At 38.7% G+C, this 144,179-nt stretch overlaps 9 protein-coding genes and 1 long non-coding RNA gene across 11 annotated transcripts; 6 read left to right on the top strand and 4 right to left on the bottom strand.

Moving 5' to 3' along the window:
• Window positions 1-3,343: 3,343 nt before the first annotated feature.
• Window positions 3,344-3,969, bottom strand: LOC141658454 (uncharacterized). Its single transcript, XR_012549266.1, has 3 exons — window positions 3,885-3,969; window positions 3,560-3,743; window positions 3,344-3,433 (listed from the first exon to the last, which is right to left on the bottom strand). It is a non-coding gene; the product is annotated as an uncharacterized LOC141658454 (long non-coding RNA).
• A 63,241-nt stretch (window positions 3,970-67,210) lies between these two features.
• LOC141586617 (UPF0481 protein At3g47200-like) lies at window positions 67,211-68,668 on the top strand. Its single transcript, XM_074407908.1, has one exon. It carries the CDS (start codon window positions 67,211-67,213, stop codon window positions 68,666-68,668), a length of 1,458 nt encoding a protein of 485 aa, XP_074264009.1.
• A 14,417-nt stretch (window positions 68,669-83,085) lies between these two features.
• LOC141585909 (putative UPF0481 protein At3g02645) lies at window positions 83,086-86,342 on the bottom strand. The gene is made up of 2 exons (XM_074406984.1): window positions 84,217-86,342; window positions 83,086-84,000 (listed from the first exon to the last, which is right to left on the bottom strand). Exons 1-2 carry the CDS (start codon window positions 85,115-85,117, stop codon window positions 83,204-83,206), a joined length of 1,698 nt encoding a protein of 565 aa, XP_074263085.1. The 5' UTR covers window positions 85,118-86,342; the 3' UTR covers window positions 83,086-83,203.
• LOC141585910 (uncharacterized) lies at window positions 86,063-89,601 on the top strand. The gene is made up of 4 exons (XM_074406985.1): window positions 86,063-86,144; window positions 86,264-86,284; window positions 87,784-87,848; window positions 88,905-89,601. The coding sequence occupies exons 1-4, from the start codon at window positions 86,133-86,135 to the stop codon at window positions 89,254-89,256; spliced, it is 450 nt and encodes a 149-aa protein (XP_074263086.1). The 5' UTR covers window positions 86,063-86,132; the 3' UTR covers window positions 89,257-89,601.
• Window positions 89,602-94,262: 4,661 nt separating this feature from the next.
• LOC141658453 (UPF0481 protein At3g47200-like) lies at window positions 94,263-95,693 on the top strand. Its single transcript, XM_074465401.1, has one exon. It carries the CDS (start codon window positions 94,274-94,276, stop codon window positions 95,645-95,647), a length of 1,374 nt encoding a protein of 457 aa, XP_074321502.1. The 5' UTR covers window positions 94,263-94,273; the 3' UTR covers window positions 95,648-95,693.
• Window positions 95,694-98,549: 2,856 nt separating this feature from the next.
• LOC141586595 (uncharacterized) lies at window positions 98,550-99,221 on the bottom strand. Its single transcript, XM_074407887.1, has one exon. It carries the CDS (start codon window positions 99,219-99,221, stop codon window positions 98,550-98,552), a length of 672 nt encoding a protein of 223 aa, XP_074263988.1.
• A 3,227-nt stretch (window positions 99,222-102,448) lies between these two features.
• Window positions 102,449-108,874, bottom strand: LOC141586579 (UPF0481 protein At3g47200-like). The gene is made up of 4 exons (XM_074407867.1): window positions 108,096-108,874; window positions 107,095-107,247; window positions 105,525-105,668; window positions 102,449-103,130 (listed from the first exon to the last, which is right to left on the bottom strand). The coding sequence occupies exons 1-4, from the start codon at window positions 108,872-108,874 to the stop codon at window positions 102,449-102,451; spliced, it is 1,758 nt and encodes a 585-aa protein (XP_074263968.1).
• A 13,074-nt stretch (window positions 108,875-121,948) lies between these two features.
• LOC141658452 (uncharacterized) lies at window positions 121,949-123,779 on the top strand. Its single transcript, XM_074465400.1, has 4 exons — window positions 121,949-122,018; window positions 122,132-122,200; window positions 122,759-122,832; window positions 123,392-123,779. Exons 1-4 carry the CDS (start codon window positions 121,992-121,994, stop codon window positions 123,756-123,758), a joined length of 537 nt encoding a protein of 178 aa, XP_074321501.1. The 5' UTR covers window positions 121,949-121,991; the 3' UTR covers window positions 123,759-123,779.
• An 11,679-nt stretch (window positions 123,780-135,458) lies between these two features.
• Window positions 135,459-136,547, top strand: LOC141586573 (UPF0481 protein At3g47200-like). Its single transcript, XM_074407861.1, has one exon. The coding sequence runs from the start codon at window positions 135,459-135,461 to the stop codon at window positions 136,545-136,547; it is 1,089 nt and encodes a 362-aa protein (XP_074263962.1).
• A 1,096-nt stretch (window positions 136,548-137,643) lies between these two features.
• On the top strand, window positions 137,644-141,762 carry LOC141585907 (mitogen-activated protein kinase homolog NTF3-like). Of its 2 annotated transcripts, none has more exons than XM_074406981.1 (3): window positions 137,644-138,232; window positions 139,061-139,486; window positions 140,724-141,762. In XM_074406981.1, exons 2-3 carry the CDS (start codon window positions 139,064-139,066, stop codon window positions 141,414-141,416), a joined length of 1,116 nt encoding a protein of 371 aa, XP_074263082.1. In that variant the 5' UTR covers window positions 137,644-138,232; window positions 139,061-139,063; the 3' UTR covers window positions 141,417-141,762. The 2 variants fall into 2 exon arrangements, with proteins under 2 accessions (XP_074263082.1, XP_074263083.1); XM_074406982.1 differs by lacking the exon at window positions 137,644-138,232 and adding an exon at window positions 138,533-138,731.
• The last annotated feature ends 2,417 nt before the right edge of the window (window positions 141,763-144,179 follow it).

Here is a 144,179-nt window from a genome sequence, read left to right as displayed (position 1 = left end):
GTGTGATTCCTTGTTGTGATAGTATTGTGGAGATTGGCTGTTATTGGTATTTATTGTGAAGCCATTTTCGGGGTATGATCTTCACCCCTATGTTCGCTCCTTGTGGTTTCCGTCACAAGGGGGATGTGCACATTGATCTGGCATCGATCGTTTCGATAAGCACGGCTTAGATGGTAAGGCTACGGTCTCCCACCGACGATGTGGGTACCTGTTGCGATGGGTTACCTGGCAGATATGGGCTGCGGTTCAGATAATTTACTTGGAGGTTGGTGTATTGTTACAAGATTGAAATGGATGATTATTCTTTTTGTCGTGATTATGTTTTGTTGTGCAGTTGACTGGCCCTTTTTCTGTTGTTGCAAAACCTGCACTACTACAGCTACAGGCTATAACAACGGGTAAAAACCGTTGTAAAAACAAAAAGCGGACGTTGTTAAAGCGGACGTTGTTAAAGCGGCCGTTGTAGAAGGTATTTACAACAGTTTGTTTATTTAATGAAACCGTTGTCGAATGTATTCACCACGGTTAAAAGCCGTTGTTGTTGGGTGTTATCCGTTGTGGAAAGTGTTTCAAAAATTTGGAGGGAATAATATAACAACGGTTGTCATATGTATAACCGTTGTTGTAACTTTCCCTCCAAAATTGTGAAGTCTTTTAACAACGGGTTTATACTACATACCCGTTGTTGAACTTCTTAGTAACAACGGTTCTTAGTTTAAAACCCGTTGTTGTAACTTTACCTCCAAAATTGTGAAGACTTTTAACAACGGTTCTTCGTTTAAAACCTGTTGTTGAATATTATGCGCGGTATTTGTGAAAGTCATTCACAACGGTGTTTATTTTTATTAACCGTTGTGAAAGATATTCACAACGGTTTTTTTTAGTAACCGTTTTCATTGAGATGTAATCTCATCCCTCCATCCCTTCCATCCAAAGGCCCTTATAAGGACTTAGGGACTCATATGATATGAGGGCCTTACTAGAACCTCTCTCTCTCTCTCTCTCTCTCTCTCTCTCTCTCTCTCTATATATATATATATATATATATATATATATATATATATATATATATGATGTTTTTCTAAGTATGTTATTTGTCCCATATTGAAAAATAATGTAGGTGTGGTGAATATACAACATATAAATAGTTGAGTTGTCCCACATCAGATGATTATCATGGTGAAGTTTCCTAAAGATTACTTTAGGAAAGTATGATAAATAATATTTTTGGATGTAAAAAAATAAAGTGTAGAATCTTTTAACAACTCGATTTAATGATGAACAAATACTATTTATCAAATGAAATGTAAATGTTTTTGTATAAAAATTATAAACATGACTTAGATATATAATGTAGGAAATATATCCATTTTATTTTTTATATCATATTGTGGAGATATTATACAACTCTTAAGAGTTCTTTAAGACAATACTTAAGAGACTCACACTACAACAAATAAGGTAATTGGCGACCATATAAGGCGACTGAGAACAGTCGCCATTAAGAATAAAGCGACTAAGGCCCGTCGCCCGCACTTCGTAGCTAGGTTTAGTCGCTTTTGGTGACAGGCCTTCGTCGCCAATTTTGGCGACGGAATTTTTTTAAAGCGGGCGACCGAAATTCGTTGCCAAAATTGGCGGTCATCGATAAGTCGCCTTTTTAGCGACTGTCATTAGTCGTCTTTTTACAATCCACGTCATCTCCATATCTTCAGAATTGGCGACTGATTTTGGTCGCCATTTTGGCGACTGATTTTGGTCGCCATTTTGGCGACTGATTTTGGTCGCCAAATGCACTGTTCCCCGTCGCCAATGACCCTAAAATTAATTCATGATCAGAAACTTAGCGACGGTTTCCCGTCGCCAATTGCCCAGTATCCGTCGCCAAATTTACATTTTTTTTAGCCTAAAAATCGTTTTTGACCTAGCCAAATACGTAAAAACCTGCAAATAAACCAACACTTCCAGCAGAGAACACATGGGAAGCCAACACAACCAAACTTGATAAAGAAAATCATGTTCCATACACACAACTACGAGTTCTACGAGTTTTGGTCATCTAACATTATCCGGGAATAACATGTTCTCTAAAAAACTACATAACAGGGAAACTTGCTCCCGCTCCACTACCACCTCCATAATTAGGATCTCTAGGATCCTTTGGTTGCGGGCGCCACCCAGTGTTGCAATTGGCGAAGAAGGAGTTCATCCGTTCCATTTCCTCCATCATCCTCCGACTTCAAAGATCTCTCTCGGCATCCCGCCTCTCCCTCTCGGCATCCTGCCTCTCCCTGGCGGCTAATTGAGCTTGGAGCACACTCACGACACTTGGGGTATAAGGTTGTTGTTGGGAGGAAATTGACCCTCTTCTTCTTGTAGGAGGGTAGAAAATCTCCTTTGCCGACCCGGCTCCATACACATCTCCTCTTTGGAACCCCTCAACAAGATCAAACCATAGTTCATTGTCATCAATTTCCGGGTTGTTCTTCCTACGGACAAGGAATTGTTCCTAAAAAATTGATAAAACATTAATGGTTAGAGGTTACTTATCTAAAAATTGATAAAACATATACTTTAAAAAGCTAAGAAATTTTTATTTTTTGACACTTACATATAACTGTGATCTTTTCCTTCGCGAAGATCAACTTGCCCTTGCTTGTCTTCTTTGCGTGAGTGTCAACAAAGAGATCAACAATCGTGGGTACCTTACCCTTATTCTTCTTGGTCTTCCGGAAAAAAAATAAGGAAATTGTTACTCAAACATGATAATTAATGAGACTAATTAAATTAAAAGACTATTAAATTAAAAGCTAAGACAAATAACTTACATCTAACACCACACGATCATGAAAAGATTGAGACCCTCCATAATGAGTAGGCTCAACTTCCGCGTCCTTATCTCCTCCTTTCCTGTTGATCTTGTTCCGGGCCGATGCTTCCTTGAACTCAGGACTGTTCCGGTACTTGGTATATTCCTCATATGACGAACTCAGTAATCAATAAAATAACAATTATTAATTAATATATTTTCAAAATATGTAATGAATTTTAACTAATTACGGGTATTAAAAGAAACTAAATACCTTTCATGAAAGATGGCGCCTTCTTCCTCTTAGACACCTTATACATGTTGTCCCTTAGCCTCTTCTTGCCAATGTCATTATACCTTTGCCAAACTAGGCGCTCAAGGTCGGTTGGCCAATAGAACACACGCTACAAAAAGTAAACACATAGATGAGAAACAAATTAATAATAAGGTAAAAAGAATAAATAAATTATATTTAATAATATATATTTTATAAATAGATACCCTAAGTTGTTGAACCACATCTCCTTATCTTCATCACTAGCGTTACTCCAACAAGTAACGTCGTGTGTCATGTTCTCTTGGGTGCTATTAGTCACACCACGAACAACTGTTTGACTTCTAAACCTGAAATCAAACATGTTAAAAACATAATTATATAGGAATAAAAATAATGTATAATTAACATATGTCTAAAAAAAGTCATTTATTACTAAATAAAAAAATTACAAAATAGAATGAATAAAAAATTACCATAGACCATTCGGATCAAGGATCATCCTGCCGTCAGTATGTCGGGGTACACCAACCTCCTCCTCCTCCTCCTCCTCACTCACCTCCGTAGTAGAACGGTCAACGTCCTCCTCCTGCTCTCGGGAGCTACTACCTCCCTCACTATAGCCTCCGCGCTGCCTACCTCCTCCACGAGCCATGTGTACTACAATTGATTAAAAAGTGTTAGCAAATATTACAGGATAATTATTATAAGATACAAAAAAATAAAACCTAATAAACAGTATAAAAGAAAAATAAAACGCTAATAATTGTTTCCAAATTTTGATATGTATACTTTCAATACCTTCTCTTACTCATCATCATCATCATCCTCATCTTCTTCTTCTTCTTCTTCTTCTTCTTCTTCTTCTTCTTCTTCTTCTTCTTCTTCCTCCTCTTCCTCCTCCTCTTCTTCTTCTTCCCCCTCTTCTATCTCATCCCTCTCCTTATCATTCTCTTCTTCTTCCTCTTCTAACTCCTCCTCCGCTTCTATCTCATTTGCATAAATAATTTCATCATGATCAACTGGGGACAAAACTGTTTCTGATACAACCTCTTCTTGGAAAAAAGATGTATCAACTTCTGATCGTGCCTTTGTTTTAAAAACGGCCCACCATTGCTTTTGTTGTCTATCATTACTTGTGCTTGGAAGAGATGCAAAATAAACTTGATGAGCTTGTTGTGCAAGTATAAATGGGTCATATTGAGAGTAGGTTCGAGTATGATTCACTTCCACGAGTTTGTAACGATCATGGACTCTCGTTCCAGCTACGGAATTATCCCTCCATTGAATCTTGAATAAGACGGTTTTATAACTCCGATCCCGGCCATTGTAGCACAACTCAAAGATATCCTCTAATATGCCATAATATTCATTGCCATCAAGAGAAGAAATAGTAACGCCGTAGTTGCATTTAGCCTTACTTTTGCCATAGTCAAATGTTTGAAACTTAAACCCATTAATTGAATATCGATTCCACGTCACAACCTTTCGAGAAGGACCCAAAGCCAAGCTTCTTATCACATCATCTTGAATATTTAGCTTACATACATGCTTCCGAATCCAGGCTGGAAATTGATCCTCATGCTTATGCCAAACATCCTCTCTGTTCACATTAGGGTGTTCTTTAATGAAATCTGTCACAAATTGAGCTTCATATGGCTCCAAAACCTCACAATTATATATCACATAAAGGTGGGCACGGTTATACTCCTTGTCATCCAGAAATCTTGTTCCCCAAAATTTGATGAACACCCTATTTCATCTTGCATTTGGAAACACTTGGGTATACTTGTGTCTAGTTCATCCGCTTCATCAATATTCAAGTATTTTGCTTTGGTCTCAATATGTTTTTCAAAATAAAGAGAGCAAAAATTGGCAATCTCTTCCGTTAGGTAGGCATTGCATATAGAACCTTCCACACGAGCTTTATTACCAATTTTTTTCTTCACATGATTAAGAAACCTTTCGAAAGGATACATCCACCTATATTGGACGGGTCCACCAACTTTAGCTTCATATGGCAAATGGATAGGTAGATGCTCCATCGAATTGAAAAAGAAGGCGGAAATATCATCTCAAGTTTACACAAAATTTCTGGTATTTGGTCTTCTAAACGACTCATGTCCTCAACCGATATCGTGGAGGAACATAAATCTCTAAAAAATTGACTTATTTACAGAATCGCATTCCAAATCGTAGTCGGGAGTAAATTTTTAAAAGCCACGGGTAATAAGCGCTCCATGAAAACATGACAATCATGACTTTTCAACCCTTTCAACTTCAGTTCCTTCAAATCAACACAACGGCTCAAATCGGATGCATATCCATCAGGAAACTTCAAGTTTCCTATCCAATCGCACAATACCTTTCTTTGAGCTTTGTCAAGAGTAAATATGGCTTTTGGTTTAGCCCCATCCTTACGAATATGAAGTTTAGGACGATCACAAAATTTCTTCAATTCTATTCTTGAATTAATATCATCACGTGTCTTTCCTTTTACATCCATAATCGTATGAATAAGTAACTCAAAGAAGTTCTTCTCTATGTGCATCACATCCAAATTGTGTCCGATCAACATTGTTTTCCAGTAGGGAAGCTCCCAAAAATACTTCTTTTAAACCAACCATTTTTTTCTTTTTCAACTCTTTAAACTCTTCTTCACCCCCATCGACGCTTTGTTGGCAAATCACGTACAACCTCCCATATCTCATCCCCTTGTAGTCGAACCGGAGCATTGTCACGCACCTCCTTACCTTTTAAGAAAGATTTCTTGTTCTCTCTATGAATATGTCCATCCGGTAAGAAGCATCTATGACAATCAAACCAACTAATTTTTTTGGAATTAGGAAGATAAAATGCTTTACTCCTATCCATGCAATAAGGACATGCCTTTCGCCCGGCGTTTGCCCATCCCGATAGCATACCATATGCGGGAAAATCATTTATAGTCCATAACAATGAAGCTCTTAGTTGGAAATTTTGCTTCTTCGACACATCAAATGTTTCTACACCAACTTCCCACAAATACTTAAGTTCCTCCACCAACGGTTGTAAATAAACATCCAGATGGTTTTGGGTTATCGGGGACGGAATAAGTAAAGAGAGGAAAATAAATTGTCTTTTTAGACAAAGCCAAGGAGGTAAGTTGTACGGCGTGGTCATTACGGGCCAACACGAGTAGTTTCTACCAAACTGGCCAAAAGGGTCAAACCCATCCGTACACAAGCCAAGTCTCACATTGCGAGGTTCCTCGGCAAAATCGGGATATAACCTATCAAAACGCTTCCACTCCTCCCCGTCACTCGGATGACACATCTTTCCTGGTGTACGAGGATTTTCTTTGTGCCATCTCATTTGGTTGGCAAGATTTTTCGTGGCATACATTCTTTGAAGTCTAGGAGCTAATGGAAAATAAATTAATGTGTTTTCTGATATTGGTTTCTTTCTCTTTCCACTCCTTTTATTACCCTTCTCCCCCTTCAAAACAATATTTCCTTCACTTGTCTCATATCTATCCCTTTGACATTTCTTACATTTGTCAAGCAAAACATCATCTTTCCAAAAAAGCATACATCCTTTAGGACATGCATCAATCTTTTCATGTGGAAGTTGAAGACCTTTGACCACTTTCTTGGTATTATAGAAATTTCGGGTCATAACATTATTATCGCGTATAACATCCTCAACCAACGTAGCAATACTATCAACGGCTTTAAATGGCATATTATACTCACATTTTAAAGAAACTATCCTGGATGCAACTTGTAACAATGTCATTCTACTCCCCTCATATAAGGTTTTTCGGAAGCACTTAGCATGTCAAAAAGGCTTTTGCTCTTGGGTTTGGTTGTTCTTCATCAATCATTGGTACACGGTCGTCATTAATGAAATCATTAGACCGAAAGGCATCAAGTACCATTTCTCTATATGGGTTCTCATTTTGTTGGATTTGAGGCTCTTCGGGATAATATTTTTCTCCATGGGAGATCCAATTGTAGTAGTTTGGAAAAAAACCATTTGTAACAAGATGCTCTTCTACTTCAATGTCAAATAAATATTTTAAGTTTTTACATTTAGTACAAGGACACCTAAGTTTATGTTGTTCCAAATCATATGAATCTTGACATCTAGCAAATTCAATAAATCCACGAACTCCCTTTACAAATCTAGCGATTGGACGTTTCTTCTTATCTACTCTTTCTTCGTACATCCAAATACGTTCGAGATCTCTTCATTTTAATCTATAAGCAATATATAGCAAACTAACCATTTTAAATAATAATATTTAATTTCAACAAAAAAAGCAATGGTTATCTCATCCTCCATTTTATGCTAATTTCAAGATTTCAATTGGGTCCTTATCACTCCGACCTAAACCCATCAATGTACGTTTCAAGTCACTAGCAAACACACATTTGTGAATTATTAATGAAAAAAAAATTCGGCAGCAATTCCCCTTAGTTCTCCAAATACACAATGTGGAAAAGATACATATTCCACATATGTATTCAGAGAACATTGGAGAAAATTGCAACCAAATTCTTTTCTCATTAATAAAATCACAACTATGTGTTTACTACCTAAGTGACTTGAAACGTACAAAGACAGTCCCAAAATGGGGACTATTCAAGAATTGCTCCTAATGAGTAATTCTTGAACGGGTACTAGGTCATTATATATTAAACAAGTTGTCAAAATTATAAGGCAAATTTATACAATCCCCTAATCAAATGACATTACTAATTTAACAAAATTATAAGGCAAATTTATACAATCCCCTAATCAAATGACATTACTAATTTAACAAATTTATACATCATGCTCATTCTAACTTAATTTGGTTAATTATAAGGCAAATTTATACAATCCTAACATTATACTACCTTCATAAAACTATACTACCTTCAACAATACTACTTCAATATTACTAAAACTAAGTTACTACCTTCAATAATACTAATATTATCAAGATAACCTTCAATTACATCCCCTAATCAAATCACATTACTAATTTAACAAAAACCCCAATTTCTAACCCTAACTCAAATTAATTAACAAAAATGCTAATTAAATTACAACTACATACATTAATAAGCATCACTAATGTATAAATTACAACTAGATACTAAATAAGCATCACAACTTAAACAAAATATGAAGGATTGAAGTAATTAAATCGATTTGAGTCGAAAACAAACCTTTATTAAAAACAAAGGGTCGGTAGTGATGTGGTGATGTAGTTTGCGGATGGCGGCGGCGAGTGGTGGCGTCCGGTGGTCGTTGTAATTGGTGGTGGCGTCGGGTCGTCGGGTTTCTTGACGATTTTTTTTTTTAAGTTGATGATAGAATGAATGAAGGGGACGGGGTGAAGAAACTGGCAAAAAAAAATATACTGAGGGATTAGCGACCGTTTTGGTCGCCAATTTGGCGATCGAAATGGTCGCCAAATTTGGCGACTGTTTTCGGTCGCCAAATTGGATAATATTCTGTCGCCCTTGGATTTCATACGGATTTTTGGATAAAAAGGTATAGTCGCCAAATTGGCGACGGGTAGTGGTCGCCCGATTTTTTTTTTCTGTCGCCAAATTGGCGACTGTAGCATGTCTGTCGCCTTTGTCTTGTTTTCTTGTAGTGTCAAAAGATTTTGGGTTGATACCTAAATTTCAATAATGCCTCATATTTATACTCATAGAATCACCCTACTGTATGTTAATCTTTCGATGTGGGACAATTTTCAATATGTGAAATATAACATATTAAGAAGCTAAGTACACCATCTTTAATTATATCATTATAATAAGTAAGAGTTTCCATTAACATTAATCATTAACCATTTTACTAACTAAGAGTTTTTTTGTCAAACTTTTTTTTTTAAAATGTTGTGTTTGACAAAAAAAGACCTCTCCAACTTATGTTAATCTTTCTATGTGGGACGACAATTCTACTCCCTCCATACCACACCAATGGTAACATGGGCCCACTTTTTGTGAGGAGAAAAATGGGTCCATGTTACTATTGGTGTGGTATGGAGGGAGTATTATTTATAGAGTAAATTATCAATAGCTCTCCTTTAAAATAAACTTTTTAAAATTTACTCCCTTTTAAAAAAATGTTTAAAAATTACACCCAAAACATTACAAAAATTTAGAAATTGCTCCTTAACCCATATTTTTGCACTTTTATGGCAAAAATGCCCTTCATGTTTTTATTTCCCATGTAATTTTTTGATGTGGACAATATTTGAGAGACTCAAAAGATTTTGGATTGATATTTAAGTTTTAAGGATGACTTATATTTATAATTATAGGATCATTCAACCTTTTGTTAATCTTTCGATACTATTTATAATAGGATGACCCCACCTTATAATAATCTTTCGACGTGAGACAATTGTATTATTTATACGTAGTATGTTCACCACAACTACATTTTTTTTCAATGTGTGTCATAACATATTAAGAAGTGCTTTTTCGTAGTTAGTTCGATATCTAACTCGATTTAATAGTGAGAAAATACAATACAATCTATTAATAATCGTACGTTTTTTTTATGTTTTTGTTCAAATGATATGAAATCTATACTCTAATGATTTATCCCAAATCTAATTATATAATTTTCTTAATTTTTTTTCTCGCTAATTTTTTGTCAAATGAAATGTAAATGTTTTTATATAAAAATTATAAATATGACTTGGATATACAATGTAAGAAATATATCCACTTTATTTTTATATCATATTGTGGAGATATGATACAACTCTTAAAAGCTCTTTAAGATAATACTTAAGAGACTCAAAAGATTTTTGGTTGATACCTAAATTTCAATGATGCCTCCTATTTATACTCAGGGAATCACCCCACCATATGCTAATCTTTCGATGTGGGACAATTTTCAATATGTGAAATATAACATATTAAGAAGTTAAGTACACCATTTTTAATATGTGCAAATTATATGAAATTTATACTCTAATGATAGCATTTTTTACCACAAATCTAATTATACTATTTTCAGTATATTTTTAATGATACGTGTTTTTGTCAAATGAAATGTTAAAGTTTTTATATAAAAATTAGAAACATCACTTGAATATAATTTAGGAAATATATGTTATAGTAATTTAAAAAAAATTTACTTTATTTTTTATATCAAAAATTATTATTTATGATACTTTCCTAAATTGATTTTTGATGATGTGGACAACTTATAATCGCTCAAAAAAAGCCTCTTTTATAGATATAGATATAGATATAGATATAGATATAGATATAGATATAGATATAGATGAGTAAAAGAGTTGGGTGGGGTATGCTGATAGGAGAGAGAAATAAATAAAATAAGAGTAAAAAATTCCAAAATAAAAAATGGGAAGAAAACTTGAATAATCTGTTTTAGGAAATTGAGAAGAAAATATAAAATAGGAGGGAGTATAATTTGTACAATCTTTTACTCGTATTTGAGTTAGGTTGATTTGTCAAAACGAAAAGTTGTGAAACAAATAGAGCATGAAAATGAGACAAAAACCCGTACTCGCCGGTCCCACAAGTAGGATTTAGAGCATCCACATTAGAGGAGGTCTTCTTCATCTTTATTTTTTTTAATTTTTTCATAGGGTATAATATTTTCTCTTATTTTTTTGCCACATTTTCCAATTTCTCATCCTCTTCCTCTCTTTTTCTCCACATCAAAGAGGATGTTGTGTTCCTCTCCTTTCAACCTTTAAAGTAGGACCTCATCACACTTTTTCTCTCTTATATGGCACAAGGGCCAAAACAAGGACATACTCCATAAATAGAGGATGTCTTCCTCTTCCTCTTCAAAGGACACTAAGAGGATGTATCCACATTGAAGAGGACATCCTCTTAGATGAGAGAGAGTCCTAAGAAAATGGTGTATCCTCTTCAATGTGGGTGCTCTTACTCCGATCTCAACTAAAGCAAAAAGTTGGCAGTTGGCACGCTTCATTACTCCGTAGTTAATGTAGCCTTAGAGCCTGTCATAAGTCGTAAACGGCCTACACGCAATTATTGATGGAAGAAGTCAAGACTGAAGAAGCTGAGTTAAGTAACATTGTCATGATTTCAAAATTAATAGTAAGACGGAGGTATTGTGGACAATAGGTCACAGGTTCGAATTCCCCCTCTTTCCTTTATTATAATGTGACTAAGTGCGCGCTTTGATTGACCAAAAAAAAAAATAGTAAGAAAAATTATACTGTCATCCCTCTTTAGATTTATGCAATATAATATTTTAATTATTTGATCGTCTTTAGGTGTAAGGAGGACCGTTCTCCTAGAGTCCCGGAAGACAAAATATTACTCCCACCATTATTCAATAGAAGACGCTTAAGCATTTGATAGAATTTTTTTTAAATGACGTTTTGCAATTTTCAAAGACTCTGGACACTCCTTAATTAATGTATTTAATGCATAATGTACGTTGTTTGTTTTCAATAAGTTTGCTATTGAGTTGAAAGCTTTCACATGAGTGGTAGTTTGCTTGAGAGTAGTAAATTTCCTATTTTCAAAGCCCATAAATAATCCTTAATTAATGCCATAATGATGAGCAAAAAAATTTCTTAATAAGTGTGTTTTTTCTTAAAACGTCATATATATATAGTATATAATGGAGGGACTGAGGGAGTATGTCTAATGGTAATCTTATCTGCCTATTTGTACGGACTGAGTTGTACGGAGTAATTGATGGAAGAAGCTGAGTCGCTGGAAGAAGCTGAGGCGCTGAGTCGCTGAGTGTGGCTCCTTTATACGGAGTAAAAAGGAACTTAACTCCTCAACTACGGTTCTACAAAGTACTACTCCGTACATAGTGTATAAGCAATTAGTTAGTTCTGACTTTTGACGCTGTAAATGTTGCAATTAAAGGAATATAATGCCTCGTACAAAGTATGAGTATTAGGGTGTGATAATAATAAGGAAAATTCCACTATGGTGTCCCCAAGTTTGTTTTTTTTTTTTTTTTTTTTTTTTATGACGAGGGGTTGAGTTACCTTCGGACTCATGCATTCCCGCACCACCACATGAACCATGTAAGCCACTCCTTCGAAAATGGGCGGATTTTGAGGGGGGGGGGGGGGGCACGTGCCCACCATGATATTTCATATATTTATATGTTTAAGCATCCATGATATTCATATAATCATTGTAGCAGAGTTGGTAGAGGCAATAGCTCCTCAACAGCGGATACCAGGTTTGATTCATACTGCAGGCGCATTTATTGATTTTTGTTATCATTTTAATTTTGGGCCTTTGCCCATATAACTTACATACAATTAATCAAAAATTAAAAATTAATTTCCAATAGGGCTCAAACACTAGACCTAATGATAATATGTCTAATATCTCAACCACTAGACCAATAGTGCTTATTGTTCAAAGTAGAATTAATAATGTCTAATATATTATAAATATTAAATTCCTTAAATACATTACTCTGTATAATTGTTTAAAATTAAAAGTATTAAAGGAAAAAAATCCATTGTACAACTAACATTATTTAGTAAAGAAAAATTCATTGAAAGCTTGATATTTTTTTTTCATAATTGATTACTTTGTACAACAAAAATTTCAATATTTAAAAGATGCCTTAAAAAGAGGAGATAGTTTATTGAAAAATAATTTTGTGCCCCCCTTATACCAAAATCCTGCGTCCGCCTCTGCCTTCGGGAGTTGCAGTGGCCAATTGATGACATGGGGTTTTGATAACTCCCTCCATTCAACTCCACTTTATATGTATTCCTTTTTCATCCAATCAACTCCACTTTACATGTTTCCTTTTTAAGCCAAGAAAATGACCATTTTATCCTTATTCACACTCCATATTTACAAAAAAATGTCATCCATACCCTACAGGGCTTATTGTTCAAAGTAGAATTAATAATGTCTAATATATTATAAATATTAAATTCCTTAAATACATTACTCTGTATAATTGTTTAAAATTAAAAGTATTATAGGAAAAAAATCCATTGTACAACTAACATTATTTAGTAAAGAAAAATTCATTGAAAGCTTGATATTTTTTTTTCATAATTGATTACTTTGTACAACAAAAATTTCAATATTTAAAAGACGCCTTAAAAAGAGGAGATAGTTTATTGAAAAATAATTTTGTGCCCCCTTATACCAAAATCTGCGTCGCCTCCGCCTTCGGAGTCTGCGTGGCCAAGTGATGACATGGGGTTTTGATAACTCCCTCCATTCAACTCCACTTTATATGTATTCCTTTTTCATCCAATCAACTCCACTTTACATGTTTCCTTTTTAAGCCAAGAAAATGACCATTTTATCCTTATTCACACTCCATATTTACAAAAAATGTCATCCATACCCTACAGGCCTACACTAATCCACCATAAAACTCCACATTTATATTTTTTTAACATTTTTAACCACACCATTCTCTTTTCCTAGGTACTTTTTATAGTATTTTTAATCCGCTCCTTAATACCGTGCAAAAAGCAAGCATGCGAAGTGGAGTTGAACGGAGGGAGTACTACTTTGATGACTCGAATTTTAATAAAATTTTATTTTGGTGACCTATAAAATATAATAGTCAACTTTTATCATAATTATTTATATTTATTTAACATATTGTAATAAAGTGGCAAAATAAGATATTAAATTACATATTAAATAGAATAATCACATACTTGCAAAAAAAAAAAGTAAAAAAAGACTTGATTTATTATGTTCAAAATATATTTTTTTAATATAAAATACTAAAAATGTTATGCATAACATAGGTCATCAAAGTGAGAAATAATCCAAAACTCAAGACACCAAAGTAAAATTATACAATTCTCAGGTAATAAAGTGAAATTAGGTAATATCTTTACGTGCATTTGAGAGGAAAGTTATTATTCCAATTCTAATAATACGTGCATCAATGCATGCTACAATCACACTCTCTTAAAATGAGCATATTCATCTTAGGAAAATTTTTCCATCCTTCCGGAGGACGTCCTCTCTACACACATGAGGAGGACCACACACAATTAAATATTGTAAAATCCTCATGTGTGTGTAAGGAGGACGTCCTCCAGAAGGACGGGAGTATTTCTCATTCATCTTAAGCTTCAAAGAGTTGAAATTGTAACCTTATATTAATTGATGGGACAAAGTTTTTGCTAATTACTCGCCATTCTTCTTTTATCTTATCTATATATTTAAATCATTTTAAGTTTAAAACGGATAACCTATTTTCAACAAGTACTCCGTATTTGTGTGCAGGATCTGAACTAAACTTATAGGATCTGAACTGAACTTATAGGATCGAATCTGAACTGAACTGAATTTATAGGATTTGAACTGAGTTTATAAGATCTGATTTGAACTGAACTTATAGGATTTGAAATGAACTTAAATTAAGTGACTTTAAGTCCAAAAGAACAGGACCTAAGTTCACTTCAGATCCTATAAATTCAGTTTAGAAAAGTTATATACAGAATATTATTTTTAAAAACCGATGCAAAAATATTTGACATTATTAATTATTCGATACATATATACATTATTATTTTTAAAACAAAATTATCACTCTTCTCATTATTTTTTATCATAATGTTACCGTAGTATAATGTATGAACAAACCAATGTATATAAAGCGGAAAAATATTACTCCCTCCTAGTCTGATTGTTGGTTCCCTTTCTTTTGGGCACCAAAATTAAGGAAATGAATTTGGACCACACAAAACAGCCTACCCCACATGGAATTGAATTTGGATCACACAAAACTTACCAAAAAAGGAAAGGGGAACCAACACCCGACTAGTATGGAAAAGGAAACAGGAACCAACAATCAGACTAGGAGGGAGTATTATCTTACCCTGTGTTTTAGATTATATTTTCTTATCAGTGTTCTCTGTTGGCTGCCCACTAATTAACAACAAAAACAAGAACAATAATAATAATAACAATAACAATAACAATAACAAATAACAACAACAACAACAACAATAATAATAATAATAATAATAATAATAATAATAATAATAATAATAATAATAATAATAATAATAATAATAACAATAACAATAACAATAACAATAACAATAACAATAACAAATAACAACAACAACAACAACAACAACAATAATAATAATAATAATATTTAAGTTAAATTAATTTAAGTTAATTGAAATTTGAATCGTGTAAGTTCAGTTCAGATCCTATAAGTTCAGTTCAGACCCTATAAGTTCAGTTCAATTCAGATCATGTAAGTTTAGTTTAGTTCAGATCCTATAAGTTCAGTTCAGATCCTACAAGTTCAGTTCAAATCCTATAAATCACTACTACAAAACTTGTGATGGACATCGGACTTTTCGCTATATGGACATCAGATACACAACTGATGTAGAGTTTGGTCATGTCCATTGTGGATTAATGGACATCGGATTTTAAACCGATGTCCATTAAAATTTGCACATCGGATTTTTAGGAAAACCGATGTCTATTTGATCAATGGACATCGGATTTTTAGGAAAACCGATGTCTATTTGATCAATGGACATCAGTTTTTTTTGCAAAAATCTGATGTCTATAATTATTATTTTTTATAAACAAAAAATATTACGTTGTTGCCCATATTAGTCGTACACATGATGACAATGCAAAATGATTCCATAATCAACAAAAAATATATGTATACAATCAAGCGGTTATCCAAAGCCAATTACAAAAAATTTCATCTACATAATGTGTCAAATTTACTTAGACGACTAACATATACAAAAATATAAACCGATATGTAAACTGACTAATTGTTTAAAAAAAAAGGCCCTTTTCTACCTCTCTCAGCTGCTTTCATCCAAACAACGTATAAGAACATTATAGAAAGGCCTCACTTGACAGAATAAAGATTTGCAACAATATTATCAGCTGCTTTGTCACGTGTCCATGACTTACCACCGTTAGTACTTCTCAACAAAATTCCACTCCCTCCAGCAACTCAAGCTTCATCCTACATGTCATCAAAGCCAATGAACCTGAATTATTGTCTACCTACTCAAGGATAGTATTCATGCCATGAAAATTAACTTGGGCCAAAGAACTAGAATCGCATGAACACCATGGGATACTCATAGTAGTATATCAAATGTCAATTTCGACAATGCTAAATGGAAAGCAAGGGAGTACAAGACATAAAAAAAAAGTAAAGTTATCAAGACTTATAGGAGGCTTCAAGAGTGCATCACTCCAGCCACTGACTGCATTAATACAAATGGAATTAATTTTCAGCCTTTAATATTTTTTCTTAGCAGAATGTTGATAAATACATGTTTCAAAACTAGGTGACATTTTGCAAAATGTATAAACAAAAATAGCAGCCACAAACGCTCATAGTAAAAGATCTATGGTCAAATATTGCTCTTAAATCTCTCTAAAGAAAAGTACTAAGGCTCAGAGAGTATCAAGAACCTGCATATAATCACCGAGCAAACCCTTATATAAAAGCATTTACGATATGGTGCTGCAACTCTGCAAGCAGTGGTTCAATATCTATCATGAGTATGTCATGAATCAATTTCTCATTGTCGGTGAACCATTTATGGAATTTATATTCCAACCCTTGCTTCAGAAATTGTCAAAGGTTTCTATGCCTATCCCATGCATTCATTAAGAGCATACACTACTACAAATCCAGTCAACCACAACGGCCCTTTAACAACGCTTATTCACGAAAATCACCATAAGACTTTGTAGAATGGATGGCGCGAATTTTACTAAACTTAATTACAACGGTTATTTGTTGTTAACCGTTGTTATTGGTTTTAACAACGGGTCAAACTTGCACAACCGTTGTTAATATAAAAACTAATAACAACAGTTTACTCTGTAATACATTATAACCGTTGTTAATAATTTGACACAAAATTAGTGAAAAGTAATTACAACGGTTATATTAAAACCCGTTGATAATAATTTTTAACAACGGTTTTCTAAGGACCCGTTGTTAATATATTATCTAATGACATCGGGTTTATGTGTAATAACCGTTGTCAATACTTATACCACATTATATACCACACAAACACATCAGATCAGCTACAGCCACAAACACAAACACAAGCACACAAGCACACTCTTTCTCATTGTCTCTTTCTCATCGTCTCTTTCTCATCGTCTTTCTCATCGTCGCTTTATCATATCCGTCACTGTTGCTGTCATCGTCTCTTTCTTTCTCTAATTATCAGGTAAATATCTATCGTTTTATGGTTTTAGGTTTTGTCATCTCAGTCATTATTGTTCTTTCTCTAATTATTTTATTTGCATGTGTTTTTCTCCGTCATTGTTCTTTCTCTAATTATTATTCGCTTAATTAGTTTTTTTGTTTTTATTAGTAAAATAAATTAAATAAAATAAAACAAAGAAGATGATGGAGAGGAATGCATAAACTTAATTAATTGATATATATACATAAACTTAATGCATTGCTAAAAATATAATTCTTAGATATTCATATAGGGATGCATTCTCTTTTATGATATTCATCCTATCCTCCTTTGCTATTTGGAGGTTTCGTTCCGCAGATGCTATATCGTCATATAGCTGAATTATCTGCGGCTCTAACAAGCCATTTTTTTTTGGCATCCTTGAGTGTGATCCGAGCGTCCTCAAGATAGCTCATGTACCTCCTCTCGATTTCCAGCAACCGGTGTATGAAACTCTTGTTGTATTCGGTCATAATGCATGTATTACAAACGATATCATTCATTGTTGAAGGAAGTTTGAAGTTTATTAGGTTTTAAAGATTTAGGGTATGGAGTTTAGGGTGGAGATAGTGATATAATGGATTGGTTATTGAGATAATGCATGAATTTATACTTAGTAATGTGTCCTTTGAGTTATTTTTTAATTAATATGTTTAGGAAGTTGTGCCAAATCTTATAACCCTTCTCATTCCATATATATATATTATTGTGTCCTTTCATATGCAGGGATTTGGCAGTAATAATGCATTATACATCGGAAGCATAAAGGGACAGTAATAATGCATGCATCTAGTAATATATAATTTATTTTTTTATTTTTTTTAAAATCAACAACGGTTATTTAAAAAAAAACTCGTTGTCTTTAGTTATAACAACGGTTTTTTCTATTGTAACCGTTGTTATAACTTTCCCACCAAAAATTAGTCACACTTTCCACAACGAATGTCTCGTAACGACAACGGTTTTTAACCGTTGTTAATAGTTTTCACTACGGGTTTCTTAGATAAACCAACCGTTGTTACAACCTTTAACAACGGACGCTTTAACAACGTCCGCTTTTTTATATAACAACGGTGTTTGACCGTTGTTATAGCCTGTATCTATAGTAGTGATAAGCTGATTCATGCTACCTGACAGGTATTAACCTAGTAACCTTTACAACATATAAGACATGATGCTGGTTTGAAGCCTATTATGCTAATCATAATGCTAGTTAATCAGAATGGCACAAACCAGAAGATGAGACAGAAAGGCAAAATCAGAATGTTAATCAGACGATGTTAATCAGACAAACTGAATCTATGATAACCATACTTGTCCATAACATTTGCTTATAATTTAATCACTAACTGGAGCTATGCTAAGTTCTAAATAAATCAAAATAATCAAATCAGAACTCAGGGTGACTTTACCTTTATGTCTTGCCAAATCGAATATTTAATTCCCTCGGTTACTTTAAGCCAATGCTCATATGTGATCTTGATATGATTGCGAGCGATATCACCTATATCTTCAGCAAAATCTACCATTTATTCTCCAATTGGCCTACCCATTCCATCAAATTAAGAAAAATAGTTAGTTTATACCAAATATGAAAGTTGTAGTAGGAGTTAGGACTATGGGTCCTTCATTATCTTACCAAGTAAACAAGCCAAATGAAATTTCAAGCATTCATATAATTCAGATGCAAATTCAGGGGTTAATGAACATTATAACATTCTGATTATTCATTACTACATGCCTGACTTTAGGAGCTAATATATAGAGTTATTCTCACTAGTTGCTATTGATGGGGCATATTCTACACCCGCTGACCAAGTCAACACATTGAGCAAGGTCAAGGATATCCACAACAAGTCAACGACCTAGACAGCCTAACCGACGCAGCCTGTCTAGGTCCCGGCTGAGACAACTAGCCAGCCGGGGCACACATCCGCGAACTCATATCCAAGACCCCTCGGCGGTGAGCCAACAGGGCCTGTCGGCTGCCATGGGTCCCTCGGCCGAGGGTAGATCGATCTTTCCACCGCTAGCCACTTGGCCACTACGTGACAAAAGGTGAAAGTCTATAAATACTCCTCTACTCATTGAGTAGAGGATCCACGATGAGCCTAAGAATCACTATTCATCCTGTAACATCTTCCTTATCTCTCTACAACACATACTTAGCCAAGTAACATACAACTTAGTCCATTCGAGTTCTCGACTTGAGCGTCGGAGTGAGTACGCTTGGCACAAAGCCAAGCCCTCGCCCGCTCATTGTTGCAGGAGAGGCCGAGGAGAACAATCAAGGCGAGGAAGATTCAACCAAAGACGTCATCTTACAAGCGCGGGTGGTAAACAAACTTGCTCTGGAATTACACCCAGAACAACTATCATTCTTATTTGGATAGAGAGCTTGAAATGCTAACCTTAATTGAGAGTTAGAATCATGGAGAAGTCAGCTATATATCTTGAGTTATAGCCATCTCCTCAGGAACAATAATCGGTCTGAAACAATTATTAGCAACAATAAGTATAGAATTAGTCAACTCACCCAGAATCAACAATCGAAAGAAGATGGCTCAAAATCAATTGAATCAAAGAAATAACACAAAAATAAATGGACAACTCACCTGAATAATCCATCGTAAAAAGAGAGAGACAAGGAAATCTCAACAAGGTGTAATTTAACAACCAGCAGCAGCAGAAATTCTAGCAAAATTCTGGCAATGGCCTCGAAATTTCCATTAATCTGAATATCATTCAAGAATTAAAACTCATCCATAAATTCCAACAATATAAGCATTATTCAAGTAATTAAAATTGCATGGAAATAAGAAAATGAAGGAAAAAAGGATTATGTACCGGTTGCGGATCTCGGGTAGTAGTATCGGTATTTAGCTATCACCGGTGAAACCCGAATTCAAATGATAAATACGGAGTAGTAGAAATCGACAGAAAAAAGTGATGATAACGAGTAAAAGAAAGAAGGCATACTAAGAGCATTAACAAAGAACACCACAGCAATAACAACAATAATCACACATGGGCCTAATAATAAGCAAAAGTTATGAAACTTAAGCTAAATTAAAAGGGGAAAAGTAAAAATTCAAATTTAGGTAAAGTGAGACTATCAAACCTTAGTTTAACCCAGAAAAGTTGTTGAAATTGACGGAAACTCGCAACCAAACAGTCATTTTGTTCTTCTTAGGCACCGACTCACCAAAATTTCAGAAGCCCCCAATTAGAACAATTAGGGTTTGACGATTTTGTTCAGATTTGGTGAAGGGAGTGTATAGGATGCCGTGTAAGTTTGGTCGGGTAATGGTGTTGTGGACGAGAAATATGGAGACAGCAATGATTGAGAGTAGAGAAAGAATGAGAGGTTGAGAGTGAGTAAGGGGTTTTGGGGGTTAGGGTTTGGGAGTAAGAGTGAGGGAGAGGATTTGGGGAAGAATGTATGTAGTAGAAATTATAAGTGATGGCGGTGAGGCAAATATTTTTGCCGCCTATAATTTTCACTTTAGATGCACATCGGTTAAATGCAATGTTCCATGTCCATGACTTTTATATAGACATGAGTTTTATTAAATATCACATGTCCTTTAAAATCAGAAATAATGGACATGTGTTTTTTAACGCAACCGATGTACATACAATTATATGCACATCAGGTTTTTGCAAACAACCGATGTGCATGTTATGTACATCGGTTTACCTGATAATCCGATGTCCATCGACTGATGTCCATAACGAGTTTTGTAGTAGTGTATTCAGTTCAATTCAGTTCAGATCCTATAAATTCAGTTCAGTTAAGATTAGATTCATTTCAATCCAAAAAAAACAGGGCCTATATATTTAACATGGTATTAGACACGTGCGAGGCAACACCTCATTGTCCACGAGGGAGGAGAATTCTCACCTCACCTTGTAATCTCAATTTACGACATATTTTCTTAAAATAAAAACTGATTAAATATGTTTTATTTTGTATATAAATAGGTTGAATCCTTAATTCCTAGATAAGTAAATATATTCCTCATCTTTATTTTCTTATCTACTCGTATTATATAATTATATTTGTCTTGTTTTAAGTTTACGACAACAATAAGAGTCGTACGCGAAAATTTGTGAATTCCAGTAGACCAGTACTATTGAAGTAATAATTTCTCTGAAATACTCATATAGCACAAAATTTCATTATAGACGACAACTATCCGTTTATAATTAAAGACGGGCCAAGTAACATACCACATTATACATAAGACAAACAACAACTTGCGTGATGGGGTCCAAAAATGTGCTATACTTTAAGGGTATTAGACGGATATGTCCGTCTATTGCAAGACTTACTGCTCATATAGAAGTAGATGAAGTACGGAGTACAGAACAACCCCTCGTGTCATTATGTAAATGGTCTTACAATTAATGTGACCGTATAATAATTGTGTGTGAATGCTCTGACATTGCTCATATAGAAGTAAATGAAGTACGGAGTACAGAACAACCCCTCGTGTCATTATGTAAATGGTCTTACAATTAATGTGACCGTATAATAATTGTGTGTGAATGCTCTGACATTGAATTAAATCTTATAGACACGCGGTATAGTAAAGTCAGCTGTCCTTCTTTCACTTTATTATTATTATTATTATTATTATTATTATTATTATTATTATTATTATTATTATTATTTTTTTTTTTTTTATAGAAGGATGCACGCAACTTTCATTAAAAGAAAAATAAAAGTTTACATGAAATTGGTGGGGAGCCGAGAGACAATCTGGGCTCCCACACCCTTATTACGCCCTTATATAATTCACTTTTTGAAACTTACTCCCTTATATATTTTTTTTTTGAAAATTACTCCCATTCAGTGATTTTGACAAAAAAAAAACTGAAATATTTCCTCCAAAATTTGTAATTTGGTACTAATTTTTCTTAATTTAAACCAACTCTTCCTCTCAAATTTGTTAAATTCACCTTCTTCCTCCTAAATTTGTTAAATCTCTTTCTCTTTCTTGGTGCAGTTGAAGTCTTTAATATAATAAGGCTAAAAACAATATAGCCATAAACAGCAAAAGTTAGTACCAAATTTCAAATTTTGAATGAAATATTTTCATTTTATTGACTTGAGTCGTTAAATGGGAGCAATATTTGATAAATGCGACATTTTATGGGAGTAATTTTCCAAAAAAATTATATAAGAGAGTAAGTTTCAAAAAGTGAATTATATAAGGGAGTAATAATCAATTTATCCTATTATTAAAATTTTTACAAGAAATTAGTGGGCAGGCGAGATACAATCTGGGCCCCCACTCCCTTAGCCATAACAAAGCTAAACCTAAAAAAAATATAAGCGGCCGTGCGAGCCCTTGCATTCTGAGAAATAGAGAATTTCTGCATCCGCTTGAGCAAAGCCACATCATCCGTATCCAGCTCTCCCAGCGAAGAAAAAGAGAAGGGTAGGAAACCATAACCAGCCGTCGCGCACAAATCCGTGCCTTGACACACTTTCGGCCGAAAGCGATCAAGAAATAACAACCCGACTCACAAAAATCGGACAACCCGGGGTCTCGACAAGGGGAAGACCCCGTCAGATCGACACACACACCAAACCGATATCAACCTCCCTAGTCCCTACCAGCAAAGATCCCCGACCTGTAGCAGATTGTAATACCCACAATGTTTAAGGACTCTTTTGACCGACCCTTTGACTAGAAAAGAACTTAGGGGGAGATAGGTGAGAGGCTAGGTGAGGATAGGTACCTTACGAGAGTGTTTACTCGACTAGTAGGGACTACTCGGTCGAGTAGTGAGAATACTCGACCGAGTAGAGCTTACTTGGCCGAGTATGTGAGTACTCGACCGGGTATGGCTGTTGTTGATGTGTCGATATAAAAACGCAAGTTCGCAAGTTTTATTTCATTTTCTCATTTTCGACAGTTCCTCTTTCCCTAACCCTAGTCTATCTCTCTTACCTATCACCCCTACCTCCATACACTCTCATATATGTAGCCTAGACCTCAACCATGGGAAAGACGGGGCTTGCGTAGGAAGGATGCGTGCGTTGTCGTCGTTCGTGTCACCGTCGGTCCGCGTAACTAGATAAGTTGCTGTTTTGTTGTCTCTTTCAGTAGATTGTTGGGAGTAGTTGTATAATAGGATGTGATTACCGTTGTAGGATGCGTCTCGGAGTCTTTCTTGGCTATTTATGGATGCATTTTCATGGTTGGCGTTAAGGTAGGGTTTCCCTACTCAGTTTACTGTTAATTGATTTAAGATTGCGATTGTATTATGTATGATTGTTGTCGATCTGTTGATCATCGGAGTGTTGGTGTGGTGGTGGTTGTGATGGTGTTGTGATGATTGTGGTGGAGTCAGTTGCGTGAGTGGCTCACGCCCTAGTTCGCTCTCCGTGGAACCCGTCACGGGAGGAGATGTGCACATTAAGGGACGGAGTTATCGCTCGTTGATGAGCGGTATTTTGGTGGGGATTGGCTGCGGTCCCCCACTAGCGGCGTGGACTACCTGTTGCGATGGTTAGTCTGGCAGGGCTACACACCTCGGTGTGTAGTCGGTTACTGTGTGAGATCGGGAGACCGGAGATGGTGGATGATCAGCTGGTTACTTATCGTACTTGTCTTATTTTAATTATTCAGTAACTGACCTCGGGTTATGTTTCCAAAACTGTGGTGATCCATTCGGGGATGGTGAGCAGGTTGGCTTAGCAGGTACAGATGGTTGTTGCTGTTGGGCATGGAGGGAATCGAGTCACCAAGCTACCGGCATAGGTGTTTAGACGCATGAGTTCTTTAGCAGTCATGGTTATCACTTGTATACAGTTTTGTACCGTGGTTGTAAAGTGTTAAAGTAATTAATTATAAATGTTCTTTTATTGTCTATTTGATCTACTACCTCGGGTGACCGAGATGGTAACACCTTCATACACTGGGATGGTCCTTGGTAAGGCTTCCTGGTGTGCGGGGGTGTTACAAAGTGGTATCAGAGCCGACGATTTTGGAACCTGAACCAATGAACCAAATGAATATAGGGTGTCAAATTAAAATGAACCTGGTGTATGTGCGTTGGGAGCCCTAGCCGATGCTAGATTTTGGGCGAGTAGGCGGTCTCATTTCAAAATCATGGCCCCATCGTGCTTAAGCCAGCCACTGGGAAAGGGTAGTCGATAGGAGTAGTTGCTTGAAGAGTGTTTGCTAAGTATGTTTGCTAATCGTATCACATGTGCCAGTGTGAGTCCTGTATACAGTGACTGTGGTAGTGATGAAGTTTTGTATTGGCTGGAATGGTTGCAGAGTGGTGATTAAAAATTATGATTGATGAAATGTGGAACCCTTTTTGTGTATGGCAAGGTTAGGTTGAATGACCTGTTTGGTAATTGTGCATCATACGATGGTTAATGTTACATGAATGTCTTGGTTAGTAGGAGTATAGCATGAATTGTGGGAATTGTGATGTTTTAGCGTTATAAACTGACCTATGCAGGTATGTAGCTAGTTTTAGACATGTGTTTGGACTGTGACATAATCGTTACTGTAGTTGAGGTAAGGAACGTAGGTGGAACGCTGATTGATTAGGTAATGGTTATGTATTATTCATGTACGATACGTGTTTATGTGGTAGAAATAAGTTCTGACGGTGACGAGCCCGATTGCACGGAACTCCGAACATTGTTACTTGTTTTGCAGGCTCAATAATTTCGAAATTCCGTTCCTGTTCTGTGACACTCGACCGAGTATAGAAGCATACTCGACCGAGTAAGCCACACTCGGCCGAGTATACTAGCACTCGACCGAGTGCCCATTTTGTCAGATTACGAATCGCTACTGATCTCGAACACTCGACCGAGTATTCAGAATACTCGACCGAGTAGTCCATACTCGGCCGAGTATGCCCAATACTCGACCGAGTACGGTTTTATCGTGACTCAGCCGGGTTGTTCTAAAAACCCTATATCCCTCCTTTATTTCTCATTTCCGCCCCAAACTTCCTCTTCTTTCCTCCTCTAAAACTCCATATCACTTCTCTCTCAAACCTTTGGGTGATTTCTTGGTGGTTGTTTGTGGATTTTTCCCTCTTTGCTTGCCAAAACTTCCTTCAAGGTAAGGTTTTAAATCAATTTCTTTCATTTGTTCTTAAATTTATGGTATGCCCTTGCTCAAACTTCGAATCCCTATCATGTGTAACTGAAATTGGGTTTCTTCCTCTGATAATTTGAATTTAAATGCTTATAAAATTCGTCTATGCCGTCACTAAAGCAATTTCACGATTCAAATCGCTTCTTGTGTGATACAAAGCTTTCTAGGGTTTTGCCTAGGTCGAATTTTTGGTCTTTCTATGGTTTTAAGAAACTCCTTCAAGGATCATTGATGAGTAACATGACTCTTTTGATTAAAATACCTTGTGTTTTGGGAGAAAAATTTCGTCTTAAAAGTTCGTCTAAAAAATTGTATACAATCCGAAAAACAGTCCGTCTATGGCTATTTTGTGGTTAGAATATCCTTGTTAAAACCTATCTTCTTGCAGTATGCCAAAAACAAGGGCCAATGCAAACAAGAGGACCCGTGCCAACGTTCAATTTGAGACAGGTCAATCCAGTCAAGAACCTGTTGTTCCACCGGTGGAAGCTTATCCATCGGTAATCTTTTCCGATTTCAAGCAACGTAAGGCCTTCATAGCTTTGATGAGTCGTCCTTTTCGACCTACTCGGTGTGTGAACCCCGAGATTTTGGAGACCTTGGGGATTAAGGAGGACATAACCCATATCTTTGAGACCTTGGGAATGGAAGGGTTGTATCACCTGAGAAAGAAGTCCTACCCTCATTTGACCTTGGAGTTTTTGAGCTCGTTTGTTTATGATGCAAAGGAGAAGATGGTCTCTTTTTGCCTTATGAACGAAGACCATGAGTTGACTTTGGATGAGTTTGCTGGCCACCTGGGCCTAGAGGCAGAGGGGAGGGGTATCTTAGTGATGTAGCTAAGAATAGTGGTGCACCTCTTTACCTTCCTTACTTGACTGGCCGACCTGCTCCTAGTGCTAGTGCTATGCTGATTAATGATGTTCAGCATGTGTCCCTCCGTATGTTCCTTAGGATGATGACCTATCTGTTGTACTCGAGAGATGATGTGAGCAAACTTAATTCTCATGAGGTTATGTTGTTGATGTCTTACCTGAACCTGCACTGTAGGAACCCCTTTTACTATAGCGCTCCGGGGATGGTTTGTGCTAGCTTGGATCATATGGCACAGTCTCCGAACCGTCACATTGCTTGCGGGGCCATAGTGACCCGCTTAGCCCAGCGCCTGACTGACTTTAAGGCTCCACCTCAATCGGGGGACGAGCTATTTGAGGCCGTGCCGACCATGAACGCCAAATATTGGTGTAACAACAGGTGGTTGCGAAAGATGGATGATGGGTCTTATGCCTGGAGAATGAGGGGATCATTGTGGATGGTACTTCCTGACCCCGCACGCCTCCCTGTGGTTGACCACTTAACTGAGTGGGAGCCCGTGGGTGGGATACCTAGACTAGGACCTCAGTATTATTTGATCGACCCCACCATTCTCCTGGACTAGCTACCTGAGCCTTCAGCGGCATCTGAGGGACAGCAGGCTTCTCCCCCACCTCGTGAGCGCCGTAGAGTTAGACAGCCTAGAGTGGACCCAGTTGAGACTGAGCCCTCTTACTCCATGCCGAGCTACTACCCACAGCAGTACTCGCCCTACCCCACAGTGCATGACACTAGGATGCAGGTTAACGACTTGACTGAGCGGATCTCCACCACCTTGGTACTCCACAACATGCATGAGATGGCCCTTAATCAGGGCATAGGGACTGAGCTGGCACATCCCGTTTGGTGGAGAGGACCCAGAGTGGACACAGGTATCTTCCATTGCTATGGAGTTGACCCCATCTTTTAGAGGCCATCCGAGGAGGCTGAGTTTGGCTGCCTCGCGGGACCGTGAGGAGCCAACTATGGCAGCCAGCTAGGAGGAGGAGATTACTCAGCAGCGGGTTATCAGGAAGCTAGTACTTCGGGAGCCGGAGCATCAGGTGCAGGTAGCGATGACGAGATGGAGGGGGGTCCATATCAGTGATTTTCCTGTATTTTCTAGACTTGTTTCAGTTGTGGATGGATATTTATCGTTTCTTGTCGTACACTTTTATTTCGGATGACTGTACTTGGCCTTAAGGCCCTTACTTGTTTTCGTACACTATGGTTGTGATTTGGTAGACTTGGACATGCCTTTAAGTATGGCACTCGTGACTTGTTACAGGTTAGTTTGTGGGTGGAATTGTGTTTCATTGCTGAAATCGCTCTCTGCCCGTAAAAACTCGACCGAGTATAAAGAATACTCGACCGAGTAGATCTTACTCGGCCGAGTAAACTCTTATACTCGACCGAGTAAAGCTTACTCGACCGAGTGATCCCTCATACTCGGTCGAGTATCAGGGTATTGCGTGATATAGTAATGTAATTCGTTTTAACTTCTTATGTTTAATTCTTTAGTCTTGTGTGTACTTTGTTAACTTGCTTTTATCTTCACGTCCTCGTGTGAAGTACCTTGTTCAGGTGTAGCGGTAACGTTAATACGTCGTGTGCTTGGGTTGAGATGACAGTGGTATCATGACTTTTCATGTTGTGTAGCTCTTTTAGTAGAATTTATGTATGCATCTTTTCTTGCTTAGTAGTCGTAGGATAGTTGTGAGTTATGAGTAGAGTTGTGTTGTGGCTGTAAAATGTATGATATGTAATAGTGTCCAGCTACGGGTAATCATTGTCGTTGGGTGCACTGAACTTCGGGGACGAAGTTCCTTTTCAGAGGGGTAGATAACAAATCGCGATACAAAAGTTCATATAATTAAAACAAAGTTTTTGAGTGTTTAGCCTTCTTTACTTATATGCTTGTCTTCTATGTTCATTTTTCCGACGTGGTGTAATGAGCTAAAAATGGTGATAATTGACAAGACAATTAGAATTGTATGATATATATATGTATGTGTGTGTGTGTGTGTGTGTGTGTGTGTGTGTGTGTGTGTGCGCGCGCGCGTGTGTGTGTGTGTGTGTATGTGTGTGTGTGTGTGACTAATAGGATCGTGAGTTTCGTAATCGTGGTAGTTAGAATTAAGTGTCTTGTGGTGGTACATGTTGTATTGTCTTGTGGTGGTTGAGGTGGTTAACCTCGTTGTTGAGATGTGTGGGCTGAACTTAGGGGACGAAGTTCCTTTTTAAGGGGGGAGGACTGTAATAAGGACTCTTTTGACCGACCCTTTGACCAGGAAAGACCTTAGGGGGAGATAGGTGAGAGGCTAGGTGAGGATAGGTACCCTACGAGAGTGTTTACTCGACCTAGTAGGGACTACTCGGTCGAGTAATGTGAATACTCGACCGAGTAGAGCTTACTCGGCCGAGTATGTGAGTAATCGACCGAGTATGGCTGCTGTTGATGCGTCGATATAAAAACGCAAGTTTTATTTCATTTTCTCATTTTCGACAGTTCCTCTTTCGCTAACCCTAGTTTATCTCTCTTACCTATCACCCCTACCTCCATACACTCTCATATATGTAGCCTAGACCTCAACCATGGGAAGGATGGGGCTTGCGTACGAAGGATGCATGTGTCGTCGTCGTCGTCCGTGTCACCGTCGGTCCGCGTAACTAGGTAAGTTGCTGTTTTGTTGTCTCTTTCAGTAGATTGTTGGGAGTAGTTGTATAATAGGATGTGATTACCGTTGTAGGATGCGTCTCGGAGTCTTGCTTTGTGGTGGTGGTTGAGATGGTGTTGTGATGATTGTGGTGGAGTCACTTGCGGTAGTGGCTTCCCGCCCTAGTTCGCCCTCCGTGGAACCCGTCACGGAAGGGGATGTGCACATTAAGAGACAGGGTTATCGCTCGATGATGAGCGGGATTTTGGTGGTGATTGGCTGCGGTCCCCCACTGGCGGTGTGGACTACCTGTTGCGATGGGTAGTCTGGCAGGGCTACACACCTCGGTGTGTAGTCGGTTACTGTGTGAGATTGGGAGATCGGATATGGTGGATGATCAGCTGGTTACTTATCGTACTTGTCTTATTTTTATTATTCAGTAACTGACCCCGGGTTATGTTTCCAAAACTATGGTGATCCATTCGGGGATGGTGAGCAGGTTGGCTTAGCAGGTACAGATGGTTGTTGCTGTTGGGCATGGAGGGAATCGAGTCACCACGCTACCGGCATAGGTGTTCAGACGCATGAGTTCTTTAGCAGTCATGGTTATCACTTGTATTCAGTTTTGCACCGTGGTTGTAAAGTGTTAAAGTAATTAATTATAAGTGTTCTTTTATTGTCTATTTGATCTACTACTTCGGGTGACCGAGATGGTAACACCTTCATACACTGTGATGGTCATTGGTAAGGCTTTCTGGTGTACGGAGGTGTTACACAGATGTCCAATAAGGTGTCGCGAACGAGATTATGCCGATGCTTAACGCCCACAGTATTAGCACAAGACACAACATGATCGCCATAAACAATAAGGTGTCGCGAACTAGGTTATGTCGATGCTTAATTAACGCCCACAGTACTAGCACAAGACACAACATGATCGCCATAAACATCCCCATCAAAAACCCGAGAACAAGCAGGACAGGGCCTAGACACCGGAAACAACGGGATGCCGAGTCGATAGCTAAGCACACTACGATAGGTCCTCCCATTATTATTATTATTATTATTATTATTATTATTATTATTATTATTATTATTATTATTATTATTATTATTATTATTATTATTATTATTATTATTATTATTATTATTATTATTATTATTATTATTATTATTATTATTATTATTATTATTATTATTATTATTATTATTATTATTATTATTATTATTATTATTATTATTATTATTATTATTATTATTATTATTATTATTATTATTATTATTATTATTATTATTATTATTATTATTATTATTATTATTATTATTATTATTATTATTATTATTATTATTATTATTATTATTATTATTATTATTATTATTATTATTATAAAAGGATGCGCGTGAAGGAAAAGTAGATCTATATATACTTACATATTCATATATGTGATATAAATTAATTTGTCATAAAATTAATGAAGGTCTTATGCATGCAAACAATAAAGCAAAATAAGGAAGAAACATTATTCTTACATTGTATTTTCGGTTCAAATGGGCACAAAAGAAATCTCCTTTTCTTTTGTTCTTGAGCTTTCCTTTTGGATGAACAAAGATCCAAGTGTAGGATCTCTCCCAAGGAATAATACCCAAAGCTTACTCTTAATAAAATTAATATAATGTATACTAGATGATATTAATTTTATAAGAAAAATGACCCAAAAATAATTTGGTATCTCACCCAAAAACCGGTTGGGAGAGAGGGATTATGGAGGATTTTTCTCTTTCTAAAAACTTAATTTTTGAGAAGTTTTTGAATGAATGAATTTATTTACACACTCATGCATGTAGTATGTAAAAATTATGAGACAAAAACTCTTTTGCCTTTCTCTATGGTGAACCGTGTAGGAGGGAAGAGAGGGGAAGAAAAAGACCCAATGCATGCCCTTGTTTGCCTTCACAATGCAAACTAGGGTTGCATGGCTAGGCTATATGCAAATGATGGTGTTTTCCACTAACTTAATCAACCATAATATTTAGCCTAATTCCCTCCTTATTTCGGCACATATGGATAACATGGGTTCCATATTATTTTTGTCAATTGTCAATATGTCACATGTCATATGTAACATAAATTTGTTATGTATTTTTAACATATTAAAAATCAACGCATTATGAAAAATACGTCACATACAAAAATTGACTTAGTAATTTCATAATTACTTGTACCAAAATATTTTACCATTTATAAATCACAACAGATTGTATTTATAATAATTCATTCAATTCCGATTGTTTCTTTAAACAATAATTTCATCCGAGTAATGATACAATTCGATTACTCAGACCGTATCTCATTTAATCACATTTTAATATGATACGTAAATTTTACTTCCAAAATCGTCCGTCAATTTTCAAGTAATTTAATTAACTCGTAACATTATACGATTAATTAAATGATCAATTAAGAGTGTTGCCCTATAGGTATGACCTAGGGGGTCAACTGATCACCACCGTCATACGACAAGAATGTCAAACTCTAGTCACCAATCATTACCGATATATGTTGACCAAATGACGAAAAAATACTTCCCAATTGTATCCTTTAAAATGAGATTTAATAATGATATTTAAATCATGTGATCGCACTATTGTTGAGGACACATTTCCCAACAATCTCCCACTTGTCCTCGACAAGTGTGCGTCACCAATTCTCTTGTCCTATTACTATCTCCCACTCAATGCAAGGTGTCTTTCAGGTCGTACTTGCAAGTGATCATATCGAGAGTGGTTTCCTCGATCTGGAGAATAACTGATTGACCGGACTTATCTATCATAGATACTTTCCGAGCGTGGCCACGCATTTCCAGTTCATTACTCCTCGAGTGGCCCTGAGATATTGTTATAACCCTGACTAGGGGTGGACAATTCCTATCGCACTCATTCCCTTCGACTAGCCACAGCCATCATAACCCAAAATATGCCCATTTGACCCCATTTACGAAGGTCGTAGTAACACAAATCAAAGTTAATCTGAAACTGTGCCATCTTAGGCGAATAGTCTTTAGTCAAAAAAATCGACTCATTTGAATACTATAGTAGCTCTCGCCACGACCAGGCTATATAAATTTGCCAGAACTCTATAAGCGGTCATAAGGCCCGACAAAATGTTCCTAACAGTCTGCATATGTGATCGACTAGTCATCTCACATGACTCTATGGCACTTGAACTTGCCATCAATCGCATCACACTCTAGTCACTTCGAGACGTCACTTCATACAAGTGACTATGGGCAAATACTATGTTAATCCGTGTTCACTTTAACGGGGTTCAATTGTCACTACAACCCGTTTGGATGTAACAATGTATAAATTAAGGATAAAAGACAAATGTGATTATGAACATGAACAAAAACAACACTTTTATTTCATTTCAAAATCTAACATAGACTTGGTACACGTTTAAGTCCCATGGACACCATATGTCCATCATGTTTAGCCTGCGATAAAGGCTTGGTGAGCGGATCGGCTATGTTGTCATCCGTCCCAACCTTACAAATCGCAATTTCCTTTCTTTCAATGAAATCTCTTATTACATGATATTTTCTAAGTACATGTCTAGATCTATTACTAGACTTTGGCTCCTTAGCTTGGAAGATCGTCCCACTATTATCACAATAGAGAGTGATGGGATCATTGGCGGTAGGTACTACTTTTAGACCTTCCGTGAATTGCACGATCCAAACAACTTCCTTAGCGACTTCGATCTTTGCAATGTACTCAACCTCCGTTGTAGAATCCGCGGTTACAGCTTCCTTGAAGCTTCTCCAGCTTACGGCACCACCATTGAGCATAAAAACGAAACCAGCTTGTGATTTCAAGTCATCTCTATCTGTTTGAAAACTTGAGTCCGTGTATCCATTAACACGCAACTCAGTGTCTCCTCCAAACACTAGGATAGAATCCTTAGTTCTTCTCAAGTACTTAAGGATGTTCTTGACAGCAATCTAGTGACTCTCACCTGGATTTCTTTGATATCTACTCGTCATGCTCAAGGCATACGAGACATCAGGACGTGTGCATATCATGGCATACATGATTGATCCAACAACGGAAGCATAAGGAATCAACTTCATGCGTCCAACATCATGGGGTTCGGAGGGAGATTGAGTCTTGCTCAATATCGTCTCGGTTACCATAGGTACCAAACCCCTTTTGGATTTGTCCATGCTGAACCGTCGAAGAATATTATCAACATAAGACTCTTGACTTAGTGCCAATATCCTCTTGGATCTATCTCTATGGATTCGGATACCTAATATGCGTTGTGCCTCTCCTAAATCCTTCATTTGGAAGTGGTTACCTAACCACTTCTTAACAGAAGACAACATTGGAATATCATTTCCAATGAGTAGTATGTCATCGACATACAAGATTAGGAACACAACATTGCTCCCACTGAATTTCATGTTTAAACATGGTTCCTCAACACTTCGAGTGAAACCATTTTCCTTTATAACATGATTGAATCGATGATTCCAACTTCTAGATGCTTGCTTAAGACCATAAATGGATCTCTTAATCTTGCACACTTTGTTAGGATTTTTAGAATCAACAAAACCTTCGGGTTGTATCATGTACACCTCCTCTTCTAAATGCCCAGCGGTTTTGACATCCATTTTCCATATTTCATAATCATGAAATGCGGCAATCGCTAACAAAATCCGTATGGATCTTAGCATGGCTACGGGGGCGAATGTCTCATCATAATGAAGACCTTGGACTTGGGTAAATCCTTTTGCCACTAGCCTAGCTTTGTAGACATCGTCATGTCCTTCTATGCCATTCTTGACTTTGAATATCCATTTGCATTGAAGGGGTCTTGCCCCTTTAGGCAAATCTACCAAGTCCCAAACTTGGTTTTCATGCATAGAATCCATTTTGGACTTCATGGCTTCAAGCCATAAGGAGGAATTTTGACTAGAGATTGCGGCCTTGTAGGTGGCGGGCTCGTCACTTTCCATAAGTAACACATCGAGTGTTCTATCTTCCTCGATAAGTCCCACATATCGATCGGGATGGCGAATTACTCGACCCGTCCTTCTTAGTGGAGGAGGTATAACCGCGTTAGACGACGAAGGAACTTCTTATTGCGTCTCTACCTCGGTTTGTGGCTCTTGAACTTCGTTAAGTTCAAAATTTCTCCCACTCTGTCTCTTAGAAATAAATTCTCTTTCTAAGAAGACAGCCTCGCAAGACACAAACACTTTGTTATCTTGAGGTTTGTAGAAGTAGTATCCTCGAGAGGTTGAGGGGTAACCTACAAAGATGCATTTTTCGGATCTTGGGGCAAGCTTGCTGTCGTTCTTAGTTTTGACGTAAGCATCACATCCCCAAATCTTCATATAGGATATATTTGGGATCTTTCCCGTACACATCTCACATGGAGTCTTTTCGGTGGACTTTGTTGGACTATTGTTCAAAGATCGAGTTGCGGTTTGAATCGCAAATCCCCAAAACGAGTTCGGTAACTCGGTTTGACTCATCATGGATCGAACCATATCAAGTAGGGTTCGATTCCTCCTTTCGGCAACACCATTGAGTTGTGGTGTTCCGGGTGGAGTAAGTTGTGATATAATACCACGACTTTTCAAGTGTGAATCAAATTCAAGGCTAAGGTATTCACCACCACGATCGGATCGTAGTGCCTTAATCCTTTTGTTCAATTGGTTCTCTACTTCATTTTGAAATTCCTTGAATTTCTCAAATGCTTCACTCTTATGTTTCATTAAATAGATATACTCATATCTACTCAAGTCATCGGTGAAGGTTATAAAGTAGTCATAATTACCATGAGCGGTGATACTCATTGGTCCACATACATCGGTGTGTATGATTCCCAATAGCTCACTAGCTCGTGTCCCTTTATCACTAAAAGGATTACGAGTCATTTTGCCAAGTAGGCAATATTCGCATGTACCATATGATTGATAATCAAATGGTGTAATCACATTAGTTGAAATTAATCTTTTGATGCGATTCTCGTTTATGTGACCTAATCGACAATGCCAAATGAACGCTTCACTTGGGTCACTTGATTTGAGTTTCTTTGATTGAATGTTATAGATATCATTAGTTGGATTTGAGGTCTCTAAAATGTAAATGCCATTGATAGAGGAAGCTTGGCCTATAACCAAGTCGTTCCTAGAAATAGTACAACGATTGTTCTTAATGACAAAACAAAAACCGTCCATGTCAAGCATGGCGATTGAAATAATGTTTTTAGAGAGTGTAGGCACATAAAAACAATTATGTAAATACAACTCAAATCCATTAGGCAAAGCTAAAACATAAGTTCCTTTGGATTCGGCCGCTACCCGAGCTCCATTTCCAAGGCGTAGATCCACATCTCCCTTGCTAAGCCTCTCCACATCTCTTAAACCCTGTAAATGATTACAAAGGTGAGAACCACAACCGGTATCTAGTACCCATGTCGTAGTGGAAGTATAATTTATATCGATAACATAAATTTCTTTAGGAATTTTACCTTTTGGAGTGATGATTCCTTCCCTTATATTTCGCAAATATACGGGACAATTCCTAAGCCAATGTCCCATGCCATAGCAATAATGGCACTCATCATTAACTTGCTTGAAGTTTTTGATTTTCTTTCCCTTCTTCTTGAACCTCTTGCCCTTTGAAGCAAGAACTTGATTGCTTGAGCTCCCACTAGTTTTGGCATCTTTATCTTCCAGAGACAAAGAGCCTATAGATTGCATGAGGTAGTCTTCCTGAGACGGACTCATACGAGGTCTAGTAGTAGTGGGTGGTTTAGAAGAGGTGATGAAGTTAAGGTTTCCATCCGAACTTATCCCAAAATGAAGTTCTCTAGTAGTATCGAAATCATTGTTGGAGCATACGTCGTCAAAAACATTGTGGTAAGACTCAATGGTTATCGGTGCGGTAGCATTTGATGGATTCATTGTAATGAACTACAAATATGGAGGAAAAGGAAATATTAACATTTGTCTTTTTAAATCATACTTGCAAATTAACAAGATATGATACATTTATATAGTGACCTCTACCCAACTATAATAAATGATTCCAAGACCCAAATTCATATTGACTTAGGCACGGTGGGGCCGATACATCCTTTATCAATATAACTCGGTGGATTAACGTTTAATCGATTCTACTTTTAGAACTCTTGGTCGATAATATTACATTAACATTTATCTTTAGCCCAAAACACATTCGACAAGGGCACGGTGGGGCCGATACATCCCTTATCAAAAATTTTTGTTGAGTTCAATCCAAATTTCGAATAAATGTGTCCATGATCCAAACCCACATTAACTTGGGCACGGTGTGGCCGATACATCCCTTATCAACATGAATTCGGTGGATAGACGTTTATCACCCACTTCCCCTACGTAACAAGGTTTGTACCCCGGTGGGGCCGAGCGCACTCCCTCGCGAAATAGGTTTTCATGGTTTCTACTATTTGGTAAGGCTATGTCTCAATTAATTGTTTTAGCGAGAGGTCATGCCAATTTATTATCTATCACGTTTTAAGTGAACTAAAGCGGTGAACTACGATAATTTTAATTGACACGGTCGATAAACTCGATAAAATGAGGATGCATGTTTTAGTTATGGCGATTTAGCGATGCATGCGACATAAAATAAAATGCAAGCATAAAAATAAATAAATAAATCCTAGTATGGCATTTCCTAAAATAGAAAAACTATTTAACTATTACATATTCGGAAACCAACTCCATTGGTCCCTTGAATTTCGGTTGTGGCACGCATCTCGAGGTAACACCGTCTTTATGTATCGTCATTCTTGAAGAAATCCGTCTTTGGGAACTCCGAGAATAAATTAAGTTACATAATAAATTACATAATTTCCTATTATACATTTGTAACTAAAATAAAATAAATCTATTAAATTACAAAACGGTGATACGAGATCACAATAAAATTACAACCGAATCGATATTCCCATACATTTCAGGAAATACCAATTGAAATCTAAGGCCATACTAAGTAAAATTACATAATTCAAAATTACATAAATTAAAATTATGACAATCATAAAGAAAATGCAGCATTATAATATGTATGAACATGCTCAATTTTATGCTAAATCGCCTTTAATTAGCCAATATCATATATTACTCGGTTTTTACGGATTTGCGTGATTTCAACATTTTACAATCACAAAAATTACATAAATTCATATTTATGCATAAGTTAATTACCCTAACCTCTTAGGACTCAAAATTTATTCTTCACTAATAATTTGACCATAATTAACTCATATTTATAAAATTGTTCATTAATGGACTAAAAATTACAAAAATAAGCTATAAACTTCAAATAAATCACAAAATTTCAAATAAATTCAAAATTTGAAATTTAAACTCATGAACATTCTGGAAAAATACCATGACACTCATAATGTTCAAAATCTTAGGTTAAAAATTTCGAAATTTTTCCGGAAAAACAATGTTGCGGTTTATCGGTTTTAACTAAAATAATCATAAAAACATGGAAAAATTAAATTCATTAATTTTTCAATTTTATATCTGAAAAGATAATAAAAAGCAACATTAGACGTTTTTCCTAAGTCATAGATTATGTTTTATTAATTTTTCACTAATAATGTCACTATTTATGCTATTTTTCTTCAAAAATCAATAAATCATGCAAAAAGACTTCTTTATAGCCAATTATTTTACACACATCTTGTAAAATTGCATGTGACAACATACTAAATTTCTATGATCAGATTCGAAATTTAACTCATATTAACCTATTTTTCACCTAAATCCGAATTTAATAATGAAAAATCCATTTTTCGAGCATAACAAGTCCAAAAATTATGAAACTTTACAGGTTATCTCAAAATAATATATGTGACAACATATCCAAAAATCACTGGAAAATTCGAAGTATAGCTAATTTAGACCGAAAATGACATTTTTACTCATAAAATCATATTTAAATGTCATTATTGTATTATATGAACAATAAAATCCGTAAATATAACCAAAATATCCTAAAATATTTTAGGACCAGAAATATTAACATGCATGAGATAATTTCGTGATATATCATAATAACACAAATTTTACAAGTTTTATATGTTATTCTTATAACTCGGAAAAACTTTTAACCGATTTGCATGCAAACAACCATGGCTCATGATACCGATTGAAGGAAAAGTAGATCTATATATACTTACATATTCATATATGTGATATAAATTAATTTGTCATAAAATTAATGAAGGTCTTATGCATGCAAACAATAAAGCAAAATAAGGAAGAAACATTATTCTTACATTGTATTTTCGGTTCAAATGGGCACAAAAGAAATCTCCTTTTCTTTTGTTCTTGAGCTTTCCTTTTGGATGAACAAAGATCCAAGTGTAGGATCTCTCCCAAGGAATAATACCCAAAGCTTACTCTTAATAAAATTAATATAATGTATACTAGATGATATTAATTTTATAAGAAAAATGACCCAAAAATAATTTGGTATCTCACCCAAAAACCGGTTGGGAGAGAGGGATTATGGAGGATTTTTCTCTTTCTAAAAACTTAATTTTTGAGAAGTTTTTGAATGAATGAATTTATTTACACACTCATGCATGTAGTATGTAAAAATTATGAGACAAAAACTCTTTTGCCTTTCTCTATGGTGAACCGTGTAGGAGGGAAGAGAGGGGAAGAAAAAGACCCAATGCATGCCCTTGTTTGCCTTCACAATGCAAACTAGGGTTGCATGGCTAGGCTATATGCAAATGATGGTGTTTTCCACTAACTTAATCAACCATAATATTTAGCCTAATTCCCTCCTTATTTCGGCACATATGAATAACATGGGTTCCATATTATTTTTGTCAATTGTCAATATGTCACATGTCATATGTAACATAAATTTGTTATGTATTTTTAACATATTAAAAATCAACGCATTATGAAAAATACGTCACATACAAAAATTGACTTAGTAATTTCATAATTACTTGTACCAAAATATTTTACCATTTATAAATTACAACAGATTGTATTTATAATAATTCATTCAATTCCGATTGTTTCTTAAAACAATAATTTCATCCGAGTAATGATACAATTCGATTACTCAGACCGTATCTCATTTAATCACATTTTAATATGATACGTAAATTTTACTTCCAAAATCGTCCGTCAATTTTCAAGTAATTTAATTAACTCGTAACATTATACGATTAATTAAATGATCAATTAAGAGTGTTGCCCTATAGGTATGACCTAGGGGTCAATCGATCACCACCGTCATCACGACGATAATGTCAAACTCTAGTCGACCAATCATTACCGATATATGTTGACGGTTAGTGATAAAAATACTTCCCAATTGTATCCTTTAAAATGAGATTTAATAATGATATTTAAATCATGTGATCGCACTATTGTTGAGGACACATTTCCCAACAGCGCGCAGCTTTCATTAAATGAAAAACAAAAGTTTACATGAAATTGGTCGGGAGCCGAGAAACAAGCTGGGCTCCCACACCCTTAGCAACAGCAAAGCTAAGTCTAGTAAAAATGTAAGCGGCCACCCGAGCCCCCGCATCCTGAGATACCGAGAATTTCTGGATCCGCTTGAGCAAGGCAACAGCATCCGAACCCAGCTCCCCAAGTGAAGAGAAAGAGAAAGGTAGGAAACCATAACCCGCTACCGCGCACAAATCCCCATACTTAGCACACTTTCGCTGAGCAGCATCAGGGACAACCTGGCCCGACACAAAATCTGCCAACCCAGTCTGAGTCAAAGGTGAAGAACCTGTCAGGTCGACGCACACATCACGCCCCCTGTCCCAAGAATAAAGCAATAAATCCGCAGGACGAGGAGAGCCACCATGCCCATCAACCAAACCGATATCAACCTCCTTTCCCGCAGTAATACCAAATCTATAGCAGATGTCGAAAAGAGTGTCCCGGACAAGGTTATGCCGATGTTTAACGCCCACAGTACCAGTACAAGAAACAGCGTGGTCCCCAAAAACATCCCCATCAAAAACCCGAGAGCAAGCAGGACAGGGTCTAGATACCGTGAATAACGGAACACCAGACGATACCCCAGCACACTGCGGTAAGTCCTCCCGTTCATAATCTGCCCCAACCCTGAGATAGGAACCGCACATAACCAATCAGAGGAGTGAGAACCCTGCTGAGACTGCCATAAAGCAAGCTGGCGTGGTGTCAAAGAGAAAACATACTACGAGGCGGCGATAGAACTGTCGTGAAATAAATGTCTGCCAATTTCTTCATAAGTTTGGGGGCAGCAATTTCACTATGGTGACCTAATATACCAGAACCTGTAGTCGCAGTAAACACCTGCGCGACATCATCAAAAACAGGGCCAACAGCTACAATACTAGAAGGGCCGAGGAGCTTAGCCTGCAAACCAGCAGACTGCAAGCGGGACGCAATAAAAGCATAAAATAAAACATCTCTCGCCGCATAGACACCAAGACCACCAAGATGAAAAGGGAATGTAGCAAGGCTCCACTGCCAATCCCCAAAACCCGGCCTTGACGCGGTGACAATACGTTCCAACCTAGAACGAAGCGCGGCATCAAAAGGAAGATGGACAGACCCAAAAACACTAGGGGAGCAAGTACGAAGGAAGAAGTAGAGCTTAGAAATACCAGTACAAGCACGAAGAAGAAGCAACTCATATTGCGGGTCCTCAATCCTCGCAACCAAGTCCATTAGCTCAATGGTCTTAGTTACTCTCGTCGCCACAATCTCACTGCTAAAACCAGGACAAGTACTGACAGGTCCTCCCAAAACTGTAACACCGCGCAATGGCCGAGAAATAGAAGTGGGGAAAACCCCAGGAAGCCGACTCTGTGGATCCTCAACAGGCCAAAAGACCTCCGTCTTGAAGACATTAAGATGTAATCCAAAACGAGGGACTAATTATTATTATTATTATTATTATTATTATTATTATTATTATTATTATTATTATTATTATTATTATTATTATTATTATTATTGTTATTATTATTATTATTATTATTATTATTATTATTATTATTATTATTATTATTATTATTATTATTATTATTATTATTATTATTATTATTATTATTATTATTATTATTATTATTATTATTATTATTATTATTATTATTATTATTATTGTTCCGGGTGTAATTCCAGAGCAGTTATTTGTTACCACCCGTGCTTGTAGAATGACGTCTTTGGCTGAATCCTCCTTTCGGTCTCCTGAAACAATGAACAAACTGAGGGCTCGGCTTTGCACCGAGCGAACTCACTCCGACGCTCAAGTCAGTAAACTTAAAGGGATAAGTTGTTGTTACTTGGCGAAGTATATTTTTTTGAGAGATAAGGAAGATATTACCAGATGAATAGTGATTCTTAGGTTAAATTGTGGATCCTTTTCTCAATGAGAGTTGAGAAGTATTTATAGACTTTCACCTTTTGTCACGTAGTGGCCAAGTGGCCAAGTGGCTAGCAGGTGGAAAGACTGATCTACCCTCGGTCGAGGGACCTATGGCAGGCCGGCGGGCCTTGCTGACTCGCCGCCGAGGGGTCTTGGATATGAGTTCGCGGATATGTGCCCCGGCTGGCTAGTTGTCAGGCCGAGATCCAAGAGACAGGCCGACGGGCTGCGTCGGTTAGGCTGTCTAAGTCGTTGACTTGCTTGTGGATATCTTTGACCTTGCCCAATGTGTTGACTCGGTCAGCGGGTGCAGAATATGCCCCATCAATTTGCCCCCAGCGTAGTCTATGCCGTGGTATAGGCTCCGATGTGTGTTGAGCGTATATTCTGCGTAAGTAAAAATTTTCTTTCTCGGCCTCTTCTACCTCGGCTTGGTTCTGCTTAGGCCGTACCATATCCCCCCTCCACATGGATGTGTAAAGGGCATCCGATGTGGAAAAGAGAGTGACGCTGGGAGACCGGGGTTGAGAGTGCTTAGTTGTTTTTCGATTGCCCCCGGCCGGTGCTACCTAGCTTGGTTAATCATGTGGCCGGCGGAGAACAGATACTTAGGAATTTGTTGAGGAAGATGAATAGGCAAAGAGATATGAAGGGGCGTGTTGAAGACGCTTGGTCACTGTTTCATTGATTGACGTTCAACTGTTGCAACGATTGACATTCCGTGGTTGCATGTCTGACACGTGTCTGTTCGCTGATTGGCTGACGTTTCATGGGCTGTGCCCTGATTGGTCCTCCTTCATGGGCTTTTCCCTATAAATAGGGCAGTTAGTCCCTGAAATTGGCCACCAATTTCATTTTCTCTAAAATTTTCTTCTCTCTAAACTTTCAAGGGCTTCTTTCACTTCTAATCTTTAGAGTCGTTACTTCGGCTAGTGCTTTTCTTCAAGGTAAACAAACAAATTTTTCTCACTCTTATTTTGTTAATTGTTGCTACCATGTCTTCTGCTGATGCCGGACCTAGTAACCGTGCGCCGGGGGGTTCCCCGTCGCGTCTTGATGAGGAGGAGATACTAGACGCCATCCCGATAAGGTCTGGGGGCCCTAGGTCTCCTTCTCCCGAAGTTGATCCAAGAGCTTTGGAGGGTTGGGAGGATGATGACGGTGTTGATGATGACGGTGATGATGTTGGAAGGACTCGTCCTAATGAGGGGAGGCAGTACATCATGGATCACGGCGACGCCTGTAAGGTCTGGTCTGACCGTGCTTGGACCCATAAGTTCGCCAGTTGTTCCGGCGAGACACTTTTCGAGGGCCATTTCTACTTCGGCAGGGAATACAAAATTGTTATCCCTGAGGAGGGTCAGGCCGTCTGTTGCCCTCCACCGGGTTGCACCGGCGTATACATCCGGCACCTGGAGTACGGGCTCCGTTTCCATTTGAATGAATACGTTATGGCCATCATTAGAGCCATGAACGTCGTCGTGGCCCAACTGCACCCGTTGGCTATTAGGACCATAGTCGGCTTTGTCTGGCTCTGTCTCTTCAAGGGGGAGGTCCCAACGGTTAATTTATTCCGTCGGCTTCACCACCTTCGGCCGTCGTTTCCTGGTCGCGTCGGATGGTACAACGTGCAAATGGAGCCGGGTTACGTCTCCGTTGATAAGCTTTCTTCCTGCAAAGACTGGAAAGATCGGTGGGTGTACGTTGAGGTGCCGGATGACTATCCGCTGCCCCGGTCCTTCCAAAGACTAAGTTAATTTGCGGTGCGAGACTAAGGCGGAGCATGACAAATGGGTCACCCGGAATAAGCTTAAGATGGACGCCAACAAGGTCCCTCTTAATGCGGATGAGAAGGCGCGATGAGGCTTTTGAGGCGGACAAGAGTGGGTGCCGAAAAGATGGATTCCCCAACGAGATCATTCTTCGGGATGAGTCTGCTCTGCATATGCTCGGCCTCATACCAGCCCTAGCACAGGGTGAGTGGGGTCGGTGTGAGGCCCATCTCTGCTCTCAATGTTTCTGTTTTTTGAATTTTGATTTATTCCTTCTATTTAACTCTTGCTTTGTTTCCTTTGTAGACCACTTTGGACCGGATCTGTCTGAGGATATCCTCCGGAGAATGGGGCTTGCCAAGGACAAGACCGTTGCTGATTTGCATCCTAAGGCTCTAGCCCGTGATCGCAGAACGTCGCCGAATGATCTCATGGATCAGCAGCTGAAAGGCTTGAATGTGGAGGCGGCCCAGGCGAAGGTTGCTAGTAACATGCCGCGCCGAACGCGGAAAACAAAGTCTTCGGCGGCGACGGCGTCGACATCAGTTCCACCTCCCATCCCTTCAGTCCAGAAGGAGACGGTGGTGATCGTTGATATCACCAATGGGGGGGACTCCGATGCGGAGGGATCTCCCCTTGTCCGTAAGAGGAAAGAGCCTGCCCCTGCCGCTACTGCTTCTACTGCTGCCGGCAAGGAAATGCGTCCTCCGACCAAGAAGACCAAGCATGGTACAGATCTATCCTGTGGCTCAGACTTAGCCGGTTCATTAGGCGTTCCTGATGACAGGCTCTCCGGTATGTCCATGTATGTTGACACGGATGCTTTAATTGAATTTTTTGTAGATCAACCGCTGCCGTCTACCGGTCACACTATTGAACGGCGTGCCGAGAAGAAAACTGCGCAGGCAAGTGGTCAAGATGCCACCGTTGTCACCTCCTACCCTCAGCCTACTCCCTTACAGATTAAGTCGGAGGGCCTAAGTTTGGCCAGGTTGCTGTCGAAGTGGGTTGATACGGCCGGTGCTCTTATTGTGGAGCAAGAGAAGGTCATTGCTGAAGCTGCCCCACAGCTCGAGCGGCTCAGGATCGAACTCGACGCTGCGAACAAGAAAGCTGAGAGGGCCAAGGCTGAGGCTGAGGAGGCAGTCCGTGCCGAGAGAAAACTCAGGGAGGACGCTGAAAAAGAGGTCCTTGCTGAGAGAGCCAAGGCCGAGGCTGCGGCGGCTGAAGCTGCTAAGCTGCTGGAGGGGCGTGACCTCGTTCAGAAGCACGCCGACCTTTATGCCAAGCAGAGGGACGAATGGAGGGGCATGTTTCAGGCCCAGGGGAAGGTGGTTCGGAACAAGGATGCTATCATCGCGCAAAGGGAGGAGGACATTGAGATCCAAACCGTTATCCTCCCTAACATGTGCGCCCAATACCGGGACCTGGCCGAAGAAGCTGCCAGGGAAGTGATTGGGGAGCTCTTCCCTCTTGATGGCTCCTTTCCGTGGGACAAATTTGACGAGCTGTTTGATGACAAGCTTGAAGCTAAGGAGAAAGCCGCGGAGGAGAATGCCAAGGAGGAGGTAAGGGTGAAGAAGGAGGAAGAGGTGGCCGCGGAGAAGGCAGCCCTTGCTGAGAAGACTAAGGCGGCCAAGGAGGAAGCCGAGAGGATGAAGGCAGGTGAGACTGCTGAGGCTGAGGCTGCCAAGAAAGCTGAGGCTGAGGCTGCTGAGAAAGCTGAGACTGCCAAGACAACTTCTGGGTCGCCCATCAAAGATGATGCTGCTAACGCTGTTGATGGCAAGCAGCAACAGGCATAGGGAGACAGGAGGTCGTCACCAGGCTCACCCGGCGTCTCGGATAGCTTCAGCTGTTCGGGAGCCAATTATTAAGCCTTTCCTCCCTGCCATCTTTTGGCGCTTCAAATGATATGTCTGTAACCTTTTGCTTTTCTTTTCCTTGTTTTTGTAAAACTTTGGTAGGTTGCGTTTTGGCTTATCCCTATGGGGACGGCCGTCGTCTGTATTCTCCTCACTTGTAACCTGTTATCATTTTTAACAAGAGTTTGCTTATTTTGCCTCTGGCTTGGCCGAGGTCTTTTCTTGTCTTCGTCTGAGTTGTCTTCTTACGTTATTAATTGAGCGCTTCTTTTGTTTCTGCCTCGGCCTGGCCGAGGCAGCTTAGAGTGCGTATCTCAACTGTGTTTAACGTTTCTAAGGCATGTTGATCGCTTTCGCGAGTATAAACTGCGCTGGTAGTGACTGCCGTGATGTCTGCTTCCTGATAGTGACTGCCGTGGCGTCTACCTCTTGGAGTGACTGTCGTGGCGTCTACCTCTTGGGGTGACTGTCGTGGCGTCTACTTCTTGGGGTGACTGCCGTGGCGTCTACTTCTTGATAGTGACTGCCGTGGCGTCTACCTCTTGGAGTGACTGCCGTGGCGTCTACCTCTTGGGGTGACTGCCGTGGCGTCTACTTCTTGGGGTGACTGTCGTGGCGTCTATTTCTTGATAGTGACTGCCGTGGCATCTACCTCTTGGAGTGACTGCCGCGGCGTCTACCTCTTGGGGTGACTGCCGTGGCGTCTACTTCTTGGGGTGACTGCCGTGGCGTCTGCTTCTTGATAGTGACTATGGGGGGGAAATGAACACTGTGATGGAAAACTTGGACGATTCTTCATTAGATATAAACATGCGTCGGGGTGCCCACAGTTGTCTTGGGCACCTCCGCCGCTATACAAGGTACTTCCCGAGATTGTCAGTGTTCCAATGGCTCATCAAAGGCACACCCTCCATGTCTGTCAGCCGGTATGTACCCGGCCTCATTTCTTCAACCACTTTGTAGGGACCTTCCCAGTTAGCCGTCAGTTGCATCCATGAGGTCGCCCTCCTGTTGTAAGGATGGGCTTTTCCCCTTCTCTGACTTCTTTGCCACTTTGAGGGATTGCATGTTACACCCTCTGACAGATATCTGGATGTTGACCACCTCGTCCTTCTCGTCCTTGGAGATGAGCTTATGCGCTTCCCCCCCGGTCCGAGACATACATCAGTGTCAGGGCCCGGATGGACATCACTGCGTCGACCTCGCTCAGAGTGACTCGGCCTATGAGAACGTTGTAGGCGGACGAGCCGTCAATGACCACGAACTCAGCCAGGACATTCTTAGCCGCGTTCCCCTCGCCGAACATCACTGGCAGTCTGATTGACCCCAGGGGTACCAGGCCGGCCCCGGAAAAGTTGTATAGCGGATTGGTGCAGGGGCTCAAGTCTTCAACCTTCAGACCGAGGTTGAGAAAGCACTCTCTGAACATGATGTTCGTGTAGGCGCCTGTGTCAATCAGGCACCTCTTGACCAGGTGGTTGGATATGTCCAAGTGGACTACAAGTGGGTGGCTGTGAGGGGCGATGACTCCCTCGTAGTCCTTCTTCCCAATAGTCATATCGGGGGCGTTGGAAGTGGGGATCACTGTTTTGGGCACAAAGTTGATGGCCTGATACAGCTCGTTCAGGTGCCGTTTGTGCCCATGAGCGGACCCACCGTTCTCGTTGCCCCCGATGACAACATGGATCACTCCTATCCGTTCAAAGACGGATTTCTTATTTGAACCGCGCATCGATCTTTTGGCCTTTGGCAACATACTTGCCGAGGCTCCCCTTCCGGATCGGCTCTTCAATGGCATTCTTCGAGATGCGGCGGTTGTCGATAAGGTGACCGGTGTGGCCGTGGTACTCACGATCGGCTCGTGTCACCGTCCCCCTTCGGCCTGGGGGGCCTTTCCCACTTTTGGCCCTCGTTCTTGCTCAGGGCGAAGACCTCGGCGGCAGATACGACCAGGGGGGTGTGGCCATTGAACCGTTTCTGGTAGTACGGTTTTGAACTCCCCCCGGCGCCCGCCGAGTTCTGCTTCCTGGCAGATCTGTCAGACCGTGACCTATTATTGTCACGGTGTCCTTCGTCCGGGTTGTCCTCCCGGCGGCTCTTTCTCTCTCGAGTGCCGGCCTCGCTGGGCCTACCCGAGTTTTGTGATAGTCCTCCACCTTTATGGCTTGGTCGGCCATCTTCCTGGCGGAGTCTAAGTTCAGGCCGTCGCACTTGATGAGCTCGTTTTTAAAGTCTCCTCTTGGGAGGCCTTTCATCAGTGCGAAGGCCGCCAGTTCGCTGTTCAGCTCACGAATCTGCTGAACCTTGGCGTCGAACCTCTTTACATAACTCCGGAGAGACTCGCCTCCCTCCTGTCTGATAGTCAGGAGGTTCGATGTCTCGACGGCCCTCCTCTTATTGCAAGAATACTGGGATAGGAATGTGTCCCTTAGGTCGGCATAACAGTATATCGACCCATCGGGTAGCCCCTTGTACCAACTTTGTGCCATCCCCTGCAGAGTCGTTGGGAAGACTCGGCACCAAACCTCATCGGGTTGCTCCCATACCAACATGTAAGACTCGAAAGCCTCGGCGTGGTCGGTTGGGTCGCCTTCTCCTTTGTATCTTTGTGGGTGGCGGCTTGACTTAGTTGGCACCGGGGTCTCTAGGACGTGGCGGCGAGGGGTCTGTCGACCACGTGTCGAACGACACGCGGCGATCGGCTCCTCGCATCCCTAGTCCTGCTCCTCTCCCCGTGGCGGGAAGGGCTTCTTCTCCGACTCGGTGAGTCGGGCTTCTTCTCCGACTCTGGTGAGTCGGACTTCTTTCACTCCTCTGGGGCGTGCCTCGTCGGTGCTGCGGCGACGCCGTCCTCCCGCGAGTGTGGGAAGGACTCAGGTCTACCACTAGCACTCTTGGCTCCCCCGGCGTCTTGACAGGGTCAGCTTCCCCTAGTGCTCCGTTCAAGTTTCTCGGAGTCACATTTTGGGCCCTGGTCTCCTGGACGGGTTCCGCCGCTCTTGTCGGTGTGACAGTGTAAGTCGGCGTACTACCAATTAGGTCCAGGAGTAGCTTCAGTTTTGCTGCATCAACCACATGTCCCATGATGGGACCTGGTCGGCGGGCAGCGGCGTATCTGGTATTATTGGCATCCCGTACTCCGGTTGAATTACTCGGTCGGTGGAGGGCTGCGCAACTCCATAATTGTGGACGGTATCATCTTGGTAGAATTCGGTTTCGTCAGTCACGAATACCTCTTGTTGTTTCGACATCTTCTTAGCTTTTTGGGTGGGTTTTTGTTTTTGTGTTTTTTTTTGTTTGGGAATGAATGTGACTAGCTTCTAGTATCTTTTTCCCACAGACGGCGCCAATTGTTCCGGGTGTAATTCCAGAGCATTTATTTGTTACCACCCTGTAGACACCTCGTTTCTGCACCTCCCGCAAACCACCCGGTGATGATTGGGCCGCATGTTTGATTCGCGGAACGATTTGTGACAGTTCGTAAGATTATCGTCAAGTGTTTGCTCAAATATTAATGTCAACCTCTTAGTTGTCATCTACGCCCTGATACGGCCGTTTTGGCAGTAATTAGAGTACATTCGGAGTCCGGGTCAAAAACCGTCTCCATTTTCTGATAGCTGTTAAATCCCGAGTCAGAATGTTCTGGAATGTTCCGGATATTTCTATTCCATATTTCATAAATTTTATCTTTTGACAAACAATATCCCGTAATATTCACAAGATAATCGAATTATTTCCGTCCTACCATAACTCAAACGCGGAAATCTTTCTTCAAATAGAGGAAACCTCACGGGAAAGACGCAACGAGTCTTTGCGCCTCTTCCAAGAGACGCAGTGGCTGCTGCGCCTCTTCCCAGGCCCTTCTTTGCATGATTTACGTATCTTTTTTATATCTTTCCGAGATTCACTTTCAAAGAGTCTCCGAAACCCTATTCCTTCACGTGATTAGTATAAATAGGAGCTTTCGTTCCTCATATTTCTCACGCGAGTGTCCGCCCTTCTCTTCTCCCTTTGCATTCTAGACTTCGTTCTTACTAATTGGCGCCTACGTGCTTGGACTTCCGACCACGTAAGCTCGGATCTTTCCGGGTACCAGCCTCTCCGTTGCATGACCGACCAATTTGACCAACTACACTCAATCAATCTTAATTAATCAATCGTTTTCCTCTTACGAGGGCACTCTCTCTTTGCATTCGCGTCGAGCATTCACTAGTCGATTCTTAGTTCATCTCGTTCCGTCAACATGTAAGTCTGAGGGTGTATAATTCTCTTTTATTTATTGTATTTTGTTTATCGTATCATCATGTAAGATTTATGTCGAAAACACCATTAAAACCGATTTCTAAAACCGTCTTTTAAACTCTTTTTTACGGGTTTTCGAGACGATCGAGAAAAGACGCAAAGAATCGCTGCGCCTCTTGAAGGAGCGCGTTCTGCTGCGCCTCTTCGTGAGGGCCGCCGATTCTCGCTTCTTTTCTTCTTCCTTCGTCCTCTGTAATTCCGTCTTCCTTATTTGTTTTCATATGTTTGTTTGTTAATTCGTCATCATAGCATATAATTCACATGTATATTGTTCATAATTCATTCACATGTTTTAATTATTCAAATCCGACTTGAATCCCTTATAATCCAATATTCGTGGGTTTTCGTCATTAAATTCAATTCTGGGTTGTAGAGATTCAATTTGTTCATATTGAGTTTCTGGAATTCGTCTTTGATATAGTTTGCATCTGTTTATTCACATGTTCATTGTATATTCGTCATATCTAACTTAGTTAATTGATTTCAACAAAGGACTCATTCATTAACATCGTTCCTTCTTGTAAATTAATTCGTTTGCATCCGTCTCATTCGTGTTTATTGCTTTTATGACTAATTCATATGTAATTAATGCATTAAATCACTTTCATCCGAGTCAATAATCTAATCAATCTTTAAATTTACCAATCGACATTAACGATCTGCAGTTCCGGCTTCACAGCCAGAACTCACCCTTGGAACAGACGCAAAGAATCAACCGCGCCTCTTCCAGAGGGGCATCTCTCTTCGCGCTTTGTTCCAGATGATTTACGTCCCCCGAACTCCGTTTCTGTCTTGACCTAGTTTGTTTAGTTTACGTATTAACTAACTATTATCCGTATTATCGCCTTCTGATCTGTTCGTAAATTTATTTATTTTATTCTTTCATCCTTTTATTCCTTTTTCTCAAATTATCCGTTTTAAAGGTATTTTCGACATAAATCGCCTATTACATTGTAATTAATGTAATTTTCGTTATTGTAATTCATACTCATTGTATTTCTTTTATCGTTTGTATGTTTTCACATGTAAATCAACATTTAAATCCTACTTCGACCCAATTGTATGCTAATTACATGTCAACCGACTTAGTTAATTCTTCACATGCTAGGATTAATCTATGGATGTTGCATTGCATGCATATAGCCGACGATATATCAAGTATAAATAAACTTCCCTAATCATTAGTAGAGGCCGCTATCGAGGCGGGCGGGATTAGGTGTTCGATCAAAAGAGCTTCCTAATACGTACCCTCACCCCCTTACTCCCGGATCTCCGTGAGCACCCGTGTTCATTGGCATCCACGAGAGTCATTCTAGACATAGAATGCTAAGGGTAACGATTGCTTAGTGTTCATGTCACTACTTTGTGTCTTGACATGACACGAGGTATTCGAACGGTTCCAATTTCCCATAAAAATTGGTGGCGACTCCATACAAAATGCAAACGCTTGTTCCCCGTTTCTCACCAAGCGCCCCCGTGGGCGGCCCGCTGTCCACACACCCGTGCTTGTAGAATGACGTCTTTGGCTGAATCCTCCTTTCGGTCTCCTGAAACAATGAACAAACTGAGGGCTCGGCTTTGCACCGAGCGAACTCACTCCGACGCTCAAGTCAGTAAACTTAAAGGGATAAGTTGTTGTTACTTGGCGAAGTATATTTTTTAGAGAGATAAGGAAGATATTACCAGATGAATAGTGATTCTTAGGTTAAATTGTGGATCCTTTCCTCAATGAGAGTTGAGTAGTATTTATAGACTTTCACCTTTTGTCACGTAGTGGCCAAGTGGCCAAGTGGCTAGCAGGTGGAAAGACTGATCTACCCTCGGCCGAGGGACCCATGGCAGGCCGGCGGGCCTTGCTGACTCGCCGCCGAGGGGTCTTGGATGTGAGTTCGCGGATATGTGCCCCGGCTGGCTAGTTGCCAGGCCGAGACCCAAGAGACAGGCCGACGGGCTGCGTCGGTTAGGCTGTCTAAGTCGTTGACTTGCTTGTGGATATCTTTGACCTTGCTCAATGTGTTGACTCGGTCAGCGGGTGCAGAATATACCCCATCAATTATTATTATTATTATTATTATTTTTATTATTATTATTATTATTATTATTATTATTATTATTATTATTATTATTATTATTATTATTATTATTATTTATTATTATTATTATTATTATTATTATTATTATTATTATTATTATTATTATTATTATTATTATTATTATTATTATTATTATTATTATTATTATTATTATTATTATTATTATTATTATTATTATTATTATTATTATTATTATTATTATTATTATTATTATTATTATTATTGTTCCGGGTGTAATTTCAGAGCAGTTATTTGTTACCACCCGTGCTTGTAGAATGACGTCTTTGGCTGAATCCTCCTTTCGGTCTCCTGAAACAATGAACAAACTGAGGGCTCGGCTTTGCACCGAGCGAACTCACTCCGACGCTCAAGTCAGTAAACATAAAGGGATAAGTTGTTGTTACTTGGCGAAGTATATTTTTTAGAGAGATAAGGAAGATATTACCAGATGAATAGTGATTCTTAGGTTAAATTGTGGATCCTTTCCTCAATGAGGGTTGAGAAGTATTTATAGACTTTCACCTTTTGTCAGGTAGTGGCCAAGTGGCTAGCAGGTGGAAAGACTGATCTACCCTCGGCCGAGGGACCCATGGCAGGCCGGCGGGCCCTGTTGACTCGCCGCCGAGGGGTCTTGGATATGAGTTCGCGGATATGTGCCCCGGTGCGCTAGTTGTCCCAGTAGAGACCCGGTGTGACAGGAAGACAGTCGCAGCTGCGTCGGTTAAGTTCTAAGTCGTTGACTTGCTTGTGGATATATTTGACCTTGCTCAATATGTTGACTTGGTCGGCGGGTGCGAGAATATGCCCCATCAATTTGCCCCAGTAAAGATAAAATTTTACTTTCGCTTCTTCTACCTCGGCTTGGTTACTTGCTTAGGCGTACCATATCCCCCTCCACATGGATGTGTAAAGGGCATCCGATGTGGAAAAGAGAGTGACGCTGGCCGAGACCAGGGTTGCGAGTGCCGGTTGTTTTTCGATTGCCCCGGCCGTGCTACCTAGCTTGGTTGATCATGTGGTCGGCGGAGAACAGATACTTAGGAATTTGTTGAGGAAGATGAATAGGCAAAGAGATATGAAGGGGCGTGTTGAAGACGCTTAGTCATCTGTTTCATTGATTGACGTTCAATCTGTTGCAACGATTGACATTCCGTGGTTGCATGTCGACACGTGTGTTGTTGATTGGGCCGACGTTTCATGGGTCGTGCCCTGATTGGTCCTCCTTCATGGGTTTTTCCTATAAATAGGGCGATTAGTCCCCGAAATTAGCCACCAATTTCATTTTCTCTAAAATTTTCTTCTCTCTAAACTTTCAAGAGCTTCTTTCTCTTCTAATCTTGAGTCGTTACTTGGTGGGTGCTTTTCTTCAAGGTAAACAAACAAATTTTTCTCAATCTCTTATTTTGTTAAGTAATTGTTGCTACCATGTCTTCTGCGATCTGGACCTAGTAACCGTGCGCCGGGGGGTTCCCCGTCGCGTCTTGATGAAGAGGAGGCACTGGCCGCCGTCCCGCTAAGGTCCGGGGGTCCTAGGTCTCCTTCTCCCGAAGTTGACCCGAAAGTTTTGGAGGGTTGGGAGGATGATGACGAAGGCGATGAAGACTTTGATGATGACGGTGAGAAAAGGATTCCTTCTGGTGATGAGAGGCCGCATCTCCTGGATCACGGCGAGGCTGCATGACGGTCTTGACCGTGCCTGGACCAATAAATTAAATCGATTGTTCGGTGGAACTCTTTTCGAGGGTCATTTCTCCTTTGGTGAGGGGTACAAAATTGTTATCCCCGAGGAGGGTCAAGCGATCTTTGCCCTCCCCGGGTCATATCGGCGTATATATCGGGCACACAGGGTATGGGCTCCGGTTTCCTTTGAATGAATACGTCACGGCCATCATCAAAGCTATGAACGTCGGTGGCTCAACGCATCCGTTAGCCATTAGGACGATAGTTGGCTTTGTGTGGCTCTGTCTCTTTAAGGGGGAGGTCCCTACGGTTAACTTATTCCGCCGGCTTCATCATCTTCGACCATCGACCCCCGGTAAAGTGGGGTGGTACAGGCGTGCGAGATGGAGTCGGGCTACATTTCCGTTGATAAGCTTTCCTCCAGCAAGGACTGGAAAGAGAGGTGGGTGTACGTTAAGGTGCTTGGATGACTATCCGCCGCCCCGGTCCTTCCAAAGACTAAGTCAACTTGCGGTGCGAGAGTAAGGGGAGCGTGAAAAATGGGTCTCCCAAGTAAGCTCAAGATGGACGCCGGTAGGTTTCCTCTTAATGCGGATGAGGAGCGGGCGTCTGTTGTTTGATGCTTTGAGAAGGGATGGGTGCCCCGACTCGGGTTATTCTTCGAGGATGAGCTGCTTTGCCGCGTCGGCCTCATACCCCTCAACCAGGGTGAGTAGGGTCGGTGTGAGGCCCATCTTTACTGTTATGCTCCTTTTTTAGAGCTTTGTTTTACTTCTTTTATGTAACTCTTGTCTGGTTTCTTGCGGACCGGTTTGGCCAGGATCATGCGAGGGGACCTTGAAGAGGTTAGGGCTTGATAAGGACGGGAAGGTCGTTCAACGGCATCCTCGGTGACGCGCATGATCGTAGACGGCTCCCAACGAACTCATGGACGAGCGGTGAACCGGATCCGGCGGTGGCTCGAGCACGGGTTCTCGGAGGCGTGCGAAGAGAAAACCAAAGGCAGCGTCCAGGTCGGCGACGGCGTCGATCCCAACTCCCTCTTCAACCCCAACGGTCCAGAAGGAGCATGTGGAGGTCGTCGATATTACCGCGGAGGTGGTGACTATTGCGAAGGGCCCTCCTCCTCCAAATAAGAGAAAAGAACCACTGCCGGCTTCTACCGTTGCCGGGGGAAAGAATGATTCACCCGGTCCTTCATCTAAGAAGGTCCAGACTGGTACGGACATAACCTGTGGTTCAGACTTAGCTGGTTCATTATGCATTCCCGATGACAGACTCTCTGATGTGTCAATGAATGTTGACATGGATGCGCTGTTTGAATTTTTTGTAGATCCGCCGTCGGCAGCCGCCGTTCTCACTGATCGGCAATTAGAGAAGCAGCCCGAGAAAGCGGGTGATAGAAATGTCACCGTTGACTCCTTACTCCAGAAGGTTCCCCTCGCCGAGCTTGTGGCAGAGGGTACGAGAATATACAAGAGGCTGACGAAATGGACTCAACTAGCCGGCTCCCACATTATGGAGCAAGAAAAGGCTATTGCCCAAGCTGGGCCATTGATCGAACGGCTTAAGCTTGATCTTTCCGCTGCAAAGGGGGAAGCCGGGAAGGCTAAGCTTGACCTCCTTGCTGCACGAAAGCGTGTGGAGGAAGCTGAGAAGCTGCTATTGGCCGAGAGGGCCAAAGTTGAGGCTGCTGATGCCACCACTGCCAATTTGTTGGAGGAGCGGGACAGGTATAAGGGCAGTTACGACGTCGTTGTTGCCAAGAGGGAAGAATGGAGGGAGATGTATTTGGCTCAGTCGGAGGCACATAGGGGCACAAGGGCTATCCTTGCCCAAAGGGAGAAAGATATTGAGATGCTTCAAACTGAGATCATCCCTAACATGTGCGCTCAATTCCGGGATCAGGCCGAGGAAGCGACCAGGGAGGCAATCAAGAAGCTCATTCTGAAGGCTCCTTCCCGTGGACAAATTTGACCACTTACGGATGAGATGGCCGATCTTTGCGGAGAAAGCGGCTGCAGAAAAGGCGGAGGCGGCGAAGGCGGCTCAGATAGCTGAGGCCAAGGCGGCCTACGATGCAAAGGTGAAGGAGGCCAAAGAGGAGGCTGAGAGGCTAAAGGCACGTGAAAATGACGAGCTTTCCTCTGGGCCGGCCACCGAAGATGATGCTGCTGCTGCCGATGGTGGGCAGCAACAAGCGTAGGGAGACGGGCGGTCGTCACCAGACTCACCTGGCATCTCGGATAGCTTTAGCTGTTCGGGGGCCAACTATTGAGCCTTTCCTCCCTGCCATCTTTTGGCGCTTCAAATGTCATGTCTGTAACCTTTTGCTTTTCTTTTCCTTGTTTTTGTAAAACTTTGGTAGGTTGCGTTTTGGCTTATCCCTATGGGGACGGCCGTCGTCTGTATTCTTCTCATTTGTAACCTGTTATCATTTTTAATAAGAGTTTGCTTATTTTGCCTCTGGTTTGGCCGAGGTCTTCTCTTGTCTTCTTGCGTTATTAATTGAGCGCTTTTTTCATTTTTACCTTCGGCTTGGCCGAAGCAGCTAGAATGCGTATCTCAACTGCGTTTAACGTCTTTTTTCTTGAACATGTTAGCACGTTGGTCGCTTCCTCTTTCACTCTCGGTCTAGCCGAGGCGTCGGAATTGCGCTTCCCAACCGCCGTTGTGAACATGTTAGCGTATCGACTGTTGTGTCCTCTGCCAGGCCTTCGGTTGGCCGAGGCGACTAGAGGTTACGGCGCGACAGCGTATGTTAACGTATCGACCGTTGTGTCCCCTGCCAGGCCTTCGGTGGGCCGAGGCGACTAGGGGTTACGGCGCGACAGCGTATGTTAGCGTATCGACCGTTTTGTCCTCTGCCAGGCCTTCGGTTGGCCGAGGCGACTAGAGGTTACGGCGCGACAGCGTATGTTAGCGTATCGACCGTTGTGTCCCCTGCCAGGCCTTCGGTGGGCCGAGGCGACTAAGGGTTACGGCGCGACAGCGTATGTTAGCGTATCGACCGTTGTGTCCCCTGCCAGGCCTTCGGTGGGCCGAGGCGACTAGGGGTTACGGCGCGACAGCGTTCGTATCTCTCAATCAAGCTATTTGGTAGTGATCGCTGCGTGGCGTCTACTTCCTGGTAGTGACTGCCGTGGCGTCTACCTCGATATGACTGCGGAGGGGATAAACACTTTGATGGAAAAATTGGGTGATTCTTCATTAGATATAAACATGCGTTGGGGTGCCAACAGTTGTTTTGGACACCTCCGCCGCTACACAAAGTATTTCCTGAGGTTGTCAGTGTTCCAATGGCTCATCAAAGGCACACCCTCCATGTCGGTCAGCCGGTATGTACCCGGCCTCTTTTCTTCAACCACTTTGTAGGGACCCTCCCAGTTGGCCGTTAGTTTACCATGAATGTTTCCTTTGTTGGTGGCGGCCGACTTTCTTAGGACTAGATCCCCTACTTTCAAATCCCTTTTGTGGACTCTCCGGTTGTAAGCTCTTCTCATTCGGTTTTGGTATCTTTGCCAAGTTGAGGCGTCTTTGTATCTCGGCTTTCTTCGACCAGGTCTAGGGAGGTTCTTAAACCTTCCTCATTATCAACCGGGTTAAAGGTGGCCGTTACGAATGTCGCACCGTTGCTTCATTAGCGGGGCGCTTCGGACCGTAGACTAAGTGGAATGGACTGTACCCCGTTGCTTCTTTCTCCGTGGTTCGCAGGGACCACATGACGCCGGGTAGTTCATCGGCCCATCTTCCCTTTAGGTCTTCAACTGTCTTCTTCAAACCGTTGAGGATTGTTTTATTGGGCGCCTCACTTTGTCCATTGCTCGTGGGTGGCGACGGAGGAGTATGCAAATTTGATACCAAGTTCCTCCAGCCAGCTCATTATTGTGTCACTCCAAAACACTCGGCCGTGGTCGAATACCATGACTTGGGGTAACCCAAAACGAGTTATGACATTTTCCCATTATCTTTCTTACGGCCGCCGCCGTCGTTTTCGCAGTGATCTTCTACGGCTTCAACCCATTTGGTGAAGTAGTCAACGGCGACAATCAAGAACTTTCTTCCGTCGGATGCCGTTGGAAATGGCCCTAGTAGATCCATCCCCCACTGTGCAAAAGGAAGGGGACTAAGTACCGCTGCGGTCTCGGGATGGCGCATGTATCACCGGAGCATGCATTTGACGGTTGTTGCACTTTTTGGTTTTGGCTCGGAATCCGCAAGCATGGTGGGCCAGTAGTAGCCGGCTCGGAGAGCTTTGTGGGCTAGTGTTCTTGCCCCCATGTGATGGCCGCAGATGCCTTCGTGAATTTACGTCGGTATTAGCTCGCGCGTCGGTGGGCGACACATTTCAAGAGTGGCCTCGTCATGGACCTCCTGTACAATTCCCCTTCAAACACCAAGTACCTTGCTGCGATCCTCTTTATCTTCTGCGAGAGACTGCGGTCCTCCGGTAATTCATTTGTCAATTTGTACTTCATTATTGGAGTCATCCACGTCGTCTCGGTCTCTATGTTACCCACCATGCCGACGGCCTCGGTAATGCTCTTGGCATTCCGATGTCCACCAAAGACGTTTCGGTGACATTCTTGATGGTTGAACTAGCAAGTTTTGAGAGAGCGTCGGCTCGGTTGTTCTCGGACACAGGAATGCATTGTATCTGAAAAGATTTCAACTTTGAGGTGTCAGCTTTTACCCTTTCCATGTATCTTACCATTCCGTCGTCTCGAGTCTCGTACTCTCCTCTGATTTGATTAGCCACTAAAAGTGAATCTGTTTTCAAAATGATGTGCTCCGCCCGGCGCCCTAGCTAGCTCGACTTCGGTTATCACCGCCTCGTATTCGGATTCGTTGTTTGAGGCCGAGAAGGTAAATTTCAAGGCGTACTCAAACTCGTCCCCGTTTGGGCTGATGATAAGTATCTTAGGCTCTGAGCTTGTTCGTCGTGGAGGACCCGTCGGTGTATACCTCCCATACTCCGGGTTTTGCTCTTCTTGTATGTGCACTCGGCCGGGAAATCGCCGGTGCTTGTCCCTTTATCGAGGGCCTCGACTTGTACTAAATGCCGAAGCCGGATAGCTCTCTCGCCCATTTGATGAGCCTTCCTGATTGCTCAAATTTTTCCAATGCTTTCTCCAATGGTTGGTCGATTAAGACCGTCATGGGATGTGCGTTGAAGTAGGGTTTCGATTTCCTTGCGGCGACGACGACAAAGAAAGGCGCTTTTCAATCGGCGGGTAATTTCTCTCGGCGGGCAACAACGTATGATCGACAAAGTAGATTGGGTGTTCTTTGTTTGTCTTCTTTCCGACGATCACGGCGGCTGACCGTGGCCGAGGTAATCTTCTTATGTCTGAGATATAGCGTTTCCCCCGGATCGGTCTAGACAGGGGTTGGGAGAGTCGAAGATGAGCTTTCGATTGCTTGAAAGGCGTGCTCTGCTCCTCCCCCCAGGTGAAGTCCTTATTCCCCTTCAACACTTTGAAGAATGGGGTGCTCTTGTCGGCTGACCGAGAGATGAAACGGGCTAGAGCCGCCATCCTCCTCGGCATCATAACCTCTTTTTCGATTCCTCGGCTCCGGCGGTCCGGGATTGCTTGGACTTTGTCGGATTGGCATCAATTCCCCGGCGCCGACAAGTACGCCGAGGAACTTACTCCGCCGGACACCGAAATTGCATTTCATTGGGTTGAGCTTCATCTTGTATTTCCTTAGTGAACAAAATGTCTCGTGTAAGTCGGCCAAGTGCTCATTGTCAGACTTGCTTTTTACAATAGCATCGTCGACGTAAGCCTCAATGTTTCGCCCTTTTTGATTTTGGAACACTTTGTCCACTAGTCTTGTGTAAGTTGCGCCGGCGTTCTTCAAACCAAACGGCATCATTTTATACATGTATGTGCCGTTAGCAGTGATGAATGCGCATTTGGGCATGTCTTTCTCGGCCATGAATACCTGATGATACCCTGAGAAGGCGTCCAGCAGGCTCAGCATAGTGTAGCCCGCCGTCGCGTCGATTAAACTATCTATTCGAGGCAAGGGATAGCAATCTTTGGGGCACGCTTTATTAAGATTGGTAAAATCTACACACATCCTCCACGCCCCCGATGACTTCCTCACCATTACAACATTAGCTAACCACTCAGGATAAGTACAAGGCATGATGAAGCCCGCCGCTAGTAATTTATCTACCTCGGCTTTGATGGCCTCATCCTTCTCGGCTGAGGAGTTCCTCATCCTTTGCTTGACAGGGCGAGCGGTGGGGAGTACGTTCAGCTTGTGAACAATCACCTCCCGGCTCACGCCTGGCATCTCGGTCGCTGAGTAGGCGAAGACGTCTTTGTTCTTCCTCAGCAGGTCTAGGAGAGCGGCCCTGAATTTTGGCTCCAGGTTGACACCGACAGTTACGGTGCGTCCTGGGTCAATTTCCACTTCCTCGGTCTCCGCTCGTTCGACCATGCCGACGGTGGCATTCATGAGGTCGCCCTCCTGTTGTAAGGATGGGCTTTTCCCCTTCTCTGACTTCTTCGCCACTTTGAGGGATTGCATGTTGCACCCTCTGGCAGATATCTGGACGTTGACCACCTCGTCTTTTTCGTCCTTTGAGACGAGCTTATGCACTTCCCCCCGGTCCGAGACATACATCAGTGTCAGGGCCCGGATGGACATTACTGCGTCGGCCTCGCTCAGAGTGACTCGACCTATGAGGACGTTGTACGCGGACGAGCCGTCAATGACCACGAACTCAGATAGGACATTCTTAGCCGCATTCCCCTCGCCGAACATCACCGGCAACCTGATAGACCCCAGGGGTACCAGGGCCCCGAAAAAAATCGTACAACGGATTGGTGCGGGGGCTCAAGTCCTCAACCTTCAAACCGAGGTTGAGAAAGCACTCTCTGAACATGATGCTCGTGTAGGCGCCTGTGTCAATCAGGCACCTCTTGACCAGGTGGTTGGCTATGTCCAAGTGGACTACAAGTGGGTCGCTGTGAGGGGCGATGACTCCCTCGTAGTCCTTCTTTCCAATAGTCATATCGGGGATGTTGGAAGCGGGGATCGCTATTTTGGGCACAAAGTTGATGGCCTGATACAGCTCGTTCAGGTGCCGTTTGTGCCCATGAGCGGACCCACCGTTCTCGTTGCCCCCGATGACAACATGGATTACTCCTATCCGTTCAAAGACGGATTTCTTATTTGAGCCGGCATCGGGTCTTTTGGCCTTTGGCAACATATTTGCCGAGGCTCCCCTTCCGGATCGCTCTTCAATGGCATTCTTCGGATGCTGCGGCGTCGTCGATTAAGTGGCGGTGTGGCCATGGTACTCACGATCGGCTCGTGTCACCGTCACTCCTCGGCCTGGGAGGCCTTTCCCACTTCTGACCCCCGTTCTTGCTCAGGGCGAAGACCTCGGCGGCAGATACGACCAAGGGGGTGTGGCCATTGAACCGTTTCTGGTAGTACGGTCCTGAACTTTCCCCGGCGCCCGCCGAGTTATGCTTCCTGGCAGATCTGTCAGACCGTGACCTATTATTGTCACGGCGTCCTTCGTCTGGGTTGTCCTCCCGGCGGCTCTTTCTCTCGAGTGCCCGGCCTCGGCTGGGCCTACCCGGTTTTGTGATAGTCCTCCACCTTTATGGCTTAGTCGGCCATCTTCCTGGCGGAGTCTAAGTTCAGGCCGCCGCACTTGATGAGCTCGTTTTTTAAGTCTCCTCTTGGGAGGCCTTTCATCAGTGCGAAGGCCGCCAGTTCGCTGTTCAGCTCACGAATCTGTTGAACCTTGGCGTCGAACCTCTTCACATAACTCCGGAGAGACTCGCCTCCCTCCTGTCTAATAGTCAGGAGGTCCGATGTCTCGACGGCCCTCCTCTTGTTGCAAGAATATTGGGCTAAAAATATGTCCCTTAGGTCGGCGTAACAGTATACCGACCCATCGGGTAGCCCCTTGTACCAACTTTGTGCCATCCCATGCAGTGTCGTTGGGAAGACTCGGCACCAAACCTCATCGGGTTGCTCCCATACCGACATGTAAGACTCGAAAGCCTCGGCGTGGTCGGTTGGGTCGCCTTCTCCTTTGTATGCTATGGGTGGCAACTTCGACTTAGTCGACACCGGGTCTCTAGGACGTGGCGGCGAGGGGCTGTCGACCACGTGTCGAACGACACGCAGCGATCGGCTCCTCGCATCCCTAGTCCGGCTCCTCTCCCTGTGGGCGGGAAGGGCTTCTTCTCCGACTCGGTGAGTCGGGCTTCTTCTCCGACTACGTTGAGTCGGACTTCTTCACTCCTCCTGGGCGTGCCTCGTCGGTCTTCTGCGGCGACGCCGTCCTCCCGCGAGTGCGGGAAGGACTCGGTCTACCACTAGCACTCTGGCTCCCCGGCGTCTTGACAGGGGCCGGCTTCTTCTAGTGCTCCGTTCAAGTTTCTCGGAGTCACATTTTGGGCCCTGGTCTCCTGGACGGGTTCCGCCGCTCTTGTCGGTGTGACGGTGTGAGTCGGCGTACTACCAATTAGGTCCGGGAGTAGCTTCGGTTTCTTTGCATCAACCACATGTCCCATGATGGTGACACTGTCGGCGGGCGGCGTGGCGTATCAGTATTATTGGCATCCGTACTCCGGTTGAATTACTCGGCCGGTGGAGGGTCTGCGAACCCTTAAATTGTGGACGGTATCATCTTGGTAGAATTCGGTTTCGTCAGTCACGAATACCTCTTGTTGTTTCGACATCTTCTTAGCTTTTTGGGTGGGTTTTTGTTTTGGGTTTTTTTTTTGTTTGGGAATGAATGTGACTAGCTTCTAGTATCTTTCCCCACTGACGGCGCCAATTGTTCCGGGTGTAATTCCAGAGCAGTTATTTGTTACCACCCGTGCTTGTAGAATGACGTCTTTGGCTGAATCCTCCTTTCGGTCTCCTGAAACAATGAACAAACTGAGGGCTCGGCTTTGCACCGAGCGAACTCACTCTGACGCTCAAGTCAGTAAACTTAAAGGGATAAGTTGTTGTTACTTGGCGAAGTATATTTTTTAGAGAGATAAGGAAGATATTACCAGATGAATAGTGATTCTTAGGTTAAATTGTGGATCCTTTCCTCAATGAGGGTTGAGGAGTATTTATAGACTTTCACCTTTTGTCACGTAGTGGCCAAGTGGCTAGCAGGTGGAAAGACTGATCTACCCTCGGCCGAGGGACCCATGGCAGGCCGGCGGGCCCTGTTGACTCGCCGCCGAGGGGTCTTGGATATGAGTTCGCGGATATGTGCCTCGGCCTGCTAGTTGTCCCAGTAGAGACCAGGTGTGACAGCCGACAGTGCGCGTCGGTTAAATTGTCTAAGTCGTTGACTTGCTTGTGGATATCTTTGACCTTGCTCAATATGTTGACTTGGTCAGCGGGTGCAGAATATGCCCCATTAATTATTATTATTATTATTATTATTATTATTATTATTATTATTATTATTATTATTATTATTATTATTATTATTATTATTTTTATTATTAGGATGCGCGCAGCTTTCATTAAATGAAAAACAAAAGTTTACATGAAATTGGTGGGGGCCGAAAACAAGTGGGCTCCCACACCTTAGCAACAAAGCAAGCTAAGTCTAGTAAAAATGTAAGCGGCCACCCGAGCCCCGCGTCCCGAGATACCGAGAGTTTCGGATCCGCTTGAGCAAGGCAACAAAGATCCGACCCAACTCCCAAGTGATGAGAAAGAGAAAGGAAGGAAAACATAACCCGCTGCCGAGCATAAATCCCCATACTTAGCACACTTACGCTGAGCAGCATCAGCAACAACCCGGCCAGGCACAAAATTCGTCATCCCAGTCTGAGTCAAAGGAGAAGACCCGGTCAAGTCAACGCACACATCACGCCCCATGTCCCAAGAATAAAGCAGCAAATGGCATTATTGTTCCCTCTCTCTCTAAAAAAACCCTCTCTAAAAACCTAGCCTCCATTATTATTCGGAGGCTTCCATCGATCATCCATCGATGGTAAGCCCCACAAAAGCTTTCTTAAACAACTAATATTATGCAGATCTATCTTATTTTCAATAATAGTCTCCCTTTTGGTGAGATCTGTTGTTCCGTCCCTTCTTTCGGGGTTTTTCCATTTTTTCGTGGGATTGTTATCAATATAATAAGTTTTAATCGACGGGGAGATTATCAGATTTGTTTCGTGGATGAATACATCAAGACGGCTACACTGTTTCCCTCCATCAAGAAGGATGCAAAGACATCGATTATTCATAGATTCAAGAAATTTATGATTTTGGAGCGGCGTATCATTACGATATTTAGATAGTTATTTTGAATGTATTTTTTACGTTAGCAATCTTGATTTTCCTTTGTCTATTTGTTATCTTCATTGTAACCTACGCTTAGTTGATTATTAATGAGATGACAATTTCAAAAAAAAAGAATAAAGCAGCAAATCCGCAGGACGAAGAGAACCCCTGTAACACCCCGGTTTATGAAGGAGCCTTTAGCAAGACATTCCCTAATAAACCGGACTGTTACCATCTCGGTTTCCCGAGGTAGTGAATAACAAAGTACAACAATACCAAAGTACTTTAAATTAAAACTTAACGATTACGTGTTTATTACAAATTATCCAACTAATACTTAATATAAGATAAATACAACCCGCAGCGGAAAATAAATTAAGTGATAAAATCTTCTATGTGGACTAGACTTCTAGGTAGGTTGACCAAGCCCTCACGCATCCCATAGCTCCCAAGTCAGCTAATATTTAGTACCTGTCAAATCTGCTCCCCATTATGGTTCATCACAGGTGTTTACGAATACACAGGGTCAACCACGAGGTTGAGTAGGGAAAACAATGAAACAATAAATATGATATGCATGCTCCTCCGTCACCTCCATTTCCATCTCAACTCATATCTCATATCTCATACCCCGGACAACCCACCATACCGATCCCCTAGACTATATATATCGACCGTAGCCGATCTGCCCACTCGCGGTGAGGACACCAGGGCAAGTCCTGCAAACCCGCCCGAGCCTTATCACAACATCACATCGTATCCCAACATCGTCACCACCACATCTTCCTCCAACTCCAATGCATATGAAATGCTCAACGATAATTAATGCAATGCAATATGTATATAAATCACTCGAACCGATAAATCATAAAGTCATGCCGATTTACCCGATGTTGTGATATCATACTCAATACGATAAATTCAGTCAATCACTTCCCGTATATAAATCATAACGTAAGTCAACAACCAGGAATCAAGTCAACACAACTCAACAACGACGATAATAAGACAAGTGTATTTCCCAACCTCAAAGTGCCAAAGAAATCCAATTAAGCGATTAAGCGATCCCGTAAAGTAAAACAATGAATTTGATTATCGATCCTTCACGTATCCGTCACCTAAAACAATTATAATATTTATAATTACTAACTACTAAATATAGAAATCTCCCAAAATGGAAACTTTCCCGATATAGTAACTTTCCACTTTTAACAAACCCGACTCGAAACCCGACTTGAATTATTTAACCGACTTTTAGAATAATTTATTTAAATGATTCGGGATTTAAATTAAATAACTAATATAATAAATAAAGATTAAACGAATTATACGATTTAGAAATACCCGAATTAATCCTTAAACAACTCAAACAATCCCGACTCAAACCCGTCTCTAATTATATTAAATAACTCAGGAATTAAATTGAATAAATTATTTAGAAGACTCGGGAATTGAATTAATTAATTAAGTATACGACCAATTAACGAATTATAACGATTTAAACTATGAAAAACCCGTTTCCAAAACAAACACAACTCGTCGTCAACCACGTCCCTTCACACGCACCCCCACACTCCCACGCGCCACCTCACCACCGCGACAACCACCTGACCAAACCCACACTCTACCCCAGCCACCAACGGCCACCCCCATCGGGTCGATCGCCCTTGGCGAGTCAAACCAGGCCGCCATTTGGCCTGGTTCACCACCACGCATCACCAAACACCCTCTGTTCTCGCCATACCACCACCGCAGCCAACAACTATCCCCTGCAAACCCACCACTGTCATGTTCGCCGCCAACCCACAAACCCAGATGCCATGGCACCACCATTTCGACCTCCCCCGAGTCCACGGTGGTGCCACCCCAACATAGTCGTGTAAAAACCCATCTGAAACCGTATAAAAAACCTGTTTGACCACCCCTGTCGACGCCGCCTATTTCAGCCACCACCACCACCTAAAGCCACCATAACCACCACCATAACCACCACCATTTCACTCGTCCCCTACCACTCTACCCATATGCCCCGTCAACAACCACCAGCAACCTCACCAAGACACGCACAACCCCCCTAAAACCCGACAGACAAAAGAAAACAGAGAAGGTTGCACTCTTACCTTTTTCCTGCCGCCACTACCGCCACCAGGGCCACCTATGAAGGTCGACAAACACCCTAAGGTCTTCCTTGCTGCACCGCCAATACCCATGCTCTCTCTCTCTCTCTCTCGTTTTGCGTGAAGATAGAAGTTGGAGTTGATGAAAGGAGGGAGAAGGGAGGCGGGTTGAGGTGTGGGTCGTGTGTTGCTAGGGTAAAAATTAGGTTAAAACTTAGGTTAGAATATGATGTTGGGTGTTGGGTTAATTGGGTTAAACATGATATTGGGTAAACCCAAATGGGTCGAGGGTAAATGGTTTAGCTCACGTCTCGAATACCATATAAACCCGTCTCAGATAACTTATGCAACAACTCGATTTTACGATATCAACACGACTAAACAATTAACTCGACTCAACTATAATCCCGACATAATTAGTAATATAAAAATACATAATAATTAATATATAAAAATATCCGTTTACTCGATTATATAAAATACGGGGTATTACAACCCCCATGCCCGTCAACCAAACCAACATCAACCTCCTTTCCCAAAGAAATACCAGATCTATAGCAGATGTCGAAAAGAGTGTCACGGACGAGGTTATGTCGATGTTTAACACCCACAATACCAGTACAAGAAACAGCGTGGTCCCCAAAAACATCATCAGCAAAATCCCGAGAGCAAGCTTGACAGGGCCTAGAGACCGTGAATAACGGAACACCCAGACGATACCCAAGCACACTACGATACGTCCTCCCGTTCATAGTCTGACCCAACCTCGAGATAGGAACCGCACGCAGCCAATCAGAGGAGTGGGACCCCTGCTGAGACTGCCACAAAGCAAGTTGGCGAGGTGTCAAAGAGAAAACAGACCCTGAGGCAGCAGCAACCGTCGCGAAATAAATGTCTGCCAATTTCTTCATAAGTTTGGGGGCAGCAATTTCACTAGCTACGGTTACCTAAGATACCCGAGCCTGTAGTCAAAGTAAACCCGAGCCTTTATTATTATTATTATTATTATTATTATTATTATTATTATTATTATTATTATTATTATTATTATTATTATTATTATTATTATTATTATTATTATTATTATTATTATTATTATTATGACGAGAGAATCCTCAACTGTTATTTTTGATACATACGGGATAAACTCCTGAGCATAGATAGATAATATTCTACAAATCAGTGTTGGAGTTAGAGGGTTAGTAAGGGCGTTCGGTTCCTTGATAGTTGAGATTTCAAATTTTTTAGTTAAAATTTTTAAATATTTTACAAGCGTACCTCATATTCTGAGATTGTAATATTGAAATTTGATGTGATTAAGTGTCTGTTTGACCTAGTTTGTAACAGTGTTTTTGGACTCAAAAACAATTTTTGGCCAAACACATCATTTTCTAAAAGTTAAAACAAAAAATTCTCAAAAGCTACAAATCCATATTTTTACTCATAGAAATAGAAGCAGCAATTTGTTGCTTCTTATTTGAAAAAAACACTTAAAAAAATTAAGTTTGCCAAACATGCTTTTAAGTATAGCCGTGTATATGGCCAAGAAACCACAAAGCCATCTAAAATTACACTGCAAATTTCTACACTAATCACCTTTTAATTCTCTCACACTCACACACTCACACACATACTCTCTCTCTCTTTTTTCACACAATTCCACCAGGAAATGGCCTTAGAACAACAACAATGGGTGATCGGCATTCGGCATAAACTCAACCAAGGAGGCCAAGTCGAGAACGACGCGCCATGGACAAAACACTCGATATACAAAGTCCCTAGTTGGATGAAAGACGGAGAACAACCTAACGATGACAGAATCGTAGGTTATATACCCGAGATAATCTCATTCGGACCTTACCATCGTGGTGAGCCACACCTACAGCAAATGGAGGCCCATAAATGGCGTGTCCTCAATCACATGCTAAACCGAGATACTCAAGACATAACCGTGTACTTAACCGCAGTTCAGGAACTCGAACACACAGCTCGAGCTTGTTACGAGTCACCAGTGTCATCACTCACAAGCAACGAGTTTGTCGAAATGATGGTTCTTGACGGTTGTTTTGTGTTGGAATTTCTAAGGGGCACAAAACATGAGTTCCACAATCTAGGTTACGAGGAGAAGGACCCGGTTTTTTATAAGGATTCTATATGTCACGTGATTGCCACGGATTTGATGAAACTTGAGAATCAAATCCCACTTATTGTCCTTCAAAAGCTCATCGAGATCCAATACATAGACAATCCAAACATCAATAAGGTCCCAGAGTTAGTTATGTGGGTTCTAACTCCGAGATGGATTACAATTAACGCTCCTGCCACAGAGAAACATCTTAATCACATGCGGGATGTGGTTGCTAATGAACACGGTTCCGAGCTCGAGCCGCCCATGGTTCATTGCCTTGATGTTTTTCGGAGAAGCCTAATGTACAAACCCGAATATCGTCCTAATACTTGCTGTGGGTTGAAATTAGTAAGGGATAAACTTATTAAACGGTTGAAATTAGTACGGGGTAAACTTAAATGGGAAGCGAAATCATCTGACAATTGCGAACATGTCATGGCTAACTGTATTTCCGACCTAAGAAAGGCCGGGGTTAAGTTCAAACCAAGGAATAAGCTCCCGTTCTGGGATATACAATTCAAGCAATGTTCCGGAGTTCTCGAGATACACCCTTTCAAAATTGACAACGCGAGTGAGACTGTTTTCCGAAACCTGATAGCATTCGAGCAGTGTCACATGAATAACCCCTGGGACATGGTTGTCACCAATTACGTGGCTTTTATGGATAATTTGATAGACACGGCTTCTGATGTCGCGTACCTCCATAAAGCCAAGATTATAGTACATTATTTAGGGAGCGACCAGGAAGTTGCAGACTTGTTCAATAGGCTTGTGAAGAAGGTGTATGTTAACAAGAAGACGGGGGTATTACACGACGTATATGATAAGTTGAACGAGTATTGTAGCCATCGAAGGAACTGGTGGCGCGCAAGTTTGCAAAATGAGTATCTTCATAATCCTTGGGTTATCATCTCTATTTTCGTTGCGCTTTTGTTGTTTTTACTTACTGCTGTACAAACTGCTTATACCGTCTATGCTTATTATAAGCCTCCTAGCTAACTCTCATTAATCATCCTTTAATTATATTTTATGTACTTTTCCTTAAGTGTAATTTTAATTGTCGAGTATCTCTTTTATTTTTGGTTCAAAAGGATTGAATTACTCGTATATGCATTTGTTGGAAACAAATATATCCGTCATAATTATCGTTACTTACAACCATAGTGAAAAACATCTGCAACAAAAATATACTGGTAATTACCGAGGGGCAAAAATAAAAGACGCCTTCTATCATTAAACGGACCACACGCAACATTATGCATTAACTTAGCCGTGAATAATAATCATGACTATTGTAAACCCATGTCCCACATCGGTAGTGTAGAGTGAAAGACCATCTTTATAAGTGTCTAAAAAAAATAATAATACGAAGTCTTTTGGGAAGGAGCTCAAGAGTAAATCCGTGAGGGCTTGACCCAAAGCAGACAATATCGTACTAATATGAATTATGGACACAAATACAACAGAGGTCCAACATGAGATATTCACGCTTCATCATAACATGTTCTTATAGACAAACAACTATACCAATTCTAACTTTTTGAATGTGCTCAAGTGACAGACTGTCGTCACTGAGCCCATATATACTGTACGTCATAATTGTCTCTATAATTGGAGTAGCTTTGGACTGTCTATTTTTAACATGAAGTATGTGACCGTGAAAATTAGAGAACTAACTTTGTTATAGTGTTCACGGATAAAATTGAAACATGTAATACTGCTATATATTAGCAAAATATTCAGGCGTTTGTTGTTTTTATTATTATAGGTGAACATATTTTAAAGCAGAACATGCATAATAAAACAACGTAAACGTGCAACAGAAAATACAAGCCGTGCTATCTTAAGTATTATTTTAGAGATATCTTATTAGAATTTCTGTTATTATTATTATCTCTATAATAGCGAAACTTATTTATTATTTGTTCCTCTCACATGATCAATAAACGGTAGATGTATATGTATTTATTTTTTATTTTCTTTGAAAAATATATTTTAATCATATGTAAACAACTAATTAGATGTAAACATTAAACTTGTAAAACATTTTTTTTCATTTGTGGAAATTATTTGAGAGGTCTGATTCAATTAACTTCCGCTGTTATTCAATTGATGTTGCCTCTTGTCTGTACGTTGCATTCAATTATTTGAGAGGTTTGTTTTTTTTGATATATACGGAGTACAATGGCCTGGATTTTCGTCCAATTGGTAGTATTTGATAGAGAAGTTTCAACACAAATTACTGATTCACACCATACATTCATACTTGTGAGCTGTAAGTAATTAACTACGATACCTACCAAACATTTATTTCCATTACTAAAATAAAGGAACACAAGGACTTCAAGAATGAATCTATCGGACATACAAAAATCACATGTCTAAAAAGTACTCGTAATAAATTACAGCAATAAATTAATGGTCATATGAAATATGAGTAGAGTGTAAAAATATCAAGGCAGTAACCACTGTAGACAGTAACCAATTAAAATTTTTCCATCACTAAAGGGTAATTTGTTAGGGCATTAACAATAGATGAATATCCAAGAGGTTTGTTCTCACGTCATATAAGTTAATATACAAACTCAACCTCATCTCAACTATAAATAAACCTTTACAAAGTTCATAATGTGGCCCACATTATTATTCCTCCTCCCACACTCTCTCTCTACAAACCAGCATACAGTCTAGTAACCCTTCTTAATTACAAACCTCAACACCTATGTCTAGCAATAGAAGGTTTGTAGACAAACCTCAAAAATAGAGGACATGTCATCTTACAAACCTTCTATTGCTAGTGCCCTTAGAACCACGCATTGTTGATCCAATTGATCATACCAAAAAATTTTCTCATTTAATTATTTTTTTCTTAGTTATATTTACTTTGTATTCTCTCTGGTTTAGGGATATGTTTACACTTTTTTTATTTTGTGAGAGGAAAATAATGGTAGTGTAAACATATCACTGGAACGGAGGGAGTAGTATTTGAGCTTTCAAAGGTACCTCAAGGCTCAAGGATATGCCAAGATGATCATGTTAAATATGTAAATCATAACATGAACCCTAAGATCTTGAATTACATGATTATCGTAACAAATGTAACTCTATTGTTAACTATATTAGAACAAATTTTCGGACAACATGATGATAATAAGCTTTGTTAAATAATAAACCCTTGGAGAAATGATGTTTCTCTCCCGTTGCCTATAAACCTTTAATGTATGTGTTTGTAATATTTTGTGATGTTTTGTGATGATCTTTGTATGTGATGGGCAAAGCCGCAAAGGTCACTATTTATAGGTAGAGAGAGGGCCAAATTTCATAACATACAACATAATACTAACCTTCCATCAAGGTTAATTAAGAGTGAAATAACTTACTCTTTGATGTGTAACCCTTTATGTTTATTAACAAATTAATATGAAAATATTTTTATAAAGTTGTAACATTTTATCATTACTTTTCTTATTAACATGATAATGTTTTGTGCAAATAATAACACTCTTATATTAATACATATTGATTGATAAAGAAACAACTTTCTAATTAATACCGACCATAATATATATGAGTAAGAGTTAAAAACATCTTATTTCATAAGTTACTTAATTAGATGTTACGTTTCTTACCGATCAAGGATGAAGATGGTCTTAACTTAGGTCATATATTGTATTTGGGGTACTATAACATGTTTAGTTTGGTTATGGAAGTGTTTCCAAAACCACAGAGCAAGCCACTGTGGTTTCTGGTTTAGTCATAGGTCGAGACTATTTTCGAAAAATGTCAAATGTTCAAACTAATAGGAATAATTATAATAGTCGGGCCACAACAGCTAACCATCATGGTTTCTGTTTTGGGTGGATTCTGCATAAGGCTGAATCAGGTCAGGGTAGAGTTTGTTCCAGGGTTAACTAGCTCGTCTAACTTGACTAAGACTGCAGGCGAGGGTGCAATGTAAGTAAAATAAAGTAAATAAAATGAACAAGTAAGACAACATATTTTGTATGTGGAAAACCTTTTATTTGGGAAAAAACCACGGCACCAAGCCAGAAGAGATTTCACTATGTATTTGGAGAATAATAATGTAAATGTGAACAATATAGTATTTTTCACTAAGTATTGTCGTTGAGTTGTTTATGAGGTGATAGCATGTGTCTTGAGACGATCTTTGATACTAGCTCCTTATATAGTAATCTTGTCCAAGCTGCGTAATATCTTCTCTTCATAACGTAATATCTTTTCTTAATGGCACCATTGATTGCTCCTTAATTACTCTTGTTCCGGGTGTAATTCCAGAGCAAGTATCGTTACCACCCGTGGCTTGTAGAATAATGTCTTGAGTTGAACCCTTCTTGTCTCTATCGTTCCGCTCGGCCTCTCCTGCAACAATGAACGAACTGAGGGCTTGGCTTTGTGCCAAGCGTACTCACTCCGACGCCCAAGTCAGTAAACTTAAAGGATTAAGCTGTGATACTCGGCTAGATGTGTATTGTAGAGAGATAAGGGAGATATTACCAGATGAATAGTGTATTTAGGTTAAGTTGTGGGATGCTTTCCTCAAAGAAGGTTGAGGAGTATTTATAGGCTTTCACCTTTTGTCACGTAGTGGCCAAGTGGCCAAGTGGCTATCAGATGGAAAGACCATTCTACCCTCGGCCGATGGACCTATGGCGCAGCCGCCGAGGTCCTGGATGTGAGTCTGTGGTATGTGTCCCCGTGGCGGGTTGTCGAGCGAGACAACGGGTGTGCCGATGGGTCTGATCGGCTAGGCGATCTAAGTCGTTGACTTCTTTGTGGATATCTTTGACCTTGCTCGGTGTCTTGACTTGGTCGGCGGTGCGAGAATATGCCCCATCAATTTGCCCCCAGCGTAGTCTATGCCGTGGTATGGGCTCCGATGTATGCCGAGCGTATATTCTGCGAGTAAATTTCAAAATCTTTCTCAGTCTGCGGTGTCTTCTTGTGTGTCGGCGTGGCTCTTGTTAGGCCGCACCATATACCATATCCCCCTCCACATGGATGCGTAAAGGGTATCCGATGTGGAAAAGAACATATTGCCGGCGAGACCAGGGTGAGAGTCTTAGGTTGACTTTGATTGCCCCATTTGTGCTTCATGGCTTGGTCGATCGGTAGCCGGCGGATACTAGATACCTAGGAATTTGTTTGAGGGAGATGAACAGTCGAAGACATGTGAATAGGCGTGTTGAAGACGCTTGGTCACTGTTGCATTGATTGACATTCAACTGTTGCGACGATTGACATTCCGCGGTTGCATGCTTGACGCGTGTGTGTTCGGGCCGATTGGTTGACGCTTCATGGGCTGTGCCCTGATTGGTCCTTCTTCATGGGCTTTTCTCTATAAATAGGGCAGTTATTCCGTGATTTTGGCCTCCATTTTATTTTCGAAAATTTTCACCAAAATCTTCATTTCTTCAAACTTTCAAAGGTTTTCTTCTTCTTAATCTGCGGAGTATTTGATCCGGCGAGTGTTTTTCTTTAAGGTAAACAAGCAAACTTTTTATTTTCTTGTTAGTAATTTGTTGTGAATCATGTCTTCCGATGATGCTGGGCCTAGTAAGCCTGCGTCGGGGGGTCCTAGGTCTCCTTCTCCTGAAGTTGATCCTCAAATTCTGGAGGAATGGGAGGATTCTGACTCTTTTGGTGATCTTGGTGATGATTTTGGTGATGATACGGAAAGGTCTCGTCCTAGTGAGGGGAGACAAGATCGTCATGGATCACGGCTATGTCTGTAAGATCCGCCTTGATCGTGCTTGGTCCCGTAAGCTTGCCCGTTGTTCCGTGCGGAAACTTTTCGAGGATCATTTTTTCTTTGGTAGGGGATACGAAATTGTTATCCCCGAGGAGGGTCAGTATCTTGCCCTCCGCCGGCTATACTTGGCGTGTACTGCGGCATTTGGAGTACGGGCTCCGGTTTCCGCTGAATGGGTACGTTATGGCCATAATTAGAGCCATGAACGTTGCTGTTGCCCAACTGCACCCGCTGGCCATGAGGATCATAATTGGTTTCGTCTGGCTTTGTCTTTTTAAGGGAGAGGCTCCGACGGTGGATTTATTCCGCCGTCTTCATCATCTCAAACCGTCACTCCCTGGCCGCGTTGGATGGTACAGCGTACAAACGGAGCAGGGTTATGTCTCTGTCGACAAACTCTCTTCTTGCAAGGGCTGGCAAGGTCGGTGGGTGTATGTTAAAGTGCCGAATGACTATCCATTGCCGCCTTCCTTCCAAAGATCGAGTTAACTTGCGGTGTGAGACTAGGGCGGAGCATGACGGATGGGTCACTCGGAAGCATCTTAAAATGGATGCTAGCGGGGTTCTTCTTAAGGAGGATGAGAGGTCAGCAATGAGGCTCTTTGAGGTGGACAAGAGTGGGATGCCGAAAAGATGGATTCCCCGACGCGAGATCATTCTTCAGGATGAGCCGCTTTGCTATGTCGGCCTCATACCGGCCCTAGCACGGGGTGAGTGGGGTCGGTGTGAGGCCCACCGCCGCTCTTGATGTTTCTTTATTTTCGAACTTCGATTCATTTCTTCTACTTGACTCTTGCTTTGTTTCTTTTGTAGACCACTTTGGACCGGACCTATCTGAGGATCTTCTTCGGATAATGGGGCTGCACAAAGATAAAACCGTTGCTAACTTGCATCCCAAGGCTCCAGCCCATGACCGCAGGATGTCGCCGAATGATCTTATGGAACAGCGGCTAAAGGTCTTGAGCAAGGAGGAGGCGCAGGCGAGGGTTGTTAGCGGTGTGGTGCGTCGGACGCGGAAAACAACGCCTTCAGCGGCGACAGCGCCGACACCGGTTCCAACTCCCATCCCCTCCCCCAAGAAGGTGGAGGTTGTTGAAATTCCTGATGAGGGGGACTCTGATGCAGAGGGATCTCCTCTTATCTCGTAGGAGGAGGAAAACAACGCTTCTACCGCGGGCAAGGAAGTGCCTCCTCCGGTCAAGAAGCCCAAACATGGTACCTATCTGGCTTGTGGCCTAAATTTAGCCGAACCATTAGGTGTTTCTGATAAGTCAATGTTGATACTGATGTTTTAATTGAATTTCTGCAGACCAGCCGCAGTCGGCTATTGCTCACGTTAGGCAGCAGGCGGTGGGGTCCTCTGCACAGGTTGGTGATCAAGGCACCACCGTCAACCCTTCATCCCAGAAGGCTTTCGTCTCCCGGCCCGCAGGCTGGTGGCCAAATTGCCACCATCGTCCCTTCATCCCGGAAGGCTTCCGTCTCCGAGCTTATAGAGGAGGGCACGAAGCTTATTAGGGAGTCGGCGAGGTGGAACGTGGCTACTGTTGCTCGTCTCGGGAGCAAGAGAAGGCCGTGGCTCGGGCCGTTCATGAGCGTAATGCCACTAAGCGGTGGGTCGCATCGGCGGGGGGTCTCCTCAATGAGCGGGGCTTAGGGGAGAAGGCGAGAAGGCGCTCTTGGCGAGAGAAACTCGGGAGGACGCCGAAAAGGAGGTCCTTGTTGAGGGGCTAAAGCCGAGGCCGCGGCCGCGTGCGCGAATGAGGCTGGCGAGGAAATGTGAGCTCGCTCGGGGCGCGCCGACCTCTACCTCAAGCGGAGGAACGAGTCCCGGGACTGTTTAAGGCTCGGGCGGAGGTGGTTCGGGCGGAGATGCCGTCATCAAGCAAAGGGAGGCGGACATCGAGATGCGCAAACCGACATGCTTCCCAAGTTGTGCGCCGAATCCGGGATTTGGCCGAAGATGCTGCTAGGGAAGTTATCGGGGAGCTTTTCCCTCTTGATGGTTCCTTCCCGTGGGGCAGGTTCGACGTGCTGCTTGATGACAAGCTCGAGGCTAAGGAGAGAGCCGCGGCGGAGAAGGCCAAGGAGGCGGTGAAGGCGAAGATGGAGAGGGAGGCGGCCGCGGAAAAGGCAGCTCTTGCTGAGAGGGCTAGGGTGGCTAAAGAAGAAGCCGAAAGGATGAGGGCAGCTGAGGATGCTGAGGCCAAGGCCGAGGCCGCTAGAAAAGCTCTTTGGGTTACTCTTTGAAGAAGATGCGGCTTGATGAGAACAAGTTCTGCAGATCTGTTTCGCTCCTCACATGCTACCACGTCTTTGCTTGATGAGAACAAGTTTACTGACGAGATCTGCTTCAGCCGTCCGGGGCCAATTACTCACCCTTCCTCCCCTCGTCTTTTGATACATGAACATAGTGGTAGTTTTTGTCTTATTTTTGTACAACCTTGGTAGGTTGTGTTTCGGCTTGTCCCTATGGGGACGGCCGTCGTCTGTATTCTTTTCACTTGTAATTTTGTAACTTCTAATAATAATTCGTTTCCTTCGCCTTCGGCGTGGCCGAGGTCTTTGTCTCATCTTTGTCAGAGTTGTCTTCCTGTATTCCTAATTGAGCCCTCTCCTTTTTTTTCGGATTGGCTTGGCCGGGGCCGTTTTAGAGTGCGTATCTCAACTGTGTTTCAACGCTTCCAAGACACTTCGTTTGTTTTTGCGAGTGTAGTGTGCGATGGCCGTTACTGTCATGGTATCCGCCTTACGAGGGGGATTGCCGCTCTTGTCGGATTGACAGTGTGAGCCGGCGTTGGTTTCTTGATAGCGTGTTACGTGGCGTCTACCACTTGGAGTGACTGCGACGGCATCAAACCCCTTGGGGTGACTGCCGTGGCGTCTACTACTTGGGGTGACTGCGACGGCGCTAATTTCTTGTTGTAGACTGCCGCTCTTGTCGGTATGACAGTGTGAGCCGGCGTACATTTCTTGATAGCGTGTTACGTGGCGTCTACCACTTGGAGTGATCTGCGACGGCATCAAACCCCTTGGGGTGGCTGCCGTGGCGTCTACTACTTGGGGTGATCTGCGACGGCGCTTATTTCTTGTTGTAGACGCCGCTCTTGTCGGTATGACGGTGTGAGCCGGCGTCTGTTTCTTGATAGCGTGTTACGTGGCGTCTACCACTTGGAGTGACTGCGACGGCATCAAACCCCTTGGGGTGACTGCCGTGGCGTCTACTACTTGGGGTGACTGCGACGGCGCTAATTTCTTGTTGTAGACTGCCGCTCTTGTCGGTATGACAGTGTGAGCCGGCGTCTGTTTCTTGATAGCGTGTTACGTGGCGTCTACCACTTGGAGTGACTGCGACGGCATCAAACCCCTTGGGGTGACTGCCGTGGCGTCTACTACTTGGGGTGACTGCGACGGCGCTTATTTCTTGTTGTAGACTGCCGCTCTTGTCGGTATGACAGTGTGAGCCGGCGTCTGTTTCTTGATAGCGTGTAACGTGGCGTCTACCACTTGGAGTGACTGCGACGGCATCAAACCCCTTGGGGTGACTGTCGTGGCGTCTACTACTTGGGGTGACTGCGACAGCGCTTATTTCTTGTTGTAGACTGCCGCTCTTGTCGGTATGACAGTGTGAGCCGGCGTCTATTTCTTGATAAGTAACTGATGGGAAAATTTTGCTTTGATGGAAGGCGTGGATGGTTTTTCACTAGGTAAAAACATGCGTTGGGGTGTCCACAGCTATCTTGGACACCTCCGTAGCTACATAAATTTTACAAGATTACCAATGCCCTAACGGCTCATAACAGGCACATCCCCCCAATCAGCCACTAGTCGTATCCATGAGGTCGCCCCCCTGCTGTAAGGACGGGCTTTTTCCTTTTTCGGATTTCTTCGCCTCTTTGAGGGATTGCATGTTGCAACCTCGGGCAGCTATCTGGACGTTGACCACCTCATCCTTCTCGTCTTTGGAGACGAGCTTATGCGCTTCCCCCCGGTCCGAGACATACATCAGTGTTAGGGCCCGGATGGACATCACTGCGTCAGCCTCGCTCAGGGTGACTCGGCCTATGAGAACGTTGTAGGCGGACGAGCCGTCAATGACGACGAACTCAGCTAGGATATTTTTAGCCGCGTTCTTTTCGCCGAACGTCACCGGGAGTCTAATTGATCCCATCGGCACCAGGCCGGCCCCAGAGAAGATGTATAGGGGGTTGGTGCAGGGGCTTAAGTCCTTGATCTTCAGGCCGAGGCCGAGAAAGCACTCTCTAAACATGATGTTCGTGTATGCACCTGTGTCAATCAGGCACCTCTTGACCAGGTGGTTGGATATGTCCAAATTGACTACAAGCGGGTCGCTGTGAGGGGCGATGACCCCTTCGTAGTCCTTTCTTCCGATAGTCATATCGGGGACGCTTGCAGGGGGGATCCTTGAGTTGGGCACGAAGTTGATGGCCTGATATAGCTCGTTTAGGTGCCGCTTGTGCCCATGAGCGGACCCTCCGTTCTCGTTGCCCCCGATGACAACATGGATCACGCCTATCCGCTCGAAGACGGACTTCCTATCTGAACTGCCGGCGTCAGTCTTTTGGCCTTTTGCAACGTACTTGCCGAGGCTTCCCTTCCGGATCAGCTCCTCTATGGCATTCTTCAGATGGCGGCAGTCGTTGGTTAAATGGCCGGTGTGGCCGTGGTATTCCACGATCGGCTCGCGTCACCGTCACTTTTTGGCTTGGGGGGTCTCTCCCACTTCTGGCCCTCGTTTTTGCTCAGGGCGAAGACTTCGGCGGCTGATACGACGAGTGGGGTTTTTTCACTATACCGCCTCTGGTGGTACGTTCCTGAATTCCACCCAGCGCCGGCCGAGTCTTGCTTCCGGTCGGATCTGTCCGACCGTGATCTGTTATTCTCTCGGCGTCTTCCATCGGACCGCGAGCCGTTATTGTCGCGGCGTCCTTCGTCCTGACTGTCCTGCCTGTGACTCTTCTTTTCTGAGTGCTCGGCTTCGCGGGGATCTTCCCAGGTGAATAGTGTATTTAGGTTAAGTTGTGGGATGCTTTCCTCAAAGAAGGTTGAGGAGTATTTATAGGCTTTCACCTTTTGTCACGTAGTGGCCAAGTGGCCAAGTGGCTATCAGATGGAAAGACCATTCTACCCTCGGCCGATGGACCTATGGCAGGCCGGCCGAGGGTCCTGGATGTGAGTACGCGGGTATGTGTCCCGGCTGGCGGGTTGTCAGGCAAAGACACTGGCTGGCAGGCCGATGGGCTGCATCGGCTAGGCAGTCTAAGTCGTTGACTTGCTGTGGATATCTTTGACCTTGCTCAGTGTCTTGACTTGGTCAGCGGTGCAGAATATGCCCCATCAACTCTTAATCACCCAGATAAATGTTCAGCCTTTATAATAGAATCTTCTCCTTAACTGCTCCATAATTAGAATAATAATGTATAACTAGTGTAGATCCCGCGCAAATGCGAGGTAAATATAGGTCTTTTAATTTTTAGTGTATTAGTTATAGATTTTAGATTTATATCTGGGCGAATTTTTATAAAAAATAACTAATATTAAAATTAATCAAAAGAATTAAATAATTCCATGAATTGTGTTTTTTATGAAAATATTTTAACTACATCAATTTTTTTTTTAAAAATCTTTTTTCGTCACGAAGTTAATAATAGGAGATACAGTTTTTATGTATAGATTATTTTAAATAGAAAATTAGTAAAGTTTGAGCACTTTGGAGGGAAAACTTTAGAGAAGTTGTATTCTCATAGTATATAGGAGGATTTATACTTTTAAAATTTGCACCTCATTAATATTTATCAGTTCACTCCATTGTATTTTGATATGAAACAAAAAAATTGAAATGGAAAACTAATAAAAAAAAATTATTTAAGTTGTGAATTTTTTTTTAGTGAATATTTTTTTGTCACGAAGTTAATAGTAAGCATGTGTCAAGTTATTATCTACAGTAATAATTATTGCATTACTGAAAAATTTAGCAACTTATAATTTATAATTTAATATCAAATTTATTTTATTTTAATGAAAAAATCATAATTATGAATTTATTTAAAAAATTAGAGTTTATTTATAAGAATATATTCATTGAAAAGATAATAATGTAATGAAAGAAAATTTTATTTATTACTTTACTTAGCTAGATGTTTTTTGGAGGGAAAACTAAGAGAATTTTTATTCTCTTAGTAGTAGGGGGATTATTCTCCATATTTATTCTTGACTTAGTCAAATATTATCCTTTTATTTGACTGTTGCTCTATCCTGCTTGGTGCTAGCCTCGAGCTATCCTGACGCTTCTGCCCTGATAATCAGGCCAGGGTAGAAATGATCCTAAATTCAGGACGAAAATATCCGGCCCAACTTCACAGAATAAGTTCAATTCACACCTTTGACATAGTGCGCTCATTTTGGGAAAAAAAACAACTCGATTAGTTACCGAGAATAATTCATGCTACATTGCTACAATTTACTTGCAGGGGGCCTGACAATTTGTTGCAACTGGTTATTTCAATTGTGGCTGATCTTGATGTTAGAGGGAGTATTGCTATGAAGTAGGGCAGAGTACGGATCGGGTATTTGATCCAAAGTTCAAAGTTCTAGTTCGGATCGGATATCCATATTAAAAATCCTGAAGTTAGATATCCAATATCCAAACCAAATGTTTCGGATATCCAATGTTCGGGTATCCAAAACAATCGGATCGGATGCGGATATCCATCGGATATCCATACTTTAGAATTTACTTTAAAATTATGTTTGAAACACGATTATATTCATAGTCTTACATGATGATTTTCTTTAGTATTCTTATTCTAATGTTCTCGACATAAAATTTAAGTATCACCTAGATATTTCTCTAATATTTTAAACATTAATTAAGTTGTTGTACCAAATAAAATTTTATTTTCTCGAAATTATACTAGAAAACTATAGTTTCGGATCGGATCGGATATCCAAATTTTTTAATTCTAATATCCATATCCAAACCAAAACCAAAGATTTCGGATCAGATATCCAAACCAAACTTAACTTTCGGATCAGATATCCAAATATTCGGATCAGATTCGAATCGGATATCGGATCAGTTTGGATAATCGGATTTTTTGCTCTGCCCTACTATGAAGTATTTGAGACCTAATCAGAATTACACGGGTAGGTTCGAACCGGAAGGCTTGTCCGCATATCAAAATATCAATATTGCTGTATATTCCCCTAATAATGTCGAGATCGCAAGTAAAAAATATGACGCGGTCATCCCCACAGAATTGGAAACTTCCGTCTTCATAACGCCCGACGTTCTGGATGGAGATCTTACCGTTCGGATTTTTCAACGTCCTAACAATCCACCTATTGGAGGGAATGAGGGATGACTATCATGAGCTTTATTTTCAAGGAAGCTAACTAATCCCTAATACGGAGGTATTGGACTGATCAGGTTGTCCAAATGCGTTCTTTGTCGTTCTTTGCTGTTGTGTGATGTTATTTTTATTACGGTGTGACATCCCTCCCATGGCGGGCATTTCCCCTTCTTGTTGTTTAAAAATAAATTCATGTGTGTGTCGATCGTTGATGATCGAGACTAGGATCCCGACACACGCAAACCGAGATCGATTACGAATGCTCTAGTGCTTGAAAAACACTAGTACTTGACGCTCTCGCTAGCATTGTTGTCCTGAGTTTAGACAAGGGTGCGCTCCACGACCCGGCTCAAAGTTCGGATCGTGACACTGAGCAATGCCCTAAGCTCGCTGGATAACAAAGCAGTTAACGATGAGCCCTTTCCGAATGCATGGGCCGCCGGTAAGAGAGAGGCTAAAGTCAAGATTTCCAACTCTCTGAGACGAAGCGAATTGAAAGCTGTTGATACGTGTATCTACAAATCAAGCCCAGTCCAACTACTTAATGGATCACCAATATAAATCCATAACCCATCTATATCCAAAACACAAATTGTTCCATAGGACCAATTTTAACAAAAGAGTAGCCCAATAAGACAAAGCCCAACTAAATAAATTAATAAAATATTGGGCTTTCATCTTATAGCGGAAATATTAGGAAAGTGACGAAGCGGAATCTAATACGGATTTCCAAATACTGGGTTTGCATCTTATAAATTTTAGAGGAGATCATTCATAAAGAGGATTTTTTTTTGACAACGATAAGAGGATTTTTTGAAAGGATTCATAAAGAGGATTATGATTATTATTGTAGTATTATTGAATTTATTAGCATTGATTTTTTTCCCTTTCATTCCAATCGATTTCTGTTCAATTTCAGCCTCCGTAACCATCCCTACCTATATGAAAAGAGATTTCATTATCTTGTAATCAATGCTAAAATGTCAAATATCATTGAAATGATTGTTCTATAATGGGACGACCCTCAATGTCAATTGTCAATGGTGTTACTATTTGTCGGCAAGAGGAATAATATGGCAATATACGCACATTCATAGCTATTACTACGAAATATAATTGTGATTTGTCATTTGTGTGTGAATAGTTTGACATTGCTCAATTAAATCTTATCGACACGGTATATATCATACACGGTCCATAGGCCGAGTACAACAAGCTTGCTTTTTGTTTGGTTAAAATGCTACTACGGAGTACAATCTAAGGGTGTCTCTATTTTTGCCCTACAAAAATTATTGTGTCCAAGTAAATTAGTCAACGTAGTTATACCACTATACAAAATCAGTTAGTCTTGCTGAAGACGGGTCGGAGCAAGTGACGGGTAATGCCACTCACAGAACGGATAAGGGGGACAAGGTGGGGGCACCCTCATGTGCTTCCCTCTCTCCTCTATTTGGGTCATTTATAAAAGGAAATGGTATTCAGAGTGACGGATACGTGCTGTCTTCAATGAGATTTTGTGATACAAAATATCCCAACTACACAATTTGTTCTTGATTCAATCTTTTTTCATGTCGGGTCCATTTTTCGGTTTCTATCAAATGTAGGTTGTTTTTATTTTGGATTTTTGGGTAGTTTCGTGCTAGATTCCTTGTCAAGTCGAAGAATTAACGAGTTTGTAACCACATGTCATACTTTAACCGAGTATCACCCATTAACATGATTTGCATTCCAATAATTGTGATCGCCTTGTATGAACCACATTTTGTTTTTATCTAATGTTACAATCCAAGATTCCAAGGGGATATTAGTTTGCTCTTCTACACAAAGTAATTGTGTCCAAGTATATTAGTCTACGAGTTAATGTCACTGTACAAATTACAAAATATCCAACAACAAGCTTGTTCTTGCTTAATTCAACCTTATTTTTTGGTTTCTATCTAATGTAGGTAGATACTACATTTGGGTAATTTCATGCTAGTTTCCTTTTAAAGTCGAAGATTTTTATGAATTTTTGCCATACGTCATATTCAAATCCAGTATCACCCATTAATATGATATGCATTCTAATAATTGTGACTGAGTGCAGGGGCAGATTCAGAAAATTGTTTTTTTTTTTCTTTTTCTTTTTCTTTTTAAACAAAAATAGCGGCTAACTAATTGGACGTTATTAACAATGACTAGATTTAAACCCGAGCTCATGGTTAGGCCGAAACTTAACTTCATTCTTAGATTTTGAAACTCAAATCAAGATCGATCAATTACATAGTATCATATTTTTTTTTTTTTGGCAGCCGTAAAAAAGTTCTTACATAGATGACATTTGACTCATTTGATCAATCGCAGTATCATAGTCAAACAGTAAAAATGTAAAATATTGTGGAAGATCGATCATTAACTCTTACCAGGAATATAATAAGGAAAAACGGTATAAACAGTTTGCAAAATAGTAGCTCCGAACAAGACGATAGCAGCAACGATGGAGATAATAACCCAAGGATTCGTCATATAGTCGTTACGCCAACTTGCCCTCCATCTGTGTCTCCTATGAGTGCAATACCTGTTTAATTCCTCATATAAATTTTTCAGCTTTCCGTCTTTCCAATCAACAAAGGCCTTCTTAACAAACCGGTTAAATAGGTCTGCCACCTCAACATCGCTCCCAAGTTGGTGAATTATAATTCCGGTTTGATGGAGGTGGCCCACATCAGCAGCCGAGTTCACTAGGTTGTCCATGAAGGCCACATAGTCTGTAATCTGCATATCAGTAAAGTCTCTGAGGTGGCATTGTTCGTATGCAATCAAGTTCAGAAATACTGTCTTGGTTGCATCATCGATCTTGATTGGGGGAATCTCTAGCAGTCCTTTTTGTTTATCAAATTTTAAACCCCAAAATGATTGACAATTGCGCGATTTGAACTTCACGCCAGCCACTCTCAGGTCTTCCACGCAGTACACCATCAACGCTGAATTATTGTTCTTGATTTCTTCATAATATGGCCGACGACACCATCCACACATCATTATTACCCTTTTAAGTACATTTTCTAAATATGACATTTTTTTGCTGTTTTTTCTAGTTTCCGAGTCTTGTGCTTCATACTCATCCTCCGAGCTTGAGCCTGAAACATGATTTTCAGAACTCTCCACCGTGTCAGTGTTGGGATCAATATGTTGTTGCTGAAACTCATCTGGCCTTGCGTCAGCAACGCTATTGATTTCAGAACTCCCAGACTCCGCATCACTGGGATCAATATGTTGTTGCTGAAACTCATCTGGCCTTGCGTCAGCAACGTTATTGATTTCAGAACTGTCTACCTCACCATCAGGATCAATATGTTGTTGCTGAAACTCGTCTGGCCTTGCGTCAGCAGCGTTATTGATTTCAGAACTCGCCACCTCACCACCCTTCCTCAAATTTGGAACATGATTATCAAAACTCTTCAACTCTATAGCTTGATCAAGTTGTTGTTCTTGAAGCTGATCCAACCTCGAGTTTATTAATCCATTAATTTCAGAATTATCCGACTCAGCGTCAGATTGTAAGTGTATATGAGTAGATGATGGTTGGTACAGAAGGCCGGACCGAAAAATATCCAGGCAATGAAGCAACTCGTTTTCAGGATCAGAAGCCACTCCTTTCCTCATATCCTTAAGTTTCTTTTTACTAGGGATCTCAGTAGTGACCCATATAGACGAGAGCGCACGCAAAACTAGCCTCGCGATACGTCTTTCACTAATAGCCTTCTTTTCTTGAATCTCTAGAAGCCTTTTAAGGACAATAATAGGAAGTTGATTCTCAAGCTTAATCATATCCCTTGCAATAACATGTGTTATAGTACTTTTAGAAAAGACGGGATCATCGAAAGTGTATTTGAGATGCATTAATCCAAACTTATGGACTCTAAGAAACTCCAACATGAAACAACCATCAAGAACTAACATCTCCACAAACGCGTTGCTGTCCATTTCAATCGGCTCTTGATAACAGCCGCGTGCTTCAGCTTCGAGTTCCTTCATTTCTTCAAGGTATTCGTCGACTTCTTGTTTCTCCCGTTTTAACATTTTTTTAAGACAACGCCACTTGTGGTTCTCCATCTCTGCAAGGTTAAATCCGGCCCGATAGTAAGGCCCAAAAGAGACAATCTCGGGTACGTATGGTGTTTGATCATTACCATCACATACATGTTCTTTCAACCATACGGGAACCCGGTATATGGACGTCTTGATGTTACTGCTAGGCGTTACTTCTTCATGTAGTTTGGTTTTAATGGAGATCACCCAATCGTTATTGCTAATTACTGCCATTGTTTCATTGGTTTCTTAAGTTTTTTTCGTAGTCATTAAATCCACAACAAAACAGGATATATGGAGTTATTCCTGAGATGAATATCTTACGCAAGTAGCAAAATAGACATTTTCTTATAGTCTCCCCATTCACATTTGCTCTTCCTATTTAACTTTATGCGGTCCCCAATATGCTACTTATTCAAAACAACGGATAGTGCCACTCTCACAATATACAAGTGACATTATTCATAGGGTGCTTCATTTCCCCCTACTTGCCCTTTCAGTTGCCTTATTGTATGAGGGGCGTTATTTGTATTCAGTTTGTGATGGATAGTGTCCGTCACAAATAAGACGCTTCGATTTGGGATATTCTCACTTGTATCTCCCAATTTTTTCATTTTCTCAGTTGTACCCCTATTTTTTTGTGAAAAAACTTTGACTAGCAATAAGGCCCCGTTCTTTTGGACTTAAACCGTCTTAACTGAACTGAACTAAACTTAATCGAACTGAACTAATCTGAAGTTAATGGACTTGAACTGAATTGAACTGAACTTAGGCCTTGTTTGGTAAAACTAGCTGAAAGGATACCTGAAACCTGAAAAGTTACCTGAAAACTGAAAAACTAACTGAAACCTGGAAAGGTAGCTAATAAGTTAATTGAAAATTAGAAGTTGATAAAGTGGCTGATTATGTAAAATTATGTTTGACAAACTAACCGTAAGGGTAACTTATTTTGGTGAAATAACATAGAAAGATATGATAATTATTTAATATTGTAAATTGAAGGGGTAATAATGTAATTTAAAGCAGGATCAGGTAACTGAAATTTCAAATGCTACCTGGTAATATTTCATTTCAGGTAGCTTCTTTGTATCAAACACTTACAAAAAAAATAACCAGTACCTAAAACGTCGTGTCAAACAGAGCCTTAACTTATCACGATATTTTGGTACGATTTCTATAAATATAGTCAGCAGCAATCATACAGGTTAACCAACTTACCAGCATCGCTTTGATAACTCAAATTGCTGAAATGGCTCCCTCTGTAAGCAATTTTTATACCTTCTTTTCATTTTTCATTTTTTATTTTTCTTTTCCTGAACTTTTGGCAGCAGACTAACTTCTTTATTAATTCTTTCGGGTTTCTTTGTTTTTTTCTTGCAGGCAGTTACCGTTTCATTATCAGTAAGAATTTCTATCAACGATTACTTTTGTTGTTATGTGTTTACGTCCTGAACTCTTGGCTATAAAAATACGTAGTTGCTCTTTCGTAAATACAACCTATGTCCGTGGATAGGCTATCAGCCACAGGGTGTCCCTTGTGCAGGCCGGCCATCAAGACGGTTGACTAAATTGACCCTGCAATTTTAGGTCCAGACAGGAAAAATGAACCGGACCGAAATTTTTTGGTGCTGTCCTTGCTCCATATTTTTTTAGGCTTCGGTTTTTGGTCCGGTTCGGTTCAAGACCGGTTATTTTAGGTCCGGACCAAAGCTTAAAGTTTATAATTTTTGAAATAGTTTATTAATTTACCTTTAAAAGACATTACAAACTCAAATTAAGGGTTAATTAAATAAAATGATATTTTGATTATTTATTATGTTTGATTTAGCGAAACTAAAGTTAATTATTTTATTATTATTAGTGACAAATCATAGTTTTTGGTCCTGTAATTAGGTCTAAGACCTGACCGGACCGTACCGAATATTTCGAGTTTGGTCCGATCCGACCAAAACCGAAACTTTTAGGTCCGGTATTCGGTCCCCTAAATTCACAATTTCGATCATTGGCTCGGTTCGTATATATGGTCCGGTCTCGGAACGACGCTCACCCCTAATCCCGAATAAACAACTAGCATATGGATAGTAAATAGACATAGGATAAGTTTACCTAATAAAATACTTCAATTAACTTAAAAATTATGATTCTCCATAAAATCGCAATTTTTATTACTACGTTTATCCCGGTCTTTAGTTTCCCTATTCCATTTTGTGTGTCTCAATTTGGTTTCTATTTTAAAAACAATAAGTCTTGCTTGTGACGGACACTATCCGCCACAAGCTGAAGACGGATATTGTCCCTCTCACAATAAAGCAAGTGGGAGGGAGATGGAGCACCCTATAAATAGTGCCACTTGCATATTGTGAGAGGGGCAATATCCGTCTTCAGCTTGTAACGGGTAGTGTCCGTCTTCAATGAGAATTTATGTTTTAAAAAAGCCTTTAATGGACAATTGGATTTCGATCATCCACGATTAATTTGGTCCATTTAACTTCCTATAAACTCTATCTTCCTATGGGGAACCAAACACAACCCCTTAAAATGTTAATTTGGTAATTCACGAGCTTGATTTGAAATCACTAGTTTTAGGCTTTTAGCTATTGCAATTAAAAGATAAGTTACTCAATAAAACATATTTCATATTATTATATCGCCAAAGTGGCAATTTGCCCTTTTAATTTTGTTCAATGATGAAATCAGACCCCTTAACTTTAACAAAACGTGAAATTAAACTCTATTGTTTGATTTTTCATGAAATTCCACCAAAATTCATTTTATAATTGTACTTATATTTAATTTGTCTTAAGTTTAAAACAAATACCGTCATCTTAAACAAGAATTGCTCTCTATTAATTGTGCTTTATTAAGTACGTATTAAAATGTAGTTGAGTTCAATGTTTCAGGCTCCTTTGGTCCAGATATATGGCAACGAGCTGACCGTGACAGGCCGATGGGCCAATGCAAAACGGTACGTAAATTCTGAATTAAGGCCAATGGGCCAATGCAAAACGGTACGAGTCTAACAACAAAAGTTCCAACTAAATTCATTAATAAATTTGTAAGAAAATATTTGTTTCGATATTTTTATTGGAGATTTAAACATGTTTGTAGTCATAATAAAATATCGGGTTATTAAAATATAAATGTAACTAAATATTAACATTGGACCAATCTTCTTTTGGATTAGTCATATCTAAGTATAAGATAATCATATAAAAGAGTTTTTGTTTATATTTACTCTATTTTACTACTCCCTCAACTTCATTGTTGTTAACCTTTTACTTTTTAAAAACGCCCAAATATAATATTTAAAATTATAAAATTTTAGCATTTAAGGTATTTGTAGAACAATTTACTAAATTTAGCGATATTTTGTGTGATTTTGAAAAGGCAATGGTATATCATAGGATCCGAAAAAACACATGGGGTACATCGTAGAAAAACCCAAAAAACAAATTAAATCAGATGTAAACTATTCACCACGGGGATATAAGAAGTATTATTTATATTTTATACAATTTTTAAATAAAACCATCCAGACCAATATATAATAGGAAATAAATATAATAGTAGGACCTTAACCATCACCTTAAGGTTTTGGTTGAGATGGTTCATCTATCATGGTATCACATCTACTGTAAGTCTGTAACAAAAGGTCACGGGTTTAACTTAAATAACTCACGAAGCTGAATTTCAACTCATGGTATGGGGAGTCTGTGCACTAACCACTCTTTAAGTTCAATGGACATTTGAGTGAAGGTACGTAATTAGGGGTGTACATTGGACTGGGTCAGGCTGTTAATTTGTGGCCCAAGCCCAATACTAAAAAGGGGTTGGGCTTTGCTCCATAATGTATGGCCCGGCCAAGTTGGCCCGCACGGTTGAACAGCTTAACACGTAATAAAAAATAAATATAATAGTTAGATCTCATCCATCACTAAAATTTATATATAACTACATCTGATTATTACAAGTTTACAACTCATTACCGAGAATAACCATGGATGCTACAATACAAATGCAGGAATGGCAATGGCAACTTGTATATGGAATATACAAATGTGGTTAATCTTGATGTTAGAGGTAAGATTGATGTGGGATTTCTTAAATCTAATAAGACATATATAGGCGTGTTCGAAGTGGCTGGCGAATGCACCGATATCAAAATTGAGGTGTATGACCCTAAACAAAAAGAGATGAAGAACGCGAGTAAAACATATTCCAATAATGCAAACATAACATCATTGGCTTCTGACTCATTCCAAAAACCCCGCGATAACGGACAACTTATGTTCCGGCTTGTTCAACGCGGTAACAAAGCTATCGGAAGGATGATTATCAAGCGCCTAATTTTACAAGAAGAAATCATTAAATAGTTTCCAAATTCCAAATGTCGTTAGACGATATCACCAGGTGTTACCGAGTTTCATACCCTTTTCTTTCCAGGTTTATAATTGTGTGACGCTATTTCTATTACCTTATGCATGTGAGCCCTCCATGGACTGCGTATTTTACTTTCTCATACTAGTAATAAGGCACGTGATTCAGTTTCTTTTAATTATACATGATATATATCACTACAAAAAAAATGCGTTGTTAGCTACAGCAATTATCCATCGCAAAGAAGTCGAAATCCGTCGCCAAAAGGTCATTTGCCACGGAATTTGCGATGAATGCCGTTTATTGTAAAATCTAGTCGCAAATGAAAATCCGTACCTAGCTAATTTATCAAAGAGCCAAAAAGAAAGACTTCTTCCAAGTTCTCTCATTGACTGAAGCAGATTACTCGCATTATTTATGCATTAACGTAAGTAAATAATCATGATTAAACAACTAATGTCGAAAAATGAAGACGAAATATAAGCCGTCGTGCACCTCACTCAGCATGCCAATCTAGTCGATAGACCAAGTACTTAATCAGGAAACAGATGAAATGGACAGATTAACTACTTTGAGCATAAATTTGGGTCACTGTCTTTTGTTTTTTTGCTAGCAAGTTTCTTTCATCTTATAATAATGATATGAACATCAAATAATTTGCCTTGAATTTAGTCCTCATACAATCATACACATTTAACTTATACCAAAGTTGGAGACTTTGGATGAATTACACCAAGGGAAGGATTTAGCCTTCCATAGTCTTCATAAACCCAAACAATAAGGAAAGATTACAACTTTGAATGAAAATTGTCTTCTAAATTATTACAAGCTTAAACCCTAAATATGAGATTAGATGAGATGATAGGATGGTAGGTGGATGATTTAGGTCTTCAAACTCTTGGGTATATATAGGGCTTCACGAAAACCTAGAAAGATCTCCAATTAAGAAGCCCAAAAAGAAGATTAAAAGCCCCGTATACAGAGCTGCGCAGCCTGCGCAATCGTGCGCAGTTGCGCACACAGGCTCGCATTTTTGGACTCCTAATTTCCAAAAGCTAGACCTCTTCAAATGCCTTCATTTCTTCTAATCTTCACTCCTACTTCTCCCAGCTGGTTTCTAGGTTACATGCGAGTCTCTTGTGCTTTGTCTTGACCTTTGCAAGGTGCTCTATGCCTCCCGGGTTCCGTGCATTAAGATCAAGTGTCCAACCGAGGTAAATTACACAAGTTACCACATCATACCCAATTGCATGCCAAGTGCTAGGAAAAGCATACTAAAAGACCCATATTAAAAGACACGAAGGTGATAAAATCACCCTCTTAGACCGACACAAAACATTACTATCACAGAGCGTCTGAAACTGTCTTTAGAAACCTGATAGCATTCGAGCAGTGTCACATGACAAACTCATGGGACATGGTAATCACCAATTACATAGCTTTTATGGATAATTTGATAGATACAGCTGCTGACGTGGCGTACCTACATGATGCGGGGATTTTAGTACATCGTCTAGGGAGTGATGGGGAAGTTGCAGACCTGTTCAATAGGCTTGAGAAAAAGGTGTACGTTGACACGAAGAAGGGGGGATTAAGAGACGTATATCAAAAGTTGAACGAGTATTGTAGCCATCGGAGGAACTGGTGGCGCGCAAGTTTGCAGAATGAGTATCTTCATAATCCTTGGGTTATCATCTCTATTTTTGCTGCGCTTTTGTTGTTTCTACTTACTGCTGTACAAACTGGTTATACCGTCTACGCCTACTATAAGCCTCCTAGCTAAGCTTATATCATTTTTAAGATTCCGTGTTGTAATGTGTCGTACATTTTCCAAAAAAAATTGAAGGCGTTTTACAAGGCAACTATGGCAAGCTAAGGCCACTACGGTAATGTAAAATTCCGCCATTGTCTGATTTGTTTCTAAATTTTTTGGCATTCCAGAACAAAACAGAATTACAAGATGAAATTAGCATTATCAAACGCTGAAAAGGCCTTAATATGACACTTTCCAACATTATTATAATAGTATCAATACCGAGTAAGTCTTAGCCTTCCCCTCCCTGTATATTGTATTGACATTGCGTCTCATTTGACAAAAATAAAATAAAGAAGGTACCAATAGATGGAGATATTTTGGCAAGAGTTGTTCAAAGAACGCGCTCTCCACGACACTATTATTTGACATCTTCAATATCAATAGGAGTTATTTTGGTATAGAGTTATTCAGAGAATGCACTCTTACCACGGAATGTACAAGTGTACAATATTTTGATATATTAAGCGTAAACAAACATCGCTTTGATATAGTAATAACATCTGTACTATTAGCACCGTGCAAATTCAGAATACGAAGGCAATTTTCTGAAATGGCTTTCGATCCTGAAAAGGCTTTCGAGTATATTCCAGATGAATATGAGGTACGCAATTTGTAATACCTTGTTCTCGTAGTCTGAATTTTTTGACATAAAGACTAACTTAAGTTTTTAGGTTTCCTTGATTTGTTTTTTTTTTTTTTCTGTGCAGGCAATCGATCCCATACCAATCGTAAGATTTCTATCCATGGATACTTCGTTATTCTTTACTCTTTAGAGACTACATCTTAAATCTTCGATTATTTTGTTATCACGATGGATTTTTTTTGTTTTTTTGTGTCATTACTGACGGACCTTGAATTTTAGTAGGATATAATTGTTTTTTTCAATACAGAACTAATTTTATCATCCGTGAAACTCACGAGATTGGCTAAGGTATACAAGTATTTGCTAGTACACAAATGTCATTCATCTCCATCTATGTCATTCATCTCCCTCTATATAAATTCACGAGGTTTTAAGTAGATAAAGAACTTTGATAAGATAAGATAAAGTAGTCGTTATTTTCATCATCCTAAGGAGTATAATGTAGTCGAGCTATTTCAGGTTGGTGGTGTCGAAGCTGGCGGCGGCAAATTGACCCTAATAAATGCAGATGTTGGCCAATGGAGTACAGGGTACTCTTATGTACTCCGTATCTTATTTGTATCTTGCCCATATTTTCCTCTTCTAGTCCCAGCTTTTTTTTAAACGTTTGGGTAATGTTAATTTTTGCATCTAAAATACTACGACTTAGAATGGAAATTTATCTCTAACCTTGTTATGAAAAAAAGTTAATTGACTTTTGAAAATATGTAGTTTTAAAAAAATTATGACCATAAAAGGAAATTATAAAATAATACCATTAGATTTGTGTGAAAAAAGTTTTCCTCAAATACACATTTCATGTCATAGATTATTTAATTTTTTTAAATTGATTTTACAATTTCAATTTTTTTTCTCAACTACGTGCAAACTAATAAACTATCAATTTAAAAACCGTAAGGAGTAACTTTGTGTGGTGTTATTTATAAGGAGTAACTTTGTGCATGCTGAAACCTGTTTTTGTGTAAACGTAATTGTGCATGCTGTGTTATTTGATCGGCTTTTCATTACGTTTACGTTTACCAACACGACACAAAGTTACTCCTTATTAATGATCCTCCCCTGTTTGTGCATGCTGTGTTATTACGTACGTACAACTCAGTTAGCCAGGGTAACGCATGCTACTATTCACTTGCAGGGGACCAACCGATTTGCCAGATCTGAATTTTACAAATGTGGCTAATCTTGATGTTAAAGGGCGTGTTGCTATGCATTGGCTGAAACCTAATCAGTTATACACATTGGGGTTCGTACTGGATGGTGTATTGAGTTGCGCTGATATCGGTATTGTGGTATACGACCCTAGTGGCATACCGCTCGCAAGTAAAATATATGCAGTGGCCGGAGATATTTTGACAACTCCTTCCTTCTTAACTCCCAGCAATCTGGAGGGATTTCTTACCGTTGCGCTTATACAGTGTAATCCTAATACAGTTCTAGGAAGTTTGACTATCAAGACCTTTAATTTCATGGAAGTTAACACCTGATAAAAGATACGGAGGTACTGCTGTACTTCTTTGTCAGATTGTTCAAATGCGAGCTTCGTGTGTTGTTGTATGTATTACGTAATAAACAGTTGGTCTCTCTTGTGACGGGGAATTGTGACCATTTTATAATAATAAGTAACCATCTACAAATGCTTATTTGTCAGGTTACATTTATTTAATTATAAAATGGTCGCATTTCTCCGTCACAAATGAGAAATTGTGCGGAATGAATACCCTGTTTTTTCCCTTCCTCGGTGTGTATTTCCGTTAAATCAATAATTGAATTTGTTATTGAGTTTGTTTATCAACTCTCATTTTTCCTATTACTTGCAAATTAAGAGGCATTGAGGCCAGCCTCTTATAATCGGACCAATATCTATACGCTTGATTAGGTTGATCGATTACAACGCTAGCTAAGATTTGGCCAAAATTGAGATCGTACAATAAGCTAAATGTTCCAAAGCGGTACTCATATTGTAATAATACAAAATATTAGTCCGATAATATTCTAGCTTGGGAGAAACCGGGGAAATTATCGAGGGAAAAAAATTATTAGTCCGATAATATTCGCTTTTTTTTGGTCCTACCTACTGTTGTACAAACGTTTTACACTTTTGCTTTGTGTAATTTTAATTTACAATCTTACTGCTAAGATAGTTGACATCTGCGACAAAAAATATATGGTTAATTATCGAGGAAAAAAAAAAGACGTCTCCCATCATTGACTTTAACGAATTACACGCAATGTTATGCATTAACTTAAGTGAATAATCGTGATTAAATAACTAATGTCGGAAATGAAGACGAAATGTAAGCCGTGGTGCACCTCACTCAGCATGCCAATCTAGTCTATAGACCAAGTACTTAATCAGGAAACAGATGAAATGGACAGATTAGCTACTTTGAGCATAAATTTGGGTCACTGTCTTTTGTTTTTTTGCTAGGAAGTTTCTATTATATTACAATAATGATATGAACATCAAATAATTTGCCTTGAATTTAGTCTTCATACAATCATACACATTTAACTTATCTAAATCTTAGTTTCGATCACAAAACAAAACAAAAAAATGTCTGAAAAAACACGAGCAGATGTCGTAATCTCCTTAGAGAAAAGGCTTACAATAGTCCGGGAAGAAGCCAGAAACGAGCCGTCAGCTACTCCTTGCTTCATTTTCAGGGTTCCTCAGAACCTGAGACTCCAACTGTCTCCGGGTGATGACACGGCTTATATACCCGAGGTAGTCTCCATTGGGCCTTACCATGCCGGTAATGATTGTCTTCGTGGTATGGACTACCATAAAACGCGTGCTCTAAACTCTGTTCTTACTCGTACAAACCAACCTTTAGCGTACTACCTTGACCCAATGTACGAGCTAGAGCAAAACGCTCGCAAATGTTACCATGGGGAAGTGGATATGACTTATACGACATTTGTGGAAATGATGTTACTCGATGGTTGTTTCATGTTAGAGATAATTCGAGGTCATAACACGGGGTTTGATCAATTGGGTTACTCCCCAAATGATCCTGTTTTTACCATACGAGGCTATAATAACATGGCAAGTTTGATAATCAAGGACATGATTAAACTCGAGAACCAAATCCCCTTTTTTGTTCTCGAAAAGCTCTTTGACCTTCAAGAAAGTCGAAGAACATCTGGGCAACTAGCCCAACTCGCGTCAGCCATGTTCATTAAATGGCTGACCGGGGAGAAACTAGAAGTCGATCATCTAAAAGGTAAATTTCTGCACTGCCTCAATGTATTCCAATATAGTCTTCTCCTTAGTATCGGAGATGGTCTCGAAGATATTCAACTTCTCGAACCAAGCATGACTCAAAGCAATAATCCTACAGATCAACACGAGTTCTTTTACTCTGCATCCGACCTAATTGAGTATGGAATCAAGCTCAAAAGGCCGAAAAAAGTGAAGCGTCCTTTTTGGGATATAAAGTGGAAATCAAATGGCGTCCTGGAGATACCGAGGATTTTCATAAACAACAGGTTTAAAGTTGTATTCCAAAACCTCGTCACTTTCGAGCAACAATGCAGGAAACGCAACCAGTTACGGCCAGTAATCACCGAATATGTGACATTAATGGATAAGTTAATCAAGTCTGGGACCGATGTAGGCCATCTCCACCAAGCCGGAATTATAGTCCATCAGCTCAGGAGTGATGCCGAGGTGGCCAGCCTGTTCAACGAGTTGGGAAAGCTGGCATTCGTTGACCCGAGAGTGACAAGTCATTATACTGGTTTGTATCAGCAGCTTAATGAGCACTGTAATAGGTGGAATCATTGGAAATCGGAGTTGAAAATGACGTACTTTGGTAATCCATGGGCAATGGCTTCACTCTTTGCTGCAATTGTATTGTTGTTTCTTGCTTTTTTCCAAACTTTTTATACTGTTTACCCTTATTACTGGCCACCCTCCCGTTATTGATATGTAAAACTGTGTGGACTATATACAGAAATTGTGGAAAGATCATAATTGTTATATTTATGGAATGTATACATTATTTTCAGATTTGTTGCACCTATATATAGTTATAGACGGAGTACGAACAGTAAGATATAATTAACAAAAAATACAATGCTTCCTTGATGAAGAGCTACAATGTATTATGAGCAATTCACGTGTCGGGTCGGGTACAAATTGAGTTATTCGGGCCAAGTCGATTTTGCCGGGTTTATCCACAAGCACTCTTTTTTTATACAACTCGATTATATAAAAAAAGAGTGCTTGTGGATAAACCCGGCAAAAAAAAAAAATTAAAGAATACCTAGTTATTTCTCTTTTTAAGGAAAATAAATTCAACTAATTTATACTCCCTCCATTCAACTCCACTTTACAAGTATTCCATTTCCGTCCATTCAACTCCACTTTACAGGTTTCCTTATTTGGACAAAAAAAAAGACAATTCTACCCTAATTAAAACTACCTATTTACAAAAAGTGTCATTGTTACCCCACCTTAATCTACCATAAAAACCCACCCTAAACTAATTACCAACCCAATTATTTCCCCTAACCCAACCCAACCCACTAATCTTTCCCTCCAAAAAATTCCCTTGGCCCACTAGAAATTGTAACCCAACACTCCAAATCCATTCAAATCCGTCTGGTTCATCCCCTCAACCAACCCAATTCAATGCTCTCATTCTAGATCTTTCCTTCAAACCCTAAATGCTCTCATTCACCTACTCTCCTCATTTGCCTCCTCATTCCGCCTCCTCATTACACTGCCTCTCTATTTCTCTCTCTAAAATCCGAAAATTGTTCTCTGTAAACCCTAAAAAATTTCCTTCATCCGCCTCTTTTCTTATCATCTCCTTCATTCTTGCCTTTGTTTTTCACAATCTTACAACACAACATCATTTTACCTTTACAAATAATGAGTAAATCACATGTCAACTGTGATGAATCTTGTTTTCAATGTTTAATTCAAAGATATAAAGATGGGTATGAGGAAGATGAAGATGAACCACAAGAATCAGAACCCGATTCCCCTCCTATGCACATGTTTGTTCCTGACACATTAGATCCGGACGATTTAGGAACACAAGTTGAAGAAACACGTTTGATGATCTAGAAGTTAAAATCGTCCGGATCGATGTTAACCCTTGAAGAAGCATCAAATCACCAAGTTCGATTAAATTCGATCAATATGTTGCCAGGTTCGTTGCAAAACAAAAGGAGAAGATGGAAATTGAGGCTAATCGTAGATTGGCGATGAATTTGGGTGAAAAAGTTGAACCGGAGCCTGGAATCGGGCAGGAACCTAACCCGAGACACCAAGTTCTCTAAGAATGAAAGCGTATGTGGAGAGGGTCCATGCAAGACTTCATAAATCGTCTAAATAGGAAGGTCCATTTCTTATTCTCACAATCTATTTTTTTTTTTTTTGAGGTTCATGCATGTTCTCGTTTTTTTGGCTGCTGGGATTTGCTGCTGTTAGGTTTAGCGATTGGTTTCTGGTGATTGTACATTTATGATAATTTGTTCAATGCTTTTTTATCTTGATATTTTACGGTTGAGTTGCTTTTTTATTCTCGTCATTGGTGATTGTACATTTACGATATTTAAGGGATTTCTTTGCTATCATCAAGTTTTTTTTTTGTTTTTTTGAGGTTCATGCATGTTCTCGTCTTTTTTTTTTTTTTGAGGTTCCTGCATGTTCTCGTCTGTTGGTGCATGTACATATTCTGATAATTTGTTCAATGCTTTTTGATGCTGATATTTCTGGGATTTGTTCAATCTTGATAATTTTGTCAAAAAGTTCAATTCGATAATTTGTTCAATCTTGATAATTTTGCCATAAAGTTCAATTAAATAATTTGTTCAATCTTGATAATTGTCATAAAGTTCAATTACGATAATTCGATCCTTTAAACGATAACTTCACGAAAATTGTTTGTTCAAAGTATGTAAATGAATATCTTTGCCTTATCTTTGGTATTTGCTCAATGATGATTCTACCTTAATGGTTTGAGAGCAATATCTGAACTTTGAATTGAACTAATTTTAGGTAATTGGCCATTTAATTGAAGTAGTTTTGCCACCACATGGTCTACCAATGTTAGCGTGTGTGTCTTGTTCCATTATAGTTGCGGTAATCATGTGAACCGATGTGTTTGACAACTCCATGATGACATTAGCATCAAATGTTTGAGAGTTGTGTTGGTTTTTGCTTAATGGACATAGTATGGTCTACCTTCATTGGGTGTGTGTGTAGGAGGCATTACTACTTTGATGAACTCTTAAAGCCACCACATGGTTAACAATTGAATTGGTGTGTGCTAACTACTACGAGTAAACAATTGCAGTAATGAGTTAGTATGGTATACCTTCATTTTGTTTACGTGTAGGAAGGCTTAAGAGTTCACACAACTTCAATGATGAGGCCAAATTAGGCACGAGTTGTTGTAAATTTGATTTTTATTTAAACTAAAATCGCATTATAAACATCCCACCTTGAATTAAACTGATAACATTAAACTGAACTGATAACATTGCCAATGAACTGAGCTTCATACATTGTTGTGCATTACAAAGTTCTAAGTTTGGTTAGAAGTTAAACATTTCTTACCATTGAAATGTTTATTCTCTAAACAAATCACAAAAGAGTAGTCATCATTATTCAGTACTTACACTTTCTAAATTAGTGGTTTGCTCCAACATTGTAACCTAATTCTGTCATCAAGTACTCTAAACCTTCAGTTTGACCTAGTCCTTGTAAATACCCAATGCTTTCCCTCACCAAGTCTTCATTGACCTCCAAATTTCTTGGTAATATGCCAAGGGCAGCAAGATGATCCTTTGACATATGGGGGATTGCAAAGTTATTATGACCCGATGGCTTTCAAAATTTCAATCATAACACATTGTAGTGTGAGGAAAACTTTGTTGAGTTTGTATGCATCATAATCAACAAATGCTTGCATAACTGAATTGACTAGTTCGTCAACTGACTTGGATGCTTGACTTGCTTGTAACGACTGTAATGCCCTAAAAAAACCAAGGTCATTAACATTTAAATCTGGTGAATTTGGTGGTTGAAAAACTAACTCAATGTTGAACCCATCTGTGTTTGCAACAGCCATAAATTCTGGGTCATTGTTCTTTATATGAGGCCTAGCATTATCTTGTTGTATGAATATATGCTTACTTGCTCCTTCTGGCCATTTACTCTTGATTGCTGGAATCACTTGTTCAATTATGCATTGCCTTGTCACTTGTTTTGTGATTGAGTCAATTGGCTTTGTCTCCAATGTACCCCTTGGTCTATTTCTACTTGATCTTTCTGCTGGTTGTTGTTTAGTGAAAGGAAACATGCCAATTTTTCCATCAAATAGTAACTCACCAGTTTCTGAATAAATTGGCCTACTAACTGCACACATAAACATGACTTTTGTGATAAACCTCTTTGATTGACAACTTCTATGTGGCAATTCTTCCCCTTCAACCACATAAAACTTGTGACCATCATAACTAATGTAAAACCACTTCTCATCCATGTGTATTACATTGCTCATTTACAAAATTTGATCTTTGTCATTGGTATTGCATTTAAATCTATAAAATCTTGCACAACTTGTTCAACTAGTAAGCACTTCAAAGCATGCTTCATTCTATGAACCTTGTTTGCATCAGTGAGTTGAGGATGTAGTGAGCTTGTGTGTGGTTTCAATAAACCTTCACAAACCCATGAGTGGGTATTCCCACTGAAACTCCAGTGTTTTTTGAGACCCTTTCCATGGTGTCTCTTTTTTCCCATTCTAATGATTTTATGAGCTCTAGGTCAGGTAGTATACGCTTCCTATTCTTGTTCCCAATTCTTTTGCTTTTTACATCTAACTTTTGACCAACTATTCTTGGTGTTTTAGCAAGCTTCCATATATCGAAATTGTTCTTTCCTTGACTCCAAACCGATTTCTTTGCCTTGAATGCACCATGAGACAGTTTTCCTTCTTACATTTCTGGAGCAAGTAAATCGCCACTTCTTCCCTACCATCTTAAAAAGACACTTGCCCGACATTGTAATTGATGTAATGTTGTTTTTTCTTGAAGCGTAATTTGGGATGAATCTTGTAATTTTTGAATTTGGCTGTAGTTTTTTTTGGACTGAAATAAGTTTGGTTGTGAATCAGTAAAATTTTTTAGAGGAAAAAAGCGTAATTTTATTTAGAGGAAGTGTGTAATAATGTAGGCTTAACTCAGGTTATGTAAAGGAGCAACTCAAGTTGCTGATTTGATGGGTTTTGGAGGGAAATGTTAGAATATTTGAAGTTCCCTCACATTTGATGGGGAAATGTAATCAGAAGTACAAGTTGGAGGGAGTTTTAACCCACTAATGATATGCTTAATCTTACTTGATTTCTTCCCTAATAAAGCAGAATTACTATGTTGAATGGTACTTTTATCATTGTTTATTAGCACCCTTAATATCCGTGCAAAAGGCAATGTTGCAAAGTGGAGTTGAATGGAGGGAGTACGACACAAAATCTCATTATAGACGGCACATATCGTCTATAACTAAAAACGCGTCAAATACAATACCACATTTCTAATAGAACAAACAACAAGTGGGGTGCTGGGCCAAAAATATCACCACTTTCAAGCTATTTGACCCATTTTTAGTTAGAACAAGACTAGCTTTTTATACAACTGGATTTCTTGCTAGGCATCGGCAATCGACACCCCCAAAACCAAAGGCAATGGCAAATTCAGGATTTCTTCTTCGATCCTTGGTGTCTAACCCTACCAAAATCACCACCAAATTTGTGGTAAAACCCTCTCAAATCCTGGTAACAAGGCCATTTTCATCCATCCTATTAAACCCTAATTCTCCAAACCCTAATCCGAACCCACCAATAATCTCACCCGACCCGGTTACCCAAATCACCAGAATTGACCCAGTTAACAAGGAAGCCGTGAATGAGAAGAAAGTTGTTGAAGAATTTTTCAAAGTGAGAACTCATGGGTTATTCGTTACTGGTGCAAGCAAGATGTTCGACAGAATGTCTAAGAGAAAAAGACAACCTTTTCATCAAGGTATTGACAGGAGTAGGAGCCGTAATAGAACGCCTGATGTGATCGCTCACATTGCTGTTTTGGAAGCGTATGCTAATGCTGGACTAACCCATCACGGTGCGCATAGAGTTTATCTTAAAATGTTGGGACCCGGGATTATACCTAATCAACATACTTACGATATGCTGATTCAGCTCCTCGCTCGAGGTTCGACCAGTAGTAATGGTGGTGGTGATTGGATGATGATTAAGCAGGCACAGAAGTATATTTTTGAAATGTTGGATAAGGGAATGATGCCGGATGCACCCACTTCTGTCGCCATTTTTAAGGCGCTGGCGAAAGAAGGGAGACTTAGGGAAGGAGAGGAGTTCTTGGAGGATCTTAAAGCTAGAGGTTGGGTTGTGGATGATATGGTTTTTAGGGAGGTTCTTAAGGGTAGAGGAGGGGATCCAATTAGGGTTCTTAAGGGTAAAGGAGGTCATCTTATTAAGTCTGTTTTCGAGATTCTATTTGATAAAAAACTATGAGTTTGATTGATTTCAATTAGTAGAAGTTGCTTTCAAGCTTTGTATGTCTGCCATGCTACTTGGTTTCTACAAGGATTGATTAATAAGACTATGTTCTCTTCGTGTCGTAAAGGCGACTAGACTTCAGTTTAGGTCAGCTTGATTCAATCTGCAAAACATGTTTGTTTCTCAATTCTGAAATAAATAAATTTCGGGTATTTGTTTCTGTGATTTTAAGGCATTTGATGATAAAAGTTTGAAACTGTAGCACTTTCTAAGCATTTTTTTATACTGTTTACCCTTATAAATGGCCACCCTCACTTTATTGAAAATTATGAAAATTATGTGACAGTAAGGAGGAACTGTAAGAAGATAGATATTGTATTATGGAATGAACTGGATTGCAATTTCAGATTTGTATAATACTCCGATCTGTAATGAACTATTACAGTGCTTCATGAGTGAAGAGATACAACGCTTGGTTAATGTATAATTAACACACCCTGTAGGATGAGACTTAAAGACGCAGTCTATGTAGTGACTTGAGGCGGTTTGATGGTTATAATTGGAAGGAAGAACTGTCTATATATCTAAAAGCTTAAAGCCATGTTGAACAGTTGAAGATGAATATTAAGTACTCGTAAATGAACTTGATTGAGAGCGTATGAATTATGATTGCCAATTATGGTGTATAAAACGGTAATGGTACTCGTAAATGAACTTAATTGAGAAATAATCACCTTTCACATTCATCACCATATATTTTCAGTGATACCCTTTCAGTTGCAACAATAAATATTTAGGTGGGGTCATACTAGTTAGGGTCAGTTCGGTTGCGATTCATTCTCGGGTCTGTAAGTCTGTAACTGGGTGTCGGGTTGGGTACGGATAAGAGTTTTCGGGCCTGTCAATTTTGTCAAGTCTACATACCAGCACACTCTTGGTTCTACTACTGGTTGTTAAAAACAGAGTGATCTGCCATGTAAAACAAATTAAGTAGACAACTGAAGCAATCACAAACAGACAAACAGTACGGACGTGTCTCATTTAATAGTATAGTGCCCGTAATAAACAGTACTTAAGGAATTAGCCAAAATTTCCAAGCTTAATCAGAGAGAAAGCAAACAGGTCTGCAGAAATTGAATCATTACAACTTACAAGTTGCCAGTGTAACATTCTCTGTCGTACATAAATACAAGGTTGACTCATGGCGTGGGCGGCGTGGGCGGCTTGGGCGGGTTATGATGAGCGTAGCCGCTATAAACTGTTTGTGCAATAGTAGCTCCGAACAAAAGGATGGCGGCAACAACTGAGAGAAAAACCCAAGGATTCTTCCAATAATCGCTGCGCCAACTTGCACACCATCTGTGTATCCTGTGGCTGCAGTACCTGTTCAAGTCCTTGTACAAAGTTGATAGATTGCCATCTTCCCATTCAACAAAGGCCTTCTTTACAAGTCGGTTGAATAGGTCGGCCACCTCAGCATCGCTCCCAAGTTGGTGGACTATGATACCGGCTTTATAGAGGTGGCTTACGTCAGCCTCCGAGCTCACTAGGTTGTCCATGAACGCCACATAGTCAGTGATGGACATCTCCCAAAACCGTCTGAGGTGGCATTGTTCATAGGCAACCAAGTTCAGAAACAAGGTCTTCGTTGCATCGTTGATCTTGATGGGAGGGATTTGTAGCAAACCACGGCATTTGTTGAATTTTAAGTCCCAGAACGGTTGACTGTTGCGCATCTTGAACGTTACACCAGCCTCTACCAGTTCTTTTACGCAGTAAACCATCAACGTTGAATTGGCCCTGATAATTTCAATACCGTTGTTTCGGTCTCCGTCCCCGTCCCCGTCCCCATCTGAGCTTGAGTTATCTGGAGGGCACAAACTGTGTCAGAGAAAAAATGCCCAAATCAGATTTACGAAATAACTATAGCTTGAGTTATCTGCGCCTCACATACTCTCTCACCTACGATGAGGGATGGAAGCCCGAATTAACATGGCTTATCTTGCACTTAAAACATAAAGATGCTATTGTAACAACAAATTTGCGTTTAAATCTGCAAACAAGGACAAACACAAACAAATGCAACAAAAGAATAATTTTATTAATCAAAAGGATTTCGGGTACAATCTACTAGTTATTCTACTGATTCAATTTCCGCAATGAATGAACAGGAGGGTCTTGATTTGAAGACTTGATTCTCCTTGGATGAATTTGAACAACCTCGATTAGGCCAATGACGAGCAACGCGATGTCGATTCAAAGAGTAATTTAGTATTCAAATCTAGAGGACTAGAAATGAATGTATTTTCCTCTCTTGTTTTCTCTTGGGAGAGATTTTTTGTAGAGAATGTTTTGTAGAGGGGTTTTGGGTTTGTAGTGTATTTTTTGTGTAAAATGTGTTGATTTTTTGTAATTGTGGTGATTAGTCTTGAATAAGAGTGTTTTCTCTTTATTTATAAGACTTTACTTCTTTCTCTTCTCGTTTGTTTCCCGTGCTCGGTAAACAAAACAACTAAATTCCACTTATTTCTCGTTGACCTGCTATATTCATGCTAGTCTCCACATTTCTAGTACAACAACTTTGTGCGGTTGTTGACTAATGACCAAGTCTTTCTGAAGAAAGATAAGATCATCATTATCATATACATAATGATTAATGATATATGCACTACGGCTACACTGTCACTAATACTTGTTTTGTTTTCGACAATTTTGTGGGCTTTGTCAACCTCCGTTAGGCGGGCCTCTCCAGTTTTATGAGCCCAATTCGGATGTAGCACCATTACTTTTGGCCTTAAACATTTACGTCTCATACTTAGTATCAACCCATTTTTGAGTGGACCGACTTTTTTTCTTAACAAAATGGACTAAGTAAAGACATATTTGCTCGGGTTAAAATACACCGACCCATTTCTCAGACAAAAAACTTTCACATAAGTCAATATTTAACTTTGACTCATTTTAAAAAATGTAAGACATATTTTTATGTCTACAGCTATTTAAAGTGGCGTAAGGATTCTCTCCATTTCGCTTCATTACCCCTTTAATGGTTCACATTTAATTCTGAGCCGATTAGATGGCCTTAATTTCACGAGAAAATAATGAGTTGAATGGAAATATATAATATCAATTTAATAACCAAAGAATGACAAGTTTCTATCTAGGTAGCACCAAAACGGACACGGACACTGACACGACACGGACATGTGACACGGCATCCCATGAAATTTAGGATACGAGACACGTCATTTAAATTTAATAAAATATATATTTTATAATTATTTATGTGTGATTTTATTTTTGAAAAAGTATTGAAAATTAAATTTAAATAAGTGAAAGTAAAACTTGACGTTAATTATAACTAATTCTCATTTCCAAAACTAAAAACCAACTTATAATCAATCTATTTCGACATCTCATTACTAGTCTAAAGAACATCATTTGCCCCCAATTCAACTTATTTCCCCACCAAATTCAACCATATAACAATTCACGCCATTTACCTTAAATTCAACTTGATTCCGTTTGAAGGTGTGTCCAAATACCATGGACATGGCTCAAAATACCATGGACACGTGTCGGACACGTGCCCAAATAAAAGATAAAAGTTAGACACGGCTTTACAAGTGTCCGACACGTTTTGACGTGTGTCCGACGAGTGTCGTGTCCGACACGGGTGTCCGACACGGGAAGGCAGATTAGAAGGAGTGTCCGTGCTACCTTGGTTTCTATCTCCAATAGTAGAAACTAGAAAGGAAGGAAAAATTTCAATAGTATTCAAAGTAAATTGAATTGTCACATTTACTTTTATCATGTTTGACAAGGCATATTTTAATTTTAATAGCAATGTTTTTAGAGTTACTTCATAAATAATCCAAATCATTGTTAATTTCTTTAAATTAACTTTGTATGTTTATGATGTGTGTTGAAATTTCTTTAAATTTCTTTATACTGAGATCTCTTTGTTCCCCTTGCTGCCCTAGTTGGTTAGTTTTGGTCAGATTATTATTTTGTGTGTTTTTTTTTTGTTCCATCGACCATTTATTTTGGTAGTCTTCTGATCTGTACTCGTACATTTTCGTGGAGAGTCTCCTTCCATTGTACCCACAAACTTTTATGGACTCTTCTTGGTAAATAGAAATTTTTTGAATTTCGTTTACCTTTCTCATCCGCGGAGATGGTATAGGTTGGTTTATTATAACCTAGTTTTCTTACCTTATCAAAAAAAAAAAAAAAACTTCTTCATAATGTAGAGAGAGCATTGAAAAGTCCTACCGTGTGTTTGAGGGACTAGTGGTAGAGGGGTTGTCTGAACGGACATGTGTAGATGGACGCAGACCCACAACTGCATCATGTTCGCTTTCCATACTCCAAACCAAAGTATCATTAACAGGAGCTTGGGTCTGAACTGTGTTGGCCCTGATCTCATCATCAAACAATGAACATATTAAATTATTAATATAAGTAGTGTAAATGTGTAATCCCCCAATGTATGCATCATGCATGTTTTTTTTAGGGAAAAAAGGTTATACTCCGTATTATTTAGTTAAGAAAAGTCGATATCGCATCCGACGCAACCGAAGACTAAGCATACAATTATTGACTAACCAGAAAGATATTGTGGAGAATAATTCTCCTAATTATTCTCTTGATGATGCTTAACAGCAACTACATCACCAATCACATCCGGGCAGCTTCATTACCCCCTCGCTTAAGTAAAATGTTAATAGCGAGAGTTATGCAACTTTAATGTAATTTGATTTAATTGAAAATAAATTTTAATGTTAAATAAAGATAGTCCGGACGGGGTTGGGCACCAATACTAGTACTATATACATAATCCGGAAACTAAGGGATTTCAATGTAATTAAATAAATTTACACAAATTAATTATATTATATAGTTTTTAATCGATAGCGTTGTGTGATAGACCTGACCTAAGGACTGTAAATATTATATAATTTTGGTTGAAGTATAAATTTAGAAAATACGAGAATATGATGATTTTCCTTAAAATAAATAGTACCAGAATATGGTGATTTTCCTTAAAATAAACATACCCCACTTATGGTATAAATTAGTATAAAAATGTTAATTATTTAACAAACACAAATATAATATAAGTATGTTATATTTTGAAAACTATTAAAATCCAAATAAATCAAGGTAGATTTCCAAAAAGTATAATATTTCGTAATTTTTTGATTTGATTTAATGCATATATGTAATATATTTATATAAATATATAAATCTCATAAAATTGTATGCCAAAATAGTAAAAGTAATTCTATTAGTAGTGAAAAAATTATAGTAACATTGGATATAGTAATATGATAGTAGTCACACATTTGAATAGTCAAAATAACAATATTGACAGTGAACTGGATTAGTGAAAGTAATTGAAGTAACAACGGAAGTAGTGAAATTATCAATATTAATGCATGCGTCAGTAGTGAAAGTAACAATAATTACGGCGGGAATAGTAAAAGTAACAATAGTAATAATGAAGGTAATAAAAGTAACAATACTAACAAAAAAAAGTATATATGAATAATTAGCTAACCAATCGATTTAAGTAATTTGTTCCATCATTTCTTTTATCGTAATTTTAAGATATGTCAAAGAAAAATATATTATTGATAAATTTATAAGTTATACAACCTTGAAGTAATTTTATTTAATTGAAAATAAATTTTAATGTTAAATAGAGAATACCGACAAAACCGGACACTAATACTAGGTCATAATAAAATTAAAAACCAAAGAATGACATGTCTCTAACTGACTAACTCCAATCATAGAAATTAGACAAAAAGGAACAAGTTCAATACTATCAAAGTTCTACCGCGTGTTTGAGTGACTAGAGGTAGAGGCAATTGCAGAGCTTTCCGAACGGACAGGTGTAGATGAAGACAGACCCACCTCAAGATCACGTTCGCTTTCCAAACCCGAAAGCAAAGTATCATTAACAGGAGCTTGGGTCTGAGTTGTGTTGGCCCTGATATAATCATCAAACAATGAACATATCAATATAAGTAGTTTAAACCAAGTGGTGTTAATCCAGTGGTAACTGGGTTAAACATTGAAGCTTGCAGAAATGCAGGAGTTGAGAGGTCCCAGGTTCGACTACCAGCTAGGGCGATGATCACTTGGCCATTGCAGCCCCCGAAGAGGGTGGCTTACATGGTCCATGTGGTGGTGCGGGAATGCATGATCCCGGGGGACTCAACCTCCTCGTCATCAAAAAAAAAAAATATAAGTAGTTTAGATATAGTGTAATACTCCCTCCTAATCTCTATTTTCTTCCTTTTATTTGTGGCACGTTTATTAAGGCGAGGAATAAAATAAGAGTAAAATAGTTGGGTGGGGTTTGGTTATTTGTATGTTTTACTATAAAAATAACTAAAAAAACATAATTCATTGCTTTGTGATGAAGATAAGTCAGGTTTAAATATGTTTGTAACCGATATAAAATTTGATATTTCGTAAATGTATCATTATTTTAACTTATTTGATTAATTTGTAGTAATTATTACACCTAACGTTCAAATAGAATATAATTGTACGGCTAATGAATGTATAGCCCTAATTAATAAAAAATAATATTGTCTCCATTTTCTTTAATTCAAGGATAAGATTGTTATTTAACCATTATTTCTTAAATTTTTCAAAAAATAGAAATAGTAGGTCTGATCTCATGAGAGACCGTCTCTCACTAATTTAGTGTGAGACATAATTGGGAAAAAAGAAACGATGAAAGTGGCATGAAGATAATTCTTATACTACGATTAAGTTGTGGGAATAAAAATGACAAGTATAAGATGAATCTAGTTTTAGTAAACCTACCCATCATCAGGTAATTGGCCTACTGGTACTCCGTCTTCTGGTGTTTGGCTGTCTGGTGTTTTGTAGAGAAGGCTGGACCGGAAGATATCCAAACAATGAAGCAACATGTTGTCAGGATCGGAAGCAACAGCTTTCCTCATAGTTTTGAGCTCTGTTGTTGTGAGGACCTGATTGGTAATCCATAACGGATTAAGTACTTGCAACACTAGCTTTGGTATATGTTTCTTGTTTTTTATCGGCTGCTTGTACTGAAGAGACAAGAGTTTTTCAAGGACAGTGAGAGGGATTTGGTTCTCGAGTTTTATCATGTCCCTCGCAATCACTTTCATTATGGCATTCTTGGAGAAGACTGGATCATTGTAGACGTAATTAAGATTAGTTAATCCCAATTTGTTGATCCTAAGGAACTCCAACATGAAACAACCATCGAGAACTAGCATCTCCGCAAAGTCCCCGTCGTTAATATTTTCATACTGTCCTTTGTAACAGGTGCGGACCTCTTTCTCGATTTTTTTCATTTCTGTTAGGTATTCATCGACATTTTGATGATTGCGGTTCAGCATTATGTCTAGACAACGCCGCTTGTGCTTCTCCATCTCTTTTACCCTTGTGTTTCCCCAATGGTAAGGTCCGAACGAAACGATCTCAGGTTCATATGGCGTCTGATCATTACTATCACACGCATGCTCTTTCAACCAATCAGGAACCTTGTATATGCACATTTTTAGATTATTGTTGATCAGTGTTTCTGGTTGTATTTCCTCTCCGTCTTCTGCCATTGTCTAGCTTTCTTAAGTGTTTTTTTTTTTTTTTTTAACCCAGCGACGAAATTATTACTCCCTCCAAGTTTTTTCAATTTTCCCTTTGCTTCTTGAAAAAAAATAAGAGATTGAATAAAGAAAGAATAGAATAATTGTGGAATTTATTGACTTTTTAGAAGAGATTATGAATAAAGTATGAGTAAAAGTACATTAAAAACAAAATATAAGTGAGGAAAATAGACTCAAAAGGGAAATAAAAAAGATTGATAAAACTTGAAAAGAGTACAAGGACAAGGGAAATGGTATGGTGTATAGGAAGTTCCTGTCGCAGACAAAAGCTGCATGCAAATCTTGGAAGTAAGGAGAACTTTGCATGCATTGCATTTTAGTGGGGATTTTATGGGACAAAATATTACGCAGTGCTCCGTACAACTTGACGAGACGTTGAATTTTCCCTTTCGAATTCTATAAGTGGCGAAGTGCACTTCCATTACATCAACAACGAATTAAGCTGACTGATCGATCTATGCCTAGAGCCCTAGAGGACGCGGATATGCTTGACCTGTCGACCCCTTAGTCTGATGCCATAAATTGATAGTGCCATCAATTTGCGGTTGACTATTGCGTGGTGAGAGTGGGAAGGTTGAATTTGCATGGGTTTACTTGGCTTATAAAATATAAATAAAAGATGCTATTTTCGATTGACTTGTGATAACAATAGTTTTGCTATTTAAAGCCAAATAATAACAATTACACAAATTGTATGAAAATTTTATTAGTTATATTAATTATAAACTTATTATTATGTTTAATAAATTAGGGTTGATCGCAATGATAAAAGTGAAGCTTCTGATTTTAGGTTAGGGTTAAATTCCCATTGTGTTAAGATATAGAACCGCACTGTTAAACCACTGGGCGTTTGGTTAGAGAAATGGAAAGGGAAAGGAAATTAGAAAGGGTAAGAGGGGGAAAGGTAAGGGATTACCTGATACTTAACTAGTTGTTTGGTTACATCAAGAAAATGAAGTGTGGTGGGTTGTGGTTTATTTTGGTGTGTGGGTGGTGGTTTAGGTGGGGTGGTTATGGTGGTGGTGGCGGTGGTGGTGGCGGCGGTGGTGGCGGCGGTGGTGTCATGGTGGTGATGGTGGCAGTAGGTTGGCTGTGGTAGTGGTGATGGTGGTGGTGGTGTCATGGTGGTTGTGGCGGTGGCGGCGTCATGGTGGTGGTTTTTGTAGGGTGGTTGTGGTGGTGGTGGTGGTGGTGATGGAGGTAGGGATGGCATCGTGGTGGTGGTGGCAGTGGGATGGTTGTGGTGACTGTATTAAATAACGTTGCAAAGGCTAATTGGCCGGAAATCCACAATTTTATCAGGCGCCTTTTTCTTAGGAATTAGGACAATGAGTGTTTTATTAAGCCCATCCGGGAAAGGGGCACCACGGAAAATATTTAATACCGTCTTAATCATTGAAAGACCAAAAATATGTCAAAAAAATTAAAGAAGCGTACCAAAAAATAAAATTAATAACTCAAAACAACAAGTCTTTCATCCCGCTCAAAATAATTAATGTAGCTAGTTCAATGGTATCTAAAAGTAAGGTTGAGCAAAATCGGATATTGAATCCAATTTTGAAATTCGAATCGGACACCCGGTTTTAAAATTCAGACTTTTGATGATTCTGATCCGAATACGAATAATATGGATATCCGATATTCCAATATCTAAAAATATGGATATCCAGATTTCAAAATCGAATTCGATCCGGTTCAATACAAAAAAAATAGAGTAACAATTTCACCGAGACAATTCAGAATTTTCATTTCGCAATTTTCCTTCACCACCAAACAAAAATGGTTCGTCTAGTCGTCTACTAAAAACATATAACATCGTCGATCGCGCATTTACAAAAACAATATAGCGTTAAAAATTACAAATTCCGCAAATTCAATTGTGAAAACTAAAGATAAAGTGAGTTTGAAAGAGGCGATAGAGAGGAGAGATGAGTTAGAATTTAGGTATGTGTTTGTGTAAAGTAGTGACTTTGAGACGAGCGAGTCTAACATAAAAATTCCTGAGTTCGTCATTTTGCCTATTTTTTCTCTTTTTTTTCCATATTCTAAAAATTCGGATCGTGATATTCGGTTTTAAATTTTCTGAATCCACATCCGATCCAGTTTATTCCGAAAAACCGTATTAAAAATCAAATTTAAATGGTAACTAAATATTCAAATTTTTTTAATTCGGATTTCGGATTGAATGCGGATAAAAATTCGTATCGGATTTTCTTACTTGCCCTATCGAAAAGTCCTACCGTGCATTTGAAAGGTCAGAGGTAGAAACGAATGTTGTGACGCCCCGGAGTAATAAACCTACCTATCAATATGAACTACTGGTACTTCGTTCCTCTGAATCCATACCCAAAACTATTATTATTATTTTCTGACGCCCCAAAGTTGAGTCGAGAATATTTAGAAAATGATTCAACTATTATTATTATATTCTTTGCTGAAAAATTCATTTGATCAAGCAAAGTCAAGAACGACATGGTCTTCGTAAGCAACGTTCTGACACTTGCTCAAGCAAGTTCCAATAATTTCTGTACACTTGCTCAAGCGGACTTAGTACATACGGTCGATACGGAGTATCCTTTTTAAACTCAACCAATAACTTGATTTCGACGTGTTAACTTTAATTTAGAATTTATGATATCAAAATCGATTTGTGAAGAAAAGTTTAATAGGAAAGTTAATCCTATTGGAAAGAAGATTTTCAGGAAGGACTTGTTAGTTAATACCACGTCCTATCCACGTCCTTTAATTTAAGCGTATTTTAATTAGAGATCTCTGTTTTGTGAAAGATGGTTTTTCTTTGATTGCTTATTTGACCAATAGACACCAGACTTTTCATAAATCCGATGTCTATATGCCATATAGACATCAGACTTTTATAAACATCTGAAGTCTATTCAGATCATAGACATCTGATGTCTATAATTATAAAAACTCCGATGTTTATTTAAAAACTTAAGCATAAAATTTTATAAAAATCTGATGTTTATAATTATTTTTTTTTTCATAAAAAGAAATTAAATTATTATGCATCACGATCACAAATGCAAAATGAATCCATAATCAACAAAATTATTTGTATACAATCCAAAGCCAATTACAAAAAAGTTTCATCTACATAGGCCCTGTTTTTTGGACTGAAACGGATCTAAACCGAATCAATCGAACTTATAGGATCTCGAATCGAATCGAATCGAACTTATAGGATCTGAATCGAATCGAATTTATAGGATCTCGAATCGAATCGAATCGAATTTATAGGATCTGAACTGAACTTATTAATAGGAATATTTATAATAGTTGGGTCTCAACCATCACCTTAAGGTTTTGGTTGAGATGGTTCATCTATCATGGTATCCTCTTCAAGCCCAACGGGCATTTGAGTGAGGGAGCGTAATAGGAATATTTATAATAGTTGGGCCTCAACCATCACCTTAAGGTTTTGGTTGAGATGGTTATTATTATTATTATTATTATTATTATTATTATTATTATTATTATTATTATTATTATTATTATTATTATTATTATTATTATTATTATTATTATTCTTGTTCTTGTTGTTATTTTTATTTTTATTAATTTCTTTTAATTTTTTTATAAAACCGCAACTTTTTTTTTTTTTTTTTTTATTATTATTATTATTATTATTATTATAAACGCAAACTTTTATTGAGATTAAACAAATTTTTTACAAGAAATTAGTGGGCAACCAAGAGAGAACGCTGATAAGAAAATATAGTTTAAAACACGAGCTAGGTAAGATAATTATATTTTTCCGCTTTATATACATTGGTTTGTTCATACATTATACTACGGTTACATTACGATAAAAAATAATGAGAAGAGTGATAATTTTGTTTTATAAATAATAATGTATACTAGTTTTCAACCCGTGCAAAATTGCATGGGTATATTTTTAATAACATTGTAGTAAATATTTAACATTTAAAAAATATTAACCAAAATACATGAATGTTTTATTCTCTATTTCTCTTATAATGATAATAGATTAAAACACTGCAAAAATGCAGTGTTAAAACATGGTATGAAGTATATTCATTGCAATGTATATAAAACAATATGCATGTCATACAGAAAAATTATATCTCACTAAATATATTTATGAGATAATAGCTTCTTTTTTTATTTTTAAAAATAAATTTCTAGTATGTTGTTTCTTTAATTTCTTATTCCATTTACGGTTAATTTAAACTTAAATTTAGTATTTAGTATTTTTGTAACAATATTAATTGTTATCAGTTGATGTATTTTTTTCTTACTTTATTTTAATTGTTATTGTAATTTATCATCATAGTAAAAATTTGGACTTAATTTTTAACAGTTGGTGTAACTTATTAGTAAAACTTTAGGCTGAATTATTTACGTTTTAAATTATTTATTTTACATCATTATTCACTAATATTTACGTCTCGAAAATATAAACGTAAACATTTACGTCTAAAACTTATACATAGTAGTTTTTCAGCAATTAATTCCAGATATTTTTCTGTGGGTCTCACATTAACTTAAAAAAAATAAAAATAAAAATAAAAATAAAAATATGTATGTGATGATGTGGCTTAAGAAGAATTCTTGAAATGTTTTTAGTTTTATATAGATAAGATATAAGATATGTATCGAATAATTAATAATGTCAAATATTTTTGCGTCGGCTTTTTAAAAATAATACTCTGTATAGAACTTTTCTAAACAGAATTTATAGGATCTGAACTTATAGGATCTGAACTGAACTGAACTTAAAAAATCTGAACTGAACTGAACTTATAGGATTTGAACTGAACTGAACTTATAGGATCTGAACTGAACTTATATGATCTGATCTGAACTGAACTGAACTTATAGGATCTAAAGTGAACTTAAGTTAAGTGACTTTAAGTCCAAAAGAACAGGGTCATAGTCACAAATTTACTTAAACGACAAACCTTACAAAAATATAAACCGATATCTAAACTGACTAATTGTTTAAAAAAAGGTCGAAGAGGCAAGACTTATTGGCAGCCTCAAATTTGTTCATCTCCCATTGCGCATATGATCAAGCGAATCTGGTTCGACACACCAAAGTTAAACGAGAAAACACAATGTCAACATAGAAGATCCTATATAAGTCGCCAATTAAAGAAAAACAAGATTCATAAATCACAATTACTTGTACTATGATAACTATGTGAGGGTTTTAGAGAGAAGGGTGAGAGTTTGAAGAGATAAGAAGGAAGGTGGAAATGATTTTAGGGTTACGGGAGAAAGGGATTAATCCCGTGTTCTTAAAACAGCAGCACTCGATCGAGTGGCGAGTCCACTCGGTCGAGTGTCACTCACTCGGTCGAGTGCCAGTACTCAGTCGAGTGCGACACAGTTCTCAGCAATGACCAGTTTTCGTCAAACAGTCATATCTTACTCGTTTCTTGGTAATTTTGGGCGTGTGATCTACCGTTGGAATTGTAAGAGAACAAGCTATCGCCTCCAATTAGAATCACATCAATAGCATGTCTAGATCTCAAGTTATGACAGTTTTAAGGCGACCCTTCTATAGGCGGACATTATAACAACTCTATTAAGTCTAGTATTGGTTATACTCGATCCACTCGTTCTACTCGGTCGAGTGAACGCCTTATAAACTACGAGGGGGAACTTGAGAAGGGTTCCTTTAGTTATCAGTTTGAAATCGACCCTTAGGAGAGGGAGTGGGATGACCAGGGACTATCGCGGGCCTAATGACTTGAGTCTTGGGGTGAGGTAAGCGTAAATAGGCCAATTTCGTTGAGCCTTGACCCTAGAGTTGGGATTTTGATTCATGAGCCCGGGAGGGAGTTGAACTAATAATACTATTGTCCTATTGTAAACCCGAGAGGGAGATAATAGGCGACCTAGAGGCGTTCTTCCCAATATCTACCCTTCGACAACTAATTAACGAAATTGAATGGTGAATTACGAGTGTTGGTGGTTGAAGTCGTACCCTAGGCTTTTAATTTATTGATAAAACCCGTCTTTCATCTAGCTCATTCTATTATTTTAGTTGTTGCATTAATTAGTTTAATTTGCTTGCACTTAGCCTAGTTAATTAGATAATTAAATCACCTTTTATTGCTTGACTTAGCTAAACATAAGAATCAAAACAATTAGTGCTCTACTTGTTCCTCGTGGATTCGACCCCCAAGTGCTATAACACACCGTGCGCTTGCGGTTATTTAAAACTCTTATCATACGATACTTTTTATATCCAAACATAGTCTAAAACTATATAAACATGTGGGGAACGTGTGCGTAAGGTAAACTAGAGCTTAGAAATACCAGTACAGACACGAAGCAACAACAGCGCGCACTGTGGATCATCAATTCTAGGAACAAAATCCATAAGCTATATAGTCCTTGGCACACTCTTCAACACAACCTCACTGCTGAAAACAGAAAACACATTAATATGACCACCAAAAACTGACACCATGAAATGGCTTAGCATTAATGGGGGCAAACACCAAGCAGCATGCTTATGAGATCTTCCTTAGCCAAAAAACTTCAGTTTTACCAACATTAAGATAAAGGTCCGATCGAGGACCATGCATCTTCCATAATCAGCTCTAAAACCTTCCCCACAACGAAGGTAACACCAACAATAATGTCATCATCCAAGTACCAAGCCTATAAACATAAGTCAAAAGTATCCCTGTTCTATTTTTATTATCCCTTCTTGTGTTCAATTGCATTAATTTTCTAACACTCCTTTTATGCGTGGAATGGAAAGATAATGGGATACAAGTCAGGACATGGAAATGGAACAGAAAATCCGGACTCTGGCCATTTAGGGGATGAAAATTAAAAAATTAGATAATAAAGGGGATGGATCATCTTCATTACTTTTCATTCCTCTAATACAACAATATAAAATCATACCTCCACACCTTTTTCAAGACGGTTAATCGTTAGATCGTCCTAAATTAAAATTCGGACCATCAAAAGGTACTGAAATGTACTGGAATGGTTTTTTCTAGATTATAAGAATGCTCAATAATAAATTTACATTGTCACATCAGTTTAGTTTGACGCAGGAGCTCTGGCTGACTTAGTGCATTCAGCATAGTTTTCATTTTAATAACAAGTCTCTCTTGTGACGTGTATCGGGTCAAGTATATCCATGTGGGTGGATAAGACAAAAGTAAATGTACCTAGGGAATCAGGGGCAGACGGGGCCGGGGGGGGAGGGGGTGCGCACAGCACCGCACGTGCGCACCCTTGGTTTTTGAAATTTTTTTTTTTAAAATAACGTTAACTACAGTATGTAGAAGATTTGTGCCTTCAAAATTCACTCTAGTTGCTGTGGCACAGTGGATAAAACTTATACTATATTCTTTTTTTTTTGTCCATTACTCCAGAGAATTGCCCACTGACGCCAGTGTGATGAATTATTTATACCTCATTTTGAAATCCTCGGTTTAATTTTTTGATAATTCTTTGTTGCCTATTTTTGTTCTGAATGTTTACTTTCTTCTGGGTGTTCATTCATCAATAGTGGTGAAATATATGATATTTTTGTCAATAAAGTGATTGAAAAGTTTAAGATGGTGTTTGGCCACATTTAAAAACTGTTTTTTCAACTACAAAAACAGAAGTGAGACCAAAAGCTTTGTGAATATCTCCCTTAATTAGAATTTTTCTTCTCTTATAAGAAAAGTATTTTCATTAATCCTCCCCTCTCGTATTCTACTCTCTGCACAAATAAGTTGTTTCATTCATTTTATATTTTTTTATTATATGAATGGTTTGTTATGTAAATGTTATTATATTTATCAATAAGTCTTGTTTCAGACGACCTGAAATGAGACGGACTAAATATCACTGTTTTTTTGAATAGAATGTAATCATTTAATGACAAAATGTTATAACTAAAGTTGTCACTTTTTACCCTGAAAATGATGGTAATATTTTATCAGAAAATTGCAACATTTTATCGTAAAATGGCTACATTTAATCCGTCTTATTTCAGACGGGAAATAGGCCGTCTAAAATAAGAATTTACGTATATTTATAATCTTCCACAAGTTAATATACTTCCTCCATTCAAGTCCACTCTACCTATTTGCTTTTTGTACACTATTTACAAATGATCATTCAATTGTAATTTTCTCTCAATATATAATTGAAAATATATTCATGTGGGATCATGTTTGATTCGTCTTTACGAGTACATTAAAATATATAACTTTTATAATTTTTACAAATACGTATTTAACGATATTTACTGCGTAAAATATGCGTTGGCAAACGTGAAAAAGCAAAGTGGTAGAGTGGAGTTGAATGAAGGAAGTATTTATTTTACAATGATTTTACCGCAGTTGGTTTACTTTTTTCTTTTTATTTGTTTGCATGATGGTAAATTCTAAGTCAAAAGGTACATAGCTGAATAATTACAAAACTTTATTTTAATTTCAAAAATATAATTTTTTACTTGAATTATGACCATAAAAATAATATGGAAGAAATGTAAATTAATTAAAAGTAATTTTTTTTTTAAAAAAAAAAACTAGTTAGGCCAAACATGTAAAACTAGTAAAAAACAGTTTTGTAAAATTTTGGCCAAACACGAACAATTTTGCGGAGAAGTACTTGTGGAAAAACTCCTTTGGAAAAGCAAAATTTTTTTTTATAATTTAGCTCCTTTACAAAAGCAAAAATTGAGCTCAATTTGTTTTAAAATTTGCGGAGAAGTACTTGAGCTAAATTTTTTTTAGAAAAGCAAAAGAATTTTGCGGAGAAGTACTTGAGCTAAATTGAGTTCAATTTGTTTTCATGCCACTTTGAATTTTACTTCTTATAATTCAAATCAAATTTTCGTTGTATAAATTCCAATTTGACTGATCGGCTCCCTTTAATCGCTTCAGCTTTATCAACTCTATTGGAAGGTGCACCCCCACCATATTAATGAGTCCAATTTCTCTCCATTTCCTAAAAAGAAATGGAGAGGCAAGTTCTTATTAATGGTCCGGATCGCATCTTGGCAATATCTAACGATTCTCAATTTACGCATAAAAGTAAAGGAAAAATGGGAGTGAAAGGGGTAATTATTATTAAAATAGATTGTGAGAGGAAATGGAGAGAAAAGAAATGGAGAGGATCCAAATCCCATATTAATCCTGGGTCGCCACTGTAGGAATTACAAATAAATTGTCTTTATCTACTTAAGTGGATTTTATTTGACCCTGACAGATATCACCCGTCACAAATGAGAATTTGTGTCATTTTAAAATGTCAGATTCCACTTGTTCTCATAGCCTTAAGACGTGGGGAACTTTTTATCAATTAGTCTTGCTGAAGAAGGGTCGGAGCAAGTGACGGGTAATGCCACTCATAAAACGGATATGGGGGACAAGGTGGGAGCACCCCCATGTGCTTCCCTCTCTCCTCTATTTGGGTCATTTGTGAGAGGAAATGGTATCCGTCACTCTGAAGTGACGGATATGTGCCGTCTTCAATGAGATTTTATGACTTTTTATTGACATTGATGTCCATTAAAATCATTTTGTTGAATGAATCATTCAATAGGAAACAATATAATACTCCCACAAATCCTTGTATCGATCGATTATTTCTGCCTTTCTAAAAAGATGAGAATTTATGATCATTTTATATTAAATATGTTGTTTGACCTTGATTATGGAAAATGGTTTTTCCTTTTCAAAATGAGTTTATTCATAAGTTACTTTTTGGAAAAGTTTTAGTTGTTTGGCCATATTTTGTAAAAGTAGTTTCTCATAAAATTTACTCTCTCCTATTCTAAATAACTCTCCCTATTTCTTTTTTCGTCTATTCACAATACTCTCCATATTTCCTTATTTGGCAAATTTTTATACTTATTTTAATCACTCCACCCCACAACAATACCCCACAATACTCATACTTTATCTTATTTTAATCATCTTACCCCACAACAATACTTACTAGTTTGAATGCCCGTGCGTTGCAACGGGATAATTAACTTATTTATAATGCAAAAAAAAACGTTATAAGGGTTTAATGTTTACATTCTATGTCTAATGATTTGCTTACATATTATTAAAATATTCTTTCAAAAAAAAAAAAAGATTAATATATACGTGGGTTAACTCTTATTTATAATCACCACACCTTATATTAATCTTTCGATGTGGGACAATTATACTATTTATAAGTAATATTCACCAAACTTAGATTATTTTTCTGATGTGGGACAATTCTACTATTTATACGTAGTATATATTCATCAAACCTGCATTATTTTTCAATGTGGGACAAATAACATACTCATAATTACACCATCTTTTTTGCATTTAGTTCGACATCCAACCAGATCCCGAATACCGAATACGGACAATTGCTACTCATTATATCTAATAGTTATATTTAAATTTAATAATATGATCAAGTACTTACCATTAATATTTGTATTTTGTTTTTCTTCAATTTTTTTTATCATAGTTGAGATACGGAAATTTCTCGTGGTATCCCTTAATTTTGTCAGATTTTCCATGTTACCCCTACTTTTAAGAATCTGCCTATGGTACCCTTGAGGTTCCATTTTTTTTGCCCATGGTACCCCTAATGTAAAAGCTGTTAAATGGACGTTAAGTTTGATAGCGTGACAATAAAATAAAAATTAAAAAATAATACCCCCTTTATTGTTTTATTGTTACAGATTTCTCTCTCTTTTAAATGAAAATTTAATTAACCATATCATTATAATATTGGAAATTTCTCATAGTAACCTTGAATTTTGATAGATTACACATGGTACCCCTAACTTTAAGTTTCTACAAATGGTACCCATGTGTTCACCTTTTTCTTTCCTAGAATACCACTTGAATATAAAATAAGAAATACATGCATAGACAATAATACAAATTCTTTTAAGAGCTCTCTCTAATACTTAAGAGAATCAAAAGATTTTGGGTTATGACTTCTATTTATAATCATAAGATCACTCTGCCTTATGGTATTTTTCCGATGTGGGACAATTTTAATATTTATATACATAGTATATTCATCACACTTACATTACTTTCAATGTAGAACAAATAACATACTAAATACACTATTTTTTTTGCACCTACTTTGACATCAACCCGATTTAATAATGAGAAATTACAATAAAATCTACACTCTAATGATAACATTTTTTGTCACAATCTAATTATATAATTTTCATACGATATTTTTTTGTCAAATGAAATATAAAGTTTTTATATCAAAATTATAAACATCACTTTAATATAATATAGAAATGTATATATATATGAGACAGTTCTATTATTTATACATAATATATTCACCACACCTACATTATTTTTCAATGTGAGACATATAACATACTAAAAAGTACATATTTTTATATCAAAAAATCAGGTTAATACTTAAGTTTCAAGGATTCTTCTTATTTATATTTATAGAATCACTCTATCGTATACTATTCTTTCGATGTGAGATACATAATTTAATTATTTAGACGTAGTATGTTCATCATGCCTACATTATTTTTTAATGTGAAAGATATAACATACCAAGAATTACATGTATCTTCTTAAAAAAACCACTACTGTATACAAATTATTTTTCTTTAAAGGTAAAACCACTTAGTCTCGATCATTAATTAGATAGGGATCTCTACATAATTTTTGTACTATGTCAGGAGACTACCATTAGTAAAACCTTTAGTTTTGTATTTTTTGATTTTCCTGTTCATGTTCTTAACTCTTTCCTGGGTAGTTCCCAACGATTTCCACTTTATTTTTTATATCATATCGCAGATAATGATAGAAAATTATAAGAGCTCCTTAAAACAATATTTATGAGACTCAACAAATTTTGGGTGGATACATAAGTTCCAAATATGTCTCCTATTTATAATCATAGGATCACATCACCTTATACTAATCTTTCGATGTGGGACAATTCTACTATTTATATGTAGTATATTCACCACAAATACGTTATTTTCCAATGTGGGACAAAACATATTAAAAATTACACAATTTTACATATTAAGAAGTACACCATTTTTAATATGTGCAAATAATATGAAATTTATACTCTAATAATAGCATTTTTTACCACAAAGCTAATTATATTATTTTCATAATTTTTTTAACGATATTTCTTTGCCAAATGAAATGTAAAAGTTTGATATAAAAATTGGAAATATCACTTGAATATAATTTAGGAAATATACATATTATAATAATTAAAAGATTTTCCACTTTATTTTTACATCAAAAATTATACTTTCCTAAATTGATTGTTGATGATGTGGACGCTCTCAGATCGCTCGAAAAAACTCTCTTTTATATATATATATAGATTTTAATCACACAATACATTCTCTCTCTCTCCAATCTCCTACCCCACTACAATACTTTATCATATAATATTCCCTCTCTTAATTTCCGTGCCCTCCATAAAAGGGGAGGGTTATTAAGAATAGGAGGGAGTATATGTTTGGCCTAACTACTTTAATACAATTTTTGTTTGCTTATTTGGTTCTTTATGTGAAAAATAGAAGTAGAAGTAGAAGTAGTAATTATCTACTTCTCTTTTTGGGGTGAATAATCAGTTTAATTTTTCAAAAGCACTTTTAAAATCCTCTAATTTACCATGTTTGGCCAAGCTACTACTTTTTTAATTACAAAAGCACTTTTTAAGTTTGGCCAAATAGCATAATCACAATATTTGAGCTAGTTTTACAATATATGGTGACTAGTTTTCCAATGATCATATTTAATTGTAAAATAATCTCAAACGTCCTTTTATTTCAAATCAAAATGACATAACTACCGGTAGACCAATTGGGATTGGATCCCAAGTACGGAGTATAGAAGAACAGTTTCCTGCAAAAAAAAAAAAAAAAAAAAAAAAAGAACAGTTCAAAGGTCTGACTTTTATATGCGCGTCACCATATCATTCTATACGCTATAATGACACGGACTACTATATATATAACACCTTTTTTTTTTCATAGTAACAGTACAAACGCTCATTTGCGGCGGCGTACATACTGGTGCGGAAAAAGCCAAACTCTGCCAAAATGTCATCATTTAATCAAGGCGTAAGCGTAAGATTTGTAAAGGAATACTTCCTCTTCTTTTTCAACTAGCATTTCAGGTAAGATTTCTAATTGAATGAAATTATTATTATCTCATTATGGTTGTGGCTCACTCATTTCAGGTAAGATTTCATCCAATTAGAAATCATAGGGTGCCGTCTTCCTCGGTATTGTTAAACTATAGAAAGAAGGTAACTTTTACATATTCTCGCTATTTTTGCATCCACAAATTCTTACTTTAGACGGATACTATCCGTCTAAAGTTGTAGATGGATAGTGTCTCTCTTACAAAATAAGAGCGAATAGTGCAAGTGGGTGGGAAATAGATACCCCACCTGCCCTCCCACTTGCATTTTGTGGGAGGGCTTTAGACGGGTAGTCCGTCTACAATGAGACGGATTGTTATGCAAGACGTTTGACTATGATTGTTGTATATTTTGTAAAAAAACGTTTCATAAAACTAAGTTCAGCAGTGGTATTCCGTTAAATGAAAATAAGTACACTGTTTTTTTTTGTACGAACAATAAGTAGACTACATATACACATACACGAACAAGTATATCACAGAAAAGAAAACTAGCGAGTATTCTACCTTTAGCAAATAGATCGAGTTTCCGTAAGACCATAGTATCGGACATACTATGGTCAGCGTTGTACCTATTATTACCGTTTGAGTTATTTCAGAACGTTGTATACAAGGTGTACCTATTATTAGGTTCATATATACTAATGTAGTCGAGTTATTTCAGAACGTTGTATACAAGGTGTACGGTGGCAAGATGATGGTTGACGGAGACAAATCGAAATGGATTGTACAATCAGGGTAAGATACTGTAAATAACCTCTCACCTCGTCGAGGAATTAACAAGAACAGAGTACTAGTTTCTTAAGGGTGCTGCAATATCACGCATTCACGCCCCTATAATTGTTCATTACGCTTTCATAACCTTTTCATTTTGCCCTTAATCTTTCCAACGTATATTGCTCTAAACGATTTTTTTCAACGCTTATGTTATTAATTCATAACAAATTCAACCAAAAACATTATCATTACAATGAAGGACGTTAATATTATTAAAACAATAATTAATAACAACAATGAAAGAAGTAACGTTAATTTGTATATATATTATTAGGAAAAAATACGAGTAATTAATAACAATAATGATAAATATACGAGTAAAACAACCATTAAATTAGGAACAAGTATGTTGTATCTGAAGTGTAAAAGATATTTCCTAAGTAAAGTAAATTTAATTAAAAATATATTTATATCGTTCCAATATCAAAAGCCTACGTCCGCCGAACTGCCTTTGCTTATGTTTTTCTACATTTCACCCGATATTTCAGCAAAGATGATGTTTGCTATATTTCAAATGCAGGGGAAACGATATGCCGTATCTGAAGTGTAGGGAGGTGGGCGAATTTGATGTTAACGGGCGCATCCCAAGATACTGTTTGAAACCAAATACAACATACGAAGGCGTGTTCCAAGTATCGGTAGATCCTGAACATGTAACTACATGGATTCAAAATGATGTCACAGTTGTGATTAAGGGTCCTCAAAATCAACAGTTAGCAAGTCAGTCGTTTTCCATGGGCGTCGGTCACTCTAAGCTATTCACTAATCCGTTTAAGACGCCCAAGAAAGTAACTGGAGATCTTACCTACTCGCTTCATCAAAAATCTGACAAAGCGAAGGGAGGGCTAACTATCAAGTGCTTTACCTTGACCGAAATAATAGCATAAGTTATGGAACATCTTGACACTATCTGTGTTGTAAATAATGCTCTGGCTTTTCTACTAGATCGTCTATTGTTATTTCTTTCATGTTGTTAATTTGTAATGTACAAAGTGTGATTCATGTACGTGAGGCTGCCTCAATTTGCTGACTATAATGACATAGATAATGCTTTGACTTTTCTTACCGAATGTCTTTGGTTTTTCGGATTATAGCCGGTACCCTTTGTTTTCGGGAAAATGAGATGGTGTTACGGTGGTACAGTGGTACTCAATCTCGGTATCACACTCACACATGCGATATGTAGGGAACCACTAAAATGATGGGCCTGTATAAAGGTAGAATAATTGGAAATCGGTAGAATAATTGGAAATCAGAGCCGAAGAGGACTTAATTTGGTAATCCTTGGGCCATGGCTTCACTCTTTGCTGCCATTGTGTTGTTTCTTCCTTTTTCCGGACGTTTATACTGTCCACCCTCGCGTTATTGAAATTTAGAACTCTGTGTGTAGTATAGAGAAATGTCGAAAGAAACTCAGTAAATTGAATTTTTTGGTTAATGAGTGTTAATTAGCAAAATAATTACTTCCTCCCCGGTCATTTGTTGTCCTTTTCTATTGTAGGGTGTTTCAGTCATTTGTTGTCCTTTCTATTTTAAGAATGAACTTGATGAATAATTTGATCATTCTCATTCAATTTGTTCTACTTCTCATCTTGTTATTGGCCTTATCCTCTTTCCTTGGTCTTTGTGCCAAAACGAAAGGACAACAATTGATCGGGACGGAGGGAGTAGATAATAAGGGTTCATTTGAAACTATTTGGGTCTATAGTGTCCATGTCATCAATTTTAATTTTTTTCAATTTTTATATGAAACCGCTAAGAAACTTAGCGGTTTTACAAAATGTCATCGTCCGGATATTTGTATCTGTTTTATTTTTTAAAAAATTAAAAAAAAAAAAAAAATTGAAGATAAGGCCGCTGAGAACTTCAGCGGCTTTATTACAAGTTTTCAACAATTTTCAACAACTTTCATTAACTACCCTACAAAATGACCGTGTGATATGATAAGTCGCTAAGATTTTTAGCGGTTTTGCCTTTTATATATTAAAAAAAAACTAAGTGAAGCCGCTAAGTTTCTTAGCGGTTTCATATAAAAATTGAAAAAAAATAAAAAGTGATGACGTGGACACTATGGACCCAAATAGTTTCAAATGAACGCTTATTACCTAATTATTTTGCTCATTAACGCTAATTAACCAAAAAATTCCCGTAATTGGGTATGACCATTGACCAGTGATCACCATGTTGAGTGCTCAAACATTAAAGTTTAAGTTGATACTTAGTATGTATTCTTTGGGTGATACTGCCGAGTATGGTAGACATCGGAGGAACCAGTGGCGCGCTAGTTTGCAGAACCAAGTACCTTAGTATGTATTCTTTGGGTGATACTGCCGAGTATGCTTTCGCTTAATTGATTCCATAGAGTATTTTTTGGGTTTAAAGAGAGCTGCAAGGTCGTCTATGCATTATTAGGAACAAACGACTGTCGTAATTTTCTTCATTTAACAATTTTACTAATTGAGTTAGCTGACTAGTATCAACCATATCTCTTCAATATCCTCCGTATCTTCCGAATCTGCAAACACAAGAAACATATCAACACAATAATATGCAAGAAATGAATCCTCCTAAAATATACATTTTGCTATAATAAATAATATATATACATATTATTGTGTTGATATGTTTCTTGTGTTTGCAGATTCGGAAGATACGGAGGATATTGAAGAGATATGGTTGATAACTAGTTCTGCAAAAGAAATATATTGAGTAATAAATAAATAATTATCAAAAGCCAAAAAAATATAGTTCTTCAAATTCCGTCATTGACTTCAACAAGTTACGCACGACATTTTGCTTAAACATAACCGAATAATCATGATTAAATACTGTAATTAGTACTCGGTCTGTGAAATGAAGACGAAGTACAAGCCGTGCTCCCTACTCACCATATCGAAATATTCGACAGACCACAACTCAAATAAAAATAACAGATGACAAGGTCACATATCAGCTGCTTTGGTTTATTTATTGGCTACTGTATTTTGCTTGGAAATTTCACTTATCTTACCATATACTGTAATTATGTGAGCATCAATCCTATAGTTAGGATACCTTTCTTTACGACTGTCAAAAAAAAACAAAAAAAAAACTAAATAATTCTATTTATACTTGAGTTTTAGGTGGGTATTATTGCATAACAAAATCCGACTTGAATTAAATTTTCGTTAAACATTTGAGTTCTCAAAAAAAAAAAATGACTACAACTCCGCGAGAAGATATCGTCTTAATCTCCTTAAAAGAAAGGCTTACCAAACTCCGCGAAGAAGCCACAACTGAGTCATCAGCTACTCTTTGTTATATTTTCAGGGTTCCTCCTAACCTGAGACTCCATCTATCTCCGGCTGATGACACGGCCTACATTCCCGAGGTAGTCTCCATTGGGCCTTACCATACCGGCCTTGAAGGCCTTCGTGGTATGGACTACCATAAAACTATAAGGAATATAATATTACTATTATAATATAATTCATATGGTAATATTGTGATTGTCTAAGATTATAATAATCCTAATTTTCTATATTGTGTCGACTATATCTTTATGATATATTATAGTTAGATTGTGTTTCAAGTTATTGTCCTTTGTAATTACTATATAAGCATCCCTCGTTATCAATAATAATTAAGCTATCAATTCAATACAATTTATATTCTCTACATGGTATCAGAACGGTAAGATCCAAGGGACCTTTACACAAACAAACCCTACCACAAAAACCACCGTCAACGTATTTCCGCTGCCGGCCGGAGGTGGTTGCCATCTCTTCCATCTCCGGCGGGCTTAATAATTAGCCTTCACCTAAATTTTTTCTCTTAACTTTGTTTTCCGATGAACTATATCTCCATGAACCAGTTCCTTACAACAAGTGTGCATCTCCCTAGGTGCTTCAACTTTGTTCCCTTGCCTTTACTCATTCTTACCTTTCGTTTCTTTTACTACCATCAACGAACTCTTCCACGTTCATCCTGCATCTCTATTCTCTACCTGCAAATTTCTCTACAATAAATTCACTTCTTTCTAAAACTTTCTTCTACAAATTAACCAGCCTTTCAAAATTGCGTCATCGAACCATAATATTCGAGTGCCACCTTGCTCACTCTTTCTTGCGATTCCGAGCCGCCATCTCTTTCTTCGTCCCGGTAGAAAGTCTCGACCCCAGATTTGCGGTTAATATTAAACCGAATTTTTCAGTCCTACTCTTCTCACCTTTCTTAATCAAATCTCACAATTAAACTTCTCTCACTTCTCGTTGTTCTCTTAATAACAGCAAGCTCTCTTAAACCTTGTCCAAGCCTCTGTCTTTGGTCTTTGGCCGTCTTCCCAAATATTCTAAAATCTTTGCATATAGCAGGACATTATCTATAATCTATCCTTGCTTTGCCTTACGTTTTAGGCACAAATTTGCAATTCCTTGCAATTTGCTTATTTACTTGTTCTCTCCGCAATTTTGCTAGTTACTTGGCTTTTACCTTAATGTCCAAGAAACTTAATTCTCCTAGTCTCTTGATCCCTAATTCGCTATTGGGGTTTTATCCCTATTTTGTATCTCATCTATTATGAGTTTATCGTAACTCGTTTACAAAATTACCCCGTCTTCATATCTCACCGTTATTCAGCGACCTCAAATATACAGTTCCTCTCAACAAGACGTCTCTGTTACATCATCTCAAAATTTTCTTTCCCAATTTCTTACGTCTCCAAATTGACCCTCTATCTCATGATCAACATTAAAATCTCTTACAATTTCATCATTTATCCCCCTCAAATAATTTCCTATCTCACAATTAAAAGTCTTTTACTTCTCATTTATCTCTTGTTGATGATAAACTCCCTCAAAACTTTGCCCCTCTCCTAAACTCTTGGTAAACAGCTACATACACCTCCTTTTTTTTTCTTGATTAATGTTCTCTTTCAAGTGACTCAAGGTTGTCAACCAGCTTGACCCATCACTGCAAACTTGCACGTCTTTGAAATTGATTTCTCTTGTTCTCTTAATTCCTCTTACGGTTGTCCCTACTCTCTACTACGAGTATCTCCCCAAGTCAAAAGTTCCACAACAAAAATGCCTCCTTTGTACCTTCCTCTCATGCCATCTTTCTTGCCTTTACTCAAATTCTCTCACACAAATGTTTCTCCTCTTCCTTTGGACGATATATGATAACTATAAAATTCGGCTCCACCAAAAACCGTACAAATTTTACGGTGCAAATTTATTTCCCAAGATCTCAAGCCCACATCGTACTGGTCCCATGCTCCTCGACTTTCTCAATCTCTTTCCTCCCTTATTCACTATTGGCAGAATTAAGGCTCCTATCACCTACCACTCGTCTGTCTTGCGACTCCTCATGGGTTAACATTGCTCTCACGTCTTCTCCTCCTCAAGATTCTCATGGATCAACATTGTGTCCCGTCTTCTTCTTCTCAAGATTGTCTTTCCCCTCCGGTCGTCCATCTTGCGGGGGCGTATAAGGAATATAATATTACTATTATAATATAATTCATAATCAATCAATACATATATATAAAATAGAAACTTTTCGAGCGATAATAGAGAGTCCAACTTTTTTAGAAATCCTAGCAAAAGTAGATTTCGAAAAAAGTTAAATAAATAAAATTATCCTAATAAAAGTATATTTCTTAGTATTTAAAACAAATTTTAATAAAATTATACTAATATAAGTAGATCAAGTATATTTTAATAAAATTATCCTAATATAAGTAGATCAAATATATTTTAATAAAATTATCCTAATATAAGTAGATTAAAATTATCAAATAGATATTTTCAGAATTCCTAACAAGAGTAGATTTCGAAACAAATTTAATAAAATTATCCTAATGAAAGTAGATTTTCTAATATTTTAATAAAGTCAGCCTCCTAATATAAGTAGATTAAATTATAATATAAACATTATTCATATACTATATCGAGTTAATTAGATTTTACTCTCTTTTGAAATTTGCATTTTTAAAATTACTCCCTTTTAAAAAAATTTTACTAAAATTACTTCCAAGTTGCATTTTTTCTTAATATTATTTCAAAACTCCAATTTAAGTGACCTATTTCGTCTGTTTTTGAACTTATTCCCTTTTATGCCTTAACCAATTTATACTTTGAAAGGTATAACTATGTAAGCAAATGGAGGAAGAGTTCAAAAACAGACAAAATAAGTCACTTAAATTGAAGTTTTGAAGCAATTTTAGGAAAAATGCAACATAAGGGAGTAATTTTAGCAAAAAAATTCAAAAGGTGGTAATTTTTAGAATGTGGATTTAAAAAAGGAGTAAAATATAATTAACTCTACTATATCTTAAATTTCATTTGTCATACTAACTGAAAAGTTAACTGATACTTAAAAATGCAGATTAAAAGGTAACTGAAAATTAAGAGGTGATAATTTAATTGGTTAAGCCAAAAATATTTGGCAAACTAACCGAAATGTAGATGTTTTTTTGGTAAAATGATATAAAAGGACCTAATAAGTTCTCTATATTTCATATTATAAATTGAATGAATAAAAAAAAAACAGGTAACTAATTTCCTTGAAATAAAACCTAAATATCGGATTTTTCATGATCTCCCGACCTTTCTCATATCTAATTAATTACTTGTTGATGTTTTTTAACTTGCCAATATTTACTTATTTTTAACCTTGTTGTTAGTAATTGATCTTAAGTTAATCCCATTTTTAATTTTATAATCTCCATTATAGCTATTGGTTCAAAATAAATATTAACAATTAGGCATTGTAACACAGGGTACATACATACTCCAAAATCATGAGGAACGGAATAAATAAGTAATTGGCTCAAAATAAATGTTAGCTTTCTACATAAGAATAAAAATGGGATATTCTACATGGTACCCTTCAACTTTTGAACTTTCTACGTGGTATCCCTACACTTTTTAAAACATACATGGTACCCCTAATTATTGTCATTATCAATAAGTGTACCTCTAAACTTTATTTTCCGTCAATTAAACTCAGTTTTAGGCGTCAATTGATTACTTAGACCCGTAACCAAGCTTGTCATTTATCATCCCATGACATAAGGACTCTATTAGGCTCAATATTCATCTTTGGATGTGATAATTTGGCATGGGATCAATAAATTTTCCGTCAAAAATTTTTTAGCCCATATATATCAATAAATATTAGGATTGAGATAGATATTCAGCCTAATAGAGTCCATATGTCATGGGATAATAAATGACAAACTTCGTTACGCGCTAAAGTCATCACCTAACGCCTAAAACTGAGTTTAATTGACGGAAAATAAAGTTTAGGGGTGCACTTAATGATAATGCCAACAATTAGGGGTACCATGTATGTTTTAAAAAGTGTAGGGGTACCACGTAGAAAGTCAAAAAGTTGAGGGGTACCATGTAGAATATCCCAATAAAAATTATTGTTAGCTCTAAAATAAGAAAAAAGTAAATTAATTTGATCAAAAAGGAAAATCTATCACAAGTGTCCAACTATATCGCATTTGTCTTGGATGTAGCAAGTATTGGACTCAAACTGAATTTTAAATCGTGTCAACCATGGGTGTTATATAAGGGTAAAATAATATCATAATTATTGAGAAAGTTATAGAATAGACAAAGTTGAAGCGGTTATGTTTTTGAAAATTTTTACTTGCGACAAGTAGGGGCATGTAATTTTTCTATTAAATACGGGTATGAGAAGGCTTACATTTGTCATGTCTTATCCCCCATTTGGCATCCTTACTTTTAGGCTTCGCTTTTGTTTTCATTATGCGAGATTTTATCGGGTATTTTAGTTCGTGTAGACTTTGGGAGTAAGATTCATTATCTTTTAGGAATTTCACACTAAATGTATTTTATCTTCTTCGCAATGATCTTCCGTATTGCTTTTACACAATTGTTAATGCGGAAGTTTGATCATGATTTCGACATATTAATGGTCAAAGTTGTAAAAGTTTGACCTCTAAAAAGCCAAGTGGAAGAGTTTAAGAACGGGAGAGAGTATACATCATGAATTTTTTTAATATAACTCATCATAATAATATGCTCTACCAAATTTGGTATGCCGGTTACGTAATTGTAGAGGAACATTAACTCCGTAAGAAGATTATCTAACGAGACCTGTCTTATTATCAATCGCCCTAGAAAATTCATAGTAGAACAGAAGATACTTACGGGTTCCAAAGTCGGCAAAAGGTACTGAACCCGAGGATAGTGATGACTTCCTCAGATACAAAGATTCTTTTCGTTCTTAAGTAGAGACAATATATACGTTGAGGTCATGCTACGTAGACGTGACAAACAGATCAACTTGTGTCGGGTTCAGGTGTTACATTTAAACGGGTCACGAACTCTTCAACCCAAACCCGACCCAATTAAATCTCGTGCCGTGTTCGTGTCGATCCAGTTACATTAATAGGTCATCAAAGCTCAACCCTAACCCGTGAATTCATATTTGGAAAGTGTAAGTATATTTATGTGAGGATCAAGAAAATTTGGGATTAATTTAGTAAATAAGTTATTCGTGCCGGGTTCGGGTGTAGAGTGCTCAACCCAAACCTAACCCAATTAAATCTCGTGTCGTGTTCGTGTCGACCCACTTACATAAATGGGTCGTTAAATGTCAACCCAAACCCGTTAATTTCGTGTCGGATTCTTGTCGTGTTTTCATGTCGTGTCATTGTTTGCGGCTCTAATGTCACGTCATAACAATAAACAAGAGTTAGGGACAGTTACTAAATCATGTTGAAATTTACCTGCCGAAACCAGTTTTTATTAATGGCCAACTTTATGTAGTTTCAAGAACAACGTCATCCGAGAGATTAAGATTTTACATCGATGATAGAGACCTAATGTATCAAGTCCACAAGAAGGACATTGTTTACAAAGAAGTTTTCATAATTTACCAAATTAAGATGTCGTATTATATATTTTGCATGGAGTTTTTAAGGATAAGTAGTCAAAGACTATTTCGTTAAAAAATAGATAATGCTAAGACAATAAGAACGGTAACTCTATAATCCAACTATATCTCTGAGTGTTAGTATACAACTGATATAGTTAAATACCAAATGCCACAACGCTTTCGTGGTTTTTTTTGTTATAGGAACTGATGATTAATCTGTCCTCATCTAAATCAATCCTCGATATTTTGTTTGCTTCCATTTGTAGCATAATTTGTCTTTTTGTTAACTTTAATAGTTTTCTTTACCAGACCATGGTAACGTCAAATAACGTTTTTAGCGGTGCCGTAAAATATATACTACTAACTGACATTATTATACTAACTTGGTAACCCAACTATTTTAAAAAATGACATAAACTACTAACTGATATTGTCAGAGATATTACTATGTGCCTGTGCATTCTATGTAATAGAATCAGTGATATTGCGAGATGTGTATAAGGAGCAAATACTCTTAATGTGACACCTCATGTTTTAAGTTTATTTTGTGATACATTTTCGTGTTTTGAGTTAATTTGGTTATACATTTTGATAAGAATGATATGGTTTGATAATGATTAAGAAAGTTAACTGTGTTGCAACGATAGTGAGTTAAAATTTCATTCAGATGTGTTGATGGTTTCACGAGGCTTTTGTAGCATTTTGGCTGAACTTCGGGACGAAGTTCATTTTAGGAGGGGAAGACTATAATACTCCGTAACTTCGTAAGCGTTTATAAGAATAATTTATGTAATTTGGATAATTAATTAAAAGGTTAAAAGGTTAATCTTTAATAATTGTGAATAAGACAAAATGATATAATAAAGTAATAAATAATAGAATTGCGAGTCGGGATGGCAATTGGGTAATAATAATATACGATAATTGATATAATGGTAATAAACGATAATTATGTTATAATAATAATAATAGTAATTCTAATAATAATAATAATAATAATATTCATAATAATAATAGTAATAAGTTAATTACATAGTTTCCTAATTGCTCTCTTATAGATCTAAACCTACCCTATAAATAGTGATAAATACCTTACCCTAGTTTATGATATGCAAACTGAAAATTTGAGAGAAGAGGAGGTGGGAATTAAGACGGAATTTATATCGCTAATTAACTCGAGGTAAGCCGTCTCATGTATATACCTTGCTTTGCTATAACTTGTAAACTAGACCACCATAGATCAGGCCGTAAGTACCGTTGTGACCGTGGACCACCAGGGATCTTAGTTGACCTCCTTTTACCACCATAGACCGGCGGGAAAGGGGTGGTTGCAGGGGTTTTTGTGGCAGCCGTGTTTCACGATTAGCACGAGTTTTGAACCCTTTTCTGCGACTCGTCTGACCTGCGCTTAGTAAGGCTGGGTCGTGGTGGCTGGGCCGACCATGGGGGTTGTGTTTGGGTGGCTATAGGCGGTGTTTCATGCAGGGGTGACCGGAGATTCGCGAAACAGGGGAAAAACAGGGGTCGAAGTGCGTTTGTGTGTGACCGTTTTGAGACAGTGATTATGACTTCAGTAGTTGACCATGGGGGAAGTGGAGACCACCTCTGGAATCACCATGGGACAGTGGTGTCAAAGGTGGCGGCCAGAGATGGTTTGGTTGTCGGTAGAGGCTGTGGTTTCAGGTTTAAGATAGTGGGTTCGCGGTGGTGTTGTGTGTGTCGTGTATGGGAGTTTCTAGCTAGGGCTGCCGTAGAACCGCGTGTGGTTGTTATCGTGGGGAATGGCCACCGTGGCTGGATTGGGTGAAGTAGGTAGTCCACGGTGGTGTGTGAGGAGGAGGTTGACGTGAATGAATTGGTGGTTTAAGGGGTCGTTGTTGGTGCGGTTTTGGTGGATGTTTGACGTGTTGGGATTTGGTGTTTATGGCTTGTCGGGTGGGTTTGCGTGGGTGAAGGGTAATTGGGTTATTCGGGTTCATAGTTTATCGGGTTTGTTTATGAAAACGGAAGTTTATAATTATACGAGATTATAATTAACATAATTAATTAATTAAATTAAATTGGTGGTATTATTTAAATAAAGTAAATAATTAATTGTAAATACTATTATAATTGTTAGGTAACAAATTGTGAAAGGCTTATAATCGGGTTCATCTGCTTTATTATTTGGATCACTTTGAGTTGCGTGATTGGAGTGCTTGCTCTCGAGGTAGGGATAAATCATATTCAACTTTTACTCGATATTGTTGTTGGATGAATTATCAGTTGTGATGTATATGTCATTGGTTTATATTGTGGTTGTTGATTATCTCATGTCGTAAATGTTGGATACCTGAGTATTGGGATGGTGAATACCTCAACTTCGGTTAGGATGGTGGATACCTCAACTTCGGTTGGGATGATGGATACCTCAACTTCGGTTGGGATGGTGGATACTTCAACTTCGGTTGGAATGATGTAAAATGAGTACGTTGTTAAGGGAGGTGTGCTAAGAAAAAAGATGGGCACGTTGTCAGCGGGTTGTGCAATATAAAAAGGAAGTTGGATTGTTATCGTATGTTTTTGTTGTTAGTATTTATTCCTACTCAACCTCGCGGTTGACTGTGTATTCGTGAACACCTGCGGTGAACCGTTTTATGGGGAGCAGATTTGACAGGTACTAAAGATTAGCTGACTTGGGAGCATTGGGATGAGAGCCAAACTTGGAACTGTAGATGAAGTCTAGATCACATATATAGTTATATCACTTATTTATTTTCCGCTGCGAGTTGTATTTATTTTTATGTTAAGTTTTAGTTGATTAAAATTGTAATACTTATGTAAACATTAAAGTTTTTATTTAAAGTACTTTGGTGAGTTGGACTTTGTTATTCACTACCTCGGAAAACCGAGATGGTAACAGTCCTATTTATTTGGGAATGTCTAGCTAAAGGCTCCTGAATAAATTGGGGTGTTACACTTAATTGTAAATAGTCAAGGTAAAATTATGTTGTAAGAGATCTAATATTCTCTCTCAACGCACTAAATATATATAATTATGATAACTGCTGTTTTTTGTAACATCATTCAGTTTTATGTAGTTGTAAAATAATTTGCAAAACTCATAAAGATATGTCTCCGTTATTAAGGGTTCATATTGGTGAGCTCCACCATGTTTATAGAGAAAGCGTTTTGTATTTAATTAAAAACCGGTTGTGTCTGTAACAATGAAAAAGCGAGCGACATACTATAACTAATTAACTATGTCACTTGATGTTATACTAATCGATGACAAAGCTTTTATGCTAAAAGCATTAATAATTCATCGGTTATCATCTATACCAATCACGATTTTTTTTCATCAATGACAACATAGTAGGACTTTTTTATCAACTTAAGAATATATTTTTACAGATAATCCTAATGGAAGCCCCGTGCATCGCACGGGCTTTCCAACTAGTATGGTAATATTGTGATTGTCTAAGATTATATTAGTCCTAATTTTCTATATTGTGTCGACTATATCTTTATGATATATTATAGTTAGATTGTGTTTCAAGTTATTGTCCTTTGTAATTGCTGTATAAGCATCCCTCATTATCAATAATAATTAAGCTATCAATTCAATACAATTTATATTCTCTACAAAAACACGTGCTCTCAACTCTGTTCTTACCCGCACCAAAAAACCTATTGGTTACTACCTCGACCCAATGTACCAGCTGGAGCAAAGCGCTCGTGTATGTTACCAGGGCCCGGTTGATATGACTGGTATTCCATTTGTGGAAACGATGTTACTTGATGGGTTGTTTGTGTTAGAGATCATTCGAGGCCATAACAAGGGGTTCGATAAATTGGGTTACTCCCCAAATGACCCGGTCTTTACCAGAAGAGGCTATAATAACATGGCAAGTTCGATTATTAAGGACTTGATCAAATTCGAGAACCAAATTCTCTTCTTTGTTCTCGAAAAACTCTATGACCTTCAAGTCAATCGAGAAAAACCCGGGGAATTAGCCCAACTCGCGTCAGCCATGTTCATTAAATGGCTGACCGGTGAAAAATTAGCCGTCACGCCTCTAAAGGAAAAATTCCTACATTGTCTCAATGTATTTCAATATAGTCTTCTCCTTAGCATCGGAGATAGTCTCGAGGATCATGACCATCTCGAACCAAGCATGAGTCAAAGTAATAATCTCGAAGATCAGCAACACGAGTTCTTTTACTCTGCATCCGACCTTATTGAGTACGGGATCAAGTTCAAGAGACCGAATAAAGTGAAGCGTCATTTCTGGGATATTAGATGGAAAACAAATGCCGTTCTGGAAATACCGAGGATTTTTATAAATAACCGGTTCAAGGTGGTGTTTCAGAACCTCATGACTTTTGAGCAGCAATGCAGGAAACACATCCAGATACGGAACTTACGACCAGTGATCACGGAATATGTGACACTGATGGATAAGTTAATCAAGTTTGGGACCGACGTAGGCCACCTTCACCAAGCCGGGATTATAGTCCATCAGCTCAGGAGTGATGCTGAGGTGGCTAGCCTGTTCAATGAGTTGGGAAAGCTGGCATTCGTCGATCCGAGAGTGACAAGTCATTATACTGGTTTGTATCAGCAGCTTAATAACCATTGTAATAGGTGGAATCATTGGAAATCGGAGCTCAAACGAACTTACTTTGGTAATCCTTGGGCTATGGCTTCACTCTTTGCTGCAATTGTCTTGCTGCTGCTTGCTTTTTTCCAGACTTTTTACACTGTCTATCCTTATTACTGGCCTCCCTCGCGTCCTTGAAAATTACTATGGTCATTGTTGTTTCGGTTTTTCTAACGTGTGCCTTTAGTGTACGTTTTAACAAGAAAGTTTGATACGGAGTATTATAAACAGATTACATTGGAAACTTTTAAAAGAAGTTGCTAATATTAGACCTGAAAATGACTCGACATAACCCGATCAAACCCGAATTCTTGCAAATCAAAAAAATGACTTAGACTGATTTGACTCGACCTGAAGCCGACCTAGTTGACCTGTTTGTCAGGTTTACATGTACTCGGTAACATGTTTTAATTAGTATTCCGAATATACAACTTGATTCGTTTTATATTTACTAAAATTACTTATTAACAAAATTAAGAAGTGTATAAAAGCTTTTTAAGACTGACTTATAGTCTCAACTTAAGACGACTCTTGTGAGACATCGTAAGTTAAGACACTCTTTAGCTAAACCTACTCTAAAATGAGGTAGATATTTTGAGACCAAAGGACCTAACGAACAATTCTTCATCAAATGAGAATATTCTACTTACAAAGTTGACTGCTTAAAACTTTGGTGAAGTTTAAGCAACCAGTGAACCAATCCTTTAAAGGTCCCTAAGCAAGAGCTGTCTGCCTTAGATTGGAAGAAAGCCTAAGCAAGTAATCCACATAAGTTTGTCACTTTCCATGACGGAATTTCCATACTTCCCGTCTGGCCGTCTCAACTACATAAGTAAAGTAAATTGAATTGAACTGAGCTGAATTTAATTTTTAAAAAAAAAAACAGATAGGCTTAATTTAAAACCAGTTCTTTAAACACTTTGCTTGAGTTCGATCAATCTAATTGGATGTCGAGTAGACAAAAGTCGAGCATGACATCTTAAGCAAGGTTTTGTTCGAAAAACGGATCAAATAACACCTTACTTAGATAAACGAGACAAACTTTTTTGCCAAGCCCTCGAATATTCGGTATTAGAGCATAAAAGTTATATCTAGACCTGACAAAATTGACCATCCCAAATCACCCGACTCGTACACAACCTCACAACTGAGCTAAGAACTCGGATTTACCCGGACTAATGTGATTATGTGACCCCATGTCACTCAAATACTCAATAACTTGATAATATCAGACTAAAATAACTTAAAACCCGAAATATCCAACCTAATTTAACCCGAACTTGGCCGAAGCAAATCCGACCCCTGTTTAACTTCTTTTTAAATTTAAAACGGATATGTTCGACTAATGTAACTATACGTTTAACGTTTTGTCTTCTTTCATCGTCAGTTTATCTGTCTGTACGCCTTGTCTCTCCTTTATTCAATTGATGGTGACACAATAACAAGATTCTCTAGAAATCGGATATTTGATCTAAAACCCCCATATTTATCAATACACCCATGTTCCTACTTTTGTCATTTTCATCATTTTTCCTGCCAAAATCCCATCTTTTTTATTCTGGATATGCTTTTCCATACTCTTTTTCTGGCGGGAATATCATAAATCATAATGATACTCTTATCAATTAGGGTTATAAATTCCTTTTGAATTTTGAAATTCTATGTAATTTTATCTATTGGGTTTCAAAATTAATGTATTTTGTGATGTGGGTTTGTTTGATTTTGGTGAATTATTGAAGAAAGTTGAAAACTTTGGAAGATTTTGATCAAGTTTCAGGTGTGTTTTGGAGAATTTGATCATCAATTTGCTATATTTAAGCGAGGTATGTCCCCATTTGTTTTTGCGCGGTCTGCAGAACGTGTTTTTTAACTACTTCCGTGATCCGTCCCAGTCATTTGTTTACGTTTGATTATTATACCCCTTAAACAAAGAATGAAAATGGTCAGCAAATGATTGAGACGAAAGGAATATTATCTATGTGTTACTAATTTAGTAAATTTATGAAGGTTATTTATTTGGTAGCAATCATGATTGCAAAAGAGTGTGACTTTTTACTTTTTGGATTTAATTATATCTTGCTCATAATAAGTTTGCTGGTAGAATACTTTCTCTGTCCCGATCATTTGCTTACATTTTTAGATTCTTTGTGAGAACTACTCCGTATTAATTAAAAGTAAACAAATAATTGAAACGGAAATGTAAAAGATATAGTATCACTGTTAAAAGTCAAAATATGTGAACTATGATGACTATTCTAAGCTCAAGAGTCAAGACTGAAGAGTGATTGAGATTCTGTAGTTTCTTCATTCAGGTCAATCAAGGTAGATTATTATCTCAAAGAAGCAAATTCCAATTGTTTTTTTTTTTTTTTTTTGTAATTTAAGTATTATGTTTCGCTCTCCCTTTTGTTTTTCATTTTTGCCTTTTCTATTTTTTTTTTCGCATTTTGAGGTGTGCGTCAAATTCACCCATGAACGGTTTTAAAGGATGATTCATTCCAGCCGACCCCAAATCTTTTTGGGATTTAGGCTCTGATGTTGTTGTTGTTGTTGTTAATAAATTTATGATTCAGGATTAATAGTTTAGCTTGTAAACCATTTTGATGATGTTGGCTGAATTTGATATTTGACTGGAATGCTGTGGTTTGTAGTGAATGGCGACGCCAGTTGAGCCTCCGAATGGAGTGAGATCTCCAGGGAAGCATTACTTTTCAATGTGGCAAACCCTTTTTGAAATTGACACAAAATATGTGCCCATTAAGCCGATTGGTCGAGGCGCCTATGGAGTTGTTTGCTCCTCTATCAACAAGGAGACCAATGAGAAAGTAGCTATCAAAAAGATTCATAACGCTTTTCAGAATCGTGTTGATGCTCTTAGAACATTGCGCGAACTTAAGCTACTTCGACACCTTAAGCATGATAATGTGATTGGTTTGAAGGATGTCATGTTGCCTTCTGATCCAAAGAATTTCAAGGATGTTTATTTGGTTTATGAACTTATGGACACCGATCTTCATCAAATTGTAAAGTCTTCTCAAACACTTTCCAATGATCATTGCCAGTATTTCTTGTTTCAGGTATAACTCGCGATGTTACATCTTCTTTTTATTAATGTTCAGTAGCATCATATTTTTGTGAGTTTTCTGACTGACTGACTTGCTTTTCCGTTCTGTGAAAGTAGCAATTTACTCGATACCCCATGTATTTTGTTGCTCTAGGCCTCTAGTAGAAATTTTGCAGTGATTCTTTTTTTAAACCGTACTGTTAAATTATCTGTCTGTTTTTTGGGTGTCGAAGGAGCCATCACGGCAGTATAATACAAAGGGAAGGGAGGATTTCAGCGTGCAGCCTGTTAACTAAGTACCTCCGTCTTAAGCTTATTAACCACTAGGCTAAGACGTCTTTTGTAATATTGTGTGTTTCTTAAAGAGGCATAATCCTGCTGAACTGCTGAAATGACCTTTTTCGAAATTGTTACATATGGAGTAACATATTGGCATTTGAATGCTGTTTACTCTGTACAGACTAGTTATATACTAGTCTCTCAACATCCTATTCAATATTGGTTCTCTATAATGATACGGAGTATTTCCTTGTGGTCACTATAGTGACACCATTACGCTTGCGTAGCTTATTCAGAATGCTAACATGGTCTGAATCTTTAAATGGCTTGATGTTGCAACATGTTTGTTAGCGTGTCCTTGTCATGTGCTAATGTGCTACCATGTTACTTGATGATGTTGAGTATTCTCTGGATTAACTTCACTGTAGTTTTGGGAATGCTTTTTATCCTGAATGAGCAAATAATTTCTTCTGCAAAAAAATTTTCTTTGTCTTGCACTTAATGTCCTTTCTTGCATTTCTTGCTGCAATTTTCATCTTCAGTCATTCGGAAAAAGCCTCTTTGCATTGCTAACTCAAAAGTAAGGCTGCGTACATCCGACCCCTCTTACCTCTCAATCTGCGGGAGCCATTAACGCACTGGGGTAATGGTGTTGCACTTAATGTTAGGTTCAGTCTTTATTGTGCAATGTTAGGTTCTCCTCGACCCCTAAAGCGTGCGATGCTATTTCTTACACCGATGTTATGTTTGTGTGAAAAAGCTTCACTCTTTTCTCTTTCTTACTTTGCTTGTATCATACTAATTTATGTGTTGACAATGTGTTTCTGGGAAGACACTCAAAAACTGTGTATATTTTTTTGAAGCTTAAAGTTTTGTTTTCCCTACTTTGTCGATTCTATTGGTAACAATCTCACGCCACCAAATCGCTCGAGTAATGTCTGTTTAAAACTAACTGAAATCTTTTGATGCAGTTGCTTAGAGGTCTGAAATATCTCCACTCAGCAAATATCCTTCATCGAGACTTAAAACCTGGAAACCTTCTTATAAACGCCAACTGTGAACTCAAGATTTGTGATTTCGGATTGGCTCGGACAAGTAGTGGCAAAGGTCAATTTATGACTGAATACGTAGTTACACGATGGTACCGAGCTCCTGAGCTGCTATTATGCTGTGACAAATACGGAACTTCAATTGATGTGTGGTCTGTTGGATGCATATTTGCCGAGCTTCTTGGTCGAAAGCCCTTATTTCCAGGAACCGAGTGCCTTAACCAGTTGAAGTTGATAATCAACATTCTTGGTTGCCAAGACGTCGACCTTGAATTTATCGACAACCCTAAGGCAAAAAAATTCATCAAATCACTACCTTATTCTCGAGGCACGCCTTTATCTCACCTGTACCCTGCCGCTAATCCCATGGCCCTCGACCTCCTGCAGAAAATGCTAGTTTTTAACCCAACAAAGAGAATAAGTGTTTCAGAAGCACTTCAACATCCATATATGTCACCTCTATACGATCCTAAACTGAATCCTCCCGCTCAATTCCCGCTTGATCTCGAAATTGACGAAGACTTTGACGAAGAAATGATTCGTGAAATGATGTGGACTGAGATTATGCATTACCATCCTGAATCTACCTCCGCGAATATGCAAGTATGCTCCTAATTACATATGTGTACTTGACCTTTTTAAGCTTATAGTATTCCCTTTCTTCTGCTGTTAATGTTTTTGAAGCATGCAGTAATAGTTTGTGCTATTAATGGGACGGTCCGAGCATTACCTTGAGTTTATAGAGTTGTTAACTTGTTATGCTTGCCACTGTGATGCTGGCATATAGCGATTAACTGTACATATATGTAGAATTCTGTTTCTGTTGTAATTCGATACTGTATCTTCTGTTCTCGGCCATCTCATTGTAAATTATGATGCAAATCTTACTTTGTATAATTGTAAGCCTGTATTTTTACGGATTTTGTCTCTGAATGAATTTCCATACAGTATGGTTTGTATAAGTTAGTTGTTCGGAGTAGCATTCATTGGAAGCGATTCTTATGGTGAGTCGTCTGTCTCGACTGTCTGTCTTTGTTAACATAGTGGCAAAAGTTAGAATTGCTCATGGACCGCCCACCTGCGTTAGGCCGGCCCATGCTACTGAAGGACTAACAATTAGGCACTCCGTATGAGGCTGCGAATAAGCCATGTATGCCTGATTTGCATATCTACCTTTGATCTATGCCTTTTGTACCTGTCTGTTAACTGCAATGATAATAACATAATTAGGCAAGTTAGGCGAGGGAGAACGGAGAACCACTAATTTCGGCCAACTTCCAAACGCTATACACTTATACACGATACGGAGTATTCCCTCCGTCCCAGTCAATAGTTTACACTTATTGTATTTCCTCCTTACAAAATAAAGTAATTGTAAACTATTCACCGGGACAGGTAAATACTTTTTATTATTAACATTAAATACCAAACTTGCTCAAACTTGTATTGCTCAACAATTACGTAAAATAAAGTGTTTTCGGTTAAACGAAAATTGATCAAGAATTGCATCAAAGATTAGCTACTTCACATAAAATGTACAAGGAGTTAGTTTTTATTCAGCTGGTATCCCTTAAGACAGTCATATCCGTCTAAGTGTAAAACAGGTGAAATACAATGACCCATTTGTTATTCCCTAAGTATTCTGCTTTGTCTCATCTATCTATTTAACACGTTTCATTGTCTAAGACGGAGAGTTATTGGAGGGGACTTAGACTTGACATGTACCAAATCTAAGATTATCTAATCTAACTCTACCTGTTTACACAGAATAAGAATTGTAATCCCCAGAAAAACTTGATTAAATTAATACCAACATTTCTTCTTGTCTTTAGATCTTTACGGAAATATCAATTTCTTTGGATTTAAAGATAAAGATATTATGGACAATCAATCAATCATGAAAACTAATGTAACTACCAAACGACGACGTAGCAACGTTTTGGCTACTAATAATACTTCGTACAACTTTAGCATGGACTACGGCGGGCACCTACGTACAAAATTTAGGTCGATAAATAAATTATGGTTTTATGGTCGATATCCAACCTATAATCTACTTCGTATGGTTTATGTTTAGTTATTCACCCACATGGGCCACATCTATATGTAACTAACCTGAAATACATCCTCCATATTTCACGAGGATGTGTAAGATTTTTTTTATTTTTATTATAATCTTCCGTTTTATCTTTTTTTTTTTTAACAAGCGAGGCATAATGTACTCTGTATAATACATTAATACTCTCTCATATCCACTATAATCTTTCCTTTGTTTGTGGCACGAGTATTAAGGCGAGGAATAAAATAGGAGTAAAAAAGTTGGGTGGAGTTTGATTATAGAAGAGAGAGATGAAAAACTATGAGTTAAATAATGAATTGTGGGCCACAAACATTGAGGGAAGGAATAAAATAGGAGTAAAAAAAGAGTTGGGTGGGGTTTGATGATAGGAGAGAGTGATGAATAAAATAAGAGAGGAAAAGAAAACCTGAATAATCCGTTTTAGAAAAACAGTGAAAATTATAATGAATAGGGGAAGTAAGAATTAGGAAAGGAGGATTGGAACCGGACCTAATATCGACAAGACCTACTCTATAACAACTAGAGGTGCTCACTGGGTCGGGCCGGGCTGGGTTGGGGCGGGTCGGGCTAAGGGTTGGCAGCACTAGCATGGCACAGGTGAGGGACCGGGCTGGGTTGGTTTTGTCCGGTCCGAGCCCAGCCCACGTAGTAGCGGGCTAGGGCGGGCCGGGCCGAGCTACCAATATTTTTTATTTTTTTAGTGTTTGGACCGGGCTGGGCCAAGAAAAATGCAGCACTGGCCCGACCCGAGGGAAGGAACGGGTTGTGTCGGGCTGCTGAAAGTCGGCCCACGAGACCGGGCTGAGCCAGACCGGGCCGGACTGGCCCGTCATATTGAACACCTCTAAGATTAACAACAATAAGGTAGCTAGGCATAGGGGCATAGGGGCATAGGGTGAATTTTTCTCCAACATAGTGTTTATTTTCTTTCTTTTTTTTTTTTTTTGTCAGAGCAACATAGTGTTGAGAACGTGAACTTATTGGTACAAAACTTAGTAATTTAGGTAATGGACCATGCATGCCCAAAATAAAAGAAAGTATAGAAGTCGTACAAAGTTGATTTGTCAAATCTACACTCTCGATCATTTACTGTACAATTTTTTAAGCTTTAATTTATATATTGTCTTCTTCCACCTTTACAACCTGTGTGACTATATCACTAACCTGACGGCTAAGTTTTGACGAAGCTAAGGAATTACGTAAACTGTTGTTGGTGTGTTACTCGTGCAAAAATCGAAATCGAGAGAGAAAACTTATTGTAGACTCTAATTAACGTCGGTCTTAATAGACGAGTTTAG

Source organism: Silene latifolia, chromosome 6 (assembly GCF_048544455.1).
Source record: "Silene latifolia isolate original U9 population chromosome 6, ASM4854445v1, whole genome shotgun sequence".
NCBI lineage: Eukaryota > Viridiplantae > Streptophyta > Magnoliopsida > Caryophyllales > Caryophyllaceae > Silene > Silene latifolia.
This window is presented reverse-complemented; position numbering and strand designations above follow the sequence as displayed.

Bases quoted from the DNA above. Each gene is read 5' to 3' on its own strand.
- LOC141586617 (XM_074407908.1), top strand. From the start codon at position 67,211: ATGGCCTTAGAACAACAACAATGGGTGATCGGCATTCGGCATAAACTC.
- LOC141585909 (XM_074406984.1), bottom strand. From the start codon at position 85,117: ATGGCAGTAATTAGCAATAACGATTGGGTGATCTCCATTAAAACCAAA. The intron at 84,001-84,216 runs GTGGTGAGGTGG...ACGCAAGGCCAG, and splicing joins TGTTCCAAATTTGAGGAAGG to ATGAGTTTCAGCAACAACAT.
- LOC141585910 (XM_074406985.1), top strand. The intron at 86,285-87,783 runs GTAAGAATTTCT...TCAATGTTTCAG, and splicing joins CAGTTACCGTTTCATTATCA to GCTCCTTTGGTCCAGATATA. The intron at 87,849-88,904 runs GTACGTAAATTC...ATACAAATGCAG, and splicing joins CGATGGGCCAATGCAAAACG to GAATGGCAATGGCAACTTGT.
- LOC141658453 (XM_074465401.1), top strand. From the start codon at position 94,274: ATGTCTGAAAAAACACGAGCAGATGTCGTAATCTCCTTAGAGAAAAGG.
- LOC141586595 (XM_074407887.1), bottom strand. From the start codon at position 99,221: ATGGATGAGAAGTGGTTTTACATTAGTTATGATGGTCACAAGTTTTAT.
- LOC141586579 (XM_074407867.1), bottom strand. From the start codon at position 108,874: ATGGCAGAAGACGGAGAGGAAATACAACCAGAAACACTGATCAACAAT. The intron at 107,248-108,095 runs GTAGGTTTACTA...TGATTATATCAG, and splicing joins GGCCAATTACCTGATGATGG to GGCCAACACAACTCAGACCC. The intron at 103,131-105,524 runs GTAGGACTTTTC...TCTCTGACACAG, and splicing joins ACTAGTCCCTCAAACACACG to TTTGTGCCCTCCAGATAACT.
- LOC141658452 (XM_074465400.1), top strand. From the start codon at position 121,992: ATGTCATCATTTAATCAAGGCGTAAGC. The intron at 122,019-122,131 runs GTAAGATTTGTA...CACTCATTTCAG, and splicing joins CATTTAATCAAGGCGTAAGC to GTAAGATTTCATCCAATTAG. The intron at 122,201-122,758 runs GTAACTTTTACA...GAGTTATTTCAG, and splicing joins TGTTAAACTATAGAAAGAAG to AACGTTGTATACAAGGTGTA.
- LOC141586573 (XM_074407861.1), top strand. From the start codon at position 135,459: ATGTACCAGCTGGAGCAAAGCGCTCGTGTATGTTACCAGGGCCCGGTT.
- LOC141585907 (XM_074406981.1), top strand. From the start codon at position 139,064: ATGGCGACGCCAGTTGAGCCTCCGAATGGAGTGAGATCTCCAGGGAAG. The intron at 139,487-140,723 runs GTATAACTCGCG...CTTTTGATGCAG, and splicing joins GCCAGTATTTCTTGTTTCAG to TTGCTTAGAGGTCTGAAATA.